The 132,382-nt window shown below is 41.0% G+C and overlaps 14 protein-coding genes across 18 annotated transcripts; 6 read left to right on the top strand and 8 right to left on the bottom strand.

Moving 5' to 3' along the window:
- The first annotated feature begins 33,564 nt into the window (after nt 1-33,564).
- On the top strand, nt 33,565-62,161 carry LOC120447096 (intraflagellar transport protein 88 homolog). 2 transcript variants are annotated; one of them, XM_039628502.2, is made up of 8 exons: nt 33,565-33,693; nt 33,746-33,942; nt 50,385-50,610; nt 50,662-51,412; nt 57,890-58,089; nt 60,926-61,832; nt 61,887-61,976; nt 62,039-62,161. In XM_039628502.2, exons 1-8 carry the CDS (start codon nt 33,565-33,567, stop codon nt 62,158-62,160), a joined length of 2,622 nt encoding a protein of 873 aa, XP_039484436.1. In that variant the 3' UTR covers nt 62,161. The 2 variants fall into 2 exon arrangements, with proteins under 2 accessions (XP_039484436.1, XP_039484437.1); XM_039628503.2 differs by lacking the exons at nt 57,890-58,089; nt 61,887-61,976; nt 62,039-62,161 and having other exon boundaries at nt 60,926-61,087.
- Nucleotides 62,162-62,553: 392 nt separating this feature from the next.
- On the bottom strand, nt 62,554-69,216 carry LOC120447097 (lysosome-associated membrane glycoprotein 1). Its single transcript, XM_039628505.2, has 4 exons — nt 69,043-69,216; nt 67,260-67,565; nt 63,455-63,676; nt 62,554-63,388 (listed from the first exon to the last, which is right to left on the bottom strand). The coding sequence occupies exons 1-4, from the start codon at nt 69,107-69,109 to the stop codon at nt 63,048-63,050; spliced, it is 936 nt and encodes a 311-aa protein (XP_039484439.1). The 5' UTR covers nt 69,110-69,216; the 3' UTR covers nt 62,554-63,047.
- Nucleotides 69,217-79,065: 9,849 nt separating this feature from the next.
- On the top strand, nt 79,066-80,451 carry LOC120447099. The gene is made up of 2 exons (XM_039628509.2): nt 79,066-79,916; nt 79,978-80,451. Exons 1-2 carry the CDS (start codon nt 79,398-79,400, stop codon nt 79,987-79,989), a joined length of 531 nt encoding a protein of 176 aa, XP_039484443.1. The 5' UTR covers nt 79,066-79,397; the 3' UTR covers nt 79,990-80,451.
- A 3,825-nt stretch (nt 80,452-84,276) lies between these two features.
- Nucleotides 84,277-89,311, bottom strand: LOC120447098. Of its 4 annotated transcripts, none has more exons than XM_039628506.2 (2): nt 85,095-86,103; nt 84,277-84,603 (listed from the first exon to the last, which is right to left on the bottom strand). In XM_039628506.2, exons 1-2 carry the CDS (start codon nt 85,450-85,452, stop codon nt 84,308-84,310), a joined length of 654 nt encoding a protein of 217 aa, XP_039484440.1. In that variant the 5' UTR covers nt 85,453-86,103; the 3' UTR covers nt 84,277-84,307. The 4 variants fall into 4 exon arrangements, 3 of the variants coding, with proteins under 3 accessions (XP_039484440.1, XP_039484442.1, XP_039484441.1); XR_005615914.1 differs by lacking the exons at nt 84,277-84,603; nt 85,095-86,103 and adding exons at nt 84,624-84,778; nt 89,233-89,311; XM_039628508.2 differs by lacking the exon at nt 84,277-84,603 and adding an exon at nt 84,753-84,778 and having other exon boundaries at nt 85,095-85,764.
- A 15,145-nt stretch (nt 89,312-104,456) lies between these two features.
- LOC122756431 lies at nt 104,457-105,323 on the bottom strand. The gene has a single exon (XM_044005884.1). The coding sequence runs from the start codon at nt 105,321-105,323 to the stop codon at nt 104,457-104,459; it is 867 nt and encodes a 288-aa protein (XP_043861819.1).
- A 9,828-nt stretch (nt 105,324-115,151) lies between these two features.
- LOC120446198 (histone H1-like) lies at nt 115,152-115,962 on the bottom strand. Its single transcript, XM_039627047.1, has one exon. It carries the CDS (start codon nt 115,930-115,932, stop codon nt 115,156-115,158), a length of 777 nt encoding a protein of 258 aa, XP_039482981.1. The 5' UTR covers nt 115,933-115,962; the 3' UTR covers nt 115,152-115,155.
- A 1,402-nt stretch (nt 115,963-117,364) lies between these two features.
- LOC120446200 (histone H3) lies at nt 117,365-117,899 on the bottom strand. Its single transcript, XM_039627049.2, has one exon. It carries the CDS (start codon nt 117,836-117,838, stop codon nt 117,428-117,430), a length of 411 nt encoding a protein of 136 aa, XP_039482983.1. The 5' UTR covers nt 117,839-117,899; the 3' UTR covers nt 117,365-117,427.
- A 176-nt stretch (nt 117,900-118,075) lies between these two features.
- On the top strand, nt 118,076-118,483 carry LOC120446204 (histone H4). The gene has a single exon (XM_039627055.2). The coding sequence runs from the start codon at nt 118,127-118,129 to the stop codon at nt 118,436-118,438; it is 312 nt and encodes a 103-aa protein (XP_039482989.1). The 5' UTR covers nt 118,076-118,126; the 3' UTR covers nt 118,439-118,483.
- Nucleotides 118,484-118,893: 410 nt separating this feature from the next.
- LOC120446201 (histone H2A) lies at nt 118,894-119,394 on the bottom strand. Its single transcript, XM_039627050.2, has one exon. The coding sequence runs from the start codon at nt 119,331-119,333 to the stop codon at nt 118,959-118,961; it is 375 nt and encodes a 124-aa protein (XP_039482984.1). The 5' UTR covers nt 119,334-119,394; the 3' UTR covers nt 118,894-118,958.
- A 53-nt stretch (nt 119,395-119,447) lies between these two features.
- Nucleotides 119,448-119,979, top strand: LOC120446202 (histone H2B). Its single transcript, XM_039627051.2, has one exon. It carries the CDS (start codon nt 119,560-119,562, stop codon nt 119,929-119,931), a length of 372 nt encoding a protein of 123 aa, XP_039482985.1. The 5' UTR covers nt 119,448-119,559; the 3' UTR covers nt 119,932-119,979.
- Nucleotides 119,980-129,154: 9,175 nt separating this feature from the next.
- Nucleotides 129,155-129,693, bottom strand: LOC120446199 (histone H3). The gene has a single exon (XM_039627048.2). It carries the CDS (start codon nt 129,626-129,628, stop codon nt 129,218-129,220), a length of 411 nt encoding a protein of 136 aa, XP_039482982.1. The 5' UTR covers nt 129,629-129,693; the 3' UTR covers nt 129,155-129,217.
- Nucleotides 129,694-129,850: 157 nt separating this feature from the next.
- Nucleotides 129,851-130,275, top strand: LOC120446203 (histone H4). Its single transcript, XM_039627054.2, has one exon. It carries the CDS (start codon nt 129,919-129,921, stop codon nt 130,228-130,230), a length of 312 nt encoding a protein of 103 aa, XP_039482988.1. The 5' UTR covers nt 129,851-129,918; the 3' UTR covers nt 130,231-130,275.
- A 410-nt stretch (nt 130,276-130,685) lies between these two features.
- Nucleotides 130,686-131,186, bottom strand: LOC120445991 (histone H2A). The gene has a single exon (XM_039626723.2). The coding sequence runs from the start codon at nt 131,123-131,125 to the stop codon at nt 130,751-130,753; it is 375 nt and encodes a 124-aa protein (XP_039482657.1). The 5' UTR covers nt 131,126-131,186; the 3' UTR covers nt 130,686-130,750.
- Nucleotides 131,187-131,253: 67 nt separating this feature from the next.
- Nucleotides 131,254-131,771, top strand: LOC120445992 (histone H2B). Its single transcript, XM_039626724.2, has one exon. It carries the CDS (start codon nt 131,352-131,354, stop codon nt 131,721-131,723), a length of 372 nt encoding a protein of 123 aa, XP_039482658.1. The 5' UTR covers nt 131,254-131,351; the 3' UTR covers nt 131,724-131,771.
- Nucleotides 131,772-132,382: the final 611 nt, after the last annotated feature.

Genomic DNA, 132,382 nt, shown 5'->3' on the forward strand with positions numbered 1-132,382 from the left:
TTCGCGTTAAGATCACACGCGAAGGGTCACACTGGCCCGAAATAGATCGGCCACAATACAGCATAAAATCAGTTGGGATATGCAGGCACACTATCCTCCGCCAAACCGCCCTCTAGAAGTCATTCAGTTCGGCCGGCGATCGGCGACAAGAACTCCAGGAGGAGGAGCTACCAGGAGCAGGATCAGCGGTAAGGAATCGACAGAGCCATAGGAGGCGGGCAAGGATGTGGTAACTAACTAACCATAGTAGTCTTTGCATATTACGTCTCATTGTCCGGCTCGGTTCACCGACCCGCGTGTATCAGTAGCAGACCTCATCGGCCTCTAAACTCTTCTCATATTTAGCAGACCTAATGGGCCTCTAAACTGTTCTCATCCTTAGCAGACCTAATCGGCCTCTAAACTCTTCCCACCCTTGGCCGACCTCCTCTGCCTCTAAACTCTTCTCATTCATAGCAGACCTCATCGGCCTCTACAACTCTCCTCTCAAATAGCAGACCTAATCGGCCTTTAAACTGTTCTCATCAATAGGAGACCTAATAGGCCTGGGACCCGGGTCGGATTCTCTTCCAGTAACCCCACCTGAATCAAATAAATATCTGAGACGACTCCTGGCCATCCTTGAGCCATCCAAGCACTGACAGATCGTCACAACTCTCAATCCAAGTCTCATCACAGATACTCAACACGCCTACAAGAAAGGGAAATCGACATAGACAGCACTAGGTATACTCTCTCGTCTCCAAGATAGAAAAATCAATGTCCCGAAAGGAATATGCGCTGGTAGCTTTCCTGGATATAGAAGGAGCTTTTAACAATGTCATCCTTACGGCGATTACCGAAGCCCTGACAGACCTTGTGGTGGACCGCGCGTCAACCCTCACTAAGCACGTCAGCAGATGCACTTCTTCGCAAGAAGGCGTCCTCTCCCCACTTCTATGGAACATAGCAGTCATATATAGGAAGTATAATATACGAGACTTAGTCCCACCTATCCTCAACAATCAAAGACTATCCTTCAGTAGCAGTGCAATTTACCTGGTCGTAATACTTGTGGAACTCACAGACACATGGCCCCTAGAATGCTATATGCTTCTATACAGACGGGTCAAAATTACAGAACAGAGTAGGAGGAGGAGTTTACTCCGAACAACTAGGCCTACGCATATCGTTTAGACTCCCCGATAATTGCAGCGTCTTCTAAGCTGCAATAATGGAGGCCCTAAAGCATTTGAAAGCACTAAAACCGAAAAGCTCACACGTAAACATTTTCAGTGATAGCCAAGCAGCTATCAAATCGATTGACTCAATCTTAAGATACTCAAAAACAGTATCGAATTGCCGCTCATCTTTACACGAGATGACACAACAATTCGTAATCAGCCTTATCAGCAACTCCATCGCAGATGAACTAGCTCGAGAAGGCACTCATACAAGAGATGGAGGGCATGAGTATGCCTTTAGCCACATGTAAACTACTACTTAGGGAAAACCTAAACGGAAACAAACAGACAAATATGGCCAAAAATAAACTCAAAAAGAACGTCAAAACTCTTAAGGTTGACCAAAACAAACCTCAGCACTGCTATGAGAGTCATCACAGGGCATTGGTTGATAGGCACCCATGCCAGAAGACTATATGCCCCATATAATGATTTCTGCCGTAACTGTAGGGACGAAGAAATGGAATAAACGGTAGAGCATCTACTATGCCACTGCCCAGCACTGCAAGCGAAAAGACTAACTCAACTAGGAAGCAGATTCCTGATAGACACGTCCGACCTATCCGAAATCGATCCACATCGGATACAAAAATTCACCAGCGCCTTTGGGAAAAAAAGGGGAAAACACACACGGTATCACAATGGACCTCTAATGGTCTAAGTGCGTAGGATAACCGACGGCCGGTAAAACCTAACCTAACCTAGGTTGATTTATCCTGGTAGAGGAAATGCAAACATCTGCAATATATACATAATATACATATTTATGACTGTATTAGGACTGTTTAATAAAGGAAAAAATACAATATGTACATCTAAAAGTATTATGGTTGAGCACTATACGAAACCAGAAAAAGTTTTTTGACAAATCGATAGAAATTTACAAGACTAATACAAAAATGAAAAAATATCAAAACATTTTTCAAAATTGTAGGCGTGTCAGCTTTGGGCGGTTTTTGGGCGTGGCAAAAAGTTTTTTGACAAATCGATAGAAATTTACAAGACTAATACAAAGATGAAAAAATATCTAAACATTTTTGAAAAGTGTGGGCGTGGCAGTTTTGGGCGGTTTGTAGGCGTTAGAGTGGGCGTGGCAAAAAGTTTTTTGGTAAATCGATAGAGTATTACAAGACTAATACAAAAATGAAAAAATATCAAAACATTTTTCAAAATTGTAGGCGTGTCAGCTTTGGGCGGTTTTTGGGCGTGGCAAAAAGTTTTTTGACAAATCGATAGAAATTTACAAGACTAATACAAAGATGAAAAAATATCTAAACATTTTTGAAAAGTGTGGGCGTGGCAGTTTTGGGCGGTTTGTGGGCGTTAGAGTGAGCGTGGCAACATGAATCGACAAACTTGCGCTGCGTCTATGTCTCTGGAGTCTGTATGCTTAATCTCAACTTTGTAGCTTTTGTAGTTTTGTAGTAGGACAGACAGACGGACAGACGGACATGGTCATATCGACTCGGCTATTGGTCCTGATCAAGAATATATATACTTTATATGGTCGGAAACGCTTCCTTCTGCCTGTTACATATTTTTCAACGAATCTAGTATACCCTTTTACTCTACGAGTAACGGGTATGTATAATTAATAAAAATGCGTTAACACTAACGGTAAATGAAAAACGAGATACAACGGCAGAAAAATCATAAAAGACACAGTCAGCAATCTTTTGAAGATTCGGAGGAGGAAAACCATTGGAAAGTGTAAATGACGAAGCATTTTCTAAATAAAAAAGTGTTTTCCCTGTGCGTGTGAGAATTCGAGAGAACGAAGGAACTGGCGTGCGTCTATTCAACGAAGCAAAACTGGAGCCAATTCTGGATCTTTTCTCGACGAAGAGTAGACCCTTTGAATAGAAATTCAAGTGACGGTTGCAGCGACGACGCAAGAGCAACGGGTAGACTAGTAGAAAGTCTTTTGACGTGCACGTGAAAGTTGTTGGGCATTTTGAAGACGTGTCGTAACAATAATTTTTCGTGGTAAAATTTCGTATTGAAGAGCGAATAGAGAGGATAGAGAGACGACGATTTTCACAGCAACGACAACGAGAGAGAATCAATTGACGTAAAGAAGACGTTTCGAAACTAGAAAGGATGAAATTCCGTATTGAAGAGCGGATAGAGCTGGCGAAAGAGACGACGAATTTCACAGCAACGACAACGAGAGGACAACGACAAACCAAATAAAGGTGGAAACAGTACACGAGTAGAGGAGATCATACGACGCAATAACAAGAGTGGCATTGACGACGGGAGCAGGGTCAAGCGTGCACTATAACAAAAAACGTGTATTTCGACGGGGACGAAAACGAAATAAGAACAGCAGCAGCGACAAAAATCAGGCAACGTTAGAACGACCGAGAAAGCAGTCAACGTAACCAAAAAGTGGCAAGACTTGGCTGGCAATATTGCAACAACTAATTTTGCCCAGCGAAGAGTATAGAGTACACATTTTTGAACAAATCGACGAAATGATGATGGGCAGCAGCAGCGACGGCGACGTAAGACCAATCGACGACGTGATCCGTAACGCAATACGGAGCGAGGTTACGGAATTAAGGCTTTGGAAATCGTATTGAGCACAGCGTCGAAGGCAGGTTTGCGAATTAAGTGGAAGAAAGCACAGATTTTGAAAAGAAGAATCAATTTTTTAGGGTATACGATTGAGAATGGAACCATATCCCCAACTGACGAGAAAATTAAAGCTGTTGTTAACTTTCCAAACCCTCAAAGCAGACAAGCTTTGCAGAGGTACTTGGGCTTAACGTCATACATGCGACGCTTTATCCAAGACTATGCCTTGACATGCTTCGAAAGGAAGGCAATCAGAAGAACGATAGGAACCTCGTGATGATTGAGTTGGGTATCGCTTCCTTCAACCATTTAAAATAACTATTGGTATCAGCACCAGTACTCAAACTGTTTGACCCTTAGCTGTTACAGAAGTACACACAGATGCGAATAAATACGGCTTTGGCGGCGTTTTGATGCAGAAGGACACAGATGATCAGCAGTTTCACCCAATTGAATTTATTAGCCGCAACACAAACACTTGTGAGGAGAAATACAGAGAAAAACAAAAAATGGAGAGTGTACTTGTTGGGAAATCGTCCATCGAAAAAGACGATCTGCCGGAACGAAGATGAGACACGTAGATGCACTCAGCCGTTTGTTGTTCTTTCTTATTGCGGATTCCAAAATCACGCTTGATCGAAGCACAGAAGAGGTACAACTGGATAAAAGCTGTCAAAGTTATATTGACAAGTAATAAGGAGCACAAAGATTTGTATATAAAAAATAATATCCTCTGCAAGGATCCAGTAAATGATAGTGTTCCCGACTCAATGGTAGATGAAATCATAGCTACAGCACACACACACAGGGTCACTTCGCAATTAAAAAAACCAGACATTTTGGAGAAGTCTGCCTAAAGTAGAAAGAGTTATTAGAGCATATTTAGAGTGCGTGATTATTGACTCTAAGTGCAGAAAAAAGGAGGGATTACTATCGCCGATCGACAAGGCTCAATAACCGCTCGGAACTTACCACATCGACTATGTTTGCCCACTTACCGATACAAAGAAGAAGTATAACCACATATTAGCAGTCGTATGCCCAGAGGCAATGTACAAGTCGAACGAATACATACAATTTTCATCCCGATGCTCGGCAAAATGTGTAAAGAAAACCCAGTAGATTGGTATCGCTACGAAGACAGAGTTCAATAAATCATAAACAATACTCCACCTCGAACCACTAAGTATAGTCCATTTCGAATTTTAACAGGATTGAATATGAGACTTAAGCTGAATGATATAAAGAACCTACTAGACGACTTAGAACTAGAAGAACTGATGTTTTAACGAGGTCAGTCGATGCATCTATAGTGCGAGAGTCGTAGTTTTTTTATTTTTACAATCATAACTTAAAACCTTGTGAACATTACGCAAATAAAAAAAATGTAATTGTTTTATACCTACAACTATATGCCTTGGTTTTCTAATTTGTGAACTCATGTATCTATTTTTTGGCGGTCAAATAGATATCTGGAAATTACTTGTAACTTGGCCCACAACAGGCTCTCGGCAACCTTATTCAAGTTTAGACCTAACATGTCTATAGTAAGTGCAATTCTATCTATGTATATTAGCCCATAAATTCTCCCTAGTTTCAGGCCCCCTACTATCTCTTTGCCGCTGGCAACGTTGGGCCAAAGGTTCATTCCCTTTCAAGGGTATTACTTCGAACCCGCTCTCTTCGGACACGGCCATTGTCCACCTGTAATTAATATTATTCGTTCGGTTACTTACTTTTTCTGATCTTTGCTTTGTGAATATTTTAAGGTTAAGTTGTTGTTATGGTTAGGATATTATCCTCCAACATCTTGTGTTTCGAAAACCTAGGAGTGAGTTTATCTCTCCTGTTCTCATTTCTAAATATAGAGCTTCCTACCTGTATCTGGTCTGGTTCTTGTCTATCTAGTTAACTGCCTCAATTGTCCTAATTCTTGGATTCTCTACCCTCTCTTTTATTTTTGGGTATCATTTTCCTGAAATGCATTGATTTTCTGCAAATAATTGAATGACACGTTACTCAAAAATTTCCATAATTAATTCGTACTGCCTACAAAAATCCTTAAAGAGGTTCGACGAGAACTCGACTCCCTGATCGCAAATTGCTTTTTTGGGTATTCCGAATAAACAATGTTTATACATTCTTTGGTTGGAATACTTATTCACAATGTTTTTCTTAAAAATTTGTCGATAATTGTGAAAACCTTTTTTATATTGACAAAGTATAAATCAATATGCATTATCTCCATGGGTCTTTCTGGAGTTTCTGTTATGCTATAATCGATTTTATGGGGCTTCTTTCGTATTTCTTAGTTTGACAACTATCGCAATTGTTTTATATGAGGGCAAAATCCCTTCCTTCGTCGGCCGAATTAATTATAAAACAGGATCCACTTTTTCATTAATTCGACCCGCATAAGCGCACCCACAATATGTAATATAATAATAATTTTTTAATAATTTTATTGATTTTTCTGGTGCACTATTAATCAACAGATTAGGCAGCGTCGAATGACCCTTTCTCACCCCTAAAAATCCTGTGAATTGTTCGAGGCTTAATGCGAAAAATTTGCCATAATTGTTGTTTTTATAATTGTTCCACTGCCTATCTCGGGTTGCTTAGCCCTGGTTCCATCTCGGATTTCTATTCTGGTAACTAACTAATTTAACTGGTAACTTTGGTAATTTTAGGACTCTTCTTTTTTGAAATTATCTGCCTTGAACGGGTTACCCATCATCGGGTATGGAAACCCGAATCCTGGTCATCCATTTATATTTGGCATGCCAAACGGCATTGGAAACGGAGAATGATTAATTCCTCCCCACTGGTATTGTGACCAAACGCCTGTTTCCCTGTGGGTTTATAGCAACTGGGGCTCTTCCTTCTCTTTTGGAGTATTCTTAGTGCCCTTGTCTTGCGACTTCGTTGACCCCAGAGCTTTCGATTCCGGGTCTTTTTTTTTAAGTAACAAAGTTCTTCTCCCTGCAAGCTATTAAGTAGGCATTTGCTTAGTTCGGAGCTCCTATGTTTCTAATGGTCACACCATTCGACCCTTTAAAGGCCGAAACAAAGTCGTTTAATACCGTCACTTCATATTATTTAATTTTTTCCCCCTTCACCAATATATTATTCTTGCTGGACTTGGCTAGACTCACCAGCACCGTAATCAACATCATAACCTTAGTATACAGAGCCTCTACCTCTAGCTTCTTCTCTTCGATGTGAGTCAATTTTATTATCAGGTCCTGTTCTGATCTCTTGTCCTTAGGGTGGGAATGTGATGTGATCAATGTGATCCCAATTCAATTTCGACTCATCCAGATCTAAGACTTTATCTGCTGCTCCTACCATCTTACTCTTACTTCTCGAAGAGGTATAACTCCTATATATGACCTTTCCTAATATCTGCTTAACTGCTGCTATAAATCCGTCCAACCTTACTCCTTCACCATCGTACTTCGAAATAATCTCCACCAGGCCTACAACCTTGATGGCTTCTAATACGCTTGTCGTTGCTATACTTGTCTTTGCCAGTCCGACTGAATTGACATACCTATCCCACGTGTGTGTGTTTTTGTGTGATAAGTTATAAGCTGTGTACTTAATTTAGTATTGTTTCTTATCGATTAATAAGGGATGTGTTTAAAATGTCGAATTCTGTGTATTGGGTGTAGTGGATCCTTGAGTGTCCGTGTGGGAAATGGAGTTCTGTATGTAATCATCATGAGTAACTTTTCGGCAAATTGGGATTTTATAATACTTGTCGCTCCTCTTCCTTTCTTTTGTATATTTATATATTTTATAATTTCTTTATTTCCTTTATTGAATTTATTTTCCTTATTTAATTTATTTTATTTCTCTTTTTATTCAATTTATTTTAATTATTTTATTTACCGTATTTATTTTATTTATTTATCTTATTTATTTTATTTCTCCAATACTCTATGCTATTCCTTACCCTAACATCTTACACTCTGAAGCTAGCTCCTTGGCTGTGCGATACAGGATCGGAACCAAATGCGGAACCTTGGTTTTGTAAAATTGTGACCAATTAGGATGTTAGGAGTAAAACCATTCCTACGCTAGGCAGCCGCCCTGTGTGTTTCAGTACGCAGCCCAATACATTTGACTTCACTTTACTTTCCCTTATCAATGTTTTTTCCCTTTTATATGTACATATGTACATATATCCATTCCATGTTGGCAACTTCCCAAACTGTGCATCAAACTTCCAACTATAACCGACTCGTCCAGCATGATGTCGGCCGACGCTCGTTTGCTTGGGCGTACCTCTTTTTCACATTGAAGTGCCGACAACCACCAACCGTCGTTCGTCTGAAAAAGTCATTCCTTGGGCTGATCGTTTGTTGGGTGGAGCCACCTTCTTTTTCATGCATATTTTGCTTTGAATTCGCTTTAAATAATTTTATTTTACTCAATACATTTGGACTTGCACCAAACTTTTCCACAATTATATGTGAACTTAGCTCATTCACTTTCGTTATTTATTAATTTATTTTATTTCGCACTTGCCTTTTTTATTATTATTTAGGCTGAATTTCATCAATACTGATCAATTTAAGATTTTCTCGAATCCGCAATCCGTCTGTAGTTTAATGCCTTCTTCATTAAAAACTGCGATATAACCGGCCTCCGGTTCGAATATCGCGGTGACGAATCCGACGTCCTTCGTCTCACATTCCACCCCCTTTCACTTATCAGTCTTGTAATACATTTTTCATTTGCTTGAGCTACACATTTGTTGTAAGAACGACGTGTGTGAATTGGAGCTCTGACACTCAAGATTTAATTCAGCAAAATTCTGCATCAAAAATTGCAATCGATAGTCAGTATTTTTAAGTGAACTTATGTTGTGAACCAGTTTAAATGTGATTGGATTTGTGGGGTAAACTTCAGCAGGTACTTTGTTTTTCGCCATTGCAATGTTAAAAATTAGCCGGGAATTAATTAGCCTTATCAAGCTATGCATTACTTTCGTTCATCAAGTCCATTCATCATGTGAGTTTGGAGGTGATCGATGAGCTTCAGTAAACATTTAAAAAATTCTTAAAGAGCTTGACGAACGGGATTTTGAGGAAATTTATTTGAGTGAGAAGTTTGATGAGATTTTCGTCACTGGATAATAATAAACAATAGTAATAAACAAAACAGATTTGATAATCGTCGTTTGGTATTTCAGGCACACATCACAGAGAGTCGGGGCTAAGGGCATTGCAGAGTGGTTCCGTTTCAATGCTTCGTGAACTGTCGGATAAATTTAATGCTCTCATATTCGGGCGCTAAATGGAATGGACTCAACGGAAAAAATCGCTAGATGCATTATCACCCAAGTACGTGTCCAATAGCTGGATCTGGCGAAATGGGAGAGGCATTTAGAGGACGAAATTTTCAAAAATTTAATTCCAACGTGGGAATCCACGGCATCGTCTGTGGAGCAGCGATACCATGAAAAGATATGCGCCAGGCAATCAGGTGGGAAGCCACAGAGCATCTGCCCTTCTTGCTCCAAGCCTCTGCCCTGTGACCTTCTGCAATGCTTCTCAATTCAGTACTGCCAGAGTTTAAAAAATGTAACCCCAGCCAATCGATTTTAAGAAGCGAAAAGACTGACTCTTTGTTTAAATTGCTTTAAGAGTGGTCATCAACTGAGACAGTGCAACTCTAGCAATTGATACTACATAAAAATCGTCTTTTTATTGCTCGAAAATAGCTAATAAAAAAGCTTATTAACTCAACAAATGGTGTAGATAAAACCATCACAAGGGCATTTAAGCGCATTTATTTCAGTTCTTTAAAATTGTTTTCTATCGTTTTTGCAAACTATACACGATGTCTAAAAAAGAAACTTATTATTCTTGCATATATGATTTTCTCATTTTAAGAACCAAATCCATCCACATAGTCAATGTTTAGCGTTCATGTGAAATCGAAGTTTAATAGGCTTCATTTTATAGACTATAGATATTTCAAAAATGTGGGCGGGGCAGTATCAAGCGGTTTGTGGGCGATACAGTGAGCGTAACAAAAGTTTTTTGGCAATAAATATATAAATTTACAAGACTAATAAAAATATGAAGTCTTGGGCGGTTTGTAAGCGTTAGAGTGGGCATGACAACATTCGGAAACAAACTTGTGACAGTAAAAATTGCTCCGCTCGCCTGAAATTGAGAGCGTAGTATAAAAATATAGGGTGTTTTTTTTAGAGGTATAGAACTTTAAATTGCAATAAAACAACGATGGATTATTCGATTGACATGAATTTTATTGACATGAAAGATAATCTTGTGGCATTACATTTTAAATATGATTTCTGGCATATGACCGCCACGGCTGGCTCGGATGTAGTCCAATCTGGACGTCCAATTTGCAATGACTTTTTCCAACATTTGGCCGTATATCGGCAATAACACGGCGAATGTTGTCTTCCAAATGGTTTAGCGTTTGTGGCTTATCCGCATAGACCAATGACTTTACATAGCCCCACAAAAAGTAGTCTAGCGGTGTTAAATCACAAGATCTTGGAGGCTTATGAAAAATCGGGAACAACAGCAATCTCGTTTTGGGCCCATTCGACGAATCTACGCCTTGCTTGATGATCGTTTGGTTTCAATTCTTGCACGAGTTGGATTTTGTAAGCACGCATGACGAATTGCCAAACCAAACTGAGAATAAATCACTTGACAGCTGTTAAATCGGTCGCCATCTTGAACAGTAATGCCAACTTAAAGTTCTATACCTCTAAAAAAAACACCCGTTACAAATGGCTTCCTTCTGTGAGTAAAATCAATTCCCGGCCGGAAGTTCGGGAACGTGTCGAGAAAAAGAAGTCTCAGTCGGAAGTGGAATTATTCCCGAATACGTTTTGTTATACTTGTTTTTCGAGTGGAAGTGGTTTCACAAGTAGGAAAGATTTCTAAAAAAACGCTGATGATCTTGACGATTCAAAAATGAATAAGCAACAGAGCTGAACAGAAACGCATTAATCTTTCTGTGATTTTTTGTCATTTGCTTCTCGTAAGTTCTCGTTTGTTTAAGTGTGCCGTCTCTTCTTACAATGGCGATCAAAAATATAGCAGCAGAAAATGTAAGAAAACATAAACGTACATACTTTCAGATAAATATATATATATACACTAAATGTACATTTATGATTTGGATTTCATTATGTACGATGTATGTGTGTAAATATGTATTTATGTTAAATTAATACTATTTATATTTTTAAATAAAAATTGTATTATTTTTTAATTACATAATTATGTTAATTATTAACAATTACAAAAAGAGGACATTCTAAATTAAAAAGATGCTGGTATTTTTTCAGAAACTGTGTGTACGCAAAACAGGTTTTGGCTTGTACCAGAATATGCACGATTCTAAAATTATGAGCTATGGGCAAACTTCGGGTTTTTATAAAAACAAAGATTCTTTGGTCAAAGATATCATCTATCGATAGATTTATCGATACGGTGGCAAATCGTTTTACATCTTAACGTAAGTAATAACAGCATTTCTTTAATTATATCCGTTACTCGTAAAGTGAATGAAAAGTATGTAACAGGCAGAAGTAAGCGTTTCCGACCATATAATGTATACAAATTTTTAATTAGAATTAAAAGCCGTACGTCCGCATGAACGTCGAGATCTCAGGAACTATAAATGCTAGAAAGCTGATATTCAGCATGCAGACTTCCAGAGATTTCGACGCGGTGCGAGTTTGTTGACCCATGCACTATGGGGCGAACGAGCACTTTTTGTGGAATTAATTAATAACTTGAGAACGAAGCAACATATTTAAGTTCTGTTTTTTGATTTATGTTCATGATAAAAATAGTAATATATTTGAGGAAAAATGGGCGTGGTCTTTCCTTCAAACAAAAAAAAAAACCAAATTTTTTTTCAGTGTACAACAAAAAATTTAAAATATATTCTTAAATTAAACCAATAAAGTAAGAAATGGGGGTTGATTACCTTGTTTTGAAAAAATATCGAAGTTTTACTTCTTGCTTCACAGCTTTTATTCTTAAAATACCATAAATATGTTTAAAAACATAAAATTCAAAGAACTAGAATTTTATTGTAATAAATATATTTATGTTTCACGCCTATTTTTCATCGTCATACACAAATTAAAACTTTAAAACAATTAAAAATGGCGGTTTTTTTTTGCATTTCTGGTCGTTTCTGTTATCCATTTCTCGAACAATTTGCTGTTTTTCATTTTGAGGTTAGACCCTTAAAAGTTAAATTTTGGAGAAAGTGTGCAAAAGTTGTAGTGTACGTAGTTCGACAGATTTTAACTAGCTGGTCTTTTAATAGTGGGCGGCAATTTCTAATAAAGAGGACCTTGCACTTCCTTCGCTAGAGATGCGCACTCTTGCTATGCTCGGGTCTAGCTCGCCGTAGGTCGGGGTTCTTTTAGCTTAGGATAGTACGAAACGCTAATACATTTAATAAGTGCGTCTTATTCAAAAACAATATTCAAACTGGATAATTGATGAATAAATGAAATGACTTTATATTGATACTACGGATACACGCCGACACGTGTGAAGATAAGCTACAGATTCTGATAAGTATTGGGAATTTGGATGTTAATAATTCCCTAAGTCTTTACCCTCCCTACCATGACAATGCTACTTAAAATATTTACATTGTCCCTCGGCCAAGTTCAAAATAACTCTACCACATATTTAAGAAAGTGTTCAACATAAGTACTCGACAAACAATTAAATCTTTTTATTCACAATTCATTATTTTTCAATATATCTTCAATTATAATTCCATTTATATAAATTCATTTCAGTAAACTGTTCCATTAAATCTCTTTTACAAACTAACAAATTTTAACATACGTATAATTATCATAGTCATTCTCTAACTCTTCATTTTCGTTTATATTTAGTAAGCAAAATAAAGTTGTTGGGTCACGCAGCCGCCAAAACTGTGCAGTAGACTAATCTCATACTCTTTAATATTGTAAGCCGAAGTAGTCAGTGGTCGCAGTTGCGATGCCCATAGTGCAAACCGCTGTTCTCGCACGCATTTATCTGTGCGGCGCTCATTCCTTGTTCTCTTTGTTATCTACCTACGTTAAGCTTGGGCGCTGCATTTCGGCTGTCTTAAAAAATAAACAAACTTTCTTCGGCTACTTATTATTCGCAACAGCGAAAAAAAGCTCTATAGCTAAACATTGGTGACCCCGACGTGATAGTGTTAATTTGCATGCATTAATTAATGCACTTATCCCGTTAATATAAATAATATTAAATTAATATAAATACATTAAACCGCAATCGGTTGGACAAGTGAGTGGTGATTTCGGTGATAGTGGCTGTGTTTAAGCGAGCTAGCATTACATATATACATACATACATTGCTACATATATCGTTACGTGCATTGACTCCGCTTGCATTTTCGGCATTTCTTTTGTGCTCATCTTCCCGCTGAACCGAATTAAAAGCGATTTGTTGCTATGCCCGCTGAAAGTGACAAAAACAGGGTGACCTTTTTAAAGCGCAAAGCCAATGCGCTGTTCAGCAGGTTGCAGAGGCTACAAACGTCGCTGTCTAATGAGACGCTAAGCGGATACGACGAACCCACTCTTACGGTGAGGCTGGAGCAGATTGATGAGCTGCAAAGTGCCTTCAATGTTCTGCATACAGAACTTGAGGAATTGGATTTCGACGAAATTGGCAGTGAAATGAGCGAGAGTTTCGATGAATATATGGCTGTAAGTTTTTGCTGTACGCCAAAACTAGTAAGAAAAGCTTGGAAATAGCTTGACTTAAACTGACTGCCATTATCGGAAAGTATTACTTCTGGAACGCCAAACGTATAGAATATAGCCCCCTTTAAGTAATCACAGATTTAGGAGCGGTGAACTTCTTAAGAGGTAACAAAAAGTGGAAACGGGTGTTATGGTCAACGACAAACAGCAAACCTATGTGACCTTTTTTGTGCGAGGGTATGGGCCTAAGAGGTCAATATATAATTTTTGGAATGGTCTGTCTGAGGTTAACGGTTTACCCATTGGCGGTTTTAGAACCGTGTTCGGACTTTTTGTGGTACGACAAATTACACAATTGGATATATAGTTTGCGTAACCATACAAGGCCAAAACAAATATCTTTTTAGTTTTTCAACAGTTTTACTCATGCCACAATGAGATGAACTTGGTGCGTCATGAGCCTGAAACAATATATCGGGCACTAAAGCCGAAGGTATCCATAGTTTCCATGGATTTTCTTGCTTTATATCGTCTGATACAAAAGTAGTCCTTTTGTAAATATATCCATCCCGGATTTGTAGATCTGGAAATCTTGATTGATTGTTAGATATTGTCTTTATTAAGTCCAAGTATTCCGTGGATTTGAAATGTGGAGAATCTACGTCAACTATGGGTCCATTTTGACAAAATTCATCGATGGCTGGGTCGTTCTGTCTGGATAAGGTGTCTGCAACGACATTCTGGGAACCGCTACGATGTTTTATAGTGAACGTAAACGCTCTCAACTTCATTGACCATCGAGCTAACCTTCCTGATAAATCCTTCTGTCGCATCAGCCATTGGAGGGCTGCATGGTCAGTTATGACTAAGAAATCCTGGCCCTCAATATACGCGCGGAATTTTTTAATTCCTTTTATAACGGCAAGACATTCTAATTCTGAAACTGAATAGTTACGTTGCGCTTTGGACAATTTTTCGGACATATACGAAATCGGAAGTTCTACTCCATCTCGCTCCTGAACCAGTACGCAACCAACGCCAAAAGAGCTGGCGTCACACAACAAAATGAATTGCTTGGAAAAATCTGGACATGATCTCAAGTTTTCAAAAGCGGTTCGAGCCTCTTCGTTCCATTCAAGCGTATTCTTCTTTTTAAGAAGTTCCGTCAACGGAAAACTAATAGTGGCAAAGATTCAAAATCCTCGGACAAAACTAATAAGTCGTCCAGATAAACAAATACTCTATTCCTAAGATGAGCTGGAATGACTCGATCCATAAGACGACAAAGAGTTTGGGCCGCGTTACAGAGACCAAAGGGCATCATTTTATACTGATAAAGCGGTCTATTCGGTATTGTAAACGCAGTGTATTGCTTAGAATTTTCGTCGAGCGGTATCTGCCATTATGCATGCTTCATGTCGATACCACTTATAAATTTAGCTGGTGGTAACCGGCTTAAGATGCCGTCTATATGAGGTAGAGGATATGCGTCCTTGAGTAACCTTGTTTACCTCTCTAGAATCAAGACATAGACGGTTCTTGTCTCCTTTCTTTACTAACACGCAATTACTGCTCCAAGCGCTAGTTGACTCTTCGATAACATCTAAGGCTAGCATGTTATCCACTTCAGCGAACATCAGCTTTTCAATGGCAGGTGAAACTGGCCAATGCCGTTGTTTAACAGGACTCGCATTTCCTATATCAATGCTATGTGTGGACAAGGTAGTACGACCTAAACCTTCGGAAGCAAAGGATGGAAATGTTTTTATTACTGTCTCCAGCCGAAGTCTTTCTCCTTCGTTCAGCTCATGATATTTTGGAGAATCTTTATCATCATCCAAAGTACCGATGTCTAACTCAGCAATGTTCGGATTGCTCGTAATTTTATTTAGTAATCCAAACTTTTGCCAAAAATCAATGCCTAAATATACGTCCTGTTGAAGTTCTGGTATTATAAATAATTCAAGATTGTCTATCGTATCTCCATACTTAATGGAAGTTGTAAGTTTTGACACTACTTTTTTTGTTCCGTTCGCATCGCGAATTTCGCCAGAACATTTTTTTACGTTGTTGTGTTTAAGGAAATTCTGAGCAGCTAATCCGCCTACACAACTTATTGTTGCTCCAGAATCTAATAAAGCCTTGTAATCTTGACCCTCTATATTAATATCCGTATAGAGTCTTTGGTCAGAGCTAAGTACTATAGCGGAAATAAGTTTCTGTCGGTCACGACGAACCTTCTTCCAAAATTCTCTCAATCGGCTAGTAGATCGTCTGGGTTTTAAATGAGTCCCTATACTATCTACTTTACCAAATATTTCTCTACGCTTATTATTGTAATTTTGAATTCTTATGTGTAAGGGTATAAAGGAATAATGAATATCAGGCTGACCTAAAGGTTCTATCTCCTGAATTCCAGTGCTTGTCTTTGACTTAGCAACTTCTGAATCTACGGATGTATCTTGTTGCTCAGAGAAACATCCTTTTGTCGATTTCCCGGATTACAGTTTGGACAAGTCGGCTTGTATTTTTCTTTAAGTCCGCAACCGTAACAAAATATAATTCTTTTAGCCATACAATCATCAAATCTGTGGCCTTGTTTGTCACAATTCCAACAAGTTCCAACAAGTTGGGGTATTACGACGTTGAATTTGGTTTACTTCTTCACCTTCTCTTACTAAACCTGTCTCCTCTTCTTCGGTGGTTAATTCTGCCACGCAGGAGCGATAGGGTTTTGGCTTAAACGTCCTGAGATTGTTATAAAACTGTCCATGCCTGCGCACTTCGTATCGGAGTTGTGCTCTGTTTGGGATTTTAAGATGCAGCAACTCATGATGTAAGCTAGGCTTCGAATTTCTAACCAATAACTCAACTAATTGTACTTCGGAAACTCCATTTTGCAGTCTGTCAATCAACCGTTCCATGGTTTCCTGGAAGTCTTCAAATGTTTCATTTTCTCCTTGCTTGCGTTTTCGGATTCCCTCCCAAATATCATAATCTGTCTCTATATCTTCGAATCTCTTCCTAAATTCGCCACAAAATGTGTTCCAATCGAAATTTGGACTGTTTCGATGAAACTTCCAATCGCTTGCTTTTCCTACAAACAGAAGGTACAAATGGTCACATAGAAGTCCATAATCATTACCTAGATTTTGTTTGGTAAGTGAGCATATCCTGTAAATGAATTCATCTATCCTGATGCTTGTTTTGCTACCATCGAATTTTAACCCCCATTTTTGAATAATTCCTGATACTTTTTCCGGGCTAACATATGAGCTTGCATTGCTCCTGTTTACGCCTCTTTCTTCTACATTATTGTCTAAATTATGAGAATACCGATTTTGATTGGAATCGTTCCTGCTCAAATCTGTATTTGGTTGGATATTGTCAGGTGTGGAATTTGTATGTGTGGGCTGAGGTAATTTCAAGTTGTCCAAATGACTTTTAATAGATGTCTCTATAGTCTTCCCTAAATAAGAGGTAAGGTTATCCATAAGTTGAGCCTGTTGTTGGCTAACAGTAAACTGTATAAAGTTCATCAACTCTGGGTGAGTACTAAGAGTCATACTAGAATTCGTTGGAGGTTCTGTTAAGATCCTATCCAACTTTCCTCTGTAAGTATTTCTTGTAGACACTCCTCGTCTAGGAGGTGTATTGGATCCTGCCTGATCTGGTATTTCTCCTTAATGGGAAAATATCATTATTATCCTGACACTCGCTTACGCCAGATGTTCCAGCTGTTGCAGCATCTAATTCAGCGAACAGAGTGTTATTAGAGTGAGATAAATTCGATTCGTTGCAATCTGCATTGCAAACTGGACATGTTTGTGTACTTTTTAAGTGATTTATAATGCACTTTTTATGAAATGTATGCCTGCACGATGTTGTTGCTGACAAAACGGTTGGTGCTAAGATTTCCTTACATATGGCACAGCTATTTTCAACGCCATGTGAAACTTCAGATGCAATACCTGCACTATGTTTGGCTGCCATATTATTGTTATTAAGATATGTTGTAATTATTTGGTTTGTCTTTCTTTATGTCGATCACTTCTATCAGAATCTTAGTTGTATCTCTATTTGTTAGTGGATTGTAGCTGGTCTATTGCCTCATGATTTTGTTTACTTGAAAATCGGACAATATACGGACTTATTGAAGTGTAAGTATAATGTATTCCAAAAAATCAAATTGTAAATAAAGTTGAGTAAAGAAACATTTGGTGATGAGCTTCTGTGGATCCGAAACAGTTGCACTTGGCCGATCAATTCTCTTTCAAATTAAATCGCATGTTCCTAAATTCTACTATTCCTTCCAAATCGATGCTCTCAACCCAATAAGTTAATTTATTGAAATTAGTTATATTGTGTTTTAACTGTGGATGGATTACTTTAGAGCTTAGTGTGCTATAACAAGTTAAGGACTTGTCGGGCTTCACGTCTGGGCGCCAAAATGTGTAGTGTACGTAGTTCGACAGATTTTAACTAGCTGGTCTTTTAATAGTGGGTGGCAATTACTAATAAAGAGGACCTTGCACTTCCTTCGCTAGAGATGCGCACTCTTGCTATGCTCGGGTCTAGCTCGCCGTAGGTCGGGGTTCTTTTAGCTTAGGATAGTACGAAACGCTACTACATTTAATAAGTGCGTCTTATTCAAAAACAATATTCAAACTGGATAATTGATGAATAAATGAAATGACTTTATATTGATACTACGGATATACGCCGACACGTGTGAAGATAAGCTACAGATTCTGATAAGTATTGGGAATTTGGATGTTAATAATTCCCTAAGTCTTTACCCTCCCTACCATGACAATGCTACTTAAAATATTTACATTGTCCCTTGGCCAAGTTCAAAATAACTGTACCACATATTTAAGAAAGTGTTCAACATAAGTACTCGACAAACCATTAAATCTTTTTATTCACAATTCATTATTTTTCATTATATCTTCAATTATAATTCCATTTATATAAATTCATTTCAGTAAACTGTTCCATTAAATCTCTTTTACAAACTAACAAATTTTAACATACGTATAATTATCATAGTCATTCTCTAACTCTTCATTTTCGTTTATATTTAGTAAGCAAAATAAAGTTGTTGGGTCACGCAGCCGCCAAAACTGTGCAGTAGACTAATCTCATACTCTTTAATATTGTAAGCCGAAGTAGTCAGTGGTCGCAGTTGCGATGCCCATAGTGCAAACCGCTGTTCTCGCACGCATTTATCTGTGCGGCGCTCATTCCTTGTTCTCTTTGTTATCTACCTACGTTAAGCTTGGGCGCTGCATTTCGGCTGTCTTAAAAAATAAACAAACTTTCTTCGGCTACTTATTATTCGCAACAGCGAAAAAAAGCTCTATAGCTAAACATTGGTGACCCCGACGTGATAGTGTTAATTTGCATGCATTAATTAATGCACTTATCCCGTTAATATAAATAATATTAAATTAATATAAATACATTAAACCGCAATCGGTTGGACAAGTGAGTGGTGATTTCGGTGATAGTGGCTGTGTTTAAGCGAGCTAGCATTACATATATACATACATACATTGCTACATATATCGTTACGTGCATTGACTCCGCTTGCATTTTCGGCATTTCTTTTGTGCTCATCTTCCCGCTGAACCGAATTAAAAGCGATTTGTTGCTATGCCCGCTGAAAGTGACAAAAACAGGGTGACCTTTTTAAAGCGCAAAGCCAATGCGCTGTTCAGCAGGTTGCAGAGGCTACAAACGTCGCTGTCTAATGAGACGCTAAGCGGATACGACGAACCCACTCTTACGGTGAGGCTGGAGCAGATTGATGAGCTGCAAAGTGCCTTCAATGTTCTGCATACAGAACTTGAGGAATTGGATTTCGACGAAATTGGCAGTGAAATGAGCGAGAGTTTCGATGAATATATGGCTGTAAGTTTTTGCTGTACGCCAAAACTAGTAAGAAAAGCTTGGAAATAGCTTGACTTAAACTGACTGCCATTATCGGAAAGTATTACTTCTGGAACGCCAAACGTATAGAATATAGCCCCCTTTAAGTAATCACAGATTTAGGAGCGGTGAACTTCTTAAGAGGTAACAAAAAGTGGAAACGGGTGTTATGGTCAACGACAAACAGCAAACCTATGTGACCTTTTTTTGTGCGAGGGTATGGGCCTAAGAGGTCAATATATAATTTTTGGAATGGTCTGTCTGAGGTTAACGGTTTACCCATTGGCGGTTTTAGAACCGTGTTCGGACTTTTTGTGGTACGACAAATTACACAATTGGATATATAGTTTGCGTAACCATACAAGGCCAAAACAAATATCTTTTTAGTTTTTCAACAGTTTTACTCATGCCACAATGAGATGAACTTGGTGCGTCATGAGCCTGAAACAATATATCGGGCACTAAAGCCGAAGGTATCCATAGTTTCCATGGATTTTCTTGCTTTATATCGTCTGATACAAAAGTAGTCCTTTTGTAAATATATCCCTCCCGGATTTGTAGATCTGGAAATCTTGATTGATTGTTAGATATTGTCTTTATTAAGTCCAAGTATTCCGTGGATTTGAAATGTGGAGAATCTACGTCAACTATGGGTCCATTTTGACAAAATTCATCGATGGCTGGGTCGTTCTGTCTGGATAAGGTGTCTGCAACGACATTCTGGGAACCGCTACGATGTTTTATAGTGAACGTAAACGCTCTCAACTTCATTGACCATCGAGCTAACCTTCCTGATAAATCCTTCTGTCGCATCAGCCATTGGAGGGCTGCATGGTCAGTTATGACTAAGAAATCCTGGCCCTCAATATACGCGCGGAATTTTTTAATTCCTTTTATAACGGCAAGACATTCTAATTCTGAAACTGAATAGTTACGTTGCGCTTTGGACAATTTTTCGGACATATACGAAATCGGAAGTTCTACTCCATCTCGCTCCTGAGCCAGTACGCAACCAACGCCAAAAGAGCTGGCGTCACACAACAAAATGAATTGCTTGGAAAAATCTGGACATGATCTCAAGTTTTCAAAAGCGGTTCGAGCCTCTTCGTTCCATTCAAGCGTATTCTTCTTTTTAAGAAGTTCCGTCAACGGAAAACTAATAGTGGCAAAGATTCAAAATCCTCGGACAAAACTAATAAGTCGTCCAGATAAACAAATACTCTATTCCTAAGATGAGCTGGAATGACTCGATCCATAAGACGACAAAGAGTTTGGGCCGCGTTACAGAGACCAAAGGGCATCATTTTATACTGATAAAGCGGTCTATTCGGTATTGTAAACGCAGTGTATTGCTTAGAATTTTCGTCGAGCGGTATCTGCCATTATGCATGCTTCATGTCGATACCACTTATAAATTTAGCTGGTGGTAACCGGCTTAAGATGCCGTCTATATGAGGTAGAGGATATGCGTCCTTGAGTAACCTTGTTTACCTCTCTAGAATCAAGACATAGACGGTTCTTGACTCCTTTCTTTACTAACACGCAATTACTGCTCCAAGCGCTAGTTGACTCTTCGATAACATCTAAGGCTAGCATGTTATCCACTTCAGCGAACATCAGCTTTTCAATGGCAGGTGAAACTGGCCAATGCCGTTCTTTAACAGGACTCGCATTTCCTATATCAATGCTATGTGTGGACAAGGTAGTACGACCTAAACCTTCGGAAGCAAAGGATGGAAATGTTTTTATTACTGTCTTCGTTCAGCTCATGATATTTTGGAGAATCTTTATCATCATCCAAAGTACCGATGTCTAACTCAGCAATGTTCGGATTGCTCGTAATTTTATTTAGTAATCCAAACTTTTGCCAAAAATCAATGCCTAAATATACGTCCTGTTGAAGTTCTAGTATTATAAATAATTCAAGATTGTCTATCGTATCTCCATACTTAATGGAAGTTGTAAGTTTTGACACTACTTTTTTTGTTCCGTTCGCAGCGCGAATTTCGCCAGAACATTTTTTTACGTTGTTGTGTTTAAGGAAATTCTGAGCAGCTAATCCGCCTACACAACTTATTGTTGCTCCAGAATCTAATAAAGCCTTGTAATCTTGACCCTCTATATTAATATCCGTATAGAGTCTTTGGTCAGAGCTAAGTACTATAGCGGAAATAAGTTTCTGTCGGTCACGACGAACCTTCTTCCAAAATTCTCTCAATCGGCTAGTAGATCGTCTGGGTTTTAAATGAGTCCCTATACTATCTACTTTACCAAATATTTCTCTACGCTTATTATTGTAATTTTGAATTCTTATGTGTAAGGGTATAAAGGAATAATGAATATCAGGCTGACCTAAAGGTTCTATCTCCTGAATTCCAGTGCTTGTCTTTGACTTAGCAACTTCTGAATCTACGGATGTATCTTGTTGCTCAGAGAAACATCCTTTTGTCGATTTCCCGGATTACAGTTTGGACAAGTCGGCTTGTATTTTTCTTTAAGTCCGCAACCGTAACAAAATATAATTCTTTTAGCCATACAATCATCAAATCTGTGGCCTTGTTTGTCACAATTCCAACAAGTTCCAACAAGTTGGGGTATTACGACGTTGAATTTGGTTTACTTCTTCACCTTCTCTTACTAAACCTGTCTCCTCTTCTTCGGTGGTTAATTCTGCCACGCAGGAGCGATAGGGTTTTGGCTTAAACGTCCTGAGATTGTTATAAAACTGTCCATGCCTGCGCACTTCGTATCGGAGTTGTGCTCTGTTTGGGATTTTAAGATGCAGCAACTCATGATGTAAGCTAGGCTTCGAATTTCTAACCAATAACTCAACTAATTGTACTTCGGAAACTCCATTTTGCAGTCTGTCAATCAACCGTTCCATGGTTTCCTGGAAGTCTTCAAATGTTTCATTTTCTCCTTGCTTGCGTTTTCGGATTCCCTCCCAAATATCATAATCTGTCTCTATATCTTCGAATCTCTTCCTAAATTCGCCACAAAATGTGTTCCAATCGAAATTTGGACTGTTTCGATGAAACTTCCAATCGCTTGCTTTTCCTACAAACAGAAGGTACAAATGGTCACATAGAAGTCCATAATCATTACCTAGATTTTGTTTGGTAAGTGAGCATATCCTGTAAATGAATTCATCTATCCTGATGCTTGTTTTGCTACCATCGAATTTTAACCCCCATTTTTGAATAATTCCTGATACTTTTTCCGGGCTAACATATGAGCTTGCATTGCTCCTGTTTACGCCTCTTTCTTCTACATTATTGTCTAAATTATGAGAATACCGATTTTGATTGGAAACGTTCCTGCTCAAATCTGTATTTGGTTGGATATTGTCAGGTGTGGAATTTGTATGTGTGGGCTGAGGTAATTTCAAGTTGTCCAAATGACTTTTAATAGATGTCTCTATAGTCTTCCCTAAATAAGAGGTAAGGTTATCCATAAGTTGAGCCTGTTGTTGGCTAACAGTAAACTGTATAAAGTTCATCAACTCTGGGTGAGTACTAAGAGTCATACTAGAATTCGTTGGAGGTTCTGTTAAGATCCTATCCAACTTTCCTCTGTAAGTATTTCTTGTAGACACTCCTCGTCTAGGAGGTGTATTGGATCCTGCCTGATCTGGTATTTCTCCTTAATGGGAAAATATCATTATTATCCTGACACTCGCTTACGCCAGATGTTCCAGCTGTTGCAGCATCTAATTCAGCGAACAGAGTGTTATTAGAGTGAGATAAATTCGATTCGTTGCAATCTGCATTGCAAACTGGACATGTTTGTGTACTTTTTAAGTGATTTATAATGCACTTTTTATGAAATGTATGCCTGCACGATGTTGTTGCTGACAAAACGGTTGGTGCTAAGATTTCCTTACATATGGCACAGCTATTTTCAACGCCATGTGAAACTTCAGATGCAATACCTGCACTATGTTTGGCTGCCATATTATTGTTATTAAGATATGTTGTAATTATTTGGTTTGTCTTTCTTTATGTCGATCACTTCTATCAGAATCTTAGTTGTATCTCTATTTGTTAGTGGATTGTAGCTGGTCTATTGCCTCATGATTTTGTTTACTTGAAAATCGGACAATATACGGACTTATTGAAGTGTAAGTATAATGTATTCCAAAAAATCAAATTGTAAATAAAGTTGAGTAAAGAAACATATGGTGATGAGCTTCTGTGGATCCGAAACAGTTGCACTTGGCCGATCAATTCTCTTTCAAATTAAATCGCATGTTCCTAAATTCTACTATTCCTTCCAAATCGATGCTCTCAACCCAATAAGTTAATTTATTGAAATTAGTTATATTGTGTTTTAACTGTGGATGGATTACTTTAGAGCTTAGTGTGCTATAACAAGTTAAGGACTTGTCGGGCTTCACGTCTGGGCGCCAAAATGTGTAGTGTACGTAGTTCGACAGATTTTAACTAGCTGGTCTTTTAATAGTGGGTGGCAATTACTAATAAAGAGGACCTTGCACTTCCTTCGCTAGAGATGCGCACTCTTGCTATGCTCGGGTCTAGCTCGCCGTAGGTCGGGGTTCTTTTAGCTTAGGATAGTACGAAACGCTACTACATTTAATAAGTGCGTCTTATTCAAAAACAATATTCAAACTGGATAAGTGATGAATAAATGAAATGACTTTATATTGATACTACGGATACACGCCGACACGTGTGAAGATAAGCTACAGATTCTGATAAGTATTGGGAATTTGGATGTTAATAATTCCCTAAGTCTTTACCCTCCCTACCATGACAATGCTACTTAAAATATTTACATTGTCCCTTGGCCAAGTTCAAAATAACTGTACCACATATTTAAGAAAGTGTTCAACATAAGTACTCGACAAACCATTAAATCTTTTTATTCACAATTCATTATTTTTCATTATATCTTCAATTATAATTCCATTTATATAAATTCATTTCAGTAAACTGTTCCATTAAATCTCTTTTACAAACTAACAAATTTTAACATACGTATAATTATCATAGTCATTCTCTAACTCTTCATTTTCGTTTATATTTAGTAAGCAAAATAAAGTTGTTGGGTCACGCAGCCGCCAAAACTGTGCAGTAGACTAATCTCATACTCTTTAATATTGTAAGCCGAAGTAGTCAGTGGTCGCAGTTGCGATGCCCATAGTGCAAACCGCTGTTCTCGCACGCATTTATCTGTGCGGCGCTCATTCCTTGTTCTCTTTGTTATCTACCTACGTTAAGCTTGGGCGCTGCATTTCGGCTGTCTTAAAAAATAAACAAACTTTCTTCGGCTACTTATTATTCGCAACAGCGAAAAAAAGCTCTATAGCTAAACATTGGTGACCCCGACGTGATAGTGTTAATTTGCATGCATTAATTAATGCACTTATCCCGTTAATATAAATAATATTAAATTAATATAAATACATTAAACCGCAATCGGTTGGACAAGTGAGTGGTGATTTCGGTGATAGTGGCTGTATTTAAGCGAGCTAGCATTACATATATACATACATACATTGCTACATATATCGTTACGTGCATTGACTCCGCTTGCATTTTCGGCATTTCTTTTGTGCTCATCTTCCCGCTGAACCGAATTAAAAGCGATTTGTTGCTATGCCCGCTGAAAGTGACAAAAACAGGGTGACCTTTTTAAAGCGCAAAGCCAATGCGCTGTTCAGCAGGTTGCAGAGGCTACAAACGTCGCTGTCTAATGAGACGCTAAGCGGATACGACGAACCCACTCTTACGGTGAGGCTGGAGCAGATTGATGAGCTGCAAAGTGCCTTCAATGTTCTGCATACAGAACTTGAGGAATTGGATTTCGACGAAATTGGCAGTGAAATGAGCGAGAGTTTCGATGAATTCATCGTTGAATTCAAGGTTAGTGTGCGCGCGGAAATAGCCAAACGCAATGTGCATTTCGCGCCGCACTCAACGCTTGCGGAAGGTGTTGTGCCCCACCAGTGTAGTGGTCCTCAAACGCAGCCGTGGCCGATGCCGTTGCCGCCTGTGCACCTGCCAACCTTTGGCGGAAGCTACGCAAACTGGGCGGATTTTTACTCCGTGTTCACGAGCATAATCGACAGCCATCCGGACCTCTCCAACATTGAGAAATTTCAACATCTGCGGTCATGTTTGAGGGATTCAGCGCTGGAAACTATCCGATCATTGGAGATCTCAAACAGCAATTACGAAGTGGCTTTAGAGTTGCTTCAAAAAAGGTTTGATAATCGGCGTCTCGTTTTTCAGGCGCACATCACCGAGATTCTGGGTTTAAAGGTAGTACGGAATGGTTTAGTGGCATCGCTTCGGATATTGTCGGACAAGTTTAACGCTCACATTCGTGCGTTGAAGGGTTTGGGCATAGTGCATAGTGCCATAGTGCAGAGCATGCCATATATTATTGCCCGCAATTTAGAGACTTAGCGCCAGTAGATCGTCTGCGCGAGGCAAAGAGGCTAGCACTTTGCCTAAGTTGCCTAAAGGCAGGTCATCAGCTACGGCAATGCAGCTCGAGCCGCTGCCGCACCTGTGGAATCAGGCATCATACGCTGCTTCATCTAGATGGTCCGCCTTCCTCGCAGCCACATGTTCCGGTGTCTTCAAGCTCCCACACTGAGCCTTCTGCCCAGCTTTCGACTTCTTCTACTCTAATTGCCCAGGATCTCGGTAGTGACCTTGTGCTGCTAGCCACTGCAACCGTTCTAGTGCAGAATCGGTCGGGACTGTTCGTTCCCAGCAGAGCCTTGTTAGATTCTGGCTCTCAACTGCACTTGGTCACCTCTCGGTTTGCAAATCAACTGCAACTTAAGAGGTCGAGGTCGTCCGGCTCCGTCACTGGAATCGGGGATTCCAATTTCGCGACTGATGGATTCTCGGTAGGAATTGCGATGCGGTCTGTCACTTCGGATTTCTCAACGAGCATAACAGCAGTTATCGCTCCCAATATCACGGATCGCCAGCCAAGTTTTAATGTGGACATTGAGAACTGGAAGATTCCAGAAAACCTGCAGCTCGCCGACCCGGAATTTCATAAAGCTCAGCGTGTTGACCTGTTAATAGCAGCTAGCCTGTTTTATGAGCTGCTGTGCGTAGTTCAGATAAAGTTGTTGCCAGGACTGCCACTGCTTCAAAAAACTCGTCTGGGCTGGGTTGTGTCTGAAGGCTGCGCGTGCCCTTGCGGTAGCGCCTTAATAGCTTCACGCGTTCATTCTTCAGCCAGCAAGGAAAACAGCATTGATGTTGAACTTAATTCACTTTTGCAGCGCTTTTGGGAGGTAGAAAATTGTCCCGGCCCAATAGTTCAAGCCACTAAGGAGGAGCTGGATTGTGAGGCCCACTTTGTTAAAAATTACACCCGACTGCCAGCTGGCGATTACTCGGTACGGTTGCCGCTAAAACTCCATTTGGACTCTTTAGGAGATTCCTATCCTCAGGCTTTGCGGAGATTCCTGTCGCTGGAAAGGAAGCTTACAAAGCACCCTGGCTTGAGGGTTAAATATGCGGCGTTCATGAAGGAATATCGTGATCTGGGACATATGTCGCCTGTGCCTGCCTCCGAGGTCAGCTCGTGCCGATATTTTTTACCACATCACTGCGTCATGAAGGAGGATAGCACTACCACAAAGCTTCGCGTTGTCTTTGACGGATCAACTGCCACTTCCACTGGTTACTCGCTTAACGATGTGTTAATGGCCGGCCCGGTCATCCAGCCCAAGCTATTTCACATCCTAATTCGATTTCGCTCACACCCAGTTGCCGTTACAGGAGACATATGTAAAATGTACCGATGTGTAAGGGTCTCGCAAGAAGATAGCTATTTACAGTGCATTGTATGGAGGGACTCCGCAATCGATGACCTTCAAGTATACAAACTCGACACAGTTACCTACGGCACCAAACCAGCCTCCTTCTTGTCCGTAAGGGCTATGCAGCATTTGTCAATCGATGAGCAGGCATCGTTTCCAATTGGATCAGAAATCCTTCGGCGCGATTTTTACGTGGATGATCTTATCTCCGGCTCAGGCACGGTAAAGGATGCTATCAGCATAATGCAGCAGACGGCTGGCATTCTTGCGAAGGGCAAGCTTAAGCTAAGGAAGTGGTGCTCTAACATTCCGCTTGTGCTGGAGGGTGTGCCCGCCGAGGACAAGGAGTCATTCATGAAGTTTGAAGATGGTAGCGATTTCACCAAAACTTTAGGTCTCGCTTGGGATCCCGCCTCCGACCAGCTATTGTTTTCGTTCTCTGCCTTTCAGTCGCCATTGAGACCCTGCAGGCGCTCTGTTTTGTCTGCGATTGCTAAATTTTACGATCCTCTCGGCCTGGTCGGTCCGGTAATCACAAGGTGTAAAATCTTTTTGCAGCAGCTCTGCAAGGAAAAGCTGTCCTGGGATGAAAGCCTCCCGGAAACTCATAACACGAAATGGCTTGATATATGTCGCAGTTTTGAAATAATAAGTCATGTTAGTTTCCCTCGGTTCGTGTTTAGCGCAGAGTCTGGTCTTGAGGTGCATGGTTTTTGTGATGCAAGCATTGATGCCTATGGAGCCTGCGTTTATGTGGTTTCTAAAGGGAATCAAAGTTTTAGCCATTTGCTTTGTTCGAAGTCGCGCATAGCTCCGTTGAAGACCATAACAGTACCAAAGCTGGAGCTTTGTGGTGCTGATCTTCTGGCTAAAATCATGAGGGAAATAGTTGGCTTGAAAGTATTTAAAGGACGCTACTATTGTTGGTGCGACTCGACGGTGGCACTTTCCTGGATCCGAGATGAGCCCGCCAGGTTCAACATATTTGTGGCAAATAGGGTTGCTGACATCCGGCTGACATCTTATCCAGAGGATCCCTGCCGTCTGAGCTTAGCGAATCGTCACTCTGGGCGCATGGACCCGCCTATCTTACGGAGCCTGAAAGAGATTGGCCAACAGCTGTTTGTCCTGCCAAACCGGTGCTTGAGCTTCGTCGAAGTGTGTTCATCGTAAAGTCGCCGTACGTGGATGTAATTGCTAGCTCCAAATTTGCAAATTCTTACCCCTCACTGCAACGAGTGTTTGCATACATTTACAAATTTTGTAATGGAATTCGTCATCCTGGGCTCACCGTCGCACACATTCAAGAGGGTACTCAGATGATGCTGCGGTTGGTGCAGCGCGCGCAGTTATGGGAGGACATGCAGTCCCTAAAAACGCTGGGAAGAGTTTCCTCATCTAGTCCCATATCTTCGCTCTCGCCGTTCCTGGATCAATTTGGACTTCTTAGAGTAGGCGGTCGCCTCCGGAATTCGTCATTGGACTTTGATGGCAGCCACCCGAAAATCCTTCCAAGGTCCCATCCGGTGACTCTGGCAATTATTTCGCATTACCATGAAAGCAATCTTCATGCCGGACCTCGAGCTCTTCTGGGTGCAAATCGATCCCAATATTGGCCTATTGGGGGTAGGAAGACGGTTACCAAGGCCGTGAACAGATGCATCAGATGTTTTCGGATTAAGCAGCGGCTAATAGAGCACCTTCCCAAGGAGCGCTTGGAAGGATCTCACGCTTTTGAGGTTGCTGGTATAGACTTCTGTGGACCCTTCTTTCACAAGTCGGATACTCGCAACAAGCCCGCGGTTAAATGCTACGTCTGCGTCTTTATATGCTTTGCAACCAAGGCAGTGCACCTGGAGCTGATCAAGGATCTCTCGACAGTTGCGTTTCTGTGCGGACTCAAGAGGTTCATATGCACCCGGCGGAAACCGAAGCAAATTTGGTCAGACAACGCCACCAACTTTGTCGGCGCCAAAAATGAACTTCTAGAACTTCGAAGGTTATTTCTCAGCAGCGAGCATCAAGGTTCCGTTCAGAATTTTTGCCTTTCGGAGACGATTGACTGGCGGTTCATCCCTCCACGGTCGCCCCATTTCGGTGGACTTTGGGAAGCAGCGGTGAAAACGGCCAAACATCATTTCTACCGCGCTGTGGGTACGGCGGTTCTGACCTTCGACGAGCCGAGGACGCTAATGTGCCACATCTCGGCAGTTATTAACTCCAGACCTGTAGTTCCCATTTCAGAGAACCCTGCCGATCTGGACGTCCTCACTCCGGCGCATTTTCTCAATGGTGGTCCGCCTTCGTCGTTTGACGAGCCAGATATAACGGGCCTAAACTATAATCGGCTTGACTCTTGGCAGCGCATCTCCTTTCTTCAGCAAATATTTTGGTCGCGATGGAAGGAAGAGTACTTGACGTTGCTCCAGCAGCGCTCCAAGTGGCGCACCCCAAAGCCTGGCGTAGCCGTGGACAACGTCGTTCTTGTTAAGGATGAGAATCTACCCCCAATGAGATGGCCTTTGGCGAGAGTCATGCAGTTGATTCCTGGCAGAGACGGCGTCGCTCGAGTTGCAGAATTGAGGACCGCGTCTGGAGTAATAAGGCGGGCAGTGAACAAGCTGTGTCCGCTTCCCCTTGAGGACTCTGTTGGAAGCCAAGCTTCCAACGGGGGGAGGATGTTGGGTCACGCAGCCGCCAAAACTGGGCAGTAGACTAATCTCATACTCTTTAATATTGTAAGCCGAAGTAGTCAGTGGTCGCAGTTGCGATGCCCATAGTGCAAACCGCGGTTCTCGCACGCATTTATCTGTGCGGCGCTCATTCCTTGTTCTCTTTGTTATCTACCTACGTTAAGCTTGGGCGCTGCATTTCGGCTGTCTGTCCCGCCAATTGTCACTTCTTCGTTTTTCGGCAAAGACTCAACTTGTGCATTTGAAATCGCTCTTTGTCGGCCCTAGCTGCCGTAAACAATTCGCAAAATAAACAGCATTAAAAAATAAACAAACTTTCTTCGGCTACTTATTATTCGCAACAGCTATTGAAAAAGCTCAATAGCTAAACAAAAGTATATAAAGTAAAGTATAAGTAAATAGATATAAGTAATTGAATATAAAATTAGTAAATATATTATACAATCTTTAGCCAAATGCAGATCTTATTTTACTTAGACGTTCGAGTGGCATTTTGTAGAGTTTTAATATAGGTAATTCATAAAATTGTCTTTTATCGTTGTTGTTTTTTAGTACTCACGACCTTAAAGATCCACTCCATGATGTGCGTAAAGTTGGGCCCAAGTTCACGTTGACATTGTCGAGCTGTAGGTCAAATTTTAAAGGTGCTAATTTAAATTCCTATTCAAATGCCGTCAATCTGCGAGTATTTAATTCATTATTAATTGCAATACAAAAGAAAATCAAGTATCAAAACAAAACACCGAAATGCAACTGCAGCACTGCAGCGATAAGACCTTAGGAGACCGCCGGCGGTTACGCTGCGCTGCGATAAGACGAAATCACTAAGTTAGACCTCCGCTGGTCATATGAGGTGATCCTCACTGTATAACGTTGATGATGTCCAAATATAATTAAATCCGATCCGCCCGTCTAAGCTTCTGCACAGCTGAATAATCTGGATGAGCTCTAGACTTCCAATCCATTGGCCAGTTACCATTCGGCGGGTGGCCGGTTGCATAACTTTTGGCTGAAGGTTATGTCGACCTTTGGCCTCGTCTTGAAGCGAACTGGGTTTAAATAATGAGCTGATGCGGGGGTCGACGAGACGGGGGGGGAAGTCGGTTGTAGAGCAACCAAATGCCCTTATATAGGCCTTGGCCTTCCTTACGCCTTGGGGTCGAATCCCTATGAAAACTGGGTTAGAAATGGGAACTCACTATATCGAACTTTTTACCTTTTCCACTTTCACACAAATCACACACGGAAATTTATTTGAATATCCCACTCTTGTTTTTATTGGATTGAATATATATAATTAAATTATATCTCCACGTGTATATGATGTTTAATTGGGCAGCGTCAAAATTATAAGCTCTGGGAAGCTCCATGCCGGTGGCCACTGCTATAGGCTTTCCATTCCCTAGCTGTACAATCGTACGATCATATTCTGTTCTGATTGGTCTAAGACAATTCTCTCACTTTTTGGGTTATCAAAAGCTGCTATAATTTAGGGCGAGGGTGTCTTGAAGAGTTATTGCAGTGTAAAGTTTGAGTTGGTCACTACAAAGTGTGCATTTATACTAATAGCATATACTAAGAATTGATAACTCTACAACATATAACAGGTTTTAGAGACGGAGTGAGCTGGACTCACTTTGTAGCTCTATTTATAAATTAGAATACACTACAAAAGTTGTGTTTTATTAGGGTTAGAACTTACTGAAGATTATTGGGACACCACAGTTAATTTTAACATTCGAAGATCACAAACACATATTAAAAACCACAAGGATTCGAATTCATGTTATAAGTAACACTTTGGATAATTTTTTATGCACTTTTTGTCACTTCAAACTTGTAAGATTTTTCAGCGATTAACAAAAATTCGGTTATCGGTGTGCCAGCGGAAACGAAACAGCTAACTAAACAGCTGTTCACTGAACAGTGGCGCCCTCTTTTAAAATTTCAAGTACATAACATGATAGATTGAAGTTTTTTTAAATACATTTCAATTAAAAAAAAAATTTTTAACGACTTTTCAAAAAAATGTGCTTTTTCCACATAAGTTTGTCGTTTGCCCCATAGTGCCATGTTGTCACGTTTAATCCAAAGCCCAAAAACCGCCAAAAGCCACGCCCCTACTTTTAAAATATGTATCAAAGTTTTTTAACATTTTTGTTAGTTTTGTAAGATTCTATAGATTTGCACAACAACTTTTTGCTACGCCCACTCTAACGACCACAACCCGCCCCATTTAAAAAAATATTTTTTATATCAGTTTTCAAAATTTTTAGCGATTTGCCAAACAACTTTCTTTTGTGTATGACCAATACTGTAAATGTATCTCCTCGACGATTTATGTATATTAAAACCATAATTTTAAAATAAATAAATAGTTTATTGTATAATTTTATTTTTACTATTAAAAGTGAGTTTTATTTATATTTATACCCGTTACACTTGAGTAAAAGGGTATACTAGATTCGTTGAAAAGTATGTAAGAGGCAGAAGGAAGTGTTTCCGACCATATAAAGTATATATATTTTTGATCAGGATCAATAGCCGAGTCGATCTGGCCATGTCCGTCTGTCCGTCCGTCTGTCCGTCTGTCCGTCCGTATGAACGTCGAGATCTCAGGAACTACAAAAGCTAGAAAGTTGAGATTAAGCATACAGACTCCAGAGAGATAGAAGCAGCGCAAGTTTGTCGATTCATGTTGCCGCGCCCACTCTAACGCCCACAAACCGCCCAAAACTGCCACCTCCACACTTTTGAAAAATGTTTTGAAATTTTTTCATTTTTGTATTAGTCTTGTAATTTTCTATCGATTTACCAAAAAACTTTTTGCCACGCCCACTGTAACGCCCTCAAACCGCCCAAAGCTGCTACGCCCACACTTTTGAAAAATGTTTTGATATTTTTTCATTTTTATATTGGTCTTGTAAATTTCTATCGATTTACCAAAAAACTTTTTGCCACGCCCACTATAACGCCTACAAACCGCCAAAAATTGTGGTTAAGACGCTCCTTCTCCCTTCCACTAGCTGAGTAACGGGTATCAGATAGTCGGGGAACTCGACTATAGCGTTCTCTCTTGTTTTATATAAAATTTGTATTATTATTTTTTTTTAACTTACATAATTATGTTAATAATTAATAATTACAATTAGAGGACCTTCTAAATTAATATATAATTGAAAAAGATGCTAGTATTTTTTCAAAAACTGTGTGTACGCAAAACAGGGTTCGGCTCATACCGGAATATGCAATATGCAATAAGCAATCCGCAAATTTCGTCTTGATTCAGCTTACAAATCACTTAAAACATTCAAATACTTCCAAAAATGTCTTACTAATCAAATTTCTTAGTAAATGAACTAAAATGATTTGGCCTAATATATACCACACCTATTTTACCATTAACATTAAATTGGTAGTTATTCATATATGTATGTATACCGCTTTAACTGGGAACCGTGACACTCACTTTTGATCACCAAGGCAACTTAACCAAAACAAAGACCAACCCTCAACCACAGTTGCTATTGATTGACAACATTTAATGTGTTAGGGACTGTGTGACAAGAATGACTTCTAAAAGCAGTGCTAACGGAACGCAAATATTACCGGAGCCTGTTTCCGAACATGCAGCAGTGCCGCCACCCCCACCCACGGCGGCGGGAAGACCCAGACCCCCAACATCACAACTTTTTTCAGTGAGTTTTGAAATAGATAAATTTTTTACGCTGTGTAACTCCTGTAATTCAGCGCGGCAATCTGGTTAGTAGTCGGGCTACAGGAGGTGATAAATCAGGTCTTGCAAGACCGTCAACAGCCGTTCGGGCTGTGGGCTACGCGGCTAATTGCGGGTCTGCTCATCAAAGGTTCGAACAATTTTTCCTGGAGAAGGCGAAGCAACAAACACTCTCGTCAGCAAACGCTGGGGATGCCATTAAGGAAGTAAAGTGAGTATTTTTCTTTTTTCAGCTGAGTGTTGCACAAAAGAAGTTGTAAAAAGGATAAAAAATTTAAAGTATAATAGAACTAATAATAGAAGTACTAAGATTTGTCAAAAAAATTATTATATTGTTAGACAAGAGAAAACGCTATAGCCGAGTGAGATGTACAAGTTTCAAAATATATTTCATATGCCCGAAAAGAAATTGGCAAAAAAAACTATTAAAATCAAAAAAATAAAAACCGTGTTGATTCGGCTTGTGGGCGTTGGCAAAACGTTTTTGGCATATAGATATAAACCAAAATGCACATTGTTCGAAAGTGTTGGCGTGGCAGTTTTGCGAGGCTGGTAGGCCTGGCTAAAACTGTTTTGGAAAAAAATACAAATTTACGGTTCTATGAAAATTTAAAAAATATATACAAACATTTTTCAAAAGCGTGTCTCTGCATGCTTAGAATCAATTTTTAGCTTTTATAGTTCCCGACATAGATAATCCTGATCAAGAAATTTGGCAAAACGATAGAAAATGCAAAATATCAAACCATTTTTTAAAAGGATGGGACTGGCAGTTTTGGACGTTTTTGGCGGCTTGTGGGGGTAAGAGTGGGCGTGGCAACATGAATAAATCGACAAACGTTTGCGGCGTCTTTTTGGAACGCGCACAAATCGCCCAAAAGTCCAAAGAATGTTTTGATATTTTTAACATTTTTGTTAGTCTTGTAAATTTCTCTCGATTTGCCAAATATCTTTTTGCTACGCCCACTCTAACGCCCACAACCCGCCTATATCTGCAGTTTTAAAAAATGTTTTGATACTTTTTCTCACCATAAAATGTTGGTGCTAAAATTTCTTCTTCGCAGTTCCACTAGCTGAGTAACGCTTTAGTTCCATAGTCGGAGAACTCTAATATTTGACCGATGGGCCAACAATATTTGGGCTATTGAGTTCTTTCTTTTCTTTTTCTATTACCTTCACATATGTATTTTAATGTATTTTAAAATTGATTAAGTATTCGATTGGGCCCAATCATTCGTTTTCGTTTTTAGGTGCTCTGGTTTTGGAAAAATTTTTGTTATCGGAATGTTATGTTTCTCATCTCTTCTGGCAGCTCAAACAGCATCCTTTTAACTTTAGTCACCACATACTACGTGGAAAAATGCCTTTTATATTTGCCATTGCTTGTTTTGAAGCCAGGAGAAGGCAGAAATATGAGGGCTTGAGAAAATCAAGAGCTGCCACTTTTAATTCCGATATTCGCAATTTTACTGCACTTTGACCATTCAGTAATTAGGTTAAATAGCATTATTTAAAAACACCCTCCTTTAAACTAATTAATCAATTCTTTTATATTTTATAAGTAGTATTATAAGTAATTTATAAGTAGTATTTTATAAGAAACGAAACTGTTTCGTTTCACCAACAGTATGGCAACCTTCACTATAGCTTTTGACGACGTTACCAAATCGAAAATTTCTGTTTTTTTCCCTTAGTAAATAATATCTGATTTGATAAAGGCATTTACTTTTCATTTCGGCCAGACAAAAGTGCCCGTTTTACAAATCAAAAACTCTTAGGAATTCGAAAACCGAAGCACAAATTTTTTTAATTTAAAATGGATATCGTAAAATTCTTTCGAATTCGATTACCGGAGCATGCCTGCATACCTTTAAGTAATCATGCGGCAGCAAAGACGTCCCAGAGAATCAAACAAAGATATAAACGAAACTAAAAATTTTTTTGCATGGTAGGAATTCGAGCACTGTTTAAAACGCTGTCAACTAAGCACTTGATGATACTTCACATTGAATCTGAAGTTATCCGTGGCTGCCTGCCAACACATTCCTAAATTCTTTAGCTCAGCGCTACCCCATCCGACGCACTTTGCTCGTCCAAGTGGAACCAAAGCCGTCTCCACTTCTAGTAAGCTGAGAGAACTCAACTACATCATTTGCTTGTACATTTGCTTGTCCACATAGTAAACACATAATAATAGTCGATTATGGCGCTGACTGCTCTCCGATCCGAGTAACCAAACTGTTTGGCATTTACTGTATTGGCTTAATTTGCAGCGTTTTGGCGAACAGCATGCTCCAAAAGTCATTACGTTCATCTCGTAGGAACTAGAATCCCTGTCGTCATCGCCGTTTATCCACATCTATCCTGTGATTACCAAAAATTCATATCGCACTTTCCAGGTGGCAATGGTTTATAATGCGTCCTTTTGTCTATCGGCCATGGTCAGAGCCTGCGTAAGCTTTCTGCTCTGTGCAGAAGGTGAATATGCCTCTGACGACATCGATTAAATTGACACTCACCATTCGAGTTGCAGGATCTAGTCATTACTTCGTAGATATGTAAAGCCCTGTCTCTATTGATCTATTTAACTTCGTCTTGTTCTTCACAAATTGGACCATATCTGTGGTGACTCTCCATTGCCGTACTTTGTCAACTGAGCACTAAGGTGAACAATGGTTGGGAAGGTTGGAAGGTCGCTTACTGAATAGAGGCTTTGAGCTTACACACACGAGCTTAAAGCAGCTCAAAGAAGCTGGGTCCGCAAAAATCAAATTTTTGAAATTTGAAAGGTGGAATCGTTTGACCATCGTTTGACCATGTTTGACCACCAATTACTTTTTTTTGACCACGTCCAGTTTTGAAAATATGGAATTTCGAAAATTTTTGAACTTCAAAAGTTTTTTAACTTTTTTTTTTTTAAATCGCAATAACTTCGTTTGACTACCCTTTAGAATTTTGAAAAAACTTTTAGTTTAGAAAATATTAGCACTTAAGCATTTTTCATACCTCAAAACTAAATATTTTCAAAAAAAATCGTTTGACCATCCTTTAAAAATGCATTCTATCGTTTGACCACCCTTCAAAAATGATTTTTTTCGTTTGCTTACCCTTAAAAAAAATAAAAACGTTTTCCCACCTCTTAAAACTAAATATTTTCAAAAAAAATCGTTTGATCATCCTTTAAAATTGCATTCTATCGTTTGACCACCCTTCAAAAATTATTTTTTTCGTTTGCTTACCCTTAAAAAAAATATTTTCAAACAAAATTTAAATAAATCTCATAATTTAGGCAAAATACTCTCTCTTTCTCTTTCTTACTCCCAAGAAACGAATAAAGACCGGAGGTGTATTTGCATAGAACCAACACATGCATATAAATAAAACACAAATACACGTTTTCGGTTCTGCACTGAAAAAATCAAATTGAATAAAAAATGAAATATGGTAAAGCAAACACAATTGTTTTTTTTCTGGTTCATATAAAATTACTTTCAGTAAGCTGTGGCGCCAATTCACACGCACACGTGGTATTTGCCGCATTGACAATGCATAAATACGTACATATTACAAAAACATTATTGTGTATTCTGCTTATTCCTCACTAGTTCCTTATGCTGAGCAACAATAATTTCATATGCGTAACAGTTACTTCGCTGTCCGACTGAAAAGCTACATAGCTAAAAATCAGTCGTACGTTTCGTTGCTAGCAAATTGGTTTACATACATACAATAGCAGAACCGAAAATGTGTATGTGTGTTTTATTTATATGAATATGTTGGTTATATGCAATGACACCTCTGGCCTTTGATCGTTTTTTGGGAGTAAGAAAGAGAAAGAGTGAGTATTTTGCCTAAATTATGAGATTTATTTAAATTTTGTTTGAAAATATTTTTTTAAGGGTAAGCAAACGAAAAAAATAATTTTTGATTTTTTGAAGGGTGGTCAAACGATAGAATGCAATTTTAAAGGATGGTCAAACGATTTTTTTTGAAAATATTTAGTTTTAAGAGGTGGGAAAACGTTTTTATTTTTTTTTAAGGGTAAGCAAACGAAAAAAATAATTTTTGAAGGGTGGTCAATCGATAGAATGCATTTTTAAAGGATGGTCAAACGATTTTTTTTTTAAATATTTAGTTTTGAGGTATGCAAAATGCTTAATTGCTTAAGTGCTTATATTTTCTAAACTAAAAGTTTTTTCAAAATTCTAAAGGGTGGTCAAACGTGGTCAAACGAAGTTATTGCGATTAAAAAAAAAAAGTTCAACTTTTTGAAGTTCGAAAATTTTCGCTGTTTAAAGCGTATCATCTTCGACAGGTTGCATTACGAAGTTGGAGGCACCTTATGAATACTGCACAGCTGGCTAAGTATAAGTTCCTCTGGTCGGCCATACCTAAAACGCAAATGATCCAAGAGATCTCCAGTGCGTGATTCTTTAGCACCATCAGCAAGCGTTGGCTTTTTCCAGTAAACGCTCAATGCTCAAACGCTGACCTCCAAATCCTGTCCTATCTGGAATGGGCGATATCCATGCTTGTCACGTTGCTGGTTTCCACGCTGTTGGCGACCCTGGCAAACTTTTCAAACTGAAATCGACTGCCCGCCTGCTCTCAACCGCAAATCCCCCTTGTAGTAGTTGTATTCACTAAAATCTATTTTCTTAACGGCCGATACCCACTTCGCTGATATATATATGTCGAATTACGTTCAGGATCCATAGGGGCACAGCGCGTTTCGTTCTTTACGGTAGCGACGATCGATCAAGACTAACTCATCGTCATCAAACTACTACCTCTTTTTATATGATTCCTTGAACCGCACTCGACGACGATGTCGCGCCACATTTGTGGTAACTCTTGCACGCGCCACCGTCGCCTTGCTCCAATGGTTCCTCGAAACGAAGGAACAGAGAGACGAGCAAATTCAAATACTACGAAATTAGAAGTTGTCCGACGCTCAAACTCTAATACTAAGAATTTATAAGTTCTCTGGCGACCAAATTCTAATACTAAGAATAATCAAGAATATTCCATTCTCCGACACGGCCATCCTGACTCTAACACGACCTCGTGTATAAAGTTCCATAATTCAAGTTACTCTTATTCATTTATTTTTATTTTTTTTGTCCATAGCACAATAAACTTTATTTCCTTAATTAGTTATCCTTTAACATTATAGTGACAAACCTTCATATTTAAACATAATCTTTACCATTCTCTTTGATCTTATTTCGTTTCTTTCTTATTTTTCTTTTATTTCATCATTTTACCTTCTTTCTTCAACATTCTTTATTCAACATTAGAATAACTCAATAAAATGCCCTACACGCCATGATCAAAACAGACTCTAGTAAGTTTTGCACTTGTGCTTGCATTATATTGCTTCTAATACTCTTCATTTCATCACCCTTATTGGTGTGCTTCACATTCTTTATTTACTTCAACATTCTCAATATTTTCTTTTTCGCTTTCGTCTTCAACATTTACTTCAACATTCTCAATATTTTCTTTTTCGCTTTCGTCTTCAACATTTACTTCAACATCTTCAATATTTTCTTTTTCACTTTCATCTTCAACATTATTTTCATTTTTACTTTCGAAATTATTATTATAATCATCAAACACATTCAACTCCTCAGGTACTTCCCCTTCTGGCAATTTTCGTAAATCTTTATGCGCATATTTGTATTTTCTTTTATTGGTTAAGGATTTTAAGATGTATCTGTCGCCCTCTAAAACTTGTGTAATTTCAAACGGCCCTTTAAACTTTTGCTTAGTTTGGTTTGATGCCTTTCTTCGCTTTTAAGTAATACAAAATCTCCTACTTGGTGTCTAAGTATTTTTGCCTTGTTTTTATCAAATCGTTCTTTGTCGTAAACTGCAGTGGCTAAAACATTTTTTTCAGCCTGTTCCCTTACGTTTTTCAGATCAACATCATTTTCTAGATCACTAGGTGGAAGTAGGCCTAAAGGCCGAGCTACCCTTCCCAATAACATTTCTAAAGGACTAGCCCTTGTTACACGGTTAGTTGTACAATTAATTGCTAACTGTACATCTCCTAGCACACCCTGCCAAGACTGCGTTCCTGTCTCTGCCGCCGTTAACACATTTTCAACGTGCTCATTGTCCGTTCCACTTGACCGTTAGCCCGACTAGCACCGGTGGCAATCAAGTGCAAGTTTATTTTGTGATCAGAACAGAATTGACTAAACTTCGCTCCGGTAAAACACCTTCCCTGGTCAGCTATTATTCGGTTTGGTACTCCAAACAATGAAACAGAGGATTTAACAGCGTTTATACAATTCTCACTGTCCAACTTAAGGGTATGATATAGATAGACATACTTAGTAAACGCGTCTACCTGAACAATAATGTACTCCTTCTGGTCACTCTTGCCAATTAATTTCCCTGTTATGTCGATGTGGATGGTGTGCCAAGGAATATTAATTTTCGGGATTGGATGCAGTTCAGCCTGAATTTTTCCTGAGGTGGATTTGGACATTTTACAAGTGATGCAATTGTCAACGAATTTTCGGATGTATTTTGACATATTATCGAACCAATAAAAATCGTAAACTTTATCAAGTGTCTTTTCAAAGCCTAAATGCATTATTGACTCGTGAACTTGGTTTATGACAGACCATCTGAACGCACGTGGCACTGCTGGTAAACAACGTGTTCTGCCATTTCTCTGTATTTTCCGATAAAGAACTTCTGCCCTTAGTTCATAGGTTTTTGCGATATCTTCAGCAAGAGAAAACTCTTTTAATCTATTCACTATGTCAGAGTCTCGCCGCTGTTCAGCAATGAGCCAATTGCTAGAAATTTCGGCCAAATTAACTCTCTTCTCTTCAGTAACCTTAGCGGCAGAAGTTGGCTTTGTAGATATGGGATTTCTCGACAAAAAATCAACATGGGCCATTCTTTTTCCTTCTCTGTATTGAATATCGAATGTAAATGACTGTAAATAAGCCCACCAGCGCTGCGCTCTAGGGGTCAAATCTTGTTTATTTCTTGAGGCCTTTAGTGAGTTACAGTCGGTAAAAACAGTAAAGTTCCTACCCAACAAATAATGTCGAAATGTTTAATAGCGTTTACTACTGCTAAGGTTTCCAGCTCATATGAGTGGTATGTGGACTCTGCAGGTGAAGTAGTTTTACTATAGTATTCTATTACTTGGGGTTTGTTATCAATTTTGTGCAATAAGATTGCACCATATCCACTGCAACTTGCATCTGTATGCAGCTCAATTGGATAGTTGGGGTCAAAAATAACAAGGACTGGTTTATCAGTAAGGGTAAAAATAACAGTCCTCCGTATTTCTTCATGTTCTGTTTTCCAAATAAATTTATTTTTCTCTGAAGTTAAGAAATATAACGGTTTCATCAACTGCGAAAATCCCTTTATAAATTGTCGGAAATAGGATGCCAATCCAATAAATTGCCTAAGTGACGTAACTGACTGTGGAGGCGGAAGAGCAGTCAATGCTACAATTTTCCGAGGGTTTGGACGAATTTCCCCAGCACTAACACAGAAACCTAAATATTGAACCGATGTTTTTAAGAAAGAGCACTTTGTTATGTTAATTGAAAACCCAGCATCTATCAAAATATTTAAAACAATCTCTAACCTTTCTAAAACCTCACATTGATTTGCAGCAGTTATCATAATGTCATCCATATAGACAATGACAATATCGTTTTGCATGTGATCATCCCCAATTACATAAAACAAAATCGTCAATTTTAACGTTACTTAGAATTTGTACCGTACTACATATCCCATTACTGCCTATGCCTTTTAACATAACAATATTATTCAATCTTTTACCAGAAAATTTCGTACTTATCTTTTCTTTCATCAGTGAACATTCTGCTCCGGAATCAAAGGTGACTTCAAAAATTTTGCCTTTATGGTTCATATATCCCTTAGGTACTGCAACGCTGCACTGCTCCACTCGCTTTTCCCGGATGAATGTCTTCTTATCAGATTCCTTCTGCGTACATTGGGTAGATATGTGTCCGCGCTCTCCGCACTTGTAGCACGTTACATTTGCTTTTCCACGTTGATGTTCATCGTATCGGTCATGTCGTTCATTATTACTTGCATGCTGTTGTTGTTTCCGGAGTCTGCATTCAAACATCTTATGTCCAAATTTTCCGCAAAAATGACACTCCATCGATAATGGCTTTTGTCGTTTCGGATGAGCCTCAGTTTGTTGCTCCACAAAGCCGCTTTTCCTTTTATTAAAAGTGAACGCTTTTAATTCGGACTGTAAATCTCCTCTGGATTGAACATTCGATGTGAAAGTTAAACGCTGCAGTCGGTTATCAAAGCTTGCCAGCAATGCAAGAGTCACAGATACAGCGATTTCTTTTGTTTCCATTTCACGCCACTTCGTTGTAAGTTCTGTGACCATACGGCTTGCATGAGTTGCGAGACATTCGCCATCAGTCGGTCGCTTTGTCAGCATATTTAAAAACATTGCGGCTGGTGTTTCCTTTGTGTCAAAGCGTTGTATAAATATTTCCTTGAATTCGAGCCAGGTTATATCGGCGTAACACACTTGGGATAGCCATTGCGAAGCACTACCCTCCAATGCAGAACTTAAGGCCACTACCAACGCACTGCCTTTTAATGGATTTTCTTTCAAAATAATTTCAACTGTAGTACACCATGATGAAGCGATGGCGCCAGTCTTATCTGGGTTATATTTGGGAAGTTGAACCGATTTACTTTGCACTGAGTCAGGGGTCGTTGTTTGTATGGCCCGCACTAGTTCAATTAAGTTTTTATTTTGTAGTTCCAATATGGCACGCCATGGTCCATCTACTGATGAAGGTAGAGGGCCGGATCCCACTTCTGATGTCGAATTACGTTCAGGATCCATAGGGGCACAGCGCGTTTCGTTCTTTACGGTAGCGACGATCTATCAAGACTAACTCATTGTCCTCAAACTACTACCTCTTTTTATATGATTCCTTGAACCGCACTCGACGACGATGTCGCGCCACATTTGTGGTAACTCTTGCACCGCTACACAGGCGACGCGCCACCGTCGCCTTGCTCCAATGGTTCCTCGAAACGAAGGAACAGAGAGACGAGCAAATTCAAATACTACGAAATTAGAAGTTGTCCGACGCTCAAACTCTAATACTAAGAATTTATAAGTTCTCTGACGACCAAATTCTAATACTAAGAATAATCAAGAATATTCCATTCTCCGACATATATTTCTGCATTCCTCTTCTCCAGCATCTTAACATCAATAGTTCTCTTTATTTGCTGTACTTTTGTATGTGGCCATGACAAGGAAGTATTTCTGAAAAACTTTCTATCAACCATGTCCTCCAGGTCATGTGGTTCGATATAAGCCACTTCATAGCATGGCAAACCATGCGAGGGTTTTCTTCGCCGTGAAATTGGAAGTACCGTTCCCTAACCCATTTTGCGCGGGCCAGAAACACATTTCTTACCCAATAGATCTAGTTTTGTATTAAAAATGTAGTATGGATTGCTTAAAAATCTAATCGAATCAGAAAAGTTTGGCCGACTAACCAACTTATCAACTTCAAATAAAGATGGCTTCAAACATTGTTCTTCTGTTGTCTAGGAAGGGTCAGTTAATCAGCATTAGTTTACTGGAACAAGGAGGTAATACTAATAAAATGAATAAGGATTTTGTTACGTTAGGATCATCATTGACTATGGGCGAAATGTGATCGGAAAATTTTAGAATCGGGCTTAAAAGAACCCTAAGATCATCAACACGAGTAACGTGTAGCGACGGGTGCTGTGCCAAAACTCCGAGAATCGGTACTTGCGGGAACACGCTATAGGATCCGGCTTTGCTCGTCGGCTTCGGGGTGTTGTTCTTGTCTGCACCGATTCAAACACGGGCCACCCTTTGTTATTAAATTGGTCGAAAATTGAGCGTGCTAAGACAAAAGAATGATCAATAAATAAATAACCGGTAAAATAGAATAAAAAATTCGCAAAAGCAGTTTAAGAAATAGGAAAAATTATAAGATATTCAGAGATGCGAACCGCGGCTGTTATTTGGGTAGCGTTGTGCCCTCTCATCCTATAATCACGCGCCTTAGAGCGAGGGTTTAGAGTTTAAACATCCATTATTTATTCTTATTGTCTATACTCGATAGTCTATGGTAATTTTTAGAATAAAGAAAGACTGGAGAAGAAATCAGGTAATCAAGAAAATGATTTCCTTTTTATTTCTCATTCATTTATTCTATTAATTATACATTTACATTTACATTTTACAGATATTCCTACTTTATATGTTTTTCATTATAATATATAACTTGCGTCCGTCACATTATAATTTATCGACTTTATCGACTTTAGTCGTTTTCAACTAGACTTTTGTGATTATCACGCTAATTAAATACTCCAAACCATAATCTTTTAACTTCAATCAGAGTAGCTTTATCTTTACGTTAGTCGAGGCAAGTTTTCTGTAAGAGACGGCGGAAAATTCTTAATCTATTTTTAACAACTCACTCGGCACGAAAAGGTATTTTAAAGGGAATTCCCTAACAACTCTCTTATTAGCCATAGCTTGGGAGATCTTGCCTTGACCTACGCAATTAATGGTATTACTTACTTGCTAGTAAAAAGAATCACATTTTAAAGCAGAAATTTATACATGAATTTAACCAAGGGCAGGCCATTAGTGGTTGTCCTGGGGACCGAATTTATCGGGTCACATTTAAACTGGTTCACAACATAAGTTAACTTAAAAAAAACTGACTATCGAGTACAATGTTTTATCCGGGACACTCTCGTCGGGGCAAGGCAGGATCGCAGACGAAGACCATATCACCCTGGTGTATAGGCTTCGTTCTTCGGCACGACTTTTCGCGGCAAACCAGCGTAGGCAGATACTCCACGACCCACCTCCTCCAGAAACGGTCTCGTAGCAGGCTAGCAATCCTCCACTGCTTTCTTGTGGAACCCTTCTTGGGCAGCTCCGCATCCTATCCAGGCGTATCCGGCAGATCATTTGAGTAGGTCATTTGGCGTCAACGGCGCCTACTGGTCCGCATCCACAGGCAAATGAGTGGGCGGACGCGAATTCACGATGTTCTCCGCCTCAATCAAAATACTCTTCAAACATGGTCCCTTGGCGCAACTTCTTTCAGGGTATGACGCAGTACTGCAACATCCGCTCCCACACTCCGACGGGTTCACTGGCCAAATGAAAACCCTTTCTATGCTTCTGCTCGACAACTCACTCTTTTCCATCTCAAAAACGTCACCAAAGCGTCTGGCTTCCCTGTCAGCTTCCGCGAAGTTCTTGTCGTTGTCGCTGCGAAGTCTATGTACTGGCCCTCTACGGCAGACGAAGTTCCTGATCGCAATTATGCAGGAATCCGTTGACAGGTTATGCGCCATCTCCAGATGAATGGCCTTGTCGTCAAGCACGTGAACAAGGAGACCCAACGCTTCTCCTTGTGGTGGGACACAGGCGCCAACAGTGGCTTAAAGTAGTCCAATCCAGTATATTTAAATGGCGATCAACCCGCATCCAAGCTGTCTTTCGGATGGGGCGTCATTATCGGCGGTTTCGGCCGCGCTCGCTGCACCTTGAACTCGTTGCACGCATCACACGCCTCATCTTCGTGACCCATAACCTCGTCTGGATCTCGGCAATTTTAGCATCCAAAATTTGATGCTTCACCTGGCGTGGAAATGTCGCTCTGTGAGACTGTGCCTGTCTGACAGTATTACGAGTTTCCTCGCACAGTACGGTATGCACAGTACAGCATCAATTCTGATGTAAGTTCGCTCTCGGCTTCCGCCGATCTTATCTCTTCGGGGAACGACTCCAGTTGTGCATGTCTGACCAAAAGGTTCTCCGCGGCCTTACATTCTGGTGCAGTAAGGCCGTATTCCTCGAGATCGCTTCTCTGTTTGCGCGCAAACCCTCACCAGCCGATTAAAGCTCGAGACTCTCGTAAACGGGAGAACAGTCGTTTGCCGCAACTAACGCAAACTCACTGGGCACTATTCTTCATCACAGACATCTGGGACTCGTTCAGTTCTATTCTCAGACCCCGGCCAGCTGGCTGCTGCCTGCCTTAAAAATTCAGGTCTACTTAGCCACCTCCTGTCTAAGGTCGACTGCTCTTTGAGAGCATCATCCGCCGCATTGTTGGCTGTAGGCACCCATCTCCATTAAGAAGCCTCGACGACTCCAGAATCTCCGCCACTCGGTTGTCAACAAACTGCTTATACCGGCGCACAGTGGCGCATTAGATACTTTTGGGATATTAAATTCAAATTTTGACGTTGCGTGTGATATCGCATTCGACAGGTAATAGATCAAAAGGGTTGAATTCAAAAAATAATTTAAATTCGTTCAGTATTTTAGAAGTTACATGTGTTCAAAGTTGAACTTTTTTTGGGTTGCAAAAAAAGCTGGTATTTTTTGTAGAAAATTCTGACTTTGCGGTCGATTTTTACGTAAAATATGTAACCGACCGGCTTGGTTATGGTTATGGAAAGGGTCATCAAATCTCGGTAAAACAAAGGTAGAATAAATGTGTAATATTTTTTGCAAGTGCAGGAATACCTGTTTTACCGAAGTAATAATTTACACATATTACTCGTATTACATATTACCCGTTACTCGCAGAGTAAAAGGGTATACTAGATTAGATGAAAAGTATGTAACAGGCAGAAGGAAGCGTTTCCGACCATATAAAGTATATATATTCTTGATCAGGATCAATAGAAACTCGACTATAGCGTTCTCTCTTGTTTTCAACTTTGATGGAGTGGTGGAAGGTGGTGTTTACCCGCTGCCGAGTTCCCGTTCCACTACCCGCTGGCTGCTGATCCGTTCTCGGTATAGGGGTTTAATTCCTTGCGGAATGGTGCATCTTCTCCAGCTTCAATATGGCTGGAGCCCTTCAAAATGGCGTCTCCGACGCCCTGTGACTGCTAGCTTCGGACGTCGATGCTTGGCGTTCCTCGTGACCGTTGGCTGCGGTCTCCGCAAATAACGCTCCACTGCGTCTCCTCGTCAATGGCTGCGACCCGGTTGTACCCCGCTCGGCGCTGGCTGCGCCTTTCTATTTCGCTGGCTGCGACTCTCCTAGCGCTGACTCCGCTCACAAATCCTTCTTGTTGGCCGTCTAAGTCGTCATTGCAGCGCAAGTTGCCATTTCAGTCTCCCTCGGACTGCGAATAAAAACTGTCGTCTCGCAACGGAGTTTCCTTTAACGGCTACTCCACCTTAAATCCCGAAAGAAAGGGACAGACTAACTGGTAGTAGGCTCGTTTTATTTTTCAAGAATTCATAGTTATAACAATTGGAACTGCTCACTGCTCACCGCAGTGTGTCCTTAAAACTATCGCACGACAATGAAAATGCCAAGTTTTCCCTAATTTCCAACGTTTCGATGGCGAAAAACAGTGTGCGTGCACACATTTAGCTAACAAATCCTATTTCATTTAAACTGGTTCAAAACATAAGTTCACTTAAAAATACTGACTATCGATTACAATGTTCGGGGGACAGATGACAACGCCATAACCGATTCCTCGTTCTATTATCTTTATTGGCGTTTTTTTCAAACTGCCGCTACAGGCCGTTACACATGTATTATTCTGTTTTGACTTTCGCATAATCAGGATGGACTTCCGTTTCATTGTATATGTCTCCCTCGGATCCTTCGTTTCCTCTATGCCTAGGATCGCAATGAGGTCTTCAGCCTCGGGATTGGTTAGCTTTATGCTCGGACCTGGCTTGTCTGGGTCGGCTGCTTCCAATAGTGCCCAGAGTTCTGCCAGCATATATGGTAATCATACTCTGCCTTCGCGTAGTATTTACCTGATCTAACCGATAGAGATTTATCATATGCGAATTGGTCATTCTTGGGGCGGTTGATCCAACCATAACTATTTTGTTTTCGTATGTCAATCATGTTTCGGGCGCCAAATGTAATAAACTTATTTATTTGGTCTGCTCGTTACGAAATATGCGCGTCTGCTTCAGTAAATTATTTGTGTTTGTTCCACCAAATTTATATATACACGATTACCTTGTTACCAGTAACAACTCTATGTGGACTACCACCCGTAAGTCTTTTGGACCTTAGGAAGCGTCGCCGTTTTCAGACTACGGTCAAAAGGTGCCCCCAGGGCTTCCGGTCTTTCTTATCTGTGATCTACATTTTATTTTCTGCCTAATTTCTCTATCTACAGAGAAACCCTCTTTTTCCATACTTTTTTCCACGCACTGTGATTTTTACACGCTCATCTGGTGTGTAACTCGCAGCAGGTAGGCCATCCTTACGCACTTAATATTTGCCAACTTTAATATATTTGTCTCACGTAGGGTCGTAAAATAATGCAAAGATATAAATAAATTCGTTCATCGTGCTTTTCAATTTATTGTTTAGTCGTCTTCTCTGACAAATAGCACTCTCTGAAATGCTCGCAATCATAACTTCTGGTAAGATTTTCCCAACATACAGATTCAGCTGTTAATAAGAGAGAACTCGCGTTGAGTTCCACGACTATTTGATACCCGTTACTCAGCTAGTGAAAGTGCAAAGGAAAAAACATCGCTGAAAATGTCTGAAAATGTCCACGGACACCTAACGATACATGGTGCAGATTCGACTAAGTACTTTTTAAAGTTTTTGCGGACGAACTAAAAAAACACTTTGAGCCACTTCACCTCGCGATCTCCGAAAGTGTTAACAGTGGACTTCCTTAATATTTCCTTTCCGGGTGCTTCCAAAATGTCCAGAAGAAACTTAAAGCTTTTACTTTGCAAAAAAGGGCCGGGCCTCAAAAGCAAATTACCTAATTGCCTAAGAAGATAATCCTGTTCCCTGTTCTCCTTTTTAACCAAATTCCGTAAATTCATCATTGATATAGGAAAACCTCAGAATCTTGCAATAACGACTGATAAGGTTGCACCCCATATTCCCAAAAATATTCGAAAGAATATATCTTAGTAGAATTATGTACAGGTTGCCCTTTGAAGAGCGTGCTTTTGACAGGCCTACTCCAGATGTTTTTTGGTTAAGCGGAAAGGAAAAAAGTTAAGCATTAGAATTGTATGCGCTCATATCCGTTCCTCAAGGAAACCAACGGATCCCATTTTATACACCCTCTTCACTTCAGATTTGCATTGTTCTAGTGAACCGAGCCAACTTTTGGCCATCTACGACAATACTGCCTCCGTTGCAAACCTCGATTTCGGATGTTTCACATGATTGCGAGCGCGGTTTGGTATTAAAAAGCCGTAGCAAATGACATCATTTTTATGTTTTCTAATGTTTTGGTTCAAATTTTATATAAATTTTATATCAATGGGTCTCCTACCACGGTTGCAAACACCAGTACACCGTCTGGGTCGTAATCGTTGCTTTCAGATGCAAATGCATTATAAATATGACGTTCTAGCTCTTCTTGATACATTTTCTCGGTCTCCCACGCTGTAGAGTCTTCATTCTGTGTCCTCTGCCTCGTCCAGGCGCCGGTACCGGAAACGTCGTTTGGAGACTCATCCTGTGTAACTAAATCGTAGCAGGTTATTTTGATATTTTTTAGCCGATTTTTCAGCCGATTTGGACAGATGAACACAATTCTGAAACGTCATTCAGTGCTATTTTAGCTGACTCGATATACACCGAAAGAACGCGCTGAAATCGTAGCGCTTTACATTGAAAACAAATATCGTTAAAAAATCTTGTTCATTTTTGAAAATTGGCGCAGTTATTCAATGTTGTACAATTAGATAACGCACCCTGTACATACGTCGTTTTGAGAAATTCAAGTTTTTGCATAAAAACAGTAAAGTTATTCAGTTGACTCTGTTTTTTATACCCGTTACTCGTAGAGTAAAAGGGTATACTAGATTCGTTGAAAAGTATGTAACAGGCAGAAAGAAGCGTTTCCGACCATATATATTCTTGATCACGATCAATAGCCGAGTCGATTTGGCCATGTCCGTCCGTCCGTCCGTCCGTCTGTCTGTCCGTATGAAGGTCGAGATCTCAGGAACTAGAAAGTTGAGATTAGGCATACAGACTCCAGGGACATAGACGCAGCGCAAGTTTGTCGAATCATGCTGCCACGCCCACTCTAACGCCCACAAACCGCCCAAAACTGTCACGCCCACACTTTTGAAAAATGTTTTAAAATTTTTTTTTTTTTTGGTATTAGTCTTGTAAATTTCTATCGATTTGCCAAAAAACTTTTTGCCACGCCCACTCTAACGCCCACAAACCGCCCAAAACTGCCACGCCCACACTTTTGAAAAATGTTTTGATATTTTTTCATTTTTGTATTAGTCTTGTAAATTTCTATCGATTTGCCAAAAAACTTTTTGCCACGCCCACTCTAACGTCCACAAACCGCCAAAAACTGTCAGTGTTGAAGACTCTTCTTCGCACTTTCACTAGCTGAGTAACGGGTATCAGATAGTCGGGGAACTCGACTATAGCGTTCTCTCTTGTTTTTAAATAAATTTCAGGTGGTTCCTATGACACATATATTATAAAGCCTGTTTTATATGCTAGCGAATCAGGAACAAGCAGTGATGGTAGATTGGTAGAATATTAAGTAGCACCCAAAGTCAGAATATTACCAAGATTATATTATATTAAATTATAGCCCCCAAATGAAGTATAAGAATCTGGAGGGAAAAATTGTGAAGCTTTTGGAGTCGTCAATAGTTTTGGCCTGGCATAGCTCCCCCAATCAATTATTGAACTTGGATGCGAAATTGGCCGAGGCATTGAATAAAGCCAAAGAATCATTCTCATTAGATCGAACATTACACCAATTTCGAGACCAGCATGGTGAAAATGTTTACCACAACTTTGATTTGACATATGCGGTAAGATAGACTACAACAGGCATTTATAACTTAATTATATATTACCTATAGGTTTTTTTTAATCTCGCGGAGCAATACGAACGCAATGAGATGCACATCGAGGCCCTTAATACCTACAGCATTATGACCAAGAACAAGATGTTTCCACACGTCAATCAGCTAAAACTAAATATGGGTAACATCTACTACAGCATGGGTATTTTCCAAAAGGCGGTTAAAATGTACCGCATGGCCCTTGATTCGGTACCAAAGAACTTAAGTCAGTTGAGACTTAAGATCCGTGAAAACATTGGAATCCTCTTTATCCGCATGGGCTCCTATTCCGATGCTGCTACTAGCTTTGAATTTATAATGTCGGAGCGGGCAAGCATTAGGTGTAGCATTCACCTCTTACTCTGCTACTTTGCCTTGGGCGATGTGGAGAAGGTAAAGTTGGCCTTTCGAAGACTTTGTGATGTCCAAACCGAAGCAACGGAATCGGATATGGAGAGTGAGACGAATATCATTAAACTGCAACAGCAATCTGAACCGGTTCAACAAACTGGCAAAACTGACATGCACCAGTCTTCAGACAACGAAGAAGTCAGAGGCGTTGTTATTAAGGAAGAAGGTGACGGTTCTTACGAGAAATTAAACGAGGCCGTAAATTTTGTAACAAGAGAAAAACATCGTTATGTTGTCCAAGCTCTTAAGAAAGACGAGCTTGCCATATATACCAATGAACGCCGGAATACCGTTAAAAAATCTATTACAATGATTGTGGATTTAATATCACCTTTTATCGAAGATAACTATAATGATGGTGAGTATGAATGATATTAAGTACAACAGGCCGGATAAAATAACATCTCACGGGCATTATAATTTTGGTCAGAATGTAATCCAGATCATACAATAGCCTAGGCTATTTCCGTGTGTCCGTCTGTTTGTTTTACTAGTCTCTCAGGTTTAAAACACTCTATATATGCGGCGTTTTCTTGTAATAATATTAACTTTATACCTATTTATACAATATAGGATATGGTGAATATGAATCGTCGATTTTATCGTCCTCTCATTGTCGCTCCCGCAGCTACACCGACAAAATGCAAAACTTACTTTTTTAACGAGCAAACAACAACTCTCCTGCCGTCGTGCAGCACTTGGCGCTCGTATCGATGCGCTCTTGCTCATCGTTGATCATTGTCTCCTTCTTCATCTGTAGTGTTTGCCCTTCTCGTTCTCGTTGTCCTTGTTGTTGTCATTTTCGTTGCTTAGGGATCAGCTTGATAATATTGAATGACCTGTCATGTTGCTCTAATAAAAGTTATAAGAAAATAAGAGGCAACGCTATTTAGGTATATATAAATAGCGAAACAGATATTTGATAGTCGAGAAACTCAACTATTGCGTCATTTCTTGTTTTGTTTCTCCTGCGGGTATTACAATTTTACAAGTTTAAAGTAAGCCAAAAACTGGTCAAAATTCTCATTCGCCCTTTACTAGCTGAGGAACGGATATCCGTTAGTCCAGGAGCTCAACTTTATATTCTCGCTTGTTGTTACTTAATCATTTTTATTAATTAGCCTTAAAAAATATTTTTCTCGTACCGTGCACGCTGATCAACGCCAATGATAGCCAGTTCTATATTATTACTAGTACAAAGGGAAATCCATGTCAGAAGCCGCTGTATTAGCGTAATACATTTATTAACATGTATGACTTCGTTCAAAGAGCATGTTTCATGTGTCCACGTAAAAGGGTACACTAGATTCGTTGAAAAGTAGGTAACAGGAAAGAAAAGAAGGAAGGTTTTCCGACCATATAAAGTATCTGGCCCTGTCCGTCAGTATAAACGTCGAGATCTCAGGAACTATAAAAGCTATATAATATATATTCTAAATCAGGATCAATAGCCAAGTCGGTCTGGCCATGTCCGTCCTGAGAGCTCAGGAACAACAAAAGCCAGAAATAGAAATAACAACAATGAGATTAAGCATATATAGACTCCAGAGACATAGACGCATCGCAAGTTTGTCGATTCATGTTGCCACGCCCACAAACCGCCGAAAACTGCCCAGACTTTTGAAAAATGTTTTAATATTTTTTCATCTTTTTATTAGTCTTGTAAATTTCTCTCGATTTGCAAAAAAATTTTTCCACGCCCACTCTAATGCCCACAAATCGACCAAAGCTGCCACGCCCACACTTTTGTAAAATGTTTTGATATATTTTCATTTTTTGTTAGTAATGTAAATTTCTATCGATCTGCATAAAAACTTTTTGCCACGCCCACAAACCGCTAAAAACTGTCAGTATTGAATAGCCTCCTTTGAACTTTCACTAATTGAGTAACGGGTATCAGATAATCGGTATCAGATAAGCGTTCTCTCTTGTTTACTTTTTTTATTAGTCTTGTAAATTTCTATCGATTTGCCAACAATCTTTTTGCCACTCCCACTCTAACGCCCACAAACCGCCAAAAACTGTCAGTGCTGAAATTTCTCCCTCACACTTCCACTAGCCGATTAAGGGGAATCAGATAGTCCGGGAACTGGACTATAGCGTTCACTCTTGTTTTGATTTTTACTTATATATTTTTATACCCGTTACTCGTAGAGTAAAAGGGTATACTAGATTCGTTGAAAAGTATGTAACAGGCAGAAGGAAGCGTTTCCGACCATATAAAGTATATATATTCTTGATCAGGATCAGTAGCCGAGTCGATCTGGCCATGTCCGTCTGTCCGTCCGTCTGTCTGTCCGTCTGTCCGTCTGTCCGTCTGTCCGTATGAACGTCGAGATCTCAGGAACTACAAAAGCTAGAAAGTTGAGATTAAGCATACAGACTCCAGAGACATAGACGCAGCGCAAGTTTGTCGATTCAGGTTGCCACGCCCACTCTAACGCCCACAAACCGCCCAAAACTGCCACGCCCACACTTTTGAAAAATGTTTTGAAATTTTTTCATTTTTGTATTAGTCTTGTAATTTTCTATCGATTTACCAAAAAACTTTTTGCCACGCCCACTGTAACGCCCTCAAACCGCCCAAAGCTGCTACGCCCACACTTTTGAAAAATATTTTGATATTTTTTCATTTTTATATTGGTCTTGTAAATTTCTATCGACTTGCCAAAGAACTTTTTGCCACGCCCACTATAACGCCTACAAACCGCCAAAAATTGTGTTTAAGACTCTCCTTCTCCCTTCCACTAGCTGAGTAACGGGTATCAGATAGTCGGGGAACTCGACTATAGCGTTCTCTCTTGTTTTATTTGCAGAGGATATTTTAATCTTTTTTTGGTAATATTTTTCAAACGGATATTTAAATTATTTCAAAGCATTGGTATGCAATCCGTTTCGATTGTGATATCACTCACAGCATTTATTTTTTTGTGTATGTATAGTAGTTATGAAGAAAACTTTTAGATAATTTATGAAACAGAATTGCATTTGCATTTACAAATACCAAATTTGATTTCTTTTTCCCTTTCCTTTTTATCGAGTTTACATTATTTATTTTATATATATTTCTTATCTATATTTTTCGTTTTGTCTATTTGGTTTAACATTTGTATTAAAAAAATTCGGAATTACTTAAATTTTCTACAGCCAAGGAATTAGTCAAAACGTTCGCACATGGGCATACCATAATATATATTATAATATTTTTCAAAATAATACTTTTTATACACATTTAAGATTTCGATTGACACAACATACAAAAATTGGTGAATGCACAACATAAAAGATTGTTATAAACAGAAAAAAAATAAATGAAAAAATGATGGAGATGAATCAATGAATGAATGAATGAAATTTGACTGAAAGTTATTTCCTCAATTCAAGTCAAAAAAAAGTTTTACATGGATTATATGTCTACGCTGCCTGCTGAACAGCCATTGATTTCCGTCATAAGAATTTTTCCAGAATTGCGCTCCTTACATGTAGACTTTTTTGTGTCTCACAAAACATCATTTAAAAATCCGAAACCCGTTCCAATCTAAATGCTGTTGAATTAAACAACATCCAGTTATAATAAGATAATGCAAGTACAAAGAATCTTGAAATGGTAAACAGTTTTTATAATATTTGAACAATAACAATTCGTCTTCTTGTCTGGAGATCGCTAGGGTACCTTTCTTTAAGCATTCTTCTGGTTAGCCAAGCAGACCGCCACACAGTGGCGCATTAGTTACTTTTGGGTTACAAAAATCATAACTCTTGAACCAGTTGAGATATTTTCATCATTTTAATACCTTTCGATTAAGTGGTCATACAACATGGTGTGATAAATAGTAGATTTTATACTCAAAAGTTAAAGTTAAAAATAAATACATTTTAAAGAAAAAAAAATTTATGTTTTTTTTATTTTGTCAATTTTTCATCTATTTTTACATTTTTTTACAAATAATTAAAAATATTCATTTAATTTTACTTAATTTAATATTTTTAAAGAATAATTAATCATACATTCATTTAAAATCATTAGAAAGTCATTGAAAAACAAGCCGCCAATACAGGAAAAAATGCATGCCCGCCATACAATTTCGTACTGCGCAGCAACTGCGCTTGTAGCAGAATTTGCACCAAGCCGCGCGTTTTTTACGCTGAGTTGAAAGTATCTTTTGCCTGGGAAATTCGGGGTGGGACGTGGGGGGAACCGATCTCTTTGAATATGAACATATTCAAGAACAACACCTTATACTCCAAACCCAGGGAATGGTAGGGAATCGATTTATATACTCCATAAAAGTTGAATAATATGTGAAAATTAATACTTCGGTAAAACAGGTATTCCTGCACTTGCAAAGAATATTATACATTTATTCTACCTTTGTTTTACCGAGATTTGATGACCCTTTCCATAAAGACCATAACCAAGCCGGTCGGTTACATATTTTACCTAAAAATCGACCGCAGAGTCAGAATTTTCTACAAAAAATACCTGCTTTTTTTTGCAACCCAAAAAAGGTTCAACTTTGAACACGTGTAACTTCTAAAATACTGAACCGATTTGAATTATTTTTTGGATTCAACCCTTTTGAACTATTACCTATCAAGTGCGAACGCAACGATCCGTTGCCAGCAAAAATTTGAATTTAGTATAGCATTTGTATCTAATGCGCCACTGTGCGCCAGTTTGTTGATGTAAGCTGTAAGGCGCAGAGGTTAAAAAGTGCAGTCTAATTAGCAGAAGTCGCAATTTTTTTGTCTTTTCACTACTTTTACTGCGAGTGACATCATAAACTGAAAACTTGCTTATGCTTTTAAGATCGCAGTCAAATCTGTGCAGATCTGTTCTCTGACACAGGGAGTATGGAGGACATTTTCTACGGCGGCGTTTTTGATGTACGCATCAGTATTTGCAGCCGTGCATCCTTCGAGTAAGGATGTGAGGCTTGATGGTGAGCATTCCAGTCCCCAGCTATTACGAACTTTGTTTCCAGGTCGTCGAATAGTTTTTTTAAGTCGTCAGCAGAACAATGAAAATTTTGTGGTCAATAGATGTACGCAAAAGGTTTTTCACCAAGGTCGGTTTGGTTCATGACTGAGACACATTGAACATTTAACCTTAGACTATAGAACTGGTAACATTAAAAACAAGAGAAAACGCTATAGTCGAGTTCCCCGATTCTGATACCCGTTACTCAGCTAGCGGAAGTACAAAGGAGAAATTTCCACACTGACAGTTTTTGGTGGTTTGTGGGCGTTAGAGTGGGCGTGGCAAATAGATTTTTGGCAAATCTAGAGAAATTTACATGAATAACAAAGAAGTCAAAAAATATCAGAACATTTTTCAAAAGTGTGTGCGTGGCAGTTTTGGGCGGTCGTGGGCGTTAGAGTAGGCGTGGCAAAAAGTTTTTCTGCAAATCGATAGAAATTTAAAAAAATAATACAAAAATGAAAAAATGGTTTGTGGTCGTTAGAGTGGGCATGGCAACGTGAATCGACAAACTTGGGCTGCGTCTATGCCTCTGGAGTCTGCATGCTGAATTTCAACTTTCTAGCTTTTATAGTTCCTGAGATCCTGAGATCTCGACGTTCATACCGACAGACAGACGGACGGACAAACGGACAGACGGACATGGCCAGATCGACTCGGCTATTGATCCTGATAAAGAATATATATACTTTATATGGTCGGAAACGCTTCCTTCTGCCTGTTACATACTTTTCAACGAATATAGTATACCCTTTTACTCTACGAGTAACGGGTATAACAAGAGAGAACGCTATAGTCGAGTTCGCCGACTATCTGATACCCGTTACTCAGCTAGTGGAAGTGCAAAGGAGAGTCTTCAACACTGACAGTTTTTGAGTGAGTTAGAGTGGGCGTGGCAAAAAGTTTTTTGGCAAATCGATAGAAATTTAGAAGACTAATACAAAAATGAAAAAATATTAAAACATTTTTCAAAAGTGTGGGCGTGTCAGCTTTTGGCGGTTTGTGGGCGTTAGAGTGGGCGTGGCAAAAAGTTTTTTGGCAAATCGATAGAAATGTACAAAACCAATACAAAAATGAAAAAATATCAAAACATTTTTCAAAAGTGTGGGCAGGACAGTTTTGGGCGCTTTGTGGGAGTGGAATATGAATCGACAAGCTTGCGCTGCGTCTATGTCTCTGGAGTTTGCATGCTGAGTCTCAAGATTCTAGCTTTTATTGTTCTTAAGATCTCGACGTTCATACGGACAGACGGACGGCCAGATCAACTTGGCTATTGATCCTGATCAACTTTATATAGTCGGAAACGCTTCCATCTGCCTGTGAAATACTTTTCAGCGAATCTAGTATACCCTTTTACTCTACGAGTAACGGGTATAACAAGATTTAATTAAAATTTAACAACCGTATCCGATCGGCAGGATGAAGAGCATTTCAAAGGTATTTGTTTTTATTAAACAATATACAATAAATAATGTTTTAATACATTAATGATAGTAAATAAAAAAATAAAATGAAAAAACTGAAACATTTTTAAAAATTATGCGTTAGAGTGGGCATGTCGACATCAGGACTTGCACTGCGTCTATGTCACTAGAATCAACATGCTTAATCTCAACTTTCTAGCTTTTGTATTTAGTTTCTGTTCTGAGATCTCGACGTTCATACAGACAGACGGACATGGCCAGATCGACTCGGCTATTGATCCTGAACAAGAATATATGTACTTTATATGGTCGTGAACGCTTCCTCCTGCCTGTTACATACTTTTCAACGAATCTAGTATACCCTTTTACTCTACGAGTAACGGGTATAAACATTCAAATATCGCTGCTGTATATATTTTTCGTTTTTCAGGATATAATTGGTGCATTGAGATCATCAAAACTTCAAATCTAGCATGGCTGGCCAACGAACTTGAACTCAACAAAGCATTAGTATATCTCCGACAAAATGACGTTAATCAAGCAATTATAACGTTACAAATGTATGATCGCAAGAGCGAGGGATCCATGACGGCCAGCGCTCTGACCAACTTGAGTTTTATTTATATAAGTGTAAGTTTTGTATAAAGCATCAAACAAGAGAATAAGATATAATAGAGCTTTTAAAAAAAATATATATGTATAAAAAAAATATAGTAGATAAAAAGGGTGTACTAGATATACTAGGTAGAAACCAGCGTTTCTTGGTCATCTGGCAAAGTTTGTCTGTCAGTATGAACGTCGAGATCTCAAAATCTTTAAAGCTAGAAATTTAAGATTAACCATGCAGATGCCAGTGATGCCTATGCTGTGGAAGTTGGTTTCAGCTTATTGCCACGCCCACGAGTATCTGAAAGTTGTGAGAATCGACTAAAGCGTTTTCTCTTGTTATACTAGATTCGTTGAAAAGTATGTAACAGGCAGAAGGAAGCGGTTCCGACCATATTAAGGATATATTATAATTGATCAGGATCAATAGCCGAGTCGATCTGGCCATGTCCGTCCGTCTGTCTGTCCGTCCGTTTGAACGTCGAGATCTCAGAAATATTCTAATGTCTTTGCTCTTACTTTACGAATAACGGCAATATCCATTTCCATTTATCTGAGCTGGCGGTGCGGCATATTACATTACTGCGTATAGCATGTCGGTGTAAATATTTTGATAAGAAACTGACCTCCACTGAACTGTTGACTTCCGATTAAACGCCTTGCGAATAAATACGCTTTAAACAATTAATCTTCCTCATCATACAAAAAAGTGTCCATTTGAATTTAGCTGCAATTCGGAGTTCTGCAAGAAGGGTTTAGACAATATATGTATGTACATATGTAGTCTATCCAAAATAGATTTCAAATGATTTATTTAGTAATTTTCTTTTTGTGATGGCAATATATGTTGAAATCGGGGAAGTCAGGCATTATTTGGTTTTTTAGATGAAATATTTCGCGATCTCCATTGGATGTTTATACCCGTTACTCGTAGAGCAAAAGGGTATATTTGAGTCGTTGAGAAGTATGTAACAGGTAGAGTAAGTATTTCAGACTTTATAAAACTATTTCAGACTTTAGTAACAGAATCGATCTGGCCATGTCCGACTTCCCTTCTGTCCGTATGAACGGCTCGATCTAAGGAACTAACAAGAGAGAACGCTATAGTCGAGTTTTCCGACTATCTGATACCTGTTACTCAGCTAGTGGAACAGCGAAGGAGAGTCTTCAACACTGACAGTTTTTGGCGGTTTGTGGGCGTTAGAGTGGGCGTGGCAAAAAGTTTTTTGGCAACTCGATAGAAGTTTACAAGACTAATACAAAAATGAAAAAATATCAAAACATTTTTCAAAAGTGTGGGCGTGGCAGCTTTGGGCGGTTTGTGGGCGTGGCAAAAAGTTTTCTGGGAAATCGTTAGAAATTTACAAGACCAATACAAAAATTAAAATATATCAAAACTTTTTTCAAAAGTGTGGGCGTGGCAGTTTAAGGCGGTTTGTGGGCGTTAGAGTGGGCGTGGCAAAAGCTTTTTGAGAAATCGATAGAAATTTACAAAACTAATACAAAAATGAAAAAATATTAAAACATTTTTCAAAAGTCTCGGCGTGGCAGTTTTGGGCGGTTTGTGGGCGTGGCAACATGAATCGACACACTTGCGCTGCGTCTATGTCCCTGGAGTCTGTGTGCTTAATCTCAACTTTGTAGCTTTTGTAGTTCCTGAGATCTCAGCGTTCATACGGACGGACAGACAGACGGACAGACAGACAGGCGGACAGACGGACATGGCCAGATCGACTCGGCTATTGATCCTGATCAAGAATATATATACTTTATATGGTCGGAAACGCTTCCTTCTGCCGGTTACATACTTTTCAACGAATCTAGTATACCCTTTTACCAAAGACATTATAATAAAATAATATAGATTTAAAGTCTAAGAACTTCTAAAATGAAGGGCATATTTTTTTTTAATTTTTACAATGCATGTGCATACGTGTGCACCAATACAGTGGTCAGCTGTCGCTGTATGCGTACAAGAGAGCTGCTGGCTCTAGAGCTCTCCGCTCTCTGGCTTTTGAACAAATTTTCGAGAGAGCCTGGAGCCACTTGAAAAGCCACCACGAAAAAATCGTGTGCAAAAAAATCGTATGGCGTTACGCATCTTTTTATTCTAATGTCTTTGCTTTTACTCTACGAGTAACGGGTATAATAAAGCTAGAAAGTATAGATTAAGTAGCATGCAGATTCCAGAGGTATAGACGCAGCGCAAGCTTGAAAATCGTTTAATATTTAACGCCCATAACCCGACCAAAAGTTCCCTTCTCGTTATAAGTCAAAGACATCTAAAATATGTAGGTATGCACTAATTTCAAACTTATCTGATGCTATTTTATGATATCAAATTTAACAAAAGAGAACGCTATAGTCCAAGTTCCCCTACTATCTGATACCCGTCAATCAACTAGTGGAAGTGCGAAAGAAAGTCTTAAACAGAAAGTGTTTAATTGAAAAAATATCAAAACATTTTTCAAAAGTGTGGGCGTGGCAGTTTTTAGCAATTTGTGGGCGTTAGAGTGGGCGTGGCAACATGAATCGACATGGAGTCTGTATGCTTAATCACAACTTTCTAACTTTTGTAGTTCCTGAGATCTCGACGTTCATGCAGACAGACAGACGGACGGACAAACGGACAGACGGACATGGCCAGATCGACTCGAATATATATACTTTACATGGTCGGAAACGCTTTCTGCTGCCTGTTACATACTTTTCAACGAATCTAGTATATCCTTTTACTCTACGAGTAACGGGTATAAAAAATAAGACATTTGGCTGTTGTCTACAGCCTGTAGGTACCTTTAAAGATTTATTATAATAAAGTGTAAGCAATTTGTAGTTACAAACTTAACGTACATTTCAGTTAAGCAACCTAGAAATGGCCTACCATTGCGTTAACCAGTTACAAGAAATCGGATCGCTAAAAAACAATGCGCCAGGATTGATTAACGCCGGCATAGTGGAATTGCGCTCGCACAAACTAATATTAGCTCGCGAACGGTTCGAGCGAGCTCTGCAACTTCAGCCGACAAACTTTGAAGCCATGTACAATCTCGGCTTAGTGGCCTTGGCGCAGAATGATTTTGAACTAGCGGAAGAGCGTTTCGAGATGCTTAAGGCCCAACTGATGATGCCCAGCTCAGTTCAGCACAGTCATGTATTTTATCAGCTTGCCAAGCTGCAGGAACGCAGGTTGGAAAACGGAAGCAAATCTAACTTAACGCCGGGGGCGGCACTTCAGGCGTATCTCCAGGTAGTTGGCATCTCTGCCTCTGACATCGATTCAAGGCTGTTTGAAAAGGTCGGCTCGCTTTACGAGCAGATTCAAGACCACCAAGAAGCAAATCAGTACTATAACGAGGCGTACCGCATAAACATGAGCGACATCGCCATCGCAAGCTCAATCGGTTCATATTATATCAAGCTTCAGGCCACGGAAAGGGCGCTTTATTATTATGAAAGAGCAGTCCTAGCCGATCCTAATGACCCCAACCTAATGCTGCGTATTGCCAGCTGCTTTCGCAACTCGTATCTGCCTCCCAAACAGTACCTGGGTCTTTTTCAAAAGATACACGTCCGATTTCCGGACAACCTAACTTGCATAAGGGCTCTTATGCAAGTTACCAAGTCGCTGGGATTGGGGGACCTGCTCGAGAGGTACGCATCGGAATACACCCGTCTGCAAAGTCTGCAGCAGGAACGTCAGATAGAGCAGCGATACCAGCAGCAGCGCTTCTCTTCAGCAGCCAAGTCTATTAACCAATTGCGAAGCAAGTAAATGCATTTAACTCTGTACCAGGGATTATTTTCAGTTTGTTTTATAGCTATCAGGCAGTCAAATGAGGATCACTTGAAGGATAGCAGTGAGACATTTAACAGCTTCACGTATACACAGAGTACCTCCACATTCTCCGGTAAAGTTGTGTCACCCTGGTAAGGGGTTTTTTTTTTGCTATTATGCTTTATATATTTACAGTACTGCAGTTTGATCCGTTGGGACCTCCCGCAGAACGTCCGAAAACTGGCCGATCACTGCAATGCAGAGACGATGTAGATGACGACGCGGAAATAAATGCCGAAAGCTTATTGCCTCTTTAAACAGACTTTTATACCTCTAGACAACTCTGCAATTGCTTTTTTTTTCTTAGCATTACTTGGGAAAAATACTAATAAATTGGAATATAAGTTAATCGTTTTAATTTTGGATAATTCGATTTTAGGCTTAACGTTGTCTGTAAACTGATAAAATAAAAAAAATAAATAAATGAAAAAATACGAATAGTGCAACTTAAGCACTATTTTTAGCGATTTGATCAGCCGACTTTAGCTTCGCTTCTTTTAAAGTGAAATTGCAATCTAAAACGGATTATCTCTTCTTATCTGGAACAGCACAAGAAGTAACCAATTTAAATAACTTAAATTATCATTTAAAATTAAATATTAAAATCGATTTTAAGAAATTTCCCATTACCTCTTTCTTTAAAAGTTGGGTTCGGTATTAAATATTATTTATTACAGTTTCAAGGCCAGTAATGCACACATTTATATGCCCCAATAATAATGGTTAAAAATATAACATTTTTTGAATTGAATATATACTTGTTGGTATCGCGTACAGGCTTTTACCTTATTTATAGCAGTGTCCTCGCTCGAATCACCTTTTTGTGGTTAACGCGGTACATTAGGGATATTGATTTATTGAATAAAATTTTTAAATAAAACACAAATATGAGCATACAAGGAACCAATATCGGACACTTACACAGACAGAGAAAAAAAGATTTTAAAGAAATCATTTAATTACTCTTAACCCAATTGCACTTGATAATGATCCTCATTTTTAAAAAAAAATTAAAATCAAGCCACTTTAACTTCTACTAATCAATGCTTTCAATTATTAAAATCAATCTTAAATTTCTCTCTAATGATTTGCTTTCCATACTGCTTTAATTCCCAACCCGCACAAATAAGATGATGTTCTTCTCTTAAAAGCTCATGTAACCACGGGACGTGGAACGACGCCTAGCACACAGATAAGATATTAATACGACCAAAATTAGTGCCGCTAAAGCAATCCCAACAGCAATGGGTACCACATCCGACGTTTCCGAGCTGTCGCAATCGTGGGCAACTGAGAAACCAGTGCCGTTGGCCATCCGGAAAGCCTCCACCTGGACGTGACTGACGCTGATCCAGCCAATCAACTGCTTAGCATCGAGTGTCTCAGTCATATTCATCTTCTGAACGCGAGTGCAGTGGTAGGACATCTTTTCTGGTGTCTTAAACTCTCCGTCGCTTTTATGAATAAGCTGAACGGTTTGATTTTCTGGAATTTGGAGATTATTGGATAGGCCTCGACGACAAGTCAACGATTTTTTTTATATTTTCTTACCCATTGCATCGGGAAAGTCCTCGGACAGCAAAGTCAGATGAATTTGTATAGAAGAAAGCACAGTGGTGTCATTACTTTTATCAAAATACATTAGTATGGATTGCTTTGAAGTTTCGGGTCCCCAAATTAGATGAATAAACTGAGTTGTCTGGCTTTTACATTCTGAATCTTCAACAGATGCGTTGTTGGGGATATTGAATAAACTGTTGGTAAAGTTTCCCCCTGAAAAAATAAAAACGTCGTTAGTCAATTATTTTTACACAAAGTTGCATGATTTGTTCTTTGTTTTTATAAACCCTGTAGGAATAATTGTTCTTTACAGTAATACAACAAATGTATTACAGTACACGAAGGTACGATGATAGATACACGGACTATTTAGACCTTGGCAAGAAAAAATTATATAATTCAAAAAAATTAAAACTTTTGAGATTTATATTTATATATATCAATTTGAAATGTAAAACACATAAACACAAAGAAAAAAAGTATTCTTCCATTAGATATAAGAATTATTACATTTAATACTTTTTGAAAAACCGCAAGATAAGGGATAAGTAGCTATATGTACATAGCTCAGTTTTATATTGCCTTTGAACCCATTTCGTTATAAACATATTATTTGTCGTTAGAAAGGCATTAATGCTTTTTTTTGATTTTATAGTTTTTTTTGCCTTATTAAAACAAATCAACAATTCTTTTTAAATTCGATACTATTAAGCCCTTTGAAATTTCTTTTCAGATTTTCCAACTCTTGATATATAACACGTAATTAGTTAATTTTATTAAGTCATATTCATATATATGTATGTATATATATAAATATATATATATATATATATATTGTGCTTCAAACAATATATATATATATATATATATGTATATATATAACAGTAGCACCTCTGTATATATATATTTATATATCTGGACATAATATTAAGGTAAACTTAAACAAGTGGGGAATAAAAAATGTATCGAAAAACTTCTGATATTAAACACTTCTGAACGCGTTTATCGATTTTCTCAACTATCGGATACCATTAGACTCATTTCTAAATATATCCGCGGTGCCATATTTATTTTTTATTTTGGCTTATTTGGGTGGTGTTTGGGCATTAAAGTGGGCTCGGCAAAAAGTTGTTTGGCACATTTTTTGAAATTTAAAATATATATAAAAAATGAACTTTTTTACATTTTTCACAATTTTCTCATAGGCGTAATAAAAGTGTTTTTAAAAGTCGATAGAAATTTAGAAGACTAATATAATAAATGAAAAAATATATAAAAACCACAAACAAAGTGTTGGCGTGGTTGTTTTTGTCGGATTGTGGGCGTTAGAGTGTGCGTGGCAAAATTCCGAAAACGCTTCCTTCTACCTGTTACATACTTTTCAACGAATCTAGTATACCCTTTTAATCAACGAGTAATAGGTATAAAAATACATATTTATAAAAGAAATTATAAAAAAAAACAATCTGTTAAATTGCTTAATTGGCATTGTTTGAAGCACAACGTGCGTGCATTAGTACCTAGAATCGTTTTCCCTCTTATTAAAAAAGGGGTATAATATGTTCATTGAAAAATATGTAACAGGCCGAAGGAAGCGTTTTCATATATATTCTTGATCAGGATCAATATCCGAGTCAAACTGGATCATGACATATACGGGCTACAATTGTCTGAGATCGCCGAACACGATAGCCGAATACAAATAGAGTTTCAACATTAGAAAAAATTTGCTTTGAACCAAGTACAAATGGGAAAACATTGTTGCACCGGCTATAGAAATTTCGTCTATTATAAGAATATTAAGATCAATAAATCTTGAACGACAAACCAGAGCTTAAGCTTCTAAACCTGATTTTCAGGGAGAAATAACATGTAATGAAGAGAGGATCCTCAGATTCCGTATGCAGCCTAGCCTCTTGGAGAGCACAGTAAAATTTTAACAGAAGTTGGGTCGCACCCTACTCTACCATTATATCCTGAAACAAAGTTGATACGAACTCATAAAAGGTTCTGCTTGTCCTTGCAATATGCAAGACATATGTAAGGAGAGTTTTGTGCTTTAAATTTAAAGATGTAAACGAATTTGCTAAGTTTAAAGAGGATATAAGTGGCGCTAGGTTTATTACCTGGATATTGCTATCCGGATCAACATCTAACACATTGTTGTGTAAGTATAAACCATTAATTTAAAACAAATTTCGGGAATTGGTAATGCCTAAACTCCTCATTAAGTTCAATTTCCTCTTCTGCATTCACTGTTATCCGCCTCCGTGGCCCTTCTCAGCGCGTCTTATAAACTCTAACGCTCCACAAACCACCCAATACGGCCACGTCCACACTTTTGAAATTGTTTTTTAATTATAGAATAGTTTATCATTCAGTATATATTAAGTATAATCAGGAACATGATTCCAAAGACGGAGCCGCAAGTTTCTTTCCAAATGATGCCAAGAACATCAACCGCACAAAACCGTAATTTTTGGAAAATGTTTATAACCGTTACTCGTAGAGTAAAAGGGTATACTAGATTTGTTGAAAAGTATGTAACAGGCAGAAAGAAGCGTTTCCGACCATATAAAGTATATATATTCTTGATTAGGATCAATAGCCGAGTCGATATGGCCATGTCCGTCTGTCCGTCCGTATGAACGTTGAGATCTCAGGAACTAAGAAAGCTAGAAAGTTGAGATTAAACATACAGACTCCAGAGACATAGAAGCAGCGCAAGTTTGTCGATTCAGGTTGCCACGCCCACTCTAACGCCCACAAACCGCCTAAAACTGCCACGCCCACACTTTTGAAAAATATTTTAATATTTTTTCATTTTTTTATTTGTCTTGTAAGTTTCTATCGATTTGCAGAAAAACTTTTTGCCGCGCCCACTCTAACGCCCACAAACCGCCAAAAACTGCAGTGTTGAAGACTCTCCTTTGCACTTCCACTAGCTGAGTAACGGGTATCAGATAGTCGGGGAACTCGACTATAGCGTTCTCTCTTGTTTGATATATTTTCATTTATTGAGTTTTGTAAATTTTTATCGATTTGCCAAAAACGTTTTGCCGCGCCGACAAACGTCCCAAAATTTTTACGTCCACACTTCTAAATAAAGGTTTTGAAAGTTTTCGTTTGATTATTTGCCTTGTCTATTTCTATCGATGTCAAAAAAATGTTGGAATTTCTCGATCGCATTTCCACTAACTGAGTAAAGGGTATCTGATAGTCGAAGTGAAAACTCGACTCTTGTTTTTATAACCGTTAGAGTAAAAGGGTATACTAGATTCGTTGAAAAGTATGTAACGGGCAGAAGGAAGCTCTTCCACAACCTGAGTAGCGGGTATCTGACAGACGGGCAACATGACTTTAGCGCTCTCTCTTGTTTAACTTTTTCTTGTATACTTATAGCTTTTTAGTTTTTGCGTTATTTTGATTGATGTATTACGTTATGAATGGACAACAGCAGATTTCTTATTTCTTTTTTTATATAGTAGTCGTCTTCGCAAATTCTCCTGGTGCTCTTCGTCCACAGTGATGTATACTTAGAGTGTCGGAATCGCTTCTAATTACGAAAAATATCTTCATTTGAACCATTTATGTATATCTCACCTTAAAGACAGAGATTTTCAAACGAAATTCAAATTCTTGTCTTATCGATATCAATATGTTCATAAAGAATTATTAAACTATGTGTCAAAATCACCTTTAAGACCAGTTTTTATAAAAAGCTAATATTGCCCATACTTCGACATTGACGTAATTCGATCGCAAGCTAAACAGAGCCTTAGAGTTATTTCCTTACCCTTAGCTTCATAGGTAAAATTAAGTTGTGCAGCCATTTGAAGCATAATACAAGAGGTATTCCAAGTTCCCACGGATGGTGGCGGGTAAATTGTCGTGTTTATTACTGGTGCGGTGGTAGTTGGTGATTCAGTTGAAGCTGTCTTGGTTTTCGGTGGAGTTATTGAAGAAGTTGATCTGGTTGTGATTGGTTTCCCAGTAGTCGAAGACGTTGGGGTAGTTGAGGAGCTGCTGGCAAATAAATTTGCTTGTTCCAGAGACGCATCACTACCGACATTCGGCAAGCTAATAAACTTTTGAGAAAAAACTAAAAGAATTGTTAAAAATATATAACGTTTGCTTTATTAAATCGGTATTTTCTTAACATTTGCGTTAAAGAATTTATTTATAAGAATTTTCATATTGTTGTTATCTCAACATGCATATGATTGGCTTTGATTGTATTTCCTTTGTTCCCTTATCATAAAACTCCACCCTTTTTTTATTTATATGAGGGAAATTATATGTTAAATAAAGCGGAATACAAAACTATGAGGTTTGCCCACTTATTTCTTTATAAACTCACCCCATTATGCTAGCACAAGTTTCCAGTGTACAATTCAACACAGCTACTAAAGCTACAAAAAGTTCTCAAGTTGAGAGGCTTAAAAAAATTATAATTTATGGGGTGTAGAACTTAAGCATTAAGTAGCTACATAATTCAGATTTGGTAATATTCCCTAATATACAATATTTTTATAATTTAATAAATTAGACCTAGCATTTAAAAAACTATAAAGGTAGCACACAACTATCACGGCACAAATGAAGTAAAATGCTTTAATATTTTCTGGTGTTATCATTTGTCTTGCCATATCTAGACAAAACCTTTTGGCCACGTCAAATCTAATACACACTATTAATAAAATGTTTTAATTTCTTCATTTATTAAGTCTGCCCACTCTAACTCCCAGCCATCATTTTTTTTTGTTCGCTTATCTCCATCTTCCTCGCTCTCCCACTAGCTGAGTAACGGTTATCTGATAGTCAGGGACCCGAATATTGCGTTCTCTTTTTAATTATTATATTATCACAGACTTAGATTTTATCTGACATGTACAGACATATGTATGTATTAATGAACAAATTACCCAAAATCTTATCCTTTAAAATTTTACATGTAGCTATATGGGGGATAAAAATTGAATGTACTGTGCGGATTTATATACCCTAGCATATACATATGTACATATTTAAAGTAGATAAAAAAAAAACCGCACGAATCTAGACCTAGTAGCGGAGTAACGCAATAAACATTGAACTTTTAAACAATGAGTTAACAAAACAAGTAAAAATAACTTAAGATCGAGTTAAACAGAATATGGCTTCATAACAGGGCGGATGACTTTATCTACATACATACATAGCTGTGAACTGCCACAGCAGATAAAGCGAAAGTAAAATAGGAAGGTGTCCGGGGGTTTCAACGTAAGGGACACCAGAGGTAAGACTTATAAACAGTTAGTCAGATTTCTGCAATTCGTTTACAATGCTTAATCCCCTTACATGCCCAAAACTCTTAATTCAACGTTCTTCTTTAAAGCTTTTACAATTTATTCCGCAGAAAACACACTAATCCAAATAGTTACGTGAACGCGACCGGGAAAATGAGTGACGTGCAAATAAACGACAAATATAAATAAATTGCGATGAATAAGCACATTGAACAAAGGCATCCAGTGCGACGCAGTTCTTTGCTGCTAACAAAAAAAACGGTTTACGTAGCTTTTCATATGCTTACTCACCTGCATTGCTTAGCAATAATAATATTATTAGTAACGCCGAGCAGGTCAACAATTTGTTGGCGAACATTTTGATTGGAAATCTGATTAAAGGCGTGATCGAGTTTTCCTATATGTTAATGTACAACTCTGACAGATATGTTTTTGTCTCGTCCGAGTGAGTTTTTATTTTCACCATCCTTACCAGTAGTGTGACCGAATTGCTCTAAAGAAGCCTTGTGACTTATAATAGTCTATGTCCACTACAACAAGTTTCTTATCGATAAATATAAAACCTCAATAATAATAATTTACCAAAATATATATACTATACTCCCATAATAGAATGAAAACAATACCATTTTTTATTTAACATTTTTGTTCTGATCAATCCGAAGAATTTCAAGTGTTTCATGTTATAGTTTTATCACAGATTAATGCAGTAAAAGTAATACTTTTATAAATTAAAATCAATATTTTGAGTTCAAAAATTAAATGACTGCAGGAAACACGCATATAATATACAATATAAAATATCGTATTTTCTATACTTAAATACAACTAATATAACTATATACATGTGCATATAATGTCGAAATATCGAATATTGTAATATTATTAACAAAACATTAAGGTAATAAAAAACGAACCAAACAAAACAAAAGCACATAGGAATCTAATCTCTAATGATATAACATAGTTGCGATTAAGTTTTTTTTTATTGAGATCTACTTGATATTTAGAATGTCGTACGACCATCGAATATAGCCTATATGTATGCAACTATCAATACTATAAGCAGCTGACGTCGGCGCACTTCTCAAAATCACTTTAAACTTTATAGGCAACCAAAATCGTCAATTTAAGAAAACTGTGATAAAATGTAACTTGTATAATTCTAGTCGGATAAACGGCGCGTTCATTCATTTTTACAATTTCGATTTGAAATCGAAAAATTGGTGCTCCGTAAGAATTTTTCGATTTGTAAAACTGGCACTTATGTTTGTCCGAAATGAAAAGTAAATGCCTCTTTTTATATCAAATCAGATCTTATTTACTAAAGGAAAAAATTGATTACTAAGTGGTCTATTGATGTTTATTCCCCATCACCACAAAATCATTCTGCTACTTAGTTATTTTATAAAAAAAAAAATTGACCCCACCTCATATTTGACAAACAAAATGTTGCCGTCGGCAAGTAACGCCGACCAGCCTGCTAGGGGAAGACGCAGGCGCCGCGGGCCACAAAGGGGGGAAGCCTACCAGCGAAAACGCTGTGAGCAGCGCGGTGCCGCCAATAGGGCAGCTAATGGACTCAACCACGTCTGGAGCCGGACGGCGCAAACGCTTACTGTCCTTTTCAAGTCCTCTAATGCGGATGAGCAAGTAGTGTCAAAGAAAAGCCAATACGTCACCTAACAACGCAAGCGTGTCTTAAGTATATCAAATGTTTATAAGCAGGAAGTTGTGGCAACAAAGTTAAAGGTGGAAAATTACCAAATTCAGATTCACAACAAAGTCATACTACGCACAACAGTGTCATTGTAATATACTATTATGATGCGTCAGAATAGTGGATGCAAGCTTTGGCAAGCAGAATTGCTTTATAGCGCATATAAAGTAACTTATGTAGTTACTGCTTTATTTAATTAAGAAATACAATAGAATATTAATTTGATGGAGTAAGCTTGTTGCGCGGCGGAGCTGAAGTCGAGAGCGGCCAGTCTGTCGATATCAGAAGATATCGTTCTCCAGGAAATGTCTTGGCGTTAGTACTTGTTTACGCCGTGTTGCCAGACTGGGCCTTAGTCTGGGCACCACATCTACTCCCCCTCCAGTGACTTCGCCAGGTGGTGAAGGTAACGGTATGAATTCTGGAGCTGCAGGTGCAGGGAGGAGTATGTCGGGCTGCCCGGATATGTTGACGTAGTTGCTCGGTGAGTCGGTGATCCTTGCTAAGGGCAGTTAGAGTGTGCGACTCAAAAAATTCGTTGGGGATACGAACAGTGGTGCCAAAAAGCATTTCGGCTAGCGATGAATGGAGGTCCGCCTTAAACGCCGAGCGCAGTCCCAACATAACTGTAGGCAGAAGATCCAGCTATGCTATGTGAGACTTACACAACAGGGCGGCCTTGGGGGTCCGGTGCCATCTCTCCACGATGCCGTTTGATTGAGGGTGATATGCGGTTGTACGTATCCTTCCGGCTCCAATTAGTTTAGCCAGCTCAACAAACAATGAGGATTCGAATTGAGTTCCCTGGTCCGTTGTTATAGTGAGTTGGCAGCCAAACATGCAGATCCACTGTGTATACAGAGCTGTCGCGATAGTCTTCGCGGTGATGTTGGATAGTGGAATGGCTGCAGGCCATCTGCTGAAGCGGTCGATGATGGTAAGACAGTAGCGATCAATCAGATCGACGTGAATGTGCTCGAAACGATTGTCAGGAACATCGATCTTCTCCATCGGGACCAGAGGGTGGGATCACGGTTAATTCCTGGCCAGACAAACCGCTGCTTAAGTAACTTTGCAGTTTTACGGCCGCTGGGATGCGGCCGTGAGTAGTTGAGTAGTTGAAACTCCGTACAAATGCGGATGGTGATCGCATGAGGAGATCCTGCCGTTTCCAGTTACACAACACGTCAACGCGTAGTAACGGCAGTGCGAAACCTGGAGAAAGAGAGTTTGGAGACTCTTAGCTGGAGAAAGAGAGTTTGGAGACTCTGAGTGAAGAGAGTTGGGAGACTCTGAGTGAATAGAGTTTGGAGACTCTGGAAGTGGAGAAAGAGAATGTGGAGACTCTGAACTTATAGGAAATAGAGATGGGAGAGTCAGGCGGCTTAAATGCGAATATCGGGACAAGTCGAACTTTGGACCGGGCCAACGGTGAAATCGTGGACCTTGGATCCGGAGACTGGAGACCAAAGGGATGAACCGTTAAAGGAGGCCTATTTAAGCTCGCCGAACGATGGAAGCGGGACAGTCGTCGAGAACAAGTTTACCAGTCAACAACGTAAGAACGAAGTCAGCAGAGGAGCTACAGCCCTGGTAGTCATAAGGAGCAAGATCGCTATGTCAAGACGTTCGGGACGAGAAAAGTCTCCGAATTAAGACGCAGGTAGCTGAGGTTCAGCGCCACCAGTCCGAACCAGACGTGGGGTTGACGTGTTGCTGTTCCACAGACGGTTGCCTTGGGGATTACAGCCGTTAGCTGCCGTGAGTCTGCGTAAGACAACAGTTCTCAGCCCAAGTGAGAAGCGCCCAACAACGAAGGTCCGCGCCACTCAGGACGACGAGAGCGGCGAGACAGCGGAACGAGGCCGTTGGACAATTCATCCAGCACTACGGCCGGATAGACCCAAGAACGAAAACTGCAAGTGTTATTACTGGTAACCGGGTGATCACGTTATTCTATAAATTTGGTGGGACGAACGCACAAAAATCTACTGAGCCATCCGCACGTATTTCGTAGCGAGCAGACCAAGCAAATCAGTTCGTTACATCTGGCGCCCAAATAACGTGATTATCCCGGCAGTAGACACAAATAAAGCAGTATGGGTAGAAGTTGGATCTACCGTCTTAAAAAGGAAGATTTCGCATACGTCGCACAGAGGTTGCGCATACTACTACGCAGTGACGGAAAACGACCCAAAGTTCGCAGCAGTCTGGACAGAATTGGAGGCGGCATATCCAGACAGACCAGGTCCAAGCGACAAGGGTTCACCCCGAGGGTGAAGACCTCATCGCAAGTCTGACCATGGAGGAGATGTAGTGGGAAGGTCAACGGAGAGAGACGAGCAGGGAAAGGAGGCCAAGTCCAGAAAAACCCAGGCCCAGCCAGACGGACTACGCAAAAGTAGGGAAACAAGTCAAAGAATGGTATTTTCGTTTTGACGGAGAAGACGGAGTGGTCCGCAAACACGTAAGGTTTGGACCTCAACATAGTCCCCCGAACCATGCCGGAATAAATACAGGGAAAGGCTCTGAAGAGGTACATATCAAACAACAAACACTGGAGGACTTTGGCCGAGTTTATAGATTGTTTCCAAACGTATTTCCTGCCCAGGGGATACTTTACGAAGTTCGCGGACAAGACCCCTGGGGTATGGTAAAAAGGAAACGCTGGAGCTCATCAAGGAGAACTGCGCCAGACCTCCGAATAGCGTTGAGATCCTACCACGTGGACGACCTAGAGGCACTCATGATCTTGGCAGATGAGTACGAGGAATTGCACAGGGAACGGGAAGCCTTTGCGGAAGAACATAAATTCACGTCACGTGTAGAAGGTGTGAGGACTCAGGAGAGCTAGGCACGCAGTCCCAGGAGCAGTGGGCGCAATATACCCCGGTTCAGTCTAGGCGTCAATACACAACCCTATGGAGGCCGCCAGTCACCACCCAGAGACACACTGGAACGACTCTTGCGGGCAACTAGGGTCAGAACCCAACCCATGTTGCCAATCCGCAGGAAACTTGCGGGAAATGGGCATCGATCCCAGCCGCAGAGAGGCGAGCCGGGGTCACAAGCTGCCGGCTCTCCAAACTAACTGGCAAATTAATCGAAGAGGAGCAGAAGTTGTCCGCAGCGGTAACGATCGGTGGGGGCACATACAAGGCCACGTTCAACACCGGGGCAACAGCAAGCTTCATAAGCGAAGAGCTGGCGGACAACTTGGCTGCCTATGGAGCGATTATAAGGATACGACGACAGGTTACAATGGCAGATGGAAGGTGCGGCGAAATCAACGAAAAAGCTCGAAGTAGGAGTGGAGTTCGGCAACAGGCGACTCAGCATGAGCCTGCTAATATTACCAGGGATGGTGGATGCGTTGATGCTGGAGTGGAATTTCCTCACGTCATGAAATCCGGATACCACCCAGAGGCAGACACAACGGGTGGCTCGAGAAGAAGTTGCCGGTCGCAGTAGTCCAAAACACAGCGAAGAGGACGACATGAACAAATTCCTGGAAACAGAGCTCGCGAAGTTTCACTCCATGACCGGAACATCTAGTATAGCCGAGCACACGATAACCATGAAGGATGATAAACCAATTAAGCAGAGATACTACCCCAAGAATCCAAAGATTCAAGGGGAGATCAATGCAAAGGTGGACGAACTTCTGGAGATTTGAATGATAGAGCATTCAAGGAGTCCGTACAGCTCACCCATAGTCATGGTGAAAAAGAAAACGGGAAAATGGAGACTATGTGTGGGCTTCAGGCAGATAAACGCGAAATCCATAAAGGATGACTACCAGATGCCACGGATAATCTACATCCTCGACCAACTAAGAGAGGCGCGCTTCATAAGCAGTCTGGACCTCAGGGATGGGTATTGGCAAATACAGTTGAAAGAGTCAAGCTTCACGGCTTTCACGGTCCCAGGGAAAGGGCTGTCCCAATGGAGAGTGATGCCATTTGGCTTACACTCCGCGTCGGCCACATTTCAACGGGCCCTGGTTCAGGTATTTGGACGGGAAATGTCGCCACATGCATTTGCGTACCAAGACGACATCATCGTGATTGGACGCACCCTAGAGAAACACAAGAGAAACGTCAGGGAGATATTCCGTCGTTTGAAGAACGCGAACCAAAGAATAAATCCGGAGAAATGCCAGTTTTTCAAGCAAGAACTACTGTACCTAGGGCACCGCGTCACAAGCCAAGGGATAGGCACGGACCCAGAGAAGGTAGCGGCCATAGCCCAGCTAGAACCACCTTCATCGGTCCGCGAACTGAGGCAATACCTTGGAGTTGCATCTTGGTACCGACGTTTCGTGCCCGACTTCGCGCGACTAAGGCCACTCAACGACCTCCTCCTCAAGGGTACCAAGTGGACATGGTCACAGGACCACCAGCAAGCCTTCAACTAGGTGAAAGCCATTTGGTTACCGACCCAGTCTTTGCGTGCCCCGACTTCGGGAAAATGTTCATCCTGCAAACGGACGCCGGACACAGGACACAGAAGATGGCGAAAGGGTCATTTCATACTCCAGCCGGACCCTAAACGGAGCCGAGAAGAAGGAGTGCTTGGCAATTGTGTGTGCTATTCGGAAGATAAAGCCGTACCTTGAGGGCTACCACTTTAAGGTAGTGACGGATCATATGGCGCTGAAGTGGCTGAACAGCATAGAAAGCCGTTCGGGAAGAATTGCCAGATAGGCGTTGGAGCTGCAGCAGTATGACTTCGAGGTAGCATATAGGAAAGGCCAGTTGAACGTGGTATCAGATGCGTTATCGAGGCAGCCACTGCCAGAGTCGGTCTCAGCTAAACCCGAAATACTGAGAAGAACCCAGGATAAAGAGGCCGAATCAGAATGCAGCTGGATCACGGAAATGCGAGAGAAGATGAAGGCACATCCTCAAAAGTTCCCAGACTAGGTGTGGGAGACGCAAGAGCCTAAGCTCGGAAAAGCGAGGACTGCGCAAGGTTCAAACCGAATCTGCGGCAGGCGGCGGGAAAGATGTTGACACAGATTCCGGAAGAGCCCTGGGCGACAGTGTGCACCGATTTCCTCGAACCACTACCAAGATCGAAGCATGGAACCAGTATGTTGTTGGTGCTGATCGACAGGTTTTCAAAGTGGACGGAATTGGTGCCTTTGCGAACAGCCACGGCGGACACGTTGCAGAAAGCGTTCAGGGAACGCATAGTCGCACGATTTGGAGTGCCGAAGGTGGTGAGTACGGACAACGGCGTGCAGTTTACGAGCCGGGCTTTTAAGAAGTTCTTCAACGACATGGGGATAAAGCAGCAGTTTACGGCGCCGTACACCCCGCAGGAGAATCCGACGGAGAGAGCCAACCGTGAAGACACTGTGAAGACAATGATAGCGTAGTTTGCCGGACAGAACCAAAGGAATTGGGTTTAAAGATGGCCCGAAATCATGCTGGCTGTAAAGTCCAGTGTGTCAGATTTCACAGGCTACTCACCGGCATATTTGACACAGGGCCGCGAGCCAAGACTACCGAACACACTCTATGACAGAGAAACGCTAGGTACAGGAAGGCAACCAGAGTCACCGGAAGGAAACGCTGAGAAGATGAGAGAGGTCTTCGGGATTGTGCGGAGGAACCTAGAGAGGGTGTCCCAGGACCAAGCAAGACATTACAGCCTGCGGAGAAGGCAGTGGAAGCCAAGAATTGGTGAAGTGGTGTGGGCCAAAGAGCACCATTTATCCAAAGCGGCTGAAGGGTTTGCGGCCAAACTAGCTCCGAGGTTCGATGGGCGGTACCAAATTGTGGATTTCATATCGCCAGTGATATGTAAGATTCGCCACCGGAAGAACAAAAAGGAACGCTCGGTACATGTCAGCGACCCAAAACAGCAGGATCGGGAGGAGAATGGTGACAAGAACGTGGATTCGGATCCATCGGAAGGAAGCAGGGAAGGCATGCAGGAGAACGACAACACCTGAGAACGGACGGGGCTCGGCAGCCGTTCTAGCGTCAGGTCGAGCCGAGAGTCAACGGATGCAGACTGCGAGTCCGACAACCATTACAGCGTCAGGCCAAGCGAGAGTCAACGGAAGCAAACCACGAGCGAACCGGAATTCTGCCTCAACAACCACCGGACCAAGGAACCCACATACTCCCGTGGAAAGAGGAGGGGCGGTACAGCAGTACCGCAAGGCACGCCAAATAAGGCTGCAGGGAAGAAAGTCAAAGATTAACAAGGAAGAAACGTTTGGTTTATATTCCAACTTACCGCCAAAATTTTGTTTATAGTCATCAAAGCTTAGGGAAGGGGGCGCCTCGATCACAAGGCGGGAAAGAAGTAGCGTCACGGAAATACAAATGGGCGGCAAAATTTGAAAAGGAGGAACGAGGAACATACTGGAAGGAGATCAGCGCTGTGGAACTCGAGATGGAGCTGTGAGCGTCAACGAGATCTCAGGTATGTTCCGCGGTAACTGCAAGGCCGGATTTGAATTTTCCCGAAGAAAGGAGGAGATGTGAAAAGTTGAAACTCCGCACAAATGCCACCATCCGCATGAGGAGGGCCTGCCGTTGTCAGTTACACATCACGTCAACGCGTAGTAACGGCAGTGCGAAACCTGGCGAAAGAGAGTTTGGAGACTCTGAACTTGTAGGAAAGAGAGTTTGGAGAGTCAGGCGGTTTAAATGCGAATATCGGGACAAGTCGAACTTTGGACCGGGCCAACGGTGAAATCGTGGACATTGGATCCGGAGACTGGAGACCAAAGGGAAACACCGTTAAAGGAGGCCTATATAAGCTCGCTGAACGATGGAAGCGGGACAGTCGTCGAGAACGTTATTCTATAAATTTGGTAGGACAAACGCACAAAAAATCTACTGAGCTAGCCGCACGTATTCCGTAGCGAGCAGACCAAGCAAATAAGTTCGTTACAGCGCCAATCCATGTACTGCATCTAAAGCTTGGCGTCGAAGACTTTTGGGTAAATATGGCCGCTCTCCATCCGAGATATCACACCAGATGTATAGGTTGTCGATGTTCCTAACTTGTAGAACAAGGGACGTGGTTCGAGGACGGTCGGCCATTTCATCGTCTGTTTGTTGGGTCTCGAATATCGCTTGGGCACTGAAGCTAGACGGCATGCTTATGGTGTTGATGCGTGAGAGGGCGTCTGCCACTGCGTTGTTTTCCCCGGGATTGTACACTATCTCCGTTGAGAGTTGGTAGAAAAATTCAATTGGCGGAGTTGTCGAGGCGATGCTTTGCTTGCTTTCTGTGCAAGCCTTTTAAGTAGTTTGAGAGCGGGATTTGACCCTGAGCTGCTTGTGGGATGAGGTGTCGGTAATAGTTGACCATTCCCAAAAACCGGCACAATTCCATGATAGTTTGAAGCTTGGGAAAATTGTTGATTGCTTGCGTGCACTCAACAGGGGGCTTGAATCCGCTCGCGTTGACTTGGAACCCTAAGAAAATTATTTCACTTTTACCAAATTGGCTCTTTTAAGGGTTAATTTGGAGGGGGCTCCTCTGCAAAATCTGAAAGATTGTCTGGAGGTGCTTTAAATGCTCCTCATGCGTTGTGGAGAACACGATGATGTCGTCCTTATACAGTGTTGGAGGAGTACGAACGCCAGCTTCATAGCGGGGAATCCCCGAGTACTGAGAAGGCAATTGCCGTGAAATTGCACCGTGTTTATATCATTTTTAGTTACCGATTAAACCTAGGCTAAAACTGCATTCCCCCTTACACTTAACACACAGTATTTACCCCCTTTGAAAGAACTGCGACACAAGCAAATGGCTGCGCAGAAATCTCTGCTGAAATCTCTGTCTACTTTCAGATACATTTTCAAAGTATTTTAGACCTTTCGAGATTTCTGCGCATATCCTGTACATGTAGTAGTAGTAGTAGTAATTGTGTATAAGCATAGTAGTATAAGTCCCATTGCAATATTAGAATGTAAGAACCTAATTATAAGAGTCGCGAATGTTAACAGTATACACACACTTGCTGAATAAATGAAGAGTCAGTCGTCGCTGAACTGTCACAGATCGCACACTAAAGCTCAGAAGTGGTCGGACCTACCGAAGTGATAATTTCAAAAGAAAAATAAAAATCGGCATTAATGAATTGTAATCCTGGCAATTACACATTAAAAGAACTAAAAGCTCTGTGCGTACAAAACAAACTTAAAAGTAGTGGCACAAAAATCGAATTGATTAAAAGACTTGAAAATATTAAATTTGAGTGGTGCGCGCTTGAAAAAAATAAAACAGCAATGAAAAAAATCAACGCCACAGAACAAACCGGTAAAATAGACAGGGATGAAAACAACGGCAACGGCGAAGAACAAAGTAGCGAAAACGAGATAACAAGAAGTAGCGACAACGACGGCGACACGATGACGGCAACGGTTGCACATACATACAAAGGAATGCAAGAAACAGAAGGTTCGAGAAAAGTAACGGGATTTTGCGAAATAAATGTTAACAACGAAAATGAGATCGAGCAATGTTCTGAGAGGCAGATGGTGAGCGCCAGCAACAATGAGTCCAACAAATGTTTAGCGATCCCGATGGCCAGCAACAATGATCCTGAGATGCAAATGGCTGGCAACAAGGAGCCACAACAATGTTTTGGAAACCAAATGATGCGGAACAATGTAACTATCCAAGACAGCGATATTCAAAGAATGGAAAATGAGTTGAAAATATTGAAGCTGCAAAATGAGATCGACCAGTTAAAAAATAAACAACAACGAAGTAACGACACAGACTCAAGCATTTCTTTCGAAATTTTAAAGGAGATCGTTAAGGTATACGATGGCGGAAACAATTTCAATGTTTGGATATCTCAACTTTTGAATGTCCAGAAAAATTTCAAGGTCGGCGACGAGATGATGCGTGCGCTGATTCACTACAAAGTTAAGGGCGATGCTGAAATATGGACACAGCGGATAAAATGTTAAGCCACCTGGAGAAAATGTTCGTAATGTCCAAAGAATCAAAGTTGAGTATGCGGCAGAAGCTACAGAACTGCGTCTGGATCAAAGGTGAGGAGTTCTCCAAGTACTACAACGAGAAGTGGCAGCTGGCGGATAACTTAGCACTGGCAGAAGATGAATTTTTGGAATATGTCATTGACGGCATACACGATGTCAATCTACGCAATCTGGCTAAGTCGCGTTCGTTCAAGACCGGATTGGAGCTTCTGGAGGCATTCCGAAACGTTGAGTTGGGCTACGTTCCTAAGCCCAAGTTACCGGAAGACCGTAGAGCAGGAGATTTTCAGAAGCCACGAGGTAATGCAGAGTGCTACAATTGCCACAGTCGGGGCCACCTGGCCAAAGAGTGCCGCAAGCCTAAGAGACAAGATGGGGCTTGTTACGCATGTGGCTTGCAAGGACATGTTGCTAAGGAGTGCAACCAATACAAGAAGTCGAAGGGCGGGGACAACGATTATGTAAGTTATATTGAATTAACATTTTGTACAAAGAATAATATGCTGAACCCTATGTTTATAGAATGTCTCATAGATTCTGGCAGCCCGATAAGTATTATTAAAAAACGTTTTATACCAAGTCAAATTAAAATGGAAAAGACTACTTCTTTAAGTTACGTTGGATTAAATTTAAGTAAATTACAAATACATGGAAGCGTAAAATGTTCAGTTAAATTTTCAAATAAAGATACTCCTATGTTATTATATGTCGTGGATGATGAATCTATGGGATATGCTATGTTATTGGGAAGGGATTTTTTAGCAAGAGCAAAGGCCAAAATTGTAATTGATAATGAACACGAAAAAATATCTGAAATAAAAAAAGATTCGATAGTTGAAGAAAATCAAAATACAAATAAAGAATCTAAAAGTCATTATGAGACAAACGCAGACGAACAAAATAATTTTGAAAAACAACTATTATTAATTGATTACAATGATAATGAAAATGTATATGAGATAGGTTCACAATTAAATTTTAAACAAAGACGCGAATTTATAAATGTTATTGAAGAATATTATATTAAACCAAAAAGACCGAGTGAACCGAATATAAAATGTGAAATGAAGATAAGGTTAGAGGAAGACAAGCCGTTTAGTTTTTCGCCAAGACGCCTGGCATATGAGGAGAAAGAAAAATTACAAGGAATCCTTGATGATTATTTAAAAGATGGTATTATACGACAAAGTGAGTCTGAGTATTGCTCGCCAATTGTACTAGTAAAAAAGAAATTGGGTGGCATTCGGATGTGCATAGATTATAGGAAACTAAATAAGATCACGGCGAAAGTTAGATACCCGATGCCATTAATTGATGATTTATTAGATACCCTAGCAAACAAAGTTGTGTTCTCGAAGTTAGACCTGAAAAATGGATACTTCCATGTTTATATGGACGAAGAATCGATAAAGTATACATCATTTACCACGCCACTAGGACAGTATGAGTTCACAAGAATGCCTTTTGGGCTGACAAATGCTCCGTCTGTTTTTCAAAGGTTCATCAACAAAGTATTTGACGACATGATTAGGGATAAGAAAGTGATAGTTTATCTCGATGACATAATGATAGCGACAAAGAATATAGAAGATCACCAAGCTATATTAAAAGAAGTATTTGAGCGATTGGTTAAAAACAAATTAGAGCTACGAATCGATAAATGTATGTTTTTTCAAAGTGAGGTGAAATATTTAGGATATATAATATCAGAAAAGGGTATTAAAGCAGATGACGACGGTGTGAAAGCAATTGAAAATTTTCCCGTGCCACAAAAAGTTCATGATGTCCAAAGTTTTTTGGGGATGTGCTCGTATTTTAGAAGATTTATACAGAATTTTTCAACAATAGCAAAGCCACTCCATGATTTGACAAAGAAAGACAAAAAGTTCGAGTTTGGCCTAGCGCAATTAGAAGCATTTGATGAATTAAAAAGCAAGCTGTTAAAAACGCCTATTTTAGCATTGTACAGTCCTGAGGATGAAACAGAATTGCACTGCGATGCAAGTTCGATAGGTTTCGGATCAATTCTCTTGCAAAGGAAAGCAGATGGTAAATTACATCCAGTTTTTTACTTCTCAAAAAGGACAACGGATACAGAATCAAGGTATCATAGTTTTGAACTGGAAACACTGGCAGTAATATATGCATTAAAAAGGTTTAGAGTGTACCTACAAGGAATTGAATTCAAAATAGTGACAGACTGTAATTCCCTCACAATGACGTTGAATAAAAAAGACTTTAACCCAAGAATAGCAAGATGGGCCTTGGAATTACAGAATTATCTGTATAAACTAGAGCATAGATCAGGAACTAGAATGAAACACGTTGATGCTCTTAGTAGATGTAATACGATTTTGGTAATAGAGGAAAATACGTTCGAGGACAATTTAGTTATATGCCAAAACAGAGACGAGAAGTTGAGAAAGATTAAAGAAATGCTAAGTAAAGAAGAAAGCGAATTATATGAAATGCGAAATGGTGTGATTTACAAAAAAGTAAAAGATAAGTTACTGTTCTATGTCCCGGAAGCTATGGAAGAACACGTATTGTATAAATACCACAATGAGTTAGGCCATGTAGGGAAAGACAAAGTTACGGAAATGGTCGGTAAAAGTTATTGGTTTCCAAATGTTAGAAGTAAAGCGGATGAACATGTTAAGAACTGTCTAAAATGTATAGCTTTTCAAGGAAAAAATGGTAAGCAAGAAGGAACTGTTAATATTGTACCAAAGGGAAACACACCATTTGAAGTCATACATATAGATCACAAAAGTATTCTACGAAAAAACATGTATTAGTAATTGTTGATGGATGCACAAAGTTTGTGAGATTGTATCCAGCGAAATCAACAAACTCAAAGGAAGCAATGGAAGCTTTAGGTGATTATTTTAGAGCGTATAGCAGACCAACGACCGTTGTTTCAGACAGAGGGACATGTTTTACATCAGATATGTTCGAAGAATTTTTGGAATCAAGAAACATTAAGCACGTCAAAATTGCAACAGGCTCACCACAAGCAAATGGACAAGTTGAGCGAATAAATAGAGACCTAGGACCCATGATTAGTAAGCTCGTAGATGTAGAAAAGAACGCACAGTGGCACAAAGTTTTGGAAGATGTAGAGTATGCAATGAATAATACAAAGCACAGAAGCATAAATGAGCACCCAAGTATAATGCTGTTTGGAGTGAATCAAAAAGGAAAAATGCTAGATTGTTTAAAAGAAAATGTATTGGAGTCAATGCTAAAAAGAAAAGAAATTAATTTAGAGAAAATTAGACAAAATGCAGAAGTTTCGCAGGAAAAAGTACAGAACTATAACAAGAAATATGCTGACGCTAAACGACTTGAAGCAAATAAATACAAATTAGGAGACTACGTTGTGGTCAAGAATTTTGATTCAACAGTTGGAGCGCCTAGGAAATTAATAACCAAATATAAAGGCCCCTATGAAATCGCCAAAGTACTAGACAATGATAGGTATTGTATCAAAGATGTGGAAGGTTTTCAGTTGACACAAAAACCATACGATGGAATATGGGCGGCTCATAATATTAAACCATGGCTTCAAGAAAAGAATTCGGTATCAAATAATAAAAATATAGAAAAGAAAAATGATAAAGAAAAACAAATGTCTAAGGTAAATGTAAATAAGAAAACCAAACCAAATGTAACAAACACTGAAATAAGTAACGAAAATGTAATGATTACAAGAAGTAGAGCGGCGAGGATCAGGAGATCCTAATTATCAGGATGGCCGAGCTGTAGTAGTAGTAGTAGTAATTGTGTATAAGCATAGTAGTATAAGTCCCATTGCAATATTAGAATGTAAGAACCTAATTATAAGAGTCGCGAATGTTAACAGTATACACACACTTGCTGAATAAATGAAGAGTCTGTCGTCGCTGAACTGTCACAGATCGCACACTAAATACATTAATTTTTTTGAATTTGTTTATATAACTTTTTAAGCGCCTTTTCTTTTGTCGTGGCTTTGTACACATTTGTTGAAATCCGTTTGTTTAAGTTTTAAGTCATCCTTAATGAGTTGTCCACAAATTAAACGCTATTCAATAATCCGTTATACTTCATTTGCATCTAACTTTTTTTTTTGAAAAAAATGTAAGAAAATACAGACGTGAAAAAAATACAGACAAAGTATTAATTTAAAAAAAAACAAGAGAGAACGCTATAGTCGAGTTCCCCGACTATCTGATACCCGTTACTCAGCTAGTGGAAGTGCAAAGGAGAGTCTTCAACAGTTTTTAGCGATTTGTGGGCGTTAGAGTGGGCGTGGCAAAAAGTTTTTTGGCAAATCGATAGAAATTTACAAGACCAATAAAAAAATGAAAAAATATCAAAACATTTTTCAAAAGTGTGGGCGTGGCAGCTTTGGGCGGTTTGTGGGCGTTAGAGTGGGCGTTAGAGTGGGCGTTAGAGTGGGCGTGGCAAAAAGTTTTTTGGCAAATCGATAGAAATTTGCAAGACTAATACAAAAATGAAAAAATATCAAAACATTTTTCAAAAGTTTGGGCGTGGTAGTTTTGGGCGGTTTGTGGGCGTTAGAGTGGGCGTGGCAACATGATTCGACAAACTTGCGCTGCTTCTATGTCTCTGAAGTCTGTATGCTTAATCTCAACTTTCTAGCTTTTGTAGTTCCTGAGATCACAGCGTTCATACGGACGGACAGACAGACGGACAGACGGACGGACGGACAGACGGACAGACGGACAGACGGACATGGTCATATCGACTCGGCTATTGGTCCTGATCAAGAATATATATACTTTATATGGTCGGAAACGCTTCCTTCTGCCTGTTACATACTTTTCAACGAATCTAGTATACCCTTTTACTCTACGAGTAACGGGTATAAAAATATATATATATATAGCATCCTACGAATGGAATGCCACGAAGCAGGTTGTCCATGTGGCGCTGCAGCGCGCTGGAAGGTTTGCGCTGCATTGCGCAGTCCGGGTGGCATGCCGACGAACTCGAAAAGGCCGAACAGTGTAGTGACGGCTGTTTTCGGAATATCATCTGGCGCGACTGGGAACCTGCGGTAGGCACGCACCAAATCGATTTTAGAGAAAACCGAGCATCCATGCAGACGTTGAAGAATGTCTTCCCCAATCGTGTAGCGATCTGGAAGAAGGGAAGCATTAAGTTTGCGATAATCACCAGTAGTGCGCCATTTGTTGCTCTTCTTTGAGAATGAATAGGACTGGCCCATTGGCTGATGGAGAGACGAATCACTCCTTGCTGGAGTGAGAGATCGAAGTCCCGGCGTTCCGGTGTTGAGGCACTAATTAATTTGGGCCTAGGGAGAGCAATAATAAACAACCTTTTGTAGTCACTTTATTTTTATTTTATTTTTTAAAAAAGCGAGCAGCTTTAAAAAACTTTGTCTTTTCTCCTTAGCCAGTGTTTCCTCAAGAGTCGTAAAAGTGTTACCCTATCCAATAAGCAAAAATCAGGGTTACGCCTTTTTCGCCTAGTTGGTGGTTGAATTATGAATGCCGGTTGCTAAAGGCACATTAGGACGTGTGATCTGCACAAAGCGACTAAGATTATCGAAACATGTATGAGTGAGATGACTGATCGGGAATCGATAAGGAATTTTATGTTAGTATTACAATTGATTATGTGAAGTCCGTACTCCTTTGAGGGGCGAGTGCTTGGAGATCTGCTGTCACCAGTCGCCTGAACAGATGACAGATTCGTCGAAGGAGCTTCGAGGGCTTCTTGTCCCCAAGGTGAAGCTCCGGTAAAGCGTGCTGCAACTGTCTGTCCGGTGATTCCGTAAATTTCTTGATGATAATCTCCTTCAAGTGCACTGATTAAATAGTAGTAGCGCGTGTTATCTGAAGAAATGCGGATGCATTGAAATTGCGCTTCGATCTGCACAAACCATAACCCCGCATTTTGCTTCCAATAGCTTGATGGAGGCAACCGACTTGACGACAGGAATAACGGTGCCTGCGCTGTGGCCATGTTCAATTTCACCAGAGTCAGGCGAAGTTGGCGGTGCAGGCGCACAATATCCGGTGTTCAGCATTTTGTTTATCACGTCGGGGTCCCCAATATAGTAACTTATGTAGATACTGCTTTTTTTAATTAAGAAATACAATAGAATGTTAATTTGATGCCGTAAGCTTGTTTCGCGGCGCAGCTGATGTCGAGAGTGACCAGTCTGACGACATCAGAAGATATTGTCCTCTAGGACAGGTCTTGGCGTTAGTACTTGTTTACGCCGTGTTGCCAGACTGGGCTTTAGTCTGGGCGCCACACATATATGGACAGTGTCGCTGTTTTTGCTTATGTTCTTACCCATTTGGGAAAATCCTCTTTTCTCTTGCTTTGAAAATTTAACAGATACGAAATGCAGGTTGGCTTTTATAGAAGTGAGTACTGAAAGTTTAGGCCGCATACGGCGCACAGAACTTGTTCATTAAACTCAGTCGATTTGCAACAATGTAAAACAAACATTAGCTAAGGAATCACCATAGTTTTACAAAAACTTATTTTCCAAAGAAATAATTTGGCTGCAAATTTTGCATAGTCAAATTCTCCATATAGCATTTTGCGAAATGTAATACAAATATCGCACAAATTTTGCAAAGTAAAATTCTCCATATAGCATTTTGTGAATATGCCACAGTTATATAAATTATTCTGAATTTCGTGTTTTACCGCTAGTAAAACTAGTTTTACTAAAGCAGCTCAATAAAATGTTGTAGCACTTTATAATCTTTGAAGCAATTGGAGATTTACCAAAAGCATATATAACTATAAACTGCTGTTTTAAAATATCTACAAACACTACTGAAAAACAAGAGAGAACGCTATAGTCGAGTTCCCCGACTATCTGATACCCGTTACTCAGCTAGTGGAAGTGCGAAGGAGGTCTTCTACACTGACAGTTTTTGGCGGTTTGTGGGCGTTAAAGTGGGCGTGGCAAAAAGTTTTTTGGCAAATCGATTGAAATTTACAAGACTAATACAAAAATGAAAAAATATCAAAACATTTTTCAAAAGTGTGGGCGTGGCAGCTTTGGGCGGTTTGTGGGCGTTAGAGTGGTCGTGGCAAAAAGTTTTTTGGCAAATCGATAGAAATTAAGAAGGCCAATACAAAAATGAAAAAATATTAAAACATTTTTCAAAAGTGTGGGCGTGGCAGCTTTTGGGCGGTTTCTGGGCGTTAGAGTGGGCGTGGCAAAAAGTGTTTTTGCAAATCGTTAGAAATGGGCTTTTGTAGTTCCTGAGATCTCGACGTTCATACGGACGGACAGACGGACATGGCCAGATCGACTCGGCTATTGATCCTGATCAAGAATATATATACTTTATATGGTCGGAAACGTTTCCTTCTGCCTGTTACATACTTTTCAAAGAATCTAGTATACCCTTTTACTCTACGAGTAACGGGTATAAATACCTTCTGCATCCTGTTCAAAAGAATCTACATCAATCGGGATGTGTTCTAGTACATAACAATAACTATCTGGCCTTTTACATCCCTTCAACTTCACAACACTACCTTCTAAATTTACGGGATCATTGTCCACTCGAATCCCACTATCCTCAATCTTCCTATAATCTTCCTATAAATTTGTTGTAATATTTGTGTCGAAATAGTTCTCGAAATCGTAAGAAGAGCCTGAAACCGGATCTCCGATTTCTTAATCGTCTCTTTTACATGAAGTAAACCGTGAACATTGTATAAAAACACTACTTTCTCCATAAATAATTGGAAAATTGTTCACAAATAAATCCAACATTTGCTGGGCATTATTTATGTTTGACTCTCGTTGCAAGTGAGAGGAAAGCAGCCTGTAAGCACAGTGCAGCAAAAGGAATGAGTAATACTGGTCATCATTAATTTTATCTTTAAGAGCTACAATACCAGTGTATAACAAAAATTGTCTAAGCTCTATGGCTTTCCAATGCGGCAATTCATCCAATGTTCTTGGTTTTCGAGCAAACTCTTGCGGGACGCAGCTCTTCATCGATAGCAAACATTGGGATATTAGCTGTTTCCTTGGTTTGGAAAACCTATATTCTTGCTCTATTTTATTTTCCACTATTCTTTTTAAAAATTTTCGCATGCCACCCAAATCAATAAGGTGCATGCAATCTAAAGGGACTTGAGTTACCATTAGAACCCCAAGTTTTTCTAAAGCGGACTGAACAGTTAAATATTCTACTTTATGGTGGTTACGATATGTCCTTTGCCAAAATTTTCATCTGTAATCGATTCACCACGTTCAGTGCTAAATGTCAATACAGAATCTACTTTTCGTCCTACCTGGGTACATTTGCTGCAACCATGGCTAAACGTATGTCCAGGCGTGCCAGTAATAAATGCTCGAGCAGGAGCATCACAAACTATGGCTCTAATTTCCAAACCAATTTTTTTATTAGAGATTGTCAAACCGTTTTTAATAATTTCGGAAGTTTCGGACACAAATTTACATAAAAAATCTTCGCAAATAAAAGGCTTATTATGTCCCATAAAAACTCCAATTGGCAATACGGGGCGGCCATGGATATTATTTATTCTTAGAAGAACGGGTCATAACTGTGCTCTATAACTCTTAAAAATTGGAAGTCCGTCAATGTTTATATCGATGATCAGTACGTCCGGCAATTGGGGAAACACTGATAGTTTATTTAATTGTTTTGCTAAACCGATATGTAAATAGGAGCCGCCCGCTACTTTACTTATATCGAATTTATCAAAACAATTAAATTTATAAAAGGGCTTAATTTTCAACTTATGAGCATTTAAAAACTCAATAAGTTCTATGGCACATGTTCGTGTTGGCTTATGCTTTAAATACCAATTTTTTAACTGTGTATTTAAGTCAGAGCTATCACGAAGCATCTAAGCTACCTACATCAAAATTTTAAGCTTCTATCTTATCTTCCCCCATAAGTGGCTCCAAATATTCCCTATTTACTGTTGTGCTAGGCCCTGCTACTTCACCTATACCCTCGCCTTCGATTTGATTGGGCCTTTCTAGAGCACTTCGCCTTATAATTGTTTCCCTTTCCTTAGCTGCTAATATATTAATATATCTAGAGCCAACCATTTTCTTCCTTTGCTAATTTTAATGAGGACAAAAGAATTACTTTATTTTAACGTATTTAATTAAGTGTTATTTATTTATTATTTTTTATATTATTTAATTTATTATTAGCTTTACCATAAAATAATCATCAATAAATAATAATATTTACCACCGAAGAAGTCCACAGCAAAAAGCAACTAAAAAATAAAATTGCGTCAAATAAAAATATTGTTTTAAAAATGTTGCTTTCAAAACAATATTTTGGCAGAATTGCTATATTTCCTTAAGCGCAATACTTTTTAAGCAATATTTTTATTCGGCGCAATTTTAATAAGACTTTATTTTTCGCGCGATTTTTTCAACAAATATTTATATTGTGAGTGGCTTTTTGTTGTCGATTTTTTCGCGCGATTAATCAAAATTAAAATTTTAATGCCAAAATAAAAATAGAGGCGCATGGAAACTTATCTTTAAAAAAATAGCGCGGCTCATTTTTAACTTTAATTTCGACTTGGGCGTGGTATATTTTATAATGAATATAAAATTAACATAACAATTGCATTCCATAGTTTTTTTTCTGTGCACATTCTTTTAGCACTTCACATTTCTTGCGCCTAACATATTATGTACTTTTCGCAAAATCATGCAGTTTGGAATGCAATTAGCTATGCTAACTTATCAACACGAATCACTTTACTTACCGGATTTATATTTTTTTTTGTTGAAAATAAATTGAATTTGTTAACAAACACGACGTGTCACTTTTACAATTAATTGCAAATGCAAAAGAAAAGAAGTGACGGAAAACGAAACCGAAAATTCTGACAGGCGCGTGCCAGGGTATTTCTAACCATAATGATCCCGTGTAATTAGAATTACATAAAGAAATAATTAAAAACGGACGCACTTGCGTTGCCTATAGCGACAGTTTAATTTCTTAAAAAGCTTTAAATACTTAAATCAACAAATATAAATTATATATACACTTAAAACTATATAAATATCCCACCAATTATTAGATCGGTATTTAGAAGTCTATACATTGTGTTTTTTCTCGACTCTGATTTTGTCTCCTCTCATCTCTCACTCTGATTTTCGGTCACTGCTCCGAACTACTTCGAAAAAAAACCAACAAATATGTACTGCGGGCAGAGGCAGCGGCAGAGCCACGACAGAATTCTGCTTGACTTTGGTGTTTGAAACTTTGCTAGAAAAAGCCTGTGAGATTTGTTTTTGTTTTTCGAACTCTGGCGAGGAAAAATACGGGCAAGGAATTTTGGTACTGAAGGGGTATAAAAGCTAGAAAGTTGGGATTCAGCATACAACATACGATCTTACTAAGAGAAAGAGAAACAGAGGCCATCTCATTTGACGAGCGAGGAACGAAACGAACATATCATTCGTACTCTCTCGGGTTTTGGCGTTTTACGTATATATAAAATGTTGAAATTAGTTCTTCAGTGACTTTCGGACTGTGTGTGTGCAGAATAGTATAAAAACAAGTGGGACTCCACAGCTGATCAGTTGACGATCGCAGCAAACCCTCAAATGTTGCTTAGATCGGCAGCTAAAAAAGATTCGGTGCAATCCGATCAATCGGTTGTGGAGGGAGTCCAGCCTGGGATTGCTACAGATTCCGTTTTGTCCGCACTGGTTTCTCAACCGGTGATTCCACCCGTCCCGAATTTACCACCACAAAGAACTATTGAGTCCGGACTACCGGCACAAGTTGGCACTTCAGAAATACAACCTTCAGTGCCAAAACCCCTCTCGGTGGTTCCACTAAAGAAACAAATTTTTGTTTCTCGGCTTTCCCCTGATCAAACTTCATCTGACAAAGCCGACAACATAAAAGTGGAAAAATTTAACTTTTCTTATGCTAGGGACATCTCATCTTTCAAGATAACTGTCCCAAATGAGCTATTCTCAACCATATGTTCTGGTGATTTTTGGCCGGAAAGTATGATTGTGAAAAAGTTTGAAGCTAAGATTAAAACAAGAGAGAACGCTATAGTCGAGTTCCCCGACTATCTGATACCCATTACTCAGCTAGTGGATGTCCGAAGAAGAAATTTCAACACTGACAGTTTTTGGCGGTTTGTGGGCGTTAGAGTGGGCGTAGCAAAAAGTTTTTTGGCAAATCGATAGAAATTTACAAGGCTAATACAAAAATGAAAAAATATCAAAACATTTTTCAAAAGTGTGGGCGTGGCAGCTTTGGGCGGTTTGTGGGCGTTAGAGTGGGCGTGGCAAATAGTTTTTTAGCAAATCGGTAAAAATTTACAAGACTAATACAAAAATGAAAAAAAATCAAAACATTTTTCAAAAGTGTGGGCGTGGCAGTTTTGGGCGGCTTGTGGGCGTTAGAGTGGGCGTGGCAACATGAATCGACAAACTTGCGCTGCTTCTATGTCTCTGGAGTCTGTATGCCTTATATCAACTTTCTAGCTTTTGTAGTTCCTGAGATCTCAGCGTTCATACGGACGGACAGACGGACAGACGGACGGACAGACGGACATGGCCAGATCGACTTGGCTATTGATCCTGATCAAGAATATATATACTTTATATGGTCGGAAACGCTTCCTTCTGCCTGTTACATACTTTTCAACGAATCTAGTATACCCTTTTACTCTACGAGTAAGGGGTATAAATAGAAAAAAAGGGCCCGTGGGAATTAAACTTCCCACAAGTGGCCAGATCACTGCCCCATCCTCCTCTACTACTTCTACTTCTTTATTTTCAAAAAACTAAAATCTAGTCTCACTATCTGTCATCAAAATGTAAGAGGCTTGTGTAGTAAGCTAACTAATTTGTATTCTAATAGCCTTTCCTTTGCATCCCATATTATTGTGTTTACAGAGACTTGGTTAAAACCGGAGATACTTAACTCCGAAGTTTTCCCAGGTATGTACACAGGCATGATCGTCCCTCCAGGCGGGGAGGTGGAGTCCTAATTGCTGTTAGGTCTACCCTCACGTCAGAGGAGGTACTTTTTGATGAGTTCCGTAACTTAGAATTCTTATGCGTAAAGCTGTCATTTTCTGAAAGCTATGTTTATAGTACGTGCTCGTACATTCCGCCGTCTTCTGAATTTCCTGAATATATTAACCATTTGTCCGCTATCCAATCCGTTTCAAACAGACTGTCCGATAGGGACCAACTAGTTGTTCTAGGTGACTTTAATATACCAGACACTAAGTGGTCCACAGAAGAACAGTCGAATATTCTCCTGCCTATAGCACAGCATGACTTTATTGACGGCTTGCTTGACATATCGTTGTCGCAAGTTAATTATATTCGAAATTCTCTTGGTCGTTTATTGGATCTTTGTTTTGTTACAAGTCCTGAAAGTGTGTTTCTGACTAGAGTAGCACCTCTTAGTCAACCAGAAGATCCATACCATCCAACTTTCGAGGTGACAATCGACACAGGTACCGTAATAAGAGAGAGGCCAGATAAGTCAACCAAACGAATTCATTGTTTTCGTAAGGCAAACTTTCGGAGGCTAAATCGTTTTATATCTGGCTTTAATTGGTCCGATCTATATTCTTGCAACATAATGGCCGATGCCATAAAAATTTTTTATACTGCAATTAAATTATTTTTCAACTCTTGTGTTCCGATGTAGACGGATAACCTCTAACAAACCTCCTTGGTTTAATAAAGAGTTGACACATTGTGACGTTCAGCCGTGCCTCGGGTAGTCAGGGCTGGCCAGGGTCGTCCAGGAAATTTCTTTGTTTCAGGACAGTGGTGCTAGAGAGGAATCCCCGACCCGAGTCCCAGTGATAACGCGCAGGGTTAACCTTAACTAGGCTTAGATATAGACGCAGAGTTTATTCATTCCTTTTCTCGGTTACAATGATTATATAGAACTGTATGGGGCTCCCTCGACCTAGTTTCCGTCTTCCAAAGCGAGGCTCTTCGTACCTCGCGTCTTCGTCCGGGGACGCGGTCTTCCGTATGCGGCTGCTCCGAATTCCGTCGAGTACCCTGGAATCAACGTAAGCAGATGCTGTTGGACCCTGAAGTCGGCGTGGAGAATTATACGGGAATTATAGGACCCTGAGGTCAGCGTAGAGAATTATATGTAGGACCCTGAAGTCAGCGTAGAGAATTATATGTAGGACCCTGAGGTCAGCGTAGAGAATTATATGTAGGACCCTGAAGTCAGCGTAGAGAATTATATGTAGGACCCTGAAGTCAGCGTAGAGAATTATATATAGGACCCTGAAGTCAGCGTAGAGAATTATATATAGGACCCTGAAGTCAGCGTAGAGAATTAGATGTAGGACCCTGAAGTCAGCGTAGAGAATTATATAGGACCCTGAAGTCAGCGTAGAGAATTATATGTAGGACCCTAAGGTCAGCGTAGCGAATTATATATAGGACCCTGAGGTCAGCGTAGAGAATTATATGTAGGACCCTGAGGTCAGCGTAGAGAATTTTATGTAGGACCCTGAAGTCAGCGTAGAGAATTATATGTAGGACCCTGAAGTCAGCGTAGAGAATTATATATAGGACCCTGAAGTCAGCGTAGAGAATTATATATAGGACCCTGAAGTCAGCGTAGAGAATTAGATGTAGGACCCTGAAGTCAGCGTAGAGAATTATATAGGACCCTGAAGTCAGCGTAGAGAATTATATGTAGGACCCTGAAGTCAGCGTAGAGAATTATATATAGGACCCTGAAGTCAGCGTAGAGAATTAGATGTAGGACCCTGAAGTCAGCGTAGAGAATTATATAGGACCCTGAAGTCAGCGTGGAGAATTATATAGGACCCTGAAGTCAGCGTAGAGACGTAAGCCGGACCCTGAAGTCAGCGTAGATACGTAAGTCGGACCCTGAAGTCAACGTATAGACGTAAGCCGGACCCTGAAGTCAGCGTATAGACGTAAGCAGGACCCTGAAGTCAGCTAGGGTGGGGTATATACGTAGGGGTTGATCTTACTCTCCAATAGTTACCACTTGTTAATTCCGGTCCTGATCTTGCTGCTTTCCCGCTCGCTGGTGACGTCCACCTCGGTCGACTCCGACCACCGACTGCTCTTACTGAGGCCAGCCGCCCGCTTTATATAGCCCTTGGCTTAGTGTGCCCGTATGTCCGTATGTCCGAATTGCCCGACATAGTGTGGCCGGGTTTCGGGGTTAGTGTGCCCCTCTAGTTATTTGGGCGCCTTGTTTGAATTTGAACTTCTTTATGATGATTATTTTATGGTAACTTATGTAGTTACTGCTTTATTTAATTCGAAATACAATATAATGTTGACTTGATGCCGTAAGCTTGTTGCGCGGCGGGGTTGAAGTCCAGAGTGGCCAGTCTGACGATATCAGAAGATATCGTCATCCAGGAAAGGTCTTGGCGTTAGTACTTGTTTACGCCATGTTGCCAGACTGGGTTTTAGTCTGGGCGCCACATCTACTCCCCCTCCAGTGACTTCGCCAGGTGGTGAAGGTAACGGTATAAATTCTGGAGCTGCAGGTGCAGGGCTCGGTGGCGTAGGTGGCTGCGAAATCTGTTGGTCAGGCGGTGGATCCTCGTGGTGGTCTTCGCTAGCGTCAGATTCAGCTATGAAGGCAGGCTTGAGGAGGTCGACTGATATGGCCTTCTCTTGTCCATGAATGCTGATGACGTAGAACTTGTCATCAACCCGGCGTATTACCCGATGAGGTCCCGTGTAAGGCGGCTCGAGTGGTTTTTTAACAGATGCCACTCGCTTGAAGACGTGCGTACAAGTTCTCAGGTCCTTACAAATGAAAACAGGTGGTTTAGCGTGATGCGCCGCAGGAGTAGGTCGGGCTGTCCTGATATGTTGACGTAGTTGCTCGGTGAGTCGGTGATCCTTGCTGAAGGCGGTTGGAGTGTGCGACTCAAAAAATTCGTTGGGGATACGAATAGTGGTGCCAAAAAGCATTTCGGCTGGCGATGACTGGAGGTCCGCCTTAAACGCCGAGCGCAGCCGCAACAGAACTGTAGGCAGGACATCCGGCCATGCTATGTGAGACTTACACATCAGGGCGGCCTTGAGGGTACGGTGCCATCTCTCCACGATGCCGTTTGACTGAGGGTGATACGCAGTTGTACGTATCCTTTCGGCTCCAATTAGTTTACCCAGCTCAGCAAACAATGAGGATTCGAATTGAGTTCCCTGGTCCGTTGTTATAGTGAGTGGACAGCCAAACATGCAGATCCACTGTGTATAAGTTAACACGAGCAAGTCAGAGGGGTGCGACGACCCGCCGAAATGCCATCCAAGACCGGATGGACCAACAATAACATCGGCGACGCTGAGCCAGCCCAGTAACGCATTTCGCTTTAGCGAAAGCGATGTGCAAGGGTCAGCGTAATGCGAGGCGGGCATGTGCGCGCTGGGTGACCGTCGAAGGCACGGAACTCCAGACGGCACGAGGCGCTGACTATGCGCTCTGCTGGGACCGCTGCCTCCAACCGAAGACTTGGCGGCCTTAATAAATTTGATTTGCATTTAGTTGGTAAGATACCAGAATTCAGAGCAGTTGGCTCTAATAAAAAGAACCATTCAATACAAACGTATTTGGTTTAATTGACGCCCAACGCGCTTAAGTGTCGTAAAACCGTAAAATCCGTAGTAAAAAGATCTAGAAATCAAGGTCTCGTAATCGGGTTTTCTTTGAAAACACTTCGGACTCGCGCGCTGCACAATAATAGTGAACAGCAACAAACAAACAAAATTATCTAATACAAAAACAAAACAACGCTGCACAAGCAACAGTGAAAACCGCTGCATATCAACAGTAATCAGCTAAATCAACGACAGCCAGAGGATAAACGGATCAACCAGCTACCGTCTTCGATGCATTTTTATTATACCAGTATACCAATATAACATGTAAGTGAGATCTTTATTTTCAATTTACCTCTTTTAACGTCAACCAGACATGTGTGCCAATTTTTGAAAAAAAACACATAATAAGTAACGAAATAAAACAAAAAAAAGAGTGATTGCAATTAAAAGTTCAGGTATAGCGATTATCATTTACAAATTTTTGTTAAAAAAACAAATGATGAAGAAGGAAAATTAAGCTCTTTCTCATACAAATTATAAAAAAAAAAATTTTAAAAAGTATCATTGTCCGATGTATAGAAACAGTAACGAAAACAATGACAGTGACGAAGACTTAATACAGAGCTATAAAGACATAAGAAATAATAGCCATCAAGGGGGTCACATTGACGGTACTGAGACCGACGAAGATATAGAATTAAGTAACTTAATTGACGGCTTTACAGACAAAGTAAAAATGGTTAACGACCAGGAATTTCAAAATCAACATCAGGACCTTCAACAAGAGGCAACAGCAACACAAGAACAGGCGAAAACCTCAGGTACCATTAGTAATAAAGATGTAATTAGACTCATGGAAGCGGCCGTAAATGGCGCACTAGAGCATCAACAAAAAATATTTTCAGAAAAGCTTAAAGAGGTTGAGAATAGGCAGAGAGTAAATGAGGGTGGACCCCTAGTGGTATACGAGCAAATACCACATAACTCAGCTATCTCTTGTAATGAACCGCTAGACTTAGTAAAGTCCATACCAAGTTTTGACGGAAAACAAGATGAGTATGTGGCATGGCGAACCGCAGCAGTTAACGCCTACGAAATCTACAAACCATATTTGGGTAGCTCTAGAACCTACCAGGCCGTAGGAATCATACGTAACAAGGTAATAGGCCCCGCGGGAGTAATGCTTACGTCACATAATACAGTACTAAATTTTGATGCTATAATAGCTAGAATGGACTGCGCTTATGCAGAACAAACTCCAATCGAGGTAACGCAACAACAAATGGTTACTATGCGTCAGGGAGAACTTCCCCTAATGACTTTTTATAATGAGATTGAGAGAAAGCTAACTCTTATTATTAGTAAGACTTTGTTGTCTTATGACACAAATACTGCCGCTATCTTAAATAATAGATCACGGCAGGACGCTTTGACCGCTTTTGTGACCGGGTTAAAAAAATCAGTCCGACATGTAGTTCTCTCAGCTGCGCCCAAAGATTTGCCATCAGCATTGGCTGTGGCTCAACGGGCAGAGTCTTGCAATGAACGAGCCTGGTTCGTTGCAAGCTTTAATAAAAATTTAGAGGACAAATCTTACAATTCAGAAAACCGTCGCCAGGGTAACCGTTTTCATAACACCCCACAAGGTAATAACCACAACAACTCCCAGGGTGTTTTCCAGAGAAATCAAAACAATAATGCACCGGGCACTAGTAACCAAACTAGAGGCTCTCAATTTTCTAAAAACCAAGGACATAAAGGCCAAACGCAACAGAACAGTGAATCAAATAATTCTCGTAAAAGCTATTCTCAAAATCTAGGTCCTGAACCAATGGACGTTGATCCCACATCACGTTCTAAATTTAGGGGCGAGCAGACAGCTCGCAGTCGTCAATGGTTGAACCATACGACCCAAGAGCAGTCAAATGACCAGGAGTATAGGGTAAAGTCATCCTACGAAGCAGCGGAAATCGAGGCAGATAACACGTCCGATTCCGAATCATGTAATTTTTTAGGGGAACGTCCCTGCTCCCGTACATAATTCGTACGATAGCGGGGCGGGAAATCAGGTTACTGTTAGATACAGGAGCCTCCAAAAATTACATAAAACCTTTATCTGAATTAAAACACTTCAAACCGGTGGAAACACCATTTGAAGTTACATCAATCCATGGGCACACAAAAATAAAACAAAAGTGTCTGATCCATCTATTCAATGTTAAGTCATACTTTTTCTTGTTAAACAACCTGAACGGATATGACGGAATTGTTGGACTAGATGTACTAAAAAGGGTCAATGCAAAAATTGATTTAACAAAAAACATCATTGAGCATGATCATGGTACAGAGCAGATTTTTTACTCAAAATGCAGAAATGTAAACTTTATTAACATCAATGACGTGGACGTGCCAAACGCCGTCAACGAAGATTTTAAAAAGATGATCAAAAACAGATCAAAAGCCTTTGCGGACCCAAACGAGTCCCTCCCCTTTAATATAAATACGGTCGCCACGATCCGCACTGACGGGGAACCTGTATATTCAAAACTTTATCCATATCCGATGGGTGTAGCCGATTTCGTCAATTCGGAAGTTAAACAACTTCTAGCAGACGGAATAATAAGACCATCCCGGTCGCCTTACAATAACCCAATTTGGGTTGTTGATAAGAAGGGTTTTGACGAAGAAGGTCATAGGAAGAAACGTCTCGTTATTGACTTCAGAAAACTGAATCAGAAAACAATTGATGACAAGTATCCTATACCATCCATATCGACCATACTGTCGAACATTGGAAAAGCCCAGTACTTCACGACTCTTGATCTGAAGTCGGGCTTCCATCAAATTGAGCTCGCGGAGCGCGATCGAGAAAAGACAGCTTTTTCGGTCAACAACGGGAAGTATGAATTCTGCAGACTTCCCTTTGGTTTAAAAAATGCCCCTAGTATTTTCCAACGGGCCATAGATGATGTTCTGAGAGATCACATCGGTAAAACTTGCTATGTCTACGTCGATGACGTAATCATTTTCTCCCAAACAATGGAGAGTCATGTCAACGATATAAACACGGTCCTAAAAACTTTGTGCGATGCAGGCATGAGAGTGTCTGTAGAAAAATCTATGTTCTTTAAGGAGAACGTAGAATATTTGGGATTCATAGTGTCCCGAGGGGGAATTAAAACTTCGCCTGAAAAGGTTAAGGCTATAAAAGAATTTCAACCTCCATCAACACTGTTCAGTCTCAGGTCATTTCTGGGACTGGCCAGTTATTATAGATGTTTCATAAAGGGGTTTGCTAGCATCGCAAGACCTCTGACGAATATTCTAAAAGGTGACAATGGAAAAATTGGTGCAAACCACTCAAAGAAAGTCAAACTAGAGCTGACCAACGAGCAGCGAAAATCATTTGAAAAACTTAGAAACATCCTGGAGTCTGAGGATGTCATGTTGGCATACCCAGATTTCACTCAGCCATTTGACTTGACCACTGACGCCTCTGGAAGCGGCCTAGGGGCTGTTCTTTCACAGAAAGGTCGTCCAATCACCATGATCTCTCGTACGTTACGCGGAACCGAGATTTCAATGGCAACAAATGAACGAGAACTACTAGCAATAGTATGGGCACTCCAAAATCTCAGAAGCTATTTATATGGCGTAAAGAAGTTAAACATCTTCACCGACCATCAACCACTGACCGGTTCAATGTCGGATAAAAATCCGAATCCCAGGCTCAAAAGGTGGAAAGCGTTTGTTGATGAACATAACGCACAAGTGTTCTACAAGCCGGGTAAAGAAAACCACGTAGCCGACGCCTTGTCGCGGCAAAACGTAAATGCTTTAGATAACGATACACACTCCGACATCGCTACTATCCACAGCGAGGAGTCGTTGACCTACACTATAGAGTCAACGGAGAAACCTGTAAACTGTTTCAGGAACCAAATAGTGATCGAACAGGCAGATTTCCCGTCTATAAAGTCAATCATCCTTTTTAAATCAAAAACGCGTCACATTGTGCGATTTACAGACCGCACAACACTGCTTCGCTCACTAGAAGATTTAGTAAAAATAGATGTCGTCAATGCAATCCACTGCGAGCTACCTATACTCGCCTTCATTCAGCACGATTTAATCGTCGCTTTTCCCTCGACGACATTTAGACATTGTAAGAGCTTGGTCACCGATATAACAAACAGTACCGAGCAAAGGGAAATTATGACCACGGAACACAATAGGGCCCATAGAGCAGGACAGGAAAACGTAAAACAGGTCCTTCGTGACTACTTTTTTCCCAAAATGGGCCAGCTAGCGGCAGAAATCACCGCAAATTGCAGAACATGTTCCAAAGCAAAATACAATCGTCACCCAGTGCAACAAACCATAGCGGAAACACCAATTCCCGGTTATACTGGGGAAATTATCCACATAGATATATTTTCAACTGATCAAAAGCATTTTCTAACTTGTATCGACAAATTTTCAAAATTCGCTATAGTCCAACCAATCGATTCAAGAGCAATCGTAGATATCAAAACTCCGATACTACAACTAATAAACCTGTTCCCTAAAATAAAAACAGTTTACTGCGACAATGAAAGGTCTATCAACTCACAAACCATACGAACCATCCTAGAAAATAGGTATGGTATACAGGTCTCAAATGCGCCCCCCTTGCACAGCACGTCTAATGGCCAAGTTGAGAGATTTCATAGCACCCTAGCAGAAATCGCACGGTGCATCAAGATAGATCAAAACATAACCGAGACGACCGACCTCATTCTATTTGCAACAATAGAATATAACAGAACTGTACACTCGGTTACAAATAAAAAGCCTCATGAAATAGTTCACGCTATTCCACCAGATTTTGCGGGCACAATAAGAGACAAGATCAAAGAGGCTCAAGAGAAAACACTTAGGTACTCAAATGAACACAAAGACAATAAACAGTACCAAGTAGGCGAAAAAGTCTGGTTAAAAACCAACAGACGCCTGGGTACCAAATTAACGCCACTCTGCTCAGAAGAGGTCATTGAGGCTGATCTGGGCACGACAGTGCTTATTAAAGGGAGGGTGGTCCATAAGGACAACCTTCGTTAAGAGGGTGCCCAATTTAATTTAAAATTTTTTACATTTTTTTATACTATCACTTTTTTATACTTTAGTGACGTTTGTTACTCTCTATATTTTATATTTTTCGCACTTAGGTTAGGAAACTTGCTACTCCCGTTAGTCCTACTGACAACTCCCTCTTGGACCATAAAACTAAACGAATACTCACACGCTAACCACATACCAATAATGGACGGAGATATTACTTTATGGGACGAGTACGGTTACATGGGACATACAACGAACGTTACATCGTACGAGACTTACGCAGACGAGACGAAACACGCAATGGACTTCTTCGTGAAGGAGCACATGAGACGGGTACTTGAAACGGACTTGGAACGAATAGAGACTCTTCTGGACACACTAAAGGTACGTCACCGACATGCCCGTAGTCTTAATTTCATAGGGACTGCTTTGAAAGCAATAGCGGGGACACCTGACTCTGACGACTGGGACCAGGTGAGGCTTAGACAGGGACAGCTAACGGACTCGGTAAATGAACAGATAGAAATAAACGACAAAATACAATTGCAATTAAACACACTGACCTCATCCATGAACTCTATTTTAAAATCGGACAACTTAGACACAGAACATTTGTACGAGACAATTTTGGCAAAAAACCGTGTTGTAATTCAAGAACTTGAAAATTTAATACTTGCAATCACCCTTTCCAAATTAAACGTAATAAGTCCAATAATCCTGAATGACGTTGACGTAAAGGAGATTGAAAGTAAACATCCCACAAACGTTAGCGTGTCAGATATTTTAGAGGTAGCTAGCATAAAAACTTTTCAAAATCGAGACCTATTGTACTTTTTAATAAAATTTCCGAAGCCTTTGTTAACTTGTAGAAAAATAAGAATATTCCCAGTACAGCATGAAAATAGAATCTTAGATTTCGAGGACGGTAGCACGGTCGCGGATTGCGGTACGGAAACCTTCGCGGTCAAGGACTGCAATGTATCAGCGGGCACCACCTTCTGCAGGAGATCGAAAGCGCCAACTTGCGCACAACAACTCATCTCTGGCATGGTCGCCCATTGCAACACCCAGCCTGGACACTTGGACCCAGTCACCATGATCGACGAGGGAATGCTCATCACCAACGATGTAACGATAAATATCACCGACGAAAAGGGAATAAGCCGGATGATATCAGGAACTTACCTGGTATCATATACCGAAAAAATTAAAATAAACGGCACCCTTTACGTCAACAATATCGGAACATCAAAGAAGAAAGCCGCAGTTTCAGCCATGGCTCAAGTAAACGTTCTGAGGCACCTAGAGCGCCTTAGTCTGTCATCAATTCACGGAATGAGCGTTAAAAATCTGCAGCACATCAACCACCTCCAATCCCGACTGCCATCAGGCAACACCTGGATCTTTTGCTCTGTCTCCTCCACAGCCTCAATAACCCTGGTCATCATCTTTCTTATCTACCGTCTGAAAGCCAAACGTCAACAACCATCTAAGACCATTGAATCCGGGGACGACTTCATCTTAAGACAAGGAGGAGTTAACACGAGCAAGTCAGAGGGGTGCGACGACCCGCCGAAATGCCATCCAAGACCGGATGGACCAACAATAACATCGGCGACGCTGAGCCAGCCCAGTAACGCATTTCGCTTTAGCGAAAGCGATGTGCAAGGGTCAGCGTAATGCGAGGCGGGCATGTGCGCGCTGGGTGACCGTCGAAGGCACGGAACTCCAGACGGCACGAGGCGCTGACTATGCGCTCTGCTGGGACCGCTGCCTCCAACCGAAGACTTGGCGGCCTTAATAAATTTGATTTGCATTTAGTTGGTAAGATACCAGAATTCAGAGCAGTTGGCTCTAATAAAAAGAACCATTCAATACAAACGTATTTGGTTTAATTTATACAGAGCTTTCGCGACAGTCTCCGCGGTGATGTTGGATAGTGGAATAGCTGCAGGCCATCTGCTGAAGCGGTCGATGATGGTAAGACAGTAGCGTAAGTTACGGATAGTGGGAAGCTCAATCAGATCGACGTGAATGTGCTCGAAACGATTGTCAGGAACATCGATCTTCTCCACCGGGCTGCGTGTGTGGCGATGGATTTTGGCCCGCTGGCAAGGAACGCATTGTCGGGACCAGAGGGTGGCATCACGGTTAATTCCTGGCCAGACAAACCGCTGCTTAAGTAACTTTGCAGTTGTACGGCCGCTGGGATGCGCCAATCCATGTACTGCATCAAAAGCTTGGCGTCTCAGACTTTTGGGTAAATATGGCCGTTCGCGTCCATTCGAGATGTCACACCAGATGTCTAGGTTGTCGAGGTTCCTAATTTGTAGAACAAGGGACGTTGTTTGAGGAAGCTCAGCCATTTCATCGTCGGTTTGTTGGGCCTCGAATATCGCTTGAGCACTGAAGCTAGACGGCATGCTTATGGTGTTGATGCGTGAGAGGGCGTCTGCCACTGCGTTGTTTTCCCCGGGATTGTACACTATCTCCGTTGAGAATTGGGAGATAAAATCCAATTGGCGGAGTTGTCGAGGCGATGCTTTGCTTGCTTTCTGCCTGAAGGCGTATTGTAGTGGCTTATGGTCGGTTTGGATGATGAATGGACGACCCTCTAGAATGTGCTTGAAATGGATGATACCAGCGAAAATAGCCAGGAGCTCGCGATCATACGTGCTGTAGCCTTGCTCTGCCGGAGACAGTTTCCGCGAGAAAAACCCAATGGGACGCCAAACTTTGCCGACTAGTTGTTCGAAAGCAGCGCCGATCGCTGTATCGGAGGCGTCCGTTTTAAGGGCGAGGTGAGCCGATGGGGAAAGGAACGAAGAGCACACGGCACGTAAAATTCCTTGCTTGCAGACCTGGAATGCATCCTCCGCAGGGCCGGTCCAGGCTATTTCGCGCTTGTCATTTTTGGTTGCGCCTTTTAGGTAGTCTGTGAGCGGGATTTGAGCCTGAGCTGCGTGTGGGATGAGGTGTCGGTAGTAGTTGACCATTCCCAAAAACCGGCGCAATTCCATGATAGTTTGAGGCTTGGGAAAACTGTTGATTGCTAGCGTGCGCTCAACAGGGGGCTTGAATCCGCTCGCATTGACTTGGAACTCTAAGAAAATGACCTCACTTTTACCAAATTGGCACTTTTGAGGGTTAATTTGCAGGTGGTTCCTCTGCAAAATCTCAAAGATTGTCTGGAGGTGCTTCAAATGCTCCTCATGCGTTGTGGAGAACACGATGATGTCGTCCATATAGCATCCTACGAATGGAATGCCTCGAAGCAGGTTGTCCATGTGGCGCTGGAAGGTTTGCGCTGCATTGCGCAGTCCAGGTGGCATGCCGACGAATTCGAAAAGGCCGAACGGTGTAGTGACAGCTGTTTTTGGAATATCATCTGGCGCGACTGGGATCTGGTGGTAGGCACGCACCAAATCGATTGTGGAGAAAACCGAGCATCCATGCAGACGTTGAAGAATGTCTTCCCCATGGGGAATCGGGTAGCGATCTGGAATAGTGGAAGCATTAAGTTTACGATAATCACCAGTAGTGCGCCATTCTCTGCTCTTCTTGGGGACCAAATGAATAGGACTGGCCCATTGGCTGCTGGAGGGACGAATCACTCCTTGCTGGAGTAAGAGATCGAAGTCCCGGCGTGCCGCTTTTAATTTTTCGCCTGTCAGCCTTCTTGGCTTGTCGAACACAGGTGGGCCAGTTGTTTGAATGTAATGCGCAACCTCATTATGAATGCGGGTTGCTAAAGGCGCATTAGGACGAGTGATCTGCACAAAGCGAATAAGAAGATTGGAGTACGGGCGATCTATTCCACTGGAACTTTGCACGTTGATTGTAGAAACGTTGTAAAGTTTTGCTTCTGCAACTTCTCCTTTGGTCGAAACAGCTTTTGAGGGATCCATAAGGCGTTTACCCTTGAGGTCGAGGATGAGGCCGTGGTGCGTGAGGAAATCTGCTCCGATGATTGCTGATTGGACGTTCGCAACGACGAACGACCAGGTGAACTTACGCTGTAGGTTGAGACCAAAAGTTAGATTTAGCGTGCCGTATGTATCAATTATAGACGTGTTGGCCGCGAAGAGTTTGAAGTCGTCTTTGTGACGATGCATTCCCTTGATTATCGAAACAGGTATGAGTGAGATAACTGATCCGGAATCAATAAGGAATTTTATGTTGGTATTACGATCGATTATGTGAAGTCGGTACTCCTTTGAGAGGCGAGTGCTTGGAGATTTGCTGTCACCAGTCGCCTGAACAGATGACAGCTTCTTTAGTTTCCCTGCTGTGGCACCCAGGCACAGGGCGAGGAGCATTTTCGTGCATTTGGTCCGAATTTGGCATGATAAAAGCAGACACGTGGTGCTCGGAGTTGCTGCTCGTTGCGATCGGCTGGGCAAGAATGGCTGGAGGGCTGCATGTTCTGGAGACGAGTTAAAGAGGCCTTGATGGCAGCGATGTCGCGTTTCAAGTCGTCCACGACACTTGTGCCAGCTGCCGGCGGGTATTCGCGGGTGTTGCCTCTGAATTGTGCCGAGGAGGGCCCAGCAGCCATGACAAAAGAACCCGATTCCTCTTCCATGAGATCGTCAGCGAGTGCAGCTTGCGCTTCCAAAGTTGCTGAGCGTAGGAGCTTCAAACTCCGTTGTACGTGCTGCGGTAGCTGAGAGAGCCAGCGGACTCGCAAGGCGTCTGCAGACGCGCGACCGTCAGCAAGAGTTGTCATTTGCCGAAGGAGCTGCGAGGGCTTCTTGTCCCCAAGGTCAAGCTCCAGCAAAGCGCGCTGCAACTGTCTGTCCGGTGATTCCGTAAAGCGCTTGATGATAATCTCCTTCAGGTGCTCGTATTTGTTGACTTCCGAGGGTTGCACCAGAACATCAGATACGTCAGTCATTATATCAGCATCCAAAGCACTGATTAAATGGTAGTAGCGCGTGTTATCTGAAGAAATGCGGCTGCATTGAAATTGCGCTTCGATCTGCACAAACCATAACCGCGCATTTTGCTTCCAAAAAGGCGGTAGCTTGATGACGCCAACCGACTCGACGACAGGAATAACGGTGCCTGCGCTGTTGCCGCATTGAATTTCACCAGCGTCAGGCGAAGTTGGCGGTGCAGGCGAACAATCGTCGGTATTCATTTTGTTTATTGCGGGGTCACCAATATGGTAACTTATGTAGTTACTGCTTTATTTAATTCGAAATACAATATAATGTTGACTTAATGCCGTAAGCTTGTTGCGCGGCGGGGTTGAAGTCCAGAGTGGCCAGTCTGACGATATCAGAAGATATCGTCATCCAGGAAAGGTCTTGGCGTTAGTACTTGTTTACGCCGTGTTGCCAGACTGGGTTTTAGTCTGGGCGCCACAATTTATTATGTTTTGGTTTTATCTAATATTATGTATTATGTCTTATTTATTATGTATCATGTTTTAGGTATTATTTATTATTTATTATGTATTATTTATTATGAATTATTTATTATTTATTATTGTGCGCGCCCGCGTCACACTCCCCCCTCCTTTGGGAAGTGACGCTTCACCGTCACATAATTGCCACGGTTTGATATGATGCGCCACCACCTTTCTCCGTCTTTTTCTAGCCATCGCCGTTGGGTCCTTTTCTGTTTGTGCGCCAGGTTTGCCCTTATTTTTGCCATTACTTCGTCCGATATCCTGGCTCCGGTTGGCACCGTCCACCCCAACTCGTTGATGGTCTCGGTGTGGAGCTCTAGTATATCCCTGTCCGGCGACGCAGATTCCACGGCTCTCGTCTCGTTGTCCTTCCGGGTTGGCGGAGTGCCCGCTGCTACCCTGATCGTGCCTGTTGTCGTTGTTGTACGGGCCTGTGCTTGTTGGTTCAGCGCCCGCCGTTCGCCTGGCTCCCGGCTTCTCCTCGGGTGTTCCCCTTCAGCCCTCGGGAGGTGCGCCTGGTTCCTGGTTCGCCTCCCTCGGGTCTGCTCCGCCAGTGGTTCCCGTTGTGTGGTTGGTCCCTCGGTTCTGGGATGATCGCCTGCGCCGCTTCGGCCTCCCTGGACGGTATCCGTCTGCTTGGGAGTCGCCGCGTCGTGCCTCGTCGGTCGCCGAGGAGGTGCCAATTTTGGTGGCGCCGTCCTTTTCCGGACTGTACCGTAGGCGGTTGGCTCGATCATCTTGGTCCTGCTTGTTGCTGCTGTTGCTCTGGTGAGGTTCTCCTTGAACCGTTTGACGCTGGTCTCGAACTTCTGCATCGCTCAGCCGATCGCCTTCTCCTTTGTTTTGCCCCTCCTTCCTCGTCTCGTCTTTGACCCTTCGTATCTCCAATTCTAATCCGCCACGTCTCAGTGTACTTTCTGCTCCCGCCAGAAAGTCCATCCCTAGTAGGATTCCGCCATCGACGTTCGGTAGGATCATGAATGTTATTTCAAATCTCCGACCCCCGAACTCCACTCTCGCTCCAAATCCTCCGATCGCCTTCCGCCGTGATCCGTCCGCCAGCGATATTTCCGCGTTTATCCTGATCCACTGTCCTTCTCCTCTTAGATCCTGGAACATGTTCCTACTTATTGCGCTTCTCGTCGCTCCGGTGTCTATTATGCCCTTGGCACTCCTACACCCTATTCCGAATTGTGCTACTATTTGGTAGCCGTCACATCTCATATCGCCTGTTGCTGGACCTATTCTTCTTGCCTGAGCTGCCAGCTTTACTGGCCCAGGCCTCCTTCGTTTCCCTCCTTAGCTCGGCAACACTACGTTGTCCTGACTCCGTTCCTTCCGCACACCCAGCAGAACAGCCTTGGTTTGTTTCCGTATGTGCGGGCCGTATGACCGGTTCCTCCGCATCTCATGCATATCTCTGGCCTTAGTGCCTGTGGTCCTGCTTGTCCGGTTTGTGCCTCCGTTTGCTCAATTTCCTCCACTTCCTCGGCTAGCTTAAGGAACTCCGTTAGCGTTGTAAATCCGTTCCTCCTTGTGTACAGTTTTAGCTTGCTCCTGCAGTTCTTGTATACCCACACCAGCTTTTCAGCTTCCGACAGTTTCGTGAACCTCATGAGCTTCCTCAGGCTCATCGCGTATTCCCTTGCTGGTTCGTTCTCTCTCTGTCTCAACTGTGCTATTTGGGTTTGCAACTGCTCCTCGTACCTCGGTGGTAAGAAGTACTCTAACAGTTCCGTTCTCAATTGAACCCAAGAGTCGATCTTTGTTGGTGTCGTGTTCCACCAATCTATGGCGCTTCCCTCCAGTATAAACGGCATTGTTTGGACCAGCTGATCGTGCCGTAGTCCGTATCCGGTGGCCCACTGCTCCATTTTCTCGAGGAATTCCAGCGGGTTTGTCGTCCCCTGGAATCTGATCCCCCAATTCCGCACTCTATCGATTGTTCCTGTTTCCATTTTTTCTTCCATCTTTGTCTTACAATCTCTGGATGTCGGGTGGGGCTTTTCTCCTTCTTATACTTCTCCGCCAGCAGTGTCAGCTTCTTCTTTGTCGCTTCTGCGTGGTCTGTCCTCTTCGAAAAAGCAGCCAATGTTCTCCGTAAGTCCTCGCTTTTCCCTGACGGATCCAATCCGAATTCACTTGCGTATTCTGCTAGTTCGGGTTTTGTTGCCATATACACCCAACTAGACATCACTCTCCCGGCGTCGGTTTCCTCTAATCACCACTTTAGCCTGTTCGGGCGCCACCTGTGACGTTCAGCCGTGCCTCGGGTAGTCAGGGCTGGCCAGGGTCGTCCAGGAAATTTCTTTGTTTCAGGACTGTGGTGCTAGAGAGGAATCCCCGACCCGAGTCCCAGTGATAACGCGCAGGGTTAACCTTAACTAGGCTTAAATATAGACGCAGAGTTTATTCATTCCTTTTCTCGGTTACAATGATTATATAGAACTGTATGGGGCTCCCTCGGCCTAGTTTCCGTCTTCCACAGCGAGGCTCTTCGTACCTCGCGTCTTCGTCCGGGGACGCGGTCTTCCGTACGCGGCTACTCCGAATTCCGTCGAGTACCCTGGAATCAACGTAAGCAGATGCTGTTGGACCCTGAAGTCGGCGTGGAGAATTATACGGGACCCTGAAGTCAGCGTAGAGAATTATATGTAGGACCCTGAGGTCAGCGTAGCGAATTATATATAGGACCCTGAGGTCAGCGTAGAGAATTATATGTAGGACCCTGAGGTCAGCGTAGAGAATTATATGTAGGACCCTGAAGTCAGCGTAGAGAATTATATGTAGGACCCTGAAGTCAGCGAAGAGAATAATATATAGGACCCTGAAGTCAGCGTAGAGAATTATATATAGGACCCTGAAGTCAGCGTAGAGAATTAGATGTAGGACCCTGAAGTCAGCGTAGAGAATTATATAGGACCCTGAAGTCAGCGTAGAGAATTATATGTAGGACCCTGAAGTCAGCGTAGAGAATTAGATGTAGGACCCTGAAGTCAGCGTAGAGAATTATATAGGACCCTGAAGTCAGCGTAGAGACGTAAGCCGGACCCTGAAGTCAGCGTAGATACGTAAGTCGGACCCTGAAGCCAACGTATAGACGTAAGCCGGACCCTGAAGTCAGCGTATAGACGTAAGCAGGACCCTGAAGTCAGCTAGGGTGGGGTATATACGTAGGGGTAGATCTTACTCTCCAATAGTTACCACTTGTTGATCCCGGTCCTGATCTTGCTGCTTTCCCGCTCGCTGGTGACGTCCACCTCGGTCGACTCCGACCACCGACTGCTCTTACTAAAGCCAGCCGCCCGCTTTATATAGCCCTTGGCTTTCTGTGCCCGTATGTCCGTATGTCCGAATTGCCCGACTTAGTGTGGCCGGGTTTCGGGGTTAGTTTGCCCCTCTAGTTATTTGGGCGCCTTGTTTGAATTTGAACTTCTTTATGATGATTATTTATTATGTTTTGGTTTTATCTAATATTATGTATTATGTCTTATTTATTATGTATCATGTATTAGGTATTATTTATTATTTATTATGTATTATTTATTATGAATTATTTATTATTTATTATTGTGCGCGCCCGCGTCACACTCCCCCCTCCTTTGGGAAGTGACGCTTCACCGTCACATAATTGCCACGGTTTGATATGATGCGCCACCACCTTTCTCCGTCTTTTTCTAGCCATCGCCGTTGGGTCCATTTCTGTTTGTGCGCCAGGTTTGCGCTTATTTTTGCCATTACTTCGTTCGATATCCTGGCTCCGGTTGGCACCGTCCACCCCAACTCGTTGATGGTCTCGGTGTGGAGCTCTAGTATATCCCTGTCCGGCGACGCAGATTCCACGGCTCTCGTCTCGTTGTCCTTCCGGGTTGGCGGAGTGCCCGCTGCTACCCTGATCGTGCCTGTTGTCGTTGTTGTACGGGCCTGTGCTTCTTGGTTCAGCGCCCGCCGTTCGCCTGGCTCCCGGCTTCTCCTCGGGTGTTCCCCTTCAGCCCTCGGGAGGTGCGCCACTCTGGTCCGGCCCATTCGGACGTTCCCCGTAATCGACTGGGCCCTTCCTTCCTAGTTCGCCTCCCTCGAGTCTGCTCCGCCAGTGGTTCCCGTTGTGTGGTTGGTCCCTCGGTTCTGGGATGATCGCCTGCGCCGCTTCGGCCTCCCTGGACGGTATCCGTCTGCTTGGGAGTCGCCGCGTCGTGCCTCGTCGGTCGCCGAGGAGGTGCCAATTTTGGTGGCGCCGTCCTTTTCCGGACTGTACCGTAGGCGGTTGGCTCGATCATCTTGGTCCTGCTTGTTGCTGCTGTTGCTCTGGTGAGGTTCTCCTTGAACCGTTTGACGCTGGTCTCGAACTTCTGCATCGCTCAGCCGATCGCCTTCTCCTTTGTTTTGCCCCTCCTTCCTCGTCTCGTCTTTGACCCCTCGTATCTCCAATTCTAATCCGCCACGTCTCAGTGTACTTTCTGCTCCCGCCAGAAAGTCCATCCCTAGTAGGATTCCGCTATCGACGTTCGGTAGGATCATGAATGTTATTTCAAATCTCCGACCCCCGAACTCCACTCTCGCTCCAAATCCTCCGATCGCCTTCCGCCGTGATCCGTCCGCCAGCGATATTTCCGCGTTTATCCTGATCCACTGTCCTTCTCCTCTTAGATCCTGGAACATGTTCCTACTTATTGCGCTTCTCGTCGCTCCGGTGTCTATTATGCCCTTGGCACTCCTACACCCTATTCCGAATTGTGCTACTATTTGGTAGCCGTCACATCTCATATCGCCTGTTGCTGGACCTATTCTTCTTGCCTGAGCTGCCAGCTTTACTGGCCCAGGCCTCCTCCGTTTCCCTCCTTAGCTCGGCAACACTACGTTGTCCTGACTCCGTTCCTTCCGCACACCCAGCAGAACAGCCTTGGTTTGTTTCCGTATGTGCGGGCCGTATGACCGGTTCCTCCGCATCTCATGCATATCTCTGGCCTTAGTGCCTGTGGTCCTGCTTGTCCGGTTTGTGCCTCCGTTTGCTCAATTTCCTCCACTTCCTCGGCTAGCTTAAGGAACTCCGTTAGCGTTGTAAATCCGTTCCTCCTTGTGTACAGTTTTAGCTTGCTCCTGCAGTTCTTGTATACCCACACCAGCTTTTCAGCTTCCGACAGTTTCGTGAACCTCATGAGCTTCCTCAGGCTCATCGCGTATTCCCTTGCTGGTTCGTTCTCTCTCTGTCTCAACTGTGCTATTTGGGTTTGCAACTGCTCCTCGTACCTCGGTGGTAAGAAGTACTCTAACAGTTCCGTTCTCAATTGAACCCAAGAGTCGATCTTTGTTGGTGTCGTGTTCCACCAATCTATGGCGCTTCCCTCCAGTATAAACGGCATTGTTTGGACCAGCTGATCGTGCCGTAGTCCGTATCCGGTGGCCCACTGCTCCATTTTCTCGAGGAATTCCAGCGGGTTTGTCGTCCCCTGGAATCTGATCCCCCAATTCCGCACTCTATCGATTGTTCCTGTTTCCATTTTTTCTTCCATCTTTGTCTTACAATCTCTGGATGTCGGGTGGGGCTTTTCTCCTTCTTATACTTCTCCGCCAGCAGTGTCAGCTTCTTCTTTGTCGCTTCTGCGTGGTCTGTCCTCTTCGAAAAAGCAGCCAATGTTCTCCGTAAATCCTCGCTTTTCTCTGACGGATCCAATCCGAATTCACTTGCGTGTTCTGCTAGTTCGGGTTTTGTTGCCATATACACCCAACTAGACATCACTCTCCCGGCGTCGGTTTCCTCTAATCACCACTTTAGCCTGTTCGGGCGCCACCTGTGACGTTCAGCCGTGCCTCGGGTAGTCAGGGCTGGCCAGGGTCGTCCAGGAAATTTCTTTGTTTCAGGACAGTGGTGCTAGAGAGGAATCCCCGACCCGAGTCCCAGTGATAACGCGCAGGGTTAACCTTAACTAGGCTTAAATATAGACGCAGAGTTTATTCATTCCTTTTCTCGGTTACAATGATTATATAGAACTGTATGGGGCTCCCTCGGCCTAGTTTCCGTCTTCCACAGCGAGGCTCTTCGTACCTCGCGTCTTCGTCCGGGGACGCGGTCTTCCGTACGCGGCTACTCCGAATTCCGTCGAGTACCCTGGAATCAACGTAAGCAGATGCTGGTGGACCCTGAAGTCGGCGTGGAGAATTATACGGGACCCTGAAGTCAGCGTAGAGAATTATATGTAGGACCCTGAGGTCAGCGTAGCGAATTATATATAGGACCCTGAGGTCAGCGTAGAGAATTATATGTAGGACCCTGAGGTCAGCGTAGAGAATTATATGTAGGACCCTGAAGTCAGCGTAGAGAATTATATGTAGGACCCTGAAGTTGCTCCTTCCCGTCGTCCATCCTTGTGTTTGTCTCTGTTATCACAATCTCTGGATGTCGGGTGGGGCTTTTCTCCTTCTTATACTTCTCCGCCAGCAGTGTCAGCTTCTTCTTTGTCGCTTCTGCGTGGTCTGTCCTCTTCGAAAAAGCAGCCAATGTTCTCCGTAAGTCCTCGCTTTTCCCTGACGGATCCAATCCGAATTCACTTGCGTATTCTGCTAGTTCGGGTTTTGTTGCCATATACACCCAACTAGACATCACTCTCCCGGCGTCGGTTTCCTCTAATCACCACTTTAGCCTGTTCGGGCGCCACCTGTGACGTTCAGCCGTGCCTCGGGTAGTCAGGGCTGGCCAGTGTCGTCCAGGAAATTTCTTTGTTTCAGGACAGTGGTGCTAGAGAGGAATCCCCGACCCGAGTCCCAGTGATAACGCGCAGGGTTAACCTTAACTAGGCTTAAATATAGACGCAGAGTTTATTCATTCCTTTTCTCGGTTACAATGATTATATAGAACTGTATGGGGCTCCCTCGGCCTAGTTTCCGTCTTCCACAGCGAGGCTCTTCGTACCTCGCGTCTTCGTCCGGGGACGCGGTCTTCCGTACGCGGCTACTCCGAATTCCGTCGAGTACCCTGGAATCAACGTAAGCAGATGCTGTTGGACCCTGAAGGCGTGGAGAATTATACGGGACCCTGAAGTCAGCGTAGAGAATTATATGTAGGACCCTGAGGTCAGCGTAGCGAATTATATATAGGACCCTGAGGTCAGCGTAGAGAATTATATGTAGGACCCTGAAGTCAGCGTAGAGAATTATATATAGGACCCTGAAGTCAGCGTAGAGAATTAGATGTAGGACCCTGAAGTCAGCGTAGAGAATTATATAGGACCCTGAAGTCAGCGTAGAGAATTATATGTAGGACCCTGAAGTCAGCGTAGAGAATTATATATAGGACCCTGAAGTCAGCGTAGAGAATTAGATGTAGGACCCTGAAGTCAGCGTAGAGAATTATATAGGACCCTGAAGTCAGCGTGGAGAATTATATAGGACCCTGAAGTCAGCGTAGAGACGTAAGTCGGACCCTGAAGTCAGCGTAGAGACGTAAGTCGGACCCTGAAGTCAACGTATAGACGTAAGCCGGACCCTGAAGTCAGCGTATAGACGTAAGCAGGACCCTGAAGTCAGCTAGGGTGGGGTATATACGTAGGGGTTGACCTTACTCTCCAATAGTTACCACTTGTTGATCCCGGTCCTGATCTTGCTGCTTTCCCGCTCGCTGGTGACGTCCACCTCGGTCGACTCCGACCACCGACTGCTCTTACTGAGGCCAGCCGCCCGCTTTATATAGCCCTTGGCTTACTGTGCCCGTATGTCCGTATGTCCGAATTGCCCGACTTAGTGTGGCCGGGTTTCGGGGTTAGTGTGCCCCTCTAGTTATTTGGGCGCCTTGAACTTCTTTATGATGATTATTTATTATGTTTTGGTTTTATCTAATATTATGTATTATGTCTTATTTATTATGTATCATGTATTAGGTATTATTTATTATTTATTATGTATTATTTATTATGAATTATTTATTATTTATTATTGTGCGCGCCCGCGTCACAACATCTAAGAAATGTTAAGTCCAGACTTTATATAAAATTTAAAAATACCGGTTCTCAATCTATATTTTCTAAATATGTAAGTGCTCGGTTAAATTGTACGGTGCTCAGTGTTAAAAGAATTATTTAAACCGTTTTAAGTTCCAGTTCGCACAGGATCCCAAACAGTTTTATAATTTCGTTAACACTAAGCGCAAAACAACCAGTTACCCTTCCTCGCTATTTTTTGAAAATACTTCGGTAACATCAGATCAGGCAATAGCCGATCTATTTGCCAAGTTTTTTCAAACCACATATTCTACGTTACCTCATTCCGAACGGCGTTATCAAAGTCAAATTTAATATTCTGTCCCACTTTAAACGAAAGCTCACTGATTTGTAAACTTCAGCGAGTAAAGCCTGTCTATTCGCCAGGTCCCGACGGAATTCCTGGCTGTGTGCTTAGAAGCGGAAGCCTTGTGCAAACCTCTACTAAAACTGTTTAACTTATCTCTGGAATCTACATAGTTCCCCCAAATATGGAAGGAGTCCTTTGTGATCCCTCTCCATAAAAAAGGTAGCAAATCGGATGCAAGCAATTACAGAGGAATCTCCAAATTGTCTGCTATCCCTAAGCTTTTTGAAAACGTTATCACTCCTCATTTGCAGCACCTTTGTAGGTCAATTATATCAACATGTCAGCATGGGTTCATGAAACGCAGATCAACAACTACTAACCTTCTGGAGCTAACCTCCTTCGTAGTACAGGGCTTCAAAAATAATCTTCAAACATATGTCTTTTATACGGATTTTAGTAAAGCATTCGACTCTGTTAATCATTCACTTTTAATAAAAAAACTTGATTTATTAGGTTTCCCTGTTGATCTCCTAAATTGGATTCTAAGTTATCTGAATGGCAGGACGCAACGGGTCCTTTTTAAAAATTCTCTTTCTTGTATTCTCCGAGTCACATCCGGCGTCCCACAAGGGAGCCACCTAGGTCCGCTCCTTTTTACCTTATTTATTAACGACCTTCCCTTAGTAATAAATCATTCGCGTGTACTAATGTACGCTGATGATGTAAAATTATGCTTGCAATATAAGGACATTTCTCGCCATTTGGACTTACAATACGATCTAGATTGCTTTCAAACCTGGTGCCGTGATAACGTATTAAACCTCAATGGCTCTAAGTGTAAAGTTATGACCTTTTATCGTGCCAACTCAATGCTCGCAACTTACACTTTAAGTGGGCGCTCTTTGGACAGAATAACACATGTTGATGATCTTGGTGTTCTTCTGGACCCTAAACTTAAATTTTCAGACCATATTTCGTCTATTGTCAATAAGGCCAGGGGTGTGCTTGGTTTTATAAAATGGTGGTCAAAGGAATTTGATGTTTCACCAAGGAAATGTATTTTTCAATATATCGTCGATTTCAACTTATCCATCCCCACTATGGGGTTAAAATTGTTCAAATTTGTTTAGATATATACCAAAAAATCGGAAACGAAAACTCAATACGCTCAAAAAGGAACGTAATTCAATAACCAGACACGACGCGCTGTTGCCAATAAAATTAATGGAGCATTTTAATTTTCAAATAGTATTTAAATGAACATTTACTTTTTCACAATTTACTTCTTGGCAGCCGTAGTCTTTGCTTTCGGCTTCTTGGCCGTAGCAGAAACCGCTGCTTTCTTCGCAGTCTTTTTGGGTTTTGCAGACGCCGCTGGCTTTGCCTTTGGGGCTTTGGCTGCTGCAGCCTTCGACTTCGCTGCGGTCGCGGTCGCTTTCGCCTTTGTTGCGGCGGGCTTCGACTTTACGATTCCAGTTTTCTTAGCATCCTTGGCTTTTGCCTTCTGGGTTTTCGTTTTCTCGGCAGTCTTTTCGGTGGCCACAGCCTTCTTAGCCTTGGGCTTTTTGTCAGCAGCCCCAGCGGCAGTTTTTTTGGAGGAAGCACCAGTGTTCTTGGATGCTACCTTCTTGCTTTCCACTTTTTTCTCAGCAGACAAAACCCTCGACTTCGCCTTCGGATCCTTATCCTTCTTGGCGGAGGCCGAAAGTTTAAATGATCCAGATGCACCCTTTCCCTTTGTTTGGATAAGCTTTCCATTGACCAAGGCCGATTTTAAGTACTTCTTGATGAATGGAGCTAACTTTTGGGCGTCGCATTTATAAGTGGCAGTGATATATTTTTTTATTGCCGGAAGTGATGAGCCGCCACGTTCCTTTAAATTTTTAATCGAAGCGTCCACCATTTGCTGAGTTGGCGGATGTGACGGCGCCGCATTGGCTTTCTTTGCCTTTGTGCCGGCAGATCCAGATGCCTTTTTTTGGGCCACCTTTTTCTCAACTGTCGCGGATGGGGCAGCCACTGGAGAAGCGGACGTTGCAACTGCAGAATCAGACATTTTTCTTCACTAAGAACACTTTTTTTCTTCAGAAAATGGTCCGCGCGCTGTTTGCCAACCTCCCTCGCTCGGATGAGAATCGAGGAGGAGAGCACTTTGACAATACGACTGCTAGCAGTCATTTACTATGTTGATGTTTGCTTGAAGTGCAAACTTTTTTTTTAAATATAAAGTGTTTAAAATATTTAATAAAAATATGTTTTAATAGTTCTACATTCTTAAATAATTAATTTTTCACTATGAATTTTTCAAATGTTGACATATGGTTTTAGTGACTTTATAATGTTAATTGAACTTGAATATTCACATTTTTAACTAGAGCAATATATAAAAAAACATGTTTTTAAATTATAAATCATGAAAATAATTTAGAGATTCCCGATGTTTATTACAACTTCAACTTTCGACCTTTAGGAAAACCTAAAAAAGGAGCGTCTATTATTGATTGAGATACTTTATTACTTGATTTAAGTTGACAATGAACTACATAAAAAGTTTTCTCTACGGCATCATTCAGCAATAGTTTTTGATTCTAAAAAATACATATATTGTCAAAAACAATGGATTTTTAATATTTTCTTAAAATAATAACGTGTTTGCTTTAGTAGATTAAAGTTTTCATGCATTTTTATAAATAATTTGTCTAAAATAAATCAATTTCCCTGCCATATATCAGCCTTCATATAGTATGTCATACAATGTTTTCATTTAATAAAAAATATAAAGCAATCTGTTTTGTATTATCTCTTTCATTTATATATTAGATATTTAATTTCCCAACGTAATTAACCAATTTCAAAACAAGTTTTTACAGATCTTTTATTTGTTACAGACGGTTGAAGGGGCAGTTCCACTTGCCCCGTACGACCTCTTCAATAATATTCCCAAATTGAGTTAAAACTAAGAAAAAATTTTAATTAACAATCTTTATGTTCTAGTTTTCTGTTACTTTCCAAATATTGGACTGACCGATATAATTACATTATTTCCAAACTGTCATTCGCAGAATTTTGATTTTTTATAGATGTTTGAAGGTAACGTGGTTCTTGCTCCGTATGACTATTTCAGTGTTATTTCTAAAGGAAGTTAGCACTAATAAAAAATATAAAACAACTGTTTTTATATTAACCTTTTCTTTTATTTTATTAATGTTGGGCTCACAATTAAAATAACAATATTTCGATTCTTTCATAAGCAGAATTTCTATTTTTTTGAAATGTTTGAAGGTTCAGTGCCGTTTGCCCCTTATAAACTTTTCAATTATATATATATATATATATATATTATATTATATATATATATATATATTATATTATATATATAGAATATCAATTGTTATTATTTTCTATATATAATATTATATTCTAATATATATTCTTTTATAAATAGGCTGCAAAAGAAAATTTTAAATCTCATTGAATGTGGTTTGTGGTCCTGAAAAGGACCGATTGTAGAGTATGCTAGGGCTTGGGCTGCCAGTTGAAGCCTTGCCAACTTAAGCACGCTCGCCGCGGATGCGTCGCGCTAATTGGATGTCCTTCGGCATTATGGTGACACGTTTGGCATGAATGGCACACAAGTTGGTATCTTCAAAGAGACCAACCAGATAGGCTTCGCTAGCTTCCTGCAGGGCCATAACAGCCGAGCTCTGGAATCGCAAGTCAGTCTTAAAGTCCTGAGCGATTTCACGCACCAGACGCTGGAAAGGCAGTTTGCGGATCAGAAGCTCTGTGCTCTTTTGGTAGCGACGGATCTCACGCAAGGCCACTGTTCCAGGGCGATAGCGGTGGGGCTTCTTTACACCTCCAGTCGCAGGGGCGCTCTTGCGAGCGGCCTTAGTAGCCAGTTGTTTGCGTGGCGCCTTTCCACCAGTCGATTTGCGTGCAGTTTGCTTGGTACGAGCCATTTCCGATTTGAGTTTCACCACAGTTCACGTTCACTACTTCACGTTTCAAAACACAATAAACGATCAGAGCATTTGCTACCTACTTATATAGCAAGCGTGGATGGTGAGAAAGAGAAAGAGAAACAGAGGCCATCTCATTTGACAAGCGAGGAACGAAACGAACATATCATTCGTACTCTCTCGGGTTTTTGGCGTTTTACGTATAAATAGAGGCACACAGAAAATGTTGAAATTAGTTCTTCAGTGACTTTCGGACTGTGTGTGCAGAATAGTATAAAACAGTGAATAATGACTGGTCGTGGTAAAGGAGGCAAGGGATTGGGAAAAGGTGGCGCCAAGCGTCATCGCAAAGTGCTTCGTGATAACATCCAAGGTATCACGAAGCCTGCTATCCGCCGTTTGGCTCGTCGTGGCGGTGTGAAGCGCATATCTGGACTCATATACGAGGAAACGCGTGGTGTTCTGAAGGTTTTCTTGGAGAACGTAATTCGTGATGCCGTCACCTACACCGAACACGCTAAGAGAAAGACTGTTACAGCCATGGATGTTGTGTACGCTCTGAAGAGGCAAGGCCGCACCCTCTACGGATTTGGCGGTTAAACAAAAAGTCCTGTACTTTTATTAAGCAATCGGTCCTTTTCAGGACCACCACTCACTTTTTAAAAGGAGGTACATTTTCAAAAAAATATTTCCTTTTATTGGATGGGAATCCCAAGAATGAGGTAGTCCGCTATTGCATCAAACTAAATGTCGATCATTGATTGCTTTTTCAGGTAGACCAAATTGAGAGTATGGTGTGTATCTATTGATAGATTCATAACATGGCTTTGTACAGACTGTACTGAATTCAGACACCGTGTGTATATCAACGCATCGTGGAGTGCGAAAAATAAAAAAACTACTTTATATTTTATATAATAGAAAATTTGAAAAATCTTACTGCATATATCAATAAAATATGACAATTCTTAAAATAATTTTTTGTATAATTTATTTAATACAACATAATAGTAGTTTAAAATTTTTTCAAATCTTTGGTAACAATTTGGTCGTCCTGAAAAGGACGGTTTGATTGACGATTTTATGTACAAGTAGGGTTTCAGCTTTTGAAACGTTTAGTTTAAGCCTTCTTCTCGGTCTTTTTGGGCAACAGAACAGCCTGAATATTCGGCAAGACTCCACCTTGGGCAATAGTGACGCCGGAGAGCAGCTTGTTTAACTCCTCGTCGTTGCGGATGGCCAGCTGTAAATGACGCGGAATAATTCTAGTCTTCTTGTTGTCACGAGCAGCATTGCCTGCCAACTCGAGAACTTCAGCGGCCAGATATTCCATTACGGCTGCTAGGTAAACTGGAGCGCCTGCACCAACACGCTCGGCGTAGTTGCCCTTCCGGAGCAGACGGTGAATACGGCCCACAGGGAATTGAAGACCGGCACGGTTGGAGCGGGACTTTGCCTTTCCCTTCACTTTGCCACCTTTTCCACGTCCAGACATTTTGCTTTGCGTTTATTTCACTTAGTTCACTTTACACACGGAACACGAATGCTGGCCGAACCCCGGCAGGGAAATATTTATACTTTTTCGTCTGCCAGCGCTTTCAGTTAGGGGTGGGTGACTTAGACCTGAAATGATTGCCCGTAAAAAAGTATAAAAATGAACGCGTTCGGAGCCACATTATGATAAGTGAATTGTGTTTGTGAAAATATAAGTAAAGTAAATAATGCCGCCGAAAACTAGTGGAAAGGCAGCCAAGAAGGCTGGCAAGGCTCAGAAGAATATCACCAAGACCGACAAGAAAAAGAAGCGCAAGAGGAAGGAGAGCTATGCCATCTACATTTACAAGGTTCTCAAGCAGGTCCATCCTGACACCGGCATTTCATCTAAGGCGATGAGCATCATGAACAGCTTTGTAAATGATATTTTCGAGCGCATTGCTGCCGAGGCGTCTCGTCTGGCTCACTACAACAAGCGCTCGACCATCACCAGTCGAGAAATCCAAACGGCTGTTCGCCTGCTTCTGCCGGGAGAGTTGGCCAAGCATGCTGTCAGTGAGGGAACCAAGGCTGTCACCAAGTACACCAGCTCCAAATAATTTCTTCCTACGAATGCTGCGGACAATAATCCAAAACGGCCCTTTTCAGGGCCACAATGTGTTTCACCAAGGAAATGTATTTTTCAATATATCGTCGATTTCAACTTATCCATCCCCAATATGGGGTTAAAATTGTTCAAATTTGATTAGATATATACCAAAAAATCGGAAATGAAAACTCAATACGCTCAAAAAGCAACGTAATTCAATAACCAGACACGACGCGATGGTTGCCAATAAAATTAATGGAGCATTTTAATTTTCAAATAGTATTTAAATGAAAGTTTTTTCTCTTGCAACGAATCGTTGTAGCCCTGAAAAGGGCTTGTTTAAACAAATTTCAGATCTTGAAATCTAAAATTTTGATTGCGAACATGTACTTTTCACAATCCAGATGCCTTTTTTTGGGCCACCTTTTTCTCAACTGTCGCGGATGGGGCAGCCACTGGAGAAGCGGACGTTGCAACTGCAGAATCAGAACAGAATCAAGAACACTTTTTTTCTTCAGAAAATGGTCCGCGCGCTGTTTGCCAACCTCCCTCGCTCGGATGAGAATCGAGGAGGAGAGCACTTTGACAATACGACTGCTAGCAGTCATTTACTATGTTGATGTTTGCTTGAAGTGCAAACTTTTTTTTTAAATATAAAGTGTTTAAAATATTTAATAAAAATATGTTTTAATAGTTCTACATTCTTAAATAATTAATTTTTCACTATGAATTTTTCAAATGTTGACATATGGTTTTAGTGACTTTATAATGTTAATTGAACTTGAATATTCACATTTTTAACTAGAGCAATATATAAAAAAACATGTTTTTAAATTATAAATCATGAAAATAATTTAGAGATTCCCGATGTTTATTACAACTTCAACTTTCGACCTTTAGGAAAACCTAAAAAAGGAGCGTCTATTATTGATTGAGATACTTTATTACTTGATTTAAGTTGACAATGAACTACATAAAAAGTTTTCTCTACGGCATCATTCAGCAATAGTTTTTGATTCTAAAAAATACATATATTGTCAAAAACAATGGATTTTTAATATTTTCTTAAAATAATAACGTGTTTGCTTTAGTAGATTAAAGTTTTCATGCATTTTTATAAATAATTTGTCTAAAATAAATCAATTTCCCTGCCATATATCAGCCTTCATATAGTATGTCATACAATGTTTTCATTTAATAAAATATATAAAGCAATCTTTTTTGTATTATCTCTTTCTTTTATATATTAGATATTCAATTTCCCAACGTAATTAACCAATTTCTAAACAAGTTTTTACAGATCTTTTATTTTTTACAGACGGTTGAAGGGGCAGTTCCACTTGCCCCGCACGATCTCTTCAATAATATTCCCAAATTGAGTTAAAACTAAGAAAAAATTTTAATTAACAATCTTTATGTTCTAGTTTTCTGTTACTTTCCAAATATTGGACTGACCGATATAATTACATTATTTCCAAACTGTCATTCGCAGAATTTTGATTTTTTATAGATGTTTGAAGGTAACGTGGTTCTTGCTCCGTATGACTATTTCAGTGTTCTAAAGGAAGTTAGCACTAATAAAAAATATAAAACAACTGTTTTTATATTAACCTTTTCTTTTATTTTATTAATGTTGGGCTAACAATTAAAATAACAATATTTCGATTCTTTCATTAGCAGAATTTCTATTTTTTAGAAATGTTTGAAGGTTCAGTGCCGTTTGCCCCTTATAAACATTTCAATAATATATTCAGCTGAACTTAACACAAAGACAAAATATAGAATATCAATTGTTATTATTTTCTATATATAATATTATATTCTAATATATAAGTTAACACGAGCAAGTCAGAGGGGTGCGACGACCCGCCGAAATGCCATCCAAGACCGGATGGACCAACAATAACATCGGCGACGCTGAGCCAGCCCAGTAACGCATTTCGCTTTAGCGAAAGCGATGTGCAAGGGTCAGCGTAATGCGAGGCGGGCATGTGCGCGCTGGGTGACCGTCGAAGGCACGGAACTCCAGACGGCACGAGGCGCTGACTATGCGCTCTGCTGGGACCGCTGCCTCCAACCGAAGACTTGGCGGCCTTAATAAATTTGATTTGCATTTAGTTGGTAAGATACCAGAATTCAGAGCAGTTGGCTCTAATAAAAAGAACCATTCAATACAAACGTATTTGGTTTAATTGACGCCCAACGCGCTTAAGTGTCGTAAAACCGTAAAATCCGTAGTAAAAAGATCTAGAAATCAAGGTCTCGTAATCGGGTTTTCTTTGAAAACACTTCGGACTCGCGCGCTGCACAATAATAGTGAACAGCAACAAACAAACAAAATTATCTAATACAAAAACAAAACAACGCTGCACAAGCAACAGTGAAAACCGCTGCATATCAACAGTAATCAGCTAAATCAACGACAGCCAGAGGATAAACGGATCAACCAGCTACCGTCTTCGATGCATTTTTATTATACCAGTATACCAATATAACATGTAAGTGAGATCTTTATTTTCAATTTACCTCTTTTAACGTCAACCAGACATGTGTGCCAATTTTTGAAAAAAAACACATAATAAGTAACGAAATAAAACAAAAAAAAGAGTGATTGCAATTAAAAGTTCAGGTATAGCGATTATCATTTACAAATTTTTGTTAAAAAAACAAATGATGAAGAAGGAAAATTAAGCTCTTTCTCATACAAATTATAAAAAAAAAAATTTTAAAAAGTATCATTGTCCGATGTATAGAAACAGTAACGAAAACAATGACAGTGACGAAGACTTAATACAGAGCTATAAAGACATAAGAAATAATAGCCATCAAGGGGGTCACATTGACGGTACTGAGACCGACGAAGATATAGAATTAAGTAACTTAATTGACGGCTTTACAGACAAAGTAAAAATGGTTAACGACCAGGAATTTCAAAATCAACATCAGGACCTTCAACAAGAGGCAACAGCAACACAAGAACAGGCGAAAACCTCAGGTACCATTAGTAATAAAGATGTAATTAGACTCATGGAAGCGGCCGTAAATGGCGCACTAGAGCATCAACAAAAAATATTTTCAGAAAAGCTTAAAGAGGTTGAGAATAGGCAGAGAGTAAATGAGGGTGGACCCCTAGTGGTATACGAGCAAATACCACATAACTCAGCTATCTCTTGTAATGAACCGCTAGACTTAGTAAAGTCCATACCAAGTTTTGACGGAAAACAAGATGAGTATGTGGCATGGCGAACCGCAGCAGTTAACGCCTACGAAATCTACAAACCATATTTGGGTAGCTCTAGAACCTACCAGGCCGTAGGAATCATACGTAACAAGGTAATAGGCCCCGCGGGAGTAATGCTTACGTCACATAATACAGTACTAAATTTTGATGCTATAATAGCTAGAATGGACTGCGCTTATGCAGAACAAACTCCAATCGAGGTAACGCAACAACAAATGGTTACTATGCGTCAGGGAGAACTTCCCCTAATGACTTTTTATAATGAGATTGAGAGAAAGCTAACTCTTATTATTAGTAAGACTTTGTTGTCTTATGACACAAATACTGCCGCTATCTTAAATAATAGATCACGGCAGGACGCTTTGACCGCTTTTGTGACCGGGTTAAAAAAATCAGTCCGACATGTAGTTCTCTCAGCTGCGCCCAAAGATTTGCCATCAGCATTGGCTGTGGCTCAACGGGCAGAGTCTTGCAATGAACGAGCCTGGTTCGTTGCAAGCTTTAATAAAAATTTAGAGGACAAATCTTACAATTCAGAAAACCGTCGCCAGGGTAACCGTTTTCATAACACCCCACAAGGTAATAACCACAACAACTCCCAGGGTGTTTTCCAGAGAAATCAAAACAATAATGCACCGGGCACTAGTAACCAAACTAGAGGCTCTCAATTTTCTAAAAACCAAGGACATAAAGGCCAAACGCAACAGAACAGTGAATCAAATAATTCTCGTAAAAGCTATTCTCAAAATCTAGGTCCTGAACCAATGGACGTTGATCCCACATCACGTTCTAAATTTAGGGGCGAGCAGACAGCTCGCAGTCGTCAATGGTTGAACCATACGACCCAAGAGCAGTCAAATGACCAGGAGTATAGGGTAAAGTCATCCTACGAAGCAGCGGAAATCGAGGCAGATAACACGTCCGATTCCGAATCATGTAATTTTTTAGGGGAACGTCCCTGCTCCCGTACATAATTCGTACGATAGCGGGGCGGGAAATCAGGTTACTGTTAGATACAGGAGCCTCCAAAAATTACATAAAACCTTTATCTGAATTAAAACACTTCAAACCGGTGGAAACACCATTTGAAGTTACATCAATCCATGGGCACACAAAAATAAAACAAAAGTGTCTGATCCATCTATTCAATGTTAAGTCATACTTTTTCTTGTTAAACAACCTGAACGGATATGACGGAATTGTTGGACTAGATGTACTAAAAAGGGTCAATGCAAAAATTGATTTAACAAAAAACATCATTGAGCATGATCATGGTACAGAGCAGATTTTTTACTCAAAATGCAGAAATGTAAACTTTATTAACATCAATGACGTGGACGTGCCAAACGCCGTCAACGAAGATTTTAAAAAGATGATCAAAAACAGATCAAAAGCCTTTGCGGACCCAAACGAGTCCCTCCCCTTTAATATAAATACGGTCGCCACGATCCGCACTGACGGGGAACCTGTATATTCAAAACTTTATCCATATCCGATGGGTGTAGCCGATTTCGTCAATTCGGAAGTTAAACAACTTCTAGCAGACGGAATAATAAGACCATCCCGGTCGCCTTACAATAACCCAATTTGGGTTGTTGATAAGAAGGGTTTTGACGAAGAAGGTCATAGGAAGAAACGTCTCGTTATTGACTTCAGAAAACTGAATCAGAAAACAATTGATGACAAGTATCCTATACCATCCATATCGACCATACTGTCGAACATTGGAAAAGCCCAGTACTTCACGACTCTTGATCTGAAGTCGGGCTTCCATCAAATTGAGCTCGCGGAGCGCGATCGAGAAAAGACAGCTTTTTCGGTCAACAACGGGAAGTATGAATTCTGCAGACTTCCCTTTGGTTTAAAAAATGCCCCTAGTATTTTCCAACGGGCCATAGATGATGTTCTGAGAGATCACATCGGTAAAACTTGCTATGTCTACGTCGATGACGTAATCATTTTCTCCCAAACAATGGAGAGTCATGTCAACGATATAAACACGGTCCTAAAAACTTTGTGCGATGCAGGCATGAGAGTGTCTGTAGAAAAATCTATGTTCTTTAAGGAGAACGTAGAATATTTGGGATTCATAGTGTCCCGAGGGGGAATTAAAACTTCGCCTGAAAAGGTTAAGGCTATAAAAGAATTTCAACCTCCATCAACACTGTTCAGTCTCAGGTCATTTCTGGGACTGGCCAGTTATTATAGATGTTTCATAAAGGGGTTTGCTAGCATCGCAAGACCTCTGACGAATATTCTAAAAGGTGACAATGGAAAAATTGGTGCAAACCACTCAAAGAAAGTCAAACTAGAGCTGACCAACGAGCAGCGAAAATCATTTGAAAAACTTAGAAACATCCTGGAGTCTGAGGATGTCATGTTGGCATACCCAGATTTCACTCAGCCATTTGACTTGACCACTGACGCCTCTGGAAGCGGCCTAGGGGCTGTTCTTTCACAGAAAGGTCGTCCAATCACCATGATCTCTCGTACGTTACGCGGAACCGAGATTTCAATGGCAACAAATGAACGAGAACTACTAGCAATAGTATGGGCACTCCAAAATCTCAGAAGCTATTTATATGGCGTAAAGAAGTTAAACATCTTCACCGACCATCAACCACTGACCGGTTCAATGTCGGATAAAAATCCGAATCCCAGGCTCAAAAGGTGGAAAGCGTTTGTTGATGAACATAACGCACAAGTGTTCTACAAGCCGGGTAAAGAAAACCACGTAGCCGACGCCTTGTCGCGGCAAAACGTAAATGCTTTAGATAACGATACACACTCCGACATCGCTACTATCCACAGCGAGGAGTCGTTGACCTACACTATAGAGTCAACGGAGAAACCTGTAAACTGTTTCAGGAACCAAATAGTGATCGAACAGGCAGATTTCCCGTCTATAAAGTCAATCATCCTTTTTAAATCAAAAACGCGTCACATTGTGCGATTTACAGACCGCACAACACTGCTTCGCTCACTAGAAGATTTAGTAAAAATAGATGTCGTCAATGCAATCCACTGCGAGCTACCTATACTCGCCTTCATTCAGCACGATTTAATCGTCGCTTTTCCCTCGACGACATTTAGACATTGTAAGAGCTTGGTCACCGATATAACAAACAGTACCGAGCAAAGGGAAATTATGACCACGGAACACAATAGGGCCCATAGAGCAGGACAGGAAAACGTAAAACAGGTCCTTCGTGACTACTTTTTTCCCAAAATGGGCCAGCTAGCGGCAGAAATCACCGCAAATTGCAGAACATGTTCCAAAGCAAAATACAATCGTCACCCAGTGCAACAAACCATAGCGGAAACACCAATTCCCGGTTATACTGGGGAAATTATCCACATAGATATATTTTCAACTGATCAAAAGCATTTTCTAACTTGTATCGACAAATTTTCAAAATTCGCTATAGTCCAACCAATCGATTCAAGAGCAATCGTAGATATCAAAACTCCGATACTACAACTAATAAACCTGTTCCCTAAAATAAAAACAGTTTACTGCGACAATGAAAGGTCTATCAACTCACAAACCATACGAACCATCCTAGAAAATAGGTATGGTATACAGGTCTCAAATGCGCCCCCCTTGCACAGCACGTCTAATGGCCAAGTTGAGAGATTTCATAGCACCCTAGCAGAAATCGCACGGTGCATCAAGATAGATCAAAACATAACCGAGACGACCGACCTCATTCTATTTGCAACAATAGAATATAACAGAACTGTACACTCGGTTACAAATAAAAAGCCTCATGAAATAGTTCACGCTATTCCACCAGATTTTGCGGGCACAATAAGAGACAAGATCAAAGAGGCTCAAGAGAAAACACTTAGGTACTCAAATGAACACAAAGACAATAAACAGTACCAAGTAGGCGAAAAAGTCTGGTTAAAAACCAACAGACGCCTGGGTACCAAATTAACGCCACTCTGCTCAGAAGAGGTCATTGAGGCTGATCTGGGCACGACAGTGCTTATTAAAGGGAGGGTGGTCCATAAGGACAACCTTCGTTAAGAGGGTGCCCAATTTAATTTAAAATTTTTTACATTTTTTTATACTATCACTTTTTTATACTTTAGTGACGTTTGTTACTCTCTATATTTTATATTTTTCGCACTTAGGTTAGGAAACTTGCTACTCCCGTTAGTCCTACTGACAACTCCCTCTTGGACCATAAAACTAAACGAATACTCACACGCTAACCACATACCAATAATGGACGGAGATATTACTTTATGGGACGAGTACGGTTACATGGGACATACAACGAACGTTACATCGTACGAGACTTACGCAGACGAGACGAAACACGCAATGGACTTCTTCGTGAAGGAGCACATGAGACGGGTACTTGAAACGGACTTGGAACGAATAGAGACTCTTCTGGACACACTAAAGGTACGTCACCGACATGCCCGTAGTCTTAATTTCATAGGGACTGCTTTGAAAGCAATAGCGGGGACACCTGACTCTGACGACTGGGACCAGGTGAGGCTTAGACAGGGACAGCTAACGGACTCGGTAAATGAACAGATAGAAATAAACGACAAAATACAATTGCAATTAAACACACTGACCTCATCCATGAACTCTATTTTAAAATCGGACAACTTAGACACAGAACATTTGTACGAGACAATTTTGGCAAAAAACCGTGTTGTAATTCAAGAACTTGAAAATTTAATACTTGCAATCACCCTTTCCAAATTAAACGTAATAAGTCCAATAATCCTGAATGACGTTGACGTAAAGGAGATTGAAAGTAAACATCCCACAAACGTTAGCGTGTCAGATATTTTAGAGGTAGCTAGCATAAAAACTTTTCAAAATCGAGACCTATTGTACTTTTTAATAAAATTTCCGAAGCCTTTGTTAACTTGTAGAAAAATAAGAATATTCCCAGTACAGCATGAAAATAGAATCTTAGATTTCGAGGACGGTAGCACGGTCGCGGATTGCGGTACGGAAACCTTCGCGGTCAAGGACTGCAATGTATCAGCGGGCACCACCTTCTGCAGGAGATCGAAAGCGCCAACTTGCGCACAACAACTCATCTCTGGCATGGTCGCCCATTGCAACACCCAGCCTGGACACTTGGACCCAGTCACCATGATCGACGAGGGAATGCTCATCACCAACGATGTAACGATAAATATCACCGACGAAAAGGGAATAAGCCGGATGATATCAGGAACTTACCTGGTATCATATACCGAAAAAATTAAAATAAACGGCACCCTTTACGTCAACAATATCGGAACATCAAAGAAGAAAGCCGCAGTTTCAGCCATGGCTCAAGTAAACGTTCTGAGGCACCTAGAGCGCCTTAGTCTGTCATCAATTCACGGAATGAGCGTTAAAAATCTGCAGCACATCAACCACCTCCAATCCCGACTGCCATCAGGCAACACCTGGATCTTTTGCTCTGTCTCCTCCACAGCCTCAATAACCCTGGTCATCATCTTTCTTATCTACCGTCTGAAAGCCAAACGTCAACAACCATCTAAGACCATTGAATCCGGGGACGACTTCATCTTAAGACAAGGAGGAGTTAACACGAGCAAGTCAGAGGGGTGCGACGACCCGCCGAAATGCCATCCAAGACCGGATGGACCAACAATAACATCGGCGACGCTGAGCCAGCCCAGTAACGCATTTCGCTTTAGCGAAAGCGATGTGCAAGGGTCAGCGTAATGCGAGGCGGGCATGTGCGCGCTGGGTGACCGTCGAAGGCACGGAACTCCAGACGGCACGAGGCGCTGACTATGCGCTCTGCTGGGACCGCTGCCTCCAACCGAAGACTTGGCGGCCTTAATAAATTTGATTTGCATTTAGTTGGTAAGATACCAGAATTCAGAGCAGTTGGCTCTAATAAAAAGAACCATTCAATACAAACGTATTTGGTTTAATTTATATTCTTTTATAAATAGGCTGCAAAAGAAAATTTTAAATCTCATTGAATGTGGTTTGTGGTCCTGAAAAGGACCGATTGTAGAGTATGCTAGGGCTTGGGCTGCCAGTTGAAGCCTTGCCAACTTAAGCACGCTCGCCGCGGATGCGTCGCGCTAATTGGATGTCCTTCGGCATTATGGTGACACGTTTGGCATGAATGGCACACAAGTTGGTATCTTCAAAGAGACCAACCAGATAGGCTTCGCTAGCTTCCTGCAGGGCCATAACAGCCGAGCTCTGGAATCGCAAGTCAGTCTTAAAGTCCTGAGCGATTTCACGCACCAGACGCTGGAAAGGCAGTTTGCGGATCAGAAGCTCTGTGCTCTTTTGGTAGCGACGGATCTCACGCAAGGCCACTGTTCCAGGGCGATAGCGGTGGGGCTTCTTTACACCTCCAGTCGCAGGGGCGCTCTTGCGAGCGGCCTTAGTAGCCAGTTGTTTGCGTGGCGCCTTTCCACCAGTCGATTTGCGTGCAGTTTGCTTGGTACGAGCCATTTCCGATTTGAGTTTCACCACAGTTCACGTTCACTACTTCACGTTTCAAAACACAATAAACGATCAGAGCATTTGCTACCTACTTATATAGCAAGCGTGGATGGTGAGAAAGAGAAAGAGAAACAGAGGCCATCTCATTTGACAAGCGAGGAACGAAACGAACATATCATTCGTACTCTCTCGGGTTTTTGGCGTTTTACGTATAAATAGAGGCACACAGAAAATGTTGAAATTAGTTCTTCAGTGACTTTCGGACTGTGTGTGTGCAGAATAGTATAAAACAGTGAATAATGACTGGTCGTGGTAAAGGAGGCAAGGGATTGGGAAAAGGTGGCGCCAAGCGTCATCGCAAAGTGCTTCGTGATAACATCCAAGGTATCACGAAGCCTGCTATCCGCCGTTTGGCTCGTCGTGGCGGTGTGAAGCGCATATCTGGACTCATATACGAGGAAACGCGTGGTGTTCTGAAGGTTTTCTTGGAGAACGTAATTCGTGATGCCGTCACCTACACCGAACACGCTAAGAGAAAGACTGTTACAGCCATGGATGTTGTGTACGCTCTGAAGAGGCAAGGCCGCACCCTCTACGGATTTGGCGGTTAAACAAAAAGTCCTGTACTTTTATTAAGCAATCGGTCCTTTTCAGGACCACCACTCACTTTTTAAAAGGAGGTACATTTTCAAAAAAATATTTCCTTTTATTGGATGGGAATCCCAAGAATGAGGTAGTCCGCTATTGCATCAAACTAAATGTCGATCATTGATTGCTTTTTCAGGTAGACCAAATTGAGAGTATAGTGTGTATCTATTGATAGTTTCATAACATGGCTTTGTACAGACTGTACTGAATTCAGACACCGTGTGTATATCAACGCATCGTGGAGTGCGAAAAATAAAAAAACTACTTTATATTTTATATAATAGAAAATTGGAAAAATCTTACTGCATATATCAATAAAATATGACAATTCTTAAAATAATTTTTTGTATAATTTATTTAATACAACATAATAGTAGTTTAAAATTTTTTCAAATCTTTGGTAACAATTTGGTCGTCCTGAAAAGGACGGTTTGATTGACGATTTTATGTACAAGTAGGGTTTCAGCTTTTGAAACGTTTAGTTTAAGCCTTCTTCTCGGTCTTTTTGGGCAACAGAACAGCCTGAATATTCGGCAAGACTCCACCTTGGGCAATAGTGACGCCGGAGAGCAGCTTGTTTAACTCCTCGTCGTTGCGGATGGCCAGCTGTAAATGACGCGGAATAATTCTAGTCTTCTTGTTGTCACGAGCAGCATTGCCTGCCAACTCGAGAACTTCAGCGGCCAGATATTCCATTACGGCTGCTAGGTAAACTGGAGCGCCTGCACCAACACGCTCGGCGTAGTTGCCCTTCCGGAGCAGACGGTGAATACGGCCCACAGGGAATTGAAGACCGGCACGGTTGGAGCGGGACTTTGCCTTTCCCTTCACTTTGCCACCTTTTCCACGTCCAGACATTTTGCTTTGCGTTTATTTCACTTAGTTCACTTTACACACGGAACACGAATGCTGGCCGAACCCCGGCAGGGAAATATTTATACTTTTTCGTCTGCCAGCGCTTTCAGTTAGGGGTGGGTGACTTAGACCTGAAATGATTGCCCGTAAAAAAGTATAAAAATGAACGCGTTCGGAGCCACATTATGATAAGTGAATTGTGTTTGTGAAAATATAAGTAAAGTAAATAATGCCGCCGAAAACTAGTGGAAAGGCAGCCAAGAAGGCTGGCAAGGCTCAGAAGAATATCACCAAGACCGACAAGAAAAAGAAGCGCAAGAGGAAGGAGAGCTATGCCATCTACATTTACAAGGTTCTCAAGCAGGTCCATCCTGACACCGGCATTTCATCTAAGGCGATGAGCATCATGAACAGCTTTGTAAATGATATTTTCGAGCGCATTGCTGCCGAGGCGTCTCGTCTGGCTCACTACAACAAGCGCTCGACCATCACCAGTCGAGAAATCCAAACGGCTGTTCGCCTGCTTCTGCCGGGAGAGTTGGCCAAGCATGCTGTCAGTGAGGGAACCAAGGCTGTCACCAAGTACACCAGCTCCAAATAATTTGTTCCTACGAATGCTGCGGACAATAATCCAAAACGGCCCTTTTCAGGGCCACAATGTGTTTCACCAAGGAAATGTATTTTTCAATATATCGTCGATTTCAACTTATCCATCCCCAATATGGGGTTAAAATTGTTCAAATTTGATTAGATATATACCAAAAAATCGGAAATGAAAACTCAATACGCTCAAAAAGCAACGTAATTCAATAACCAGACACGACGCGATGGTTGCCAATAAAATTAATGGAGCATTTTAATTTTCAAATAGTATTTAAATGAAAGTTTTTTCTCTTGCAACGGAATCGTTGTAGCCCTGAAAAGGGCTTGTTTAAACAAATTTTAGATCTGGAAATCTAAAATTTTGATTGCGAACATGTACTTTTCACAATTTACTTCTTGGCAGCCGTAGTCTTTGCTTTCGGCTTCTTGGCCGTAGCAGAAACCGCTGCTTTCTTCGCAGTCTTTTTGGGTTTTGCAGACGCCGCTGGCTTTGCCTTTGGGGCTTTGGCTGCTGCAGCCTTCGACTTCGCTGCGGTCGCGGTCGCTTTCGCCTTTGTTGCGGCGGGCTTCGACTTTACGATTCCAGTTTTCTTAGCATCCTTGGCTTTTGCCTTCTCGGTTTTCTTTTCTCGGCAGTCTTTTTGGTGGCCACAGCCT

Source organism: Drosophila santomea, chromosome 2R, assembly GCF_016746245.2.
Source record: "Drosophila santomea strain STO CAGO 1482 chromosome 2R, Prin_Dsan_1.1, whole genome shotgun sequence".
Taxonomy (NCBI): domain Eukaryota; kingdom Metazoa; phylum Arthropoda; class Insecta; order Diptera; family Drosophilidae; genus Drosophila; species Drosophila santomea.

Excerpts from the sequence above, each read along its gene's own strand:
- LOC120447099 (XM_039628509.2), top strand. The coding sequence starts at position 79,398 with ATGGACACAGCGGATAAAATGTTAAGCCACCTGGAGAAAATGTTCGTA.
- LOC120446200 (XM_039627049.2), bottom strand. The coding sequence starts at position 117,838 with ATGGCTCGTACCAAGCAAACTGCACGCAAATCGACTGGTGGAAAGGCG.
- LOC120446199 (XM_039627048.2), bottom strand. The coding sequence starts at position 129,628 with ATGGCTCGTACCAAGCAAACTGCACGCAAATCGACTGGTGGAAAGGCG.
- LOC120445991 (XM_039626723.2), bottom strand. The coding sequence starts at position 131,125 with ATGTCTGGACGTGGAAAAGGTGGCAAAGTGAAGGGAAAGGCAAAGTCC.
- LOC120447098 (XM_039628506.2), bottom strand. The coding sequence starts at position 85,452 with ATGGCCACAGCGCAGGCACCGTTATTCCTGTCGTCAAGTCGGTTGCCT. Across the intron at positions 84,604-85,094 it reads CGGACTTCACATAATCAATT|ATCGCTACACGATTGGGGAA; the intron begins GTAATACTAACA and ends CCCTTCTTCCAG.
- LOC120446201 (XM_039627050.2), bottom strand. The coding sequence starts at position 119,333 with ATGTCTGGACGTGGAAAAGGTGGCAAAGTGAAGGGAAAGGCAAAGTCC.
- LOC122756431 (XM_044005884.1), bottom strand. The coding sequence starts at position 105,323 with ATGAATACCGACGATTGTTCGCCTGCACCGCCAACTTCGCCTGACGCT.
- LOC120447097 (XM_039628505.2), bottom strand. The coding sequence starts at position 69,109 with ATGTTCGCCAACAAATTGTTGACCTGCTCGGCGTTACTAATAATATTA. Across the intron at positions 67,566-69,042 it reads ATTATTGCTAAGCAATGCAG|TTTTTTCTCAAAAGTTTATT; the intron begins GTGAGTAAGCAT and ends CAATTCTTTTAG. Across the intron at positions 63,677-67,259 it reads TTTTACCTATGAAGCTAAGG|GGGGAAACTTTACCAACAGT; the intron begins GTAAGGAAATAA and ends TTATTTTTTCAG.
- LOC120446203 (XM_039627054.2), top strand. The coding sequence starts at position 129,919 with ATGACTGGTCGTGGTAAAGGAGGCAAGGGATTGGGAAAAGGTGGCGCC.
- LOC120446198 (XM_039627047.1), bottom strand. The coding sequence starts at position 115,932 with ATGTCTGATTCTGCAGTTGCAACGTCCGCTTCTCCAGTGGCTGCCCCA.
- LOC120445992 (XM_039626724.2), top strand. The coding sequence starts at position 131,352 with ATGCCGCCGAAAACTAGTGGAAAGGCAGCCAAGAAGGCTGGCAAGGCT.
- LOC120446202 (XM_039627051.2), top strand. The coding sequence starts at position 119,560 with ATGCCGCCGAAAACTAGTGGAAAGGCAGCCAAGAAGGCTGGCAAGGCT.
- LOC120447096 (XM_039628502.2), top strand. The coding sequence starts at position 33,565 with ATGACTTCTAAAAGCAGTGCTAACGGAACGCAAATATTACCGGAGCCT. Across the intron at positions 33,694-33,745 it reads CAACATCACAACTTTTTTCA|CGCGGCAATCTGGTTAGTAG; the intron begins GTGAGTTTTGAA and ends CCTGTAATTCAG. Across the intron at positions 61,833-61,886 it reads GTCTATTAACCAATTGCGAA|CTATCAGGCAGTCAAATGAG; the intron begins GCAAGTAAATGC and ends TTTGTTTTATAG.
- LOC120446204 (XM_039627055.2), top strand. The coding sequence starts at position 118,127 with ATGACTGGTCGTGGTAAAGGAGGCAAGGGATTGGGAAAAGGTGGCGCC.